This window comes from Thamnophis elegans, chromosome 1 (genome assembly GCF_009769535.1).
Source record: "Thamnophis elegans isolate rThaEle1 chromosome 1, rThaEle1.pri, whole genome shotgun sequence".
Taxonomy (NCBI): Eukaryota; Metazoa; Chordata; class Lepidosauria; order Squamata; family Colubridae; genus Thamnophis; species Thamnophis elegans.
The window spans coordinates 8,326,226-8,441,475 of record NC_045541.1 but is presented as its reverse complement, the minus strand read 5'-3'; the positions used below and the strand labels follow the sequence as shown (position 1 = coordinate 8,441,475).

At 40.7% G+C, this 115,250-nt stretch overlaps 4 protein-coding genes and 1 pseudogene across 9 annotated transcripts; 2 read left to right on the top strand and 3 right to left on the bottom strand.

Moving 5' to 3' along the window:
* The first annotated feature begins 3,469 nt into the window (after positions 1-3,469).
* Positions 3,470-21,930, top strand: BZW1 (basic leucine zipper and W2 domains 1). 4 transcript variants are annotated; one of them, XM_032221663.1, is made up of 12 exons: positions 3,470-3,576; positions 7,236-7,309; positions 9,119-9,295; positions 9,852-9,946; positions 10,300-10,365; positions 10,677-10,812; positions 11,857-11,966; positions 12,465-12,635; positions 14,893-15,039; positions 15,379-15,517; positions 19,574-19,696; positions 19,783-21,930. In XM_032221663.1, exons 2-12 carry the CDS (start codon positions 7,246-7,248, stop codon positions 19,812-19,814), a joined length of 1,260 nt encoding a protein of 419 aa, XP_032077554.1. In that variant the 5' UTR covers positions 3,470-3,576; positions 7,236-7,245; the 3' UTR covers positions 19,815-21,930. The 4 variants fall into 4 exon arrangements, with proteins under 4 accessions (XP_032077554.1, XP_032077545.1, XP_032077563.1 ...); XM_032221654.1 differs by having other exon boundaries at positions 3,474-3,580; XM_032221672.1 differs by lacking the exon at positions 3,470-3,576 and adding an exon at positions 3,846-3,998.
* Positions 21,931-22,651: 721 nt separating this feature from the next.
* On the bottom strand, positions 22,652-45,575 carry LOC116511583 (annotated as a pseudogene).
* Positions 45,576-45,672: 97 nt separating this feature from the next.
* On the top strand, positions 45,673-70,986 carry NIF3L1 (NGG1 interacting factor 3 like 1). 2 transcript variants are annotated; one of them, XM_032221693.1, is made up of 8 exons: positions 45,673-45,848; positions 47,483-47,926; positions 49,699-49,864; positions 52,493-52,619; positions 56,002-56,140; positions 57,253-57,336; positions 57,787-57,995; positions 70,811-70,986. In XM_032221693.1, exons 2-7 carry the CDS (start codon positions 47,491-47,493, stop codon positions 57,969-57,971), a joined length of 1,137 nt encoding a protein of 378 aa, XP_032077584.1. In that variant the 5' UTR covers positions 45,673-45,848; positions 47,483-47,490; the 3' UTR covers positions 57,972-57,995; positions 70,811-70,986. The 2 variants fall into 2 exon arrangements, with proteins under 2 accessions (XP_032077584.1, XP_032077593.1); XM_032221702.1 differs by lacking the exon at positions 70,811-70,986 and having other exon boundaries at positions 57,787-59,172.
* ORC2 (origin recognition complex subunit 2) lies at positions 58,308-85,406 on the bottom strand. Its single transcript, XM_032221643.1, has 18 exons — positions 85,234-85,406; positions 82,995-83,058; positions 82,465-82,565; positions 81,795-81,932; positions 81,456-81,542; positions 80,226-80,318; positions 78,900-78,928; positions 77,711-77,768; positions 76,491-76,675; positions 75,435-75,533; positions 73,327-73,436; positions 71,002-71,134; positions 69,739-69,835; positions 68,937-69,083; positions 66,282-66,453; positions 64,925-64,986; positions 60,115-60,233; positions 58,308-59,398 (listed from the first exon to the last, which is right to left on the bottom strand). The coding sequence occupies exons 3-18, from the start codon at positions 82,553-82,555 to the stop codon at positions 59,315-59,317; spliced, it is 1,704 nt and encodes a 567-aa protein (XP_032077534.1). The 5' UTR covers positions 82,556-82,565; positions 82,995-83,058; positions 85,234-85,406; the 3' UTR covers positions 58,308-59,314.
* A 2,579-nt stretch (positions 85,407-87,985) lies between these two features.
* LOC116510877 (caspase-10-like) lies at positions 87,986-114,406 on the bottom strand. 2 transcript variants are annotated; one of them, XM_032220501.1, is made up of 10 exons: positions 114,083-114,406; positions 109,650-109,993; positions 109,260-109,359; positions 108,406-108,541; positions 104,800-104,882; positions 99,552-99,576; positions 96,805-96,890; positions 92,530-92,641; positions 89,539-90,064; positions 87,986-88,684 (listed from the first exon to the last, which is right to left on the bottom strand). In XM_032220501.1, exons 2-10 carry the CDS (start codon positions 109,961-109,963, stop codon positions 88,507-88,509), a joined length of 1,560 nt encoding a protein of 519 aa, XP_032076392.1. In that variant the 5' UTR covers positions 109,964-109,993; positions 114,083-114,406; the 3' UTR covers positions 87,986-88,506. The 2 variants fall into 2 exon arrangements, with proteins under 2 accessions (XP_032076392.1, XP_032076400.1); XM_032220509.1 differs by having other exon boundaries at positions 114,251-114,406.
* Between the last annotated feature and the right edge of the window lie 844 nt (positions 114,407-115,250).

The window sequence follows — 115,250 nt, the reverse complement described above, 5'->3', positions numbered from 1 at the left end:
CTCTAACTCTTCAGGATAAAGTAGTCAACAATAGATTAAAACAGTTAAACATTAAAACAGCTTCTGTGGAAAAAGGAAACACAGAATTGAATGTGAGAAAAATATCATTGTGGACAATTTTATCTTGTGGGCAACTAAGGTAAGCTTATCAAGGACATCACATGCTAGAAATGAAAAGCACTATCAACACAATTATTGATGCAAGCAAGGCAGTGGCGATTTCCAGTGGTATATTGGTCTGTAAGAAACCTGGTTATTTTCAACATAAATGTGACACTGGTGAAAAAGTACTTGAAAAATAGCTGCATATTCTTTATAATGTCATATATTAAATATGTTCCTCTTATCTGTCTGCATGAACACATATACTATATGTGGGATTTTAGAGAAGTATCACGTGTACATTTTTTAATGAATAAAGATTGAATAACTTGCCACTTTTGTCAACCTTTTATTAGAAATACTACCTTAATCTAATGGTAATTCTCATAATTTAGGGTCTTTTAAGAACCAATTCCCAAATTGCAATACTGGGATTGTTATAAAACCTTTATGTTCAATCTCAGCATCATTCCTACTGCACTAGAGAGATGACATTACTATGAAAAGGATAAAACCATTCTATTGAACAGTGATCTTCACTTCTCACTGTAAAAGTTTACTATTAATAGCTAACCATGAGGTTTTAATTCCAAATCACATGAGAAGTTAACATTATGGAATAATCCCAATTTGAAAATTCAGTGGAGATGTTTAACTAAAATATTTCTACACAAGGGATCAATATTTGATACAACATGATTGCTTTAAAGACATTGTAGGTTGACTATGACTTATCTACATTTGCTTGGCAATATATATAATTGCAACATTGCTAACCAAGCATTATGGTTTGCAACACCAGTAATTTTGGGGTGCAGGAGCAAAAACAACCAGTAAAATTATTACTGGTAAGTTCTAAAATTTGTCATCTCTTAAAGAGTTTTGGCTCTTTCAAACTGGGGACGTAGCAAAGAGGATAATTTTATACAGATGGAAATGTATCTCCTGGTGTTTAAGAAAAGGATGCTTTACTTTGAAAAGTGTGCTCTAACAATAGGAAGAGGAAGCATATGTTTCTACATGGTCTATATTTAATGTTAAATTTAAGGATTGTGTTTATATTAACAATAGTAAACTTTTTCCTGTTACTTAGGTAGACCCTTTAGTCACATTCTAAACTCATTTTTTTTCTTTTCACCATATGGCCATCATTTATCTTTTTTCTTTGTGTAGTTTTTTTTTAAATGTTCCTTTTATAAATAAATAAATAAATAAATAAAAGTCCCTGCCAGCAGACATGTGAAATTAGATCAATGACTGTAATGTTTTATTGTAAACCAGCCATACCAACTCACTTGAAACAATGTTTTTTTTTTTTTGGGAGATACTGAGTGCAGGCAAAGATGGTAGGTCAGGAAGATAAGCTATATCAACAAAAGAAAGATGACAGAGAAATTCAATACTTCAATGTTAATGTGAACAGAGTTGGCATCTCAAAAAAGAATTTTTGATTATTTATCTGGAAAAACTACATGTATTAAAAGTTACATCATTATCTTCTGTGTTGTAAGGTTCCTTAAAATAGGATTGCTTTATTTTTGTTAGAAAAAATCTAGATGGCCACTAAGTGGTAGCAAAAAAAAAAGGTTTTTAATGTCCAGTGACATCCAGAATTCATGGATTTGGGGTTTGGGGTGAGTATTGACATGGTAGTCCTAACTTGGAGGAGGGGGATACTTTATTGCAAAACTGGAAACATTTAAAGCAGGGATAAATATTTGCCACTTTTGTTGTTTCTAACATTTGCTCCCTCTGCCATAAAGAGTTAAGCTGTCAGATTGGCACCATAACTATCTGCCTCCAGTTTATTTTCTGTTGGAAAAGCGATGTGCCATTTTTGACTCTTATAATTTTTTTCTACAGTGCTTAAGTCAAAAGCACCTAACACCACATAATGAATCAGAATTTGAATCCTGATCATAACTTGACGCCTTCCCCCACTTGTTAATAAGACCTTTGTTAGTATTTTATTAGTAATGATTTGTGCCCCTGCACGAAGACATCTAGGGCTATGTAGCTACATATATTGCTAAACTTACTTCTGAGTACGAGGTTTAGAAGGGAGCAGGGTATACAAAAAAAAAAAAATCCACACCGCAGTGTCATTACAGCATTTATTAGAATATTGTCCTTGTGGATTTGCAGAGTGGATCTTAACTTTTCTAGACTTGATGGACCGTACCCATTTCTTGCCAAGACAGCCATGCAACTAAGTAGCTATTCCCTACATAGCGCTTTACTTCGCAGGAAACTTATGAACGGATCTTTTTTTTTTCCTGAGAAGGCAAGGCAGATCTCAGCTGATGAAAAGAGCAGCCCGATCCTTTTCCCACAGGGCAGCTGGTTCAGCTAACCAACCTCTGGGCCAGGATGCAGGAAGGCCCAGAAGGATAGACTGGACTCTCAGTTACGTCCAGGTTGCTATCAGATCGCCTTGCCCAACCAGGCGCTTTGTTTGTTTGATTTATATGCCGCCCTTCTCCCAAGGACTCAGGGCGGCGTACAACATTAAAAAAAAACACATATTACAAAAGTTAATAGTTGCCTGTAGCTTCCTGCCCATCCACACTTTGTCAATAGGCCATTGAGAAGGCCAGGCTAGCCCATTTTACATAATAAAGACTTCTCCACTGCAGCTGTAGGGGGAAGGGATATTACTCAACTCTCCACAGGGCATCTGAGAACTCATCTATGGATTCAAAACAGCCTAGAGAGTAGCCCCCTGCATGGCCCCATGGGAGTCTGACAACCAATCAGAATTCATTTCTTACACAGGAACAGGAAACAGAGAGGTGGGACTGAACAGGGTATAAAAAGCCTAGCAAGCCCCTCCATCAGCCCTTCTCTTTTTCTCCACCAACATTGAAGCATGTGATCACCTTTTCTGTTCAGGGCTCAAGCCATGTGGCCCTGACCACCATTAAAACCATCTTCCCAAGCAGCCTCCATGTCTCCAGTGTCTTTTCCCCCACTTGGAGCTGAACCCAGAAGGACATTTATTTCAACACGCCTGAGGCAAAAAGCGAGCTGGGTGACCTTGGCCCATCCCCATTCCCCTTCTCCTCCCCCCACCCAGTCCTAGCAAGGACGGAAGAACCAAGCCGCTCTCCAAACCTTGCCCTGTCAGGCGAAAACAAATAACAGAGCCGCTGTAGGGCCTCTCCTCCTCCTTTTCCCATGGCGGGAAAGTCATAAACAAACAAACCAGGCGCGGCTTCTGATAAAGCGATTAGATCTCCTCTCCCCGCCATAAGCGACGCAGGAGGCACGAAGGGTTTGTTGTTGTTGTTGTTGTCCGTCCCCCCCCCGGGGGGGGAGGGGCCTTCTCCGTGCAGTCCTCGCGTCACCTCCGCTTCTCGCGAGAGGTTGAAGGGGGAGGAGCTTGAAGACGCTACCGCCTCTAGCCACCTTTCCGTCCTCCTCGCGTCGCTGGTAAAGCTCGTGCTCCTTGGACGTTCCTTTTCTGCCTTAAAAGTCGGTGAGGCTCGAGACGGGGGCGGGGAGGCGGGCGGGAGACGTTCGGAGCGCGCGCCTGGAGAGAGTAACGGCCGCGCTGGTCGGGCCCTCTTTTTTTTTTTCTTCCCCCCCCCTCCCCCCCCCCCCCTCACGTCCTCTGGCGCGGCCTGGCCTGACCTGTCGGGTAACAAAGCGGCGGCCTCTGTTGGTTGGTGACGCCGCCGCTGCCTCCGTCGTCGCGGGAGAGATAGGGAGAGAGCGAGAGGGGGAGAGAGAGAGCTACCCGAGGCGGCGGCAGCGGCGGCGGCGGTGGTGGTGGCCGGAAGGAAACAAGCGGGACTCTAGCCTAGCCGTGGCGGTGCTCGTGAGAGACATCCCCCCTTCCCTCGGCCATCGCTTCCACCTCCTGCAGCAGCGGCCGCCTCCGCCCGGAGGGCTCGGTGGGTAGAAGGGAGGGGAGGGAGAGGACGAGGGGGGCGCTGTGGGAGACGGAAAGGAGGGGGGGGAAGCACCCGCCTCCCCCTTTTCTATCCGAGGCAGCTACGTTAAGTAGTAGAGGAGGAGGAGGAGGAGAAGCGCCACATCGTATTCCCGGGCTGCTCTTTTGTGGCGCGGGCTGTAACGTAGTGAGAGAAGGAAGGTCCCTCCCTGGGCGGACCTGGAGGGAGGAGCCTGGTAGTAACTTGAACGGCGAAGGCCCGAAATATAAATATTTGTCTCTCCTTTAACCCGATTATTATTAACCTTTTTTCCCCCCCCCGGTGCGTATATGAGAGATGGCCCTCTAAATAGGTTACTCTTTTTTTTTTAAAGCGATTGAGCTTTTTAGGGTTACAATTCTTTTCTTTAATAGGCTAAAAAAAAGAGAAGAATTAATACTGCATTTAATATCCCCCCCCCCCCCCCCGCAAGAGTTGAGAATGGGCCTTGTAAGAAATGGCTTTGTTTCCCAAAGTCTTTTACTACAGTGTTTCTCAACCTTGGCAACTTGAAGATGTCCGGACTTCAACTCCCAGAATTCCCCAGCCAGCGAATGCTGGCTGGGGAATTCTGGGAGTTGAAGTCCGGACATCTTCAAGTTGCCAAGGTTGAGAAACACTGTTTTACTAGACGCTCAGTAAACTAGGATAAAGTATTAAAAGGGGCATACAGCAGGTGGCATGCACACACACACACATTTTATACCCGTTTATAAAGGGGGAAATAGGAATGTTTTATCCCTTTTACCTCTACCTTCCTTCAAGCTCCCTGAGTATATTCTTCCCATTTAATACCCGCCCCCCAAGAGTTGAGAATGGGCCTTGTAAGAAATGGCTTTGTTTCCCAAACTCTTTACTAGACGCTCAGTAAACTAGGATAAAGTATTAAAAGGGACACACAGCAGGCGGCATGCACACACACACATTTTATACCCGTTTATAAAGGGGGAAATAGGATTGTTTTATCCATTTTTAGAATGGAACGGGAAAATCATTCCGTTTCTGCTCTGTTCTATCATTTTGCTTTCTCAAGATTACCAAGAATTTGCCTTGCTTCCTGATGTAACATTATTTCAGTTTTAAGGAGAAATACACTACCTATTAGTATAGGCAGAGGCCATATAGGAGAAATGTTTAAATTCATCCCTTGGAACCAACATTGCCACCAACAATGGAAATGGGGAGATAATTTCACTACCTTTTTTTTGCTCTCCTTTTCCCATCCTTGTCTAAGGAATCTTAATTTGTGATTTTTAACTCCACCCTAATTTGTGGAACTTTGAAGAAACGTTTTGTTTCTTTTTGTATTTTTGCCTGCATGTGATTATCTCCTCTCCCTGTTTTTGTGCTACTTATTAATGTTCAATATTTAGTGCATCATAATTGTGTATTTACATTAATATAAATTGAATTGAGGCTTCCCTTTTTACTTGTAGAAAGGAGATATTCTGTGTTGCAGTCCTTACTAATTAGCTACTTTTTATATAGATTTAGCTTTCCAGAATTTGTATTGAGGATTACAGTCCTAATACACATGAATGGAATTAGTTTCTGAAAGACTGTTGTAGGTTATTAATAACTTTGTCATACTATTACTGGTTTTAGTGTAAATACTGACATCCTTATTTTATGTGGATACAGAGCACTAGTAAAATCACAAAGACTAGACTTTAGTATCAAAGCAAAACCTATCCCTTAATTAATTTTGAGGCTTCAGTAAGGATAATTGTTCTGGCTTCAATCTGTGAAATTTGTTAAATCACTAGCTCACATGTTACTGAATTTGAATTTCCAATATGATTTCAATTGTGATTTTGAGGGTTCCTGCAATTATGTCACATTGCAGTGAAATTGGGACAGCTGTAGGTAAAAGTAGTCTGAAAAGAGAGAAGGGAATTTCATACAAATTATATTCCAAATGGATAGTTTGATTGAACCATCAGGTTAAGTCATCAAAGATTTTTTGGACTATAGTGGGTGTGAACAGTGTTACCTGTTAAGAAAAACTTGCATTGTAGTATTAATTAGTTTGACAGCATTTATTCATTACCTGTCAGTCTTAAACACCAATTTGCATATTGATAGAAATTAATTATCCCTTACTTTTCATTTATAATCTAAAAATAACTTATACAGAAGGTAAATAGGATTTACAGGCAAAATGGCAGCAATATAACTTGTTTTAAAATTGCTGTAATATTTAATCAGGGAGATACAGATAATCCCATAATCTGGTGAGCAAATGCTCCTATTAGTCTACACAAGAAAAATGGCAACTTTTGCCTGTTGCAGTGACGCAAGTCATAGCATTTGTATGATGGTATCACCAGGTAGGTTTTCACCATTCTGTCCTCATAGTGATAGAGCCCCTAGTTACAGCACTAGTTAAGAGTCACTAGTTACAGCAACAGTGGCAGAAAGCAGCAGTGCCTTGTTCCTGTTTGTTCCTATTCCTATTTATAACACTTGTAATAATACAATTAATTAGAACAGACTGAACTATAAAACAGTTTATAATAGAGAAGTGGATTTTAAAACATCTTCCTAGATGATGGCTCAGTGAAGGAGACTTGAGGAAGCTCTCTTTAAGACCTGGCAGTTAAAAAGCATATGTGGTGCTTAGCCTATCCAGTCTCACAAAAGAAAAGATACAGCTGCTCTCACCTATGTTAAAAGTAAACCTTCCAAGACGAGACAAGCTGACTATCACAATATCTTTACAGACTCTTCCGAATCAGAAATCTATCAATGCAAAGAATGCCTTTTAATTGCAGTTCTCCAGAAAAGTAACATTAAAAAGAAAAACAGTTGCCTTTCCCCCTCAGTTGTAGTAGGAATGAGATCTACCTAATGTTCTCTTTAAAGGCAATAGGAAGGCAATAGGAATTAACTTGAGATAAGATTGTTAAGTGATTGTTCTTGTTATGCAATAATAAACCTGCCACCTTGGTAACTATGTATTATATAAATCACTATTTTGCAGTTAACAAACTTGTTTCTGATTAATGTTCCAGTTTTAAATATAAATATGTGGTTTAGGACTCATTTTTAATGGCATTATAGACACGGAAATTTTGGGAATGGGAAAAATCTGTGTACTCTGATGTGTTTAGGTAGTAAATGTCTTGACCAAATCTTTTTAAATTCTTAAGGATTACTTTCTTAACCAATGTATCTTCAATTTGTTGCTAATCACAGGGTGTCTTTTATGAATAATCAAAAGCAGCAAAAGCCAACGCTATCAGGCCAGCGTTTTAAAACTAGGAAAAGAGGTAAGCGTAATCATATGCCTATTTAATCAATTTTTTATCAGTTACAAATTACCACATCACTGTAAAGATTGGTTTGTGATATCACTTTTGATGGTTTTTATTAATGAATCTTTTTGAATCTTATTCAAGACATATTGAAAACATGTTTACATAGTGATCATTATAGAATCAACATCTCTGATTTTTTTTCCTTATTACTAATTATTGAAATAATGATTAACATTCCATTTAAAATCTTAAGGTTCATGAATCGGGTTCTGATTCCTATTCCTAGTCACTGATTTTTAATCAGTCTGACAGTTCATGTATTAAGTTCACGCAAGACTATGGAGTTAATGGAATCTTTGAGAAAATGTGCATTTTTACTTCTTCAAAAAAGTTGATTGCTAATAAACAAAATGATTGGGCAATCTGAGGAAAGGTTTAGCTAGGGCAGGGCTCTCAAATTCACGGCCTGAGGGCCGGATGCGTCATGTGCTGGCCATGCCCACCCTGGTTTAGCAAAGGGGGGGAAAGTCCCAATATATCATGTGATGCCGCCATGACAACGGAAGTTTGACCCCCCTGAGCTAGGGTCATACTGTATTTCATTTTATGCTGCAAGTGCAGATAGTCCTTGACTTATGAGCACAATGGAGCCCCAGTTTTCGGTTGCTATGCAAGGCAGTTAAAAGTTGCACCCCATTTTATGACATTTTTTTGCTACAGACAAGTGAATCACTGCTGTTGTTAAGTGGACCATGCAGTTAAGCAAATCTGGCTTCCTCCATGGGCTTTGCTTGTTGGAAGCTGGCTGGGAAGGGCACAAATGATGATCACATTAGACCAGTGTTTCTCAACCTTGGCCACTTGAAGATGTCTGGACTTCAACTCCCAGAATTCCCCAGCCAGCATTCGCTGGCTGGGGAATTCTGGGAGTTGAAGTCCAGACATCTTCAAGTGACCAAGGTTGAGAAACACTGCATTAGACACAGTGCAACTTTTTGTTTTATTTAGCATATGGCAAATATATGGACTTATAGTGATTCAAATGTTAATGTCCAGTCCACCCAGCCATTCAAGGACAAAAAAATCCAACAGTGCAACTATCATAAATAGATGCTAGTTGCCAAGTCCCTGAGTTTTTGAGCACGTGACCACGGGTATTCTGCAACAGTTGTAAGTGTGAAAACTGGTCATAAATCTCTTTTTTCAGCACTTTTCAGACTTCGAATGGTTACTAAACAAATGGTTGTAAATTGAGGACTAACTAGCATGCAATGCTTAATTTTATTCATTTATCACATATGAAACTGCTGTAAGAGAGGGATTGGGCTCTGGAACAAGAGAGCAACCCTGATTTTTATCATAGTTGAAAGAAATTCCCTCTCTTTACATGGGATCATGTTTATGAAGGAAAACTATGTATTGCCTTAAGTGTCTGTCAGCAGAATTTGAGGAAAAATTTAATGTAAACCATTTCTGCTTTTTGTCTTAATTTTTCTCTAGATTACTTAGCTTTGAATTTACAAATGTAACAATGATATTTTAAAAGGCATTTCTCTTCAGTCATATAGCTTTTGGGCACATTGTCTGAGAATAACCCCCATTGAATTCAACAGAGGGTACTTTGATTTTGTATTACTTTGAATCAACTATTTAGCAACTGCAAAGTTTGCATAGAACTTTAAACTCTTTAGCTAACCTGTTTGAATTTAATGGGATCCTTGGCTTTCCTTTTGGTTGAACTGATTCTCGGCATTAAATGAATAACTCCAATTACCCTGAATTTCTTTTCAGATACATTTACAGTATTACTTTTTATTGCAGATGAAAAAGAGAGGTTTGACCCCACTCAGTTTCAGGACTGTATTATTCAAGGTTTAAATGAAACTGGCAGTGATTTGGAAGCAGTAGCAAAATTCCTTGATGCTTCTGGAGCAAAACTTGATTATCGCCGCTATGCAGAGACACTCTTTGACATTCTGGTGGCTGGTGGAATGCTGGGCAAGTATCTTTATTTTGTTCACATGCTTTATTAATTTAACAAAACACAAAATACAAAAATATAAAGAAAGGTGAAGATAAAATGGGGGAGGAAAGGGGGAAGGGAAAAGTGTAGGGAAAAAGAGAAAAAAGCAAGTATCTTTATTAACTTTTCAGCTTATGATCACATGGATACATTATGAAAACAGTCTTATTTTTTCAGAATTGCTTGTGTACCTATATAATTTAAAAGTGATTGTAGTATTCAAAACAAAAAATAGAATAGAGGCAATGTATGCTGCAGTGTGATCATTTTAACATAACTGTTAGAAGAAAAATCACGGCTCAGATCAGATCTGAACATAGTTGGCTTTCAGTATTCTCCCAAAATACTATAAGATCAGATTCATTTGCCTACCTATTCAATCCCTAAAAAAATGAATTTCATTTGCAATAAATCAGGTGTAATATGGATTGTTTAAACTTTGACTGTTTCAACAAAGATGTTCTTATAGACCAAAACAACTTCTATTACAGTTGTTTTTCTTACAATTGAAATAATTTTTATTTGTAACAGCCCCAGGTGGTACCCTGGCAGATGACATGATGCACACAGATGTCTGTGTATTTGCTGCACAAGAAGACCTAGAAACAATGCAAGCATTTGCCTCGGTTTGTGTGTTTTCTTTTATTATTTTATTGATTCTATTTTTCTATAGTATGATACATTGATATATAAAAATATCTAAATGACTGTTAATTAAGCATTTTATTTCTTAATCCTGATCATTTTCATTTATCCCACTTATTATTTTTATAAATAACTCTTATAATTAACTCAAGGCAATGAATACACTCCTTTCCCCTCTTATCCCCACCCCCCAACAACCCTGTGAGGTACGTTTAACTGAGGGAATGACTAGCTGAAAGTCACCCAGCCAGCTTTCAAGACAGAGCTGGAACTCACACTCTCCTGATTTCCAGCCTGTTGCTTTAACCACCTCACCAAACTATCTATTTTATAGGTCTTTAACAAGCTGATCAGGCGATACAAATACCTGGAAAAAGGCTTTGAGGATGAAGTTAAAAAGGTACTCAATGAAAACTAGATTTGTTTTACCTTACCTTGCCAAAAAATGGATGTTATTATATATAAGTAGTTCTAGACTGTCTGCTTCTGCTGGTCATTTTCTAGCTGGGGGGAAAAGTTTCATCTACTGCATAACAATTTTAGCGCATGTATACACATTGAGAGAAAGTAATTACAAATGTCTTTTGAGCAGTGTAATGTGAAAAAGTGATGGTCTTTTGATGACTGCCACAAAAATTACTTTTAATACTGTAGTATGGCTTCAGTATATCATTTGTTTCAAGATGACCGTTACTGAATTTCCTCTTGCAGTTGCTGCTCTTCTTGAAAGGTTTTTCAGAGTCTGAGCGGAACAAGCTGGCCATGCTGACGGGTATTCTTCTGGCCAATGGGAACCTTAATGCATCAATTCTCAACAGCCTGTATAATGAGAATCTTGTTAAAGAAGGTAATTACAGAAATCTTGCCTCTGATGCAGCTTCTTCCATAGAAGCAACACCCTCACTTATTGTTGTTCACATGCTATGTTCATAGTACAGGTAGTCCTTTGTCTTATGACCAGTCACTTAGCTACTGTTCAAGGTTCCAGTGGTCCCCTCAAAGGTGCTTATGTCTGGGTTCTGATGGATTATCCCTCACTGAAATGACCACATTTCAGACATTCAGCAACTGGCTCATATTTATGGTCATTTTGCAGTGTCTCATGGTCATGTGACCAAATTTATGCCGCTTTTGAGGAAAATCAGTATTTTCCAGTTTTTGCAAAAAAAAAAAAATCTCCATAGCAAACAATGGGCTTACTTTCTTAACTGCGGATTCACTTAATCAAGTTGATTTGATTAGTGACTATCAGAAAAAAGGGTAAAATTGAGGCGATCGTGTGATGACCTGCTTTACGACCATCATGACTGATGGTCATAATGGGCAGCCTTTATTACAGAGGCACATTGAGGATTAACTGTGTTCATAAATATTGTGGACTCAGTTTAAAACTAAAATTGCTTCTAAAGTTTAAATATAAGCTACTGATATACGACAAGAGCAAAAATAATATTAAATAGCATTTGAGGCCAAGGAGCATTGTATTTGTTTTGTCATCATAGAAATTTGTTGAGTTCTATTGTGTTACATAGTGTTATGTAATCGTTGAAACCCTCTCTAAGGGAGGTGGGCAGTTCAAAAAAGAGAAAAATAAATAAATCATTCTCTTCTAATGATTTTAAAATCTTCAGCTCCTGCAGGCATCATGTCTTTCGGTAATAGAGTAGCAAAAATTGTTGAAAATATTGCTGAGTAATAATCCTGATAATGTGAGACTCACTTTGACACTTTCCTTTTGGAAAGTCTATTGTAAGTTATAGTGTATGAAGAGGGGTTTCCATGATCTAAATGTATTATTGGCTAGATAAAACTTGGAAAGTCTGTAGAAGGAGAGGATCCTACGTATTCCCACTGTGAAGTCTTAAAAGTAATTGTGCCATTTTCTGTGCAGGTGTTTCAGCAGCCTTTGCAGTAAAATTGTTCAAATCATGGATAAATGAAAAAGATATCAATGCAGTTGCTGCTAGCCTTCGCAAAGTCAATATGGATAATAGGCTGATGGTAAGTAGATAGAGTTTTGTAGTCAAAGTGAAACATCTGTTAAGAGAGAGTAGAGTATTGGTATATACCAAGAACATTGTTTTTAGCTTTCATGGTTCCCTTTTTATTACTGGGTGACTGTTCTGGATGCACAGATTCATGCCTGAAGCTCATCTAATGGATTCACTATTGCATATTTAATTTTTTAAAAATCTGAATTTGGTATCTTCATTATAATTCACTCTAGTTTGGCACTTTGGTATATTTGGTAAATCTTGATTTGAATTCAGTATTTTAACACAAATTTTGACATAGTATGATCCTCAAGGAAACCCGATAGGAAAATGTATGGTGATAAAAACTAAGATATATAACTCCTCATCTCTACCTTCTCAGCAGGTAGAAAAAAATATATTATTTTGAGTATTTCCATGCATCAAACAAAGATGAAGTCTTTTTGGTAAGCACTTCCATGTATAGTTCCTTAATATTTACAAAAAAAAAACCCATATGTTACAGGAGCTCTTTCCAGCCAACAAGCAAAGCCTTGAACACTTTACAAAATACTTCACTGATGCAGGATTGAAGGAACTTTCTGAATATGTTCGGAACCAGCAGTGCATAGGAGCTCGTAAAGAATTACAGAAAGAACTTCAAGAGCTGATGTCACGAGGAGATACCTTTAAGGATGTAAGTATAGTTAGCTGGCAAGCATAGATGAATTCTTTAAGAACTTAATGGAATACCAGAATGAAATAGCATTTTTAATTGAGTTCCTAATGGTACACGTTAGGTATAATAGGACAATAATAGTTTTGGTAAGTTAAATTCTTAAGATTCATGAAATATTTTATTTAACTTCTTCAGTGTAAAACATTGTGCTTTATTGAAAAATGTGAAGAAAAAGCTAGCCAGCATTGACTGATCTCAAGCTAACTAAGATAAGCCTTGGTTAATCTTTGGACAAAGATCTGCTAGAAGTCTTAGGGCTGTTAGACTGAAAAATTGAACATAAATCCTGAAAGAATTTAACACATATCCTGAAAAAAGGTAGTGGTAAACTACTTTCAGAAAACTGGATGGATATAGCCACAGGGATGTGAGGACAGTTCCAGGGCATCTTTTTACTTTTTAAGATCACTGTCAGTACATTTTTCCTGCAGACATTTACTTCAGAAACTTAAAAGAAAGAATAGTTCATCATAAATATTTGTATACATAATGTTACGCATAATTGTACAAGCGTCCTTGACTTAATAACTATTTGTTTAGTGACCGAACTTAAAACAGTGCTGAAAAAAGTGACATGACTGGTTTTCACATTTATAACTGTTACAGCATCCCCAGGATCACATGATCAAAATTCAGGCCCTGGTCATGTGATCATTTGTAACATTCCTAGCCATTTTCCAACAAGCAAAATCCATGATTTGCTTAACTATTTAATATCAATTGCATCCCCCAGATGAAATGACATGTTTTAATTTGAGTAGTCTATAATAGAGTAGACTGCTTGCCAAGTGATAACTAGAGCACTTTAGGAGAAAAATGAAACTAAATCCAAATATTTTATTCTGGTCACCCAACCTTTTCCATAAGCAATTCTATAATTCCTACTTCATAGAGTTTATGATTAGCTCTTCTGATCTCCTAATGGTTATAGAATTCCTAGAAACTTTATTTAAATACAACCAATTTTGTTGTATTTAAGTACAACAACAATAAAGATTATACTTATTGATTTGACAGAAAACTACTGTATTTTTTGGCGTATAAGACGCACTGGAATATAAGACGCAGCAAGGTTTTGAAGAAAGAAATTTTTTTAAAAAGTTTTTGCACCCTGTAAACCTTCCCAAAAGGGCCTGTTTTTCATGAAAATGAGCCCATTTTTCGTCAAAAAAAGGGCATGGATAGCCTTTAGGAAGCCTATAGAGTGCTCCTGGAGGTTGGGGGGGGGGGGATTGAGCAGAAAATGGGCCATTTTTTGCCCATTTCTGCCCTCCCCAGCCCCCAGGAGCTCTCTGAAAGCCTTCTACAAGCTCTGCACAGCCATTTCGGTGAAGGGGACAGAGTTTCAGGAGGCACAAAATGCTGTATTCCGTGTATAAGACGACGCACCCAGATTTTCAGCCTCTTTTTTGAGGGAAAAAGGTCCATCTTATACCGAAAAATACAGTACACGATTCATATAAAAGCTGCATTGATTCATTTAATAACTGGCAAAAAAGGTTGTAAAATGGGATGTAACTCACTTAGCAACTGCCTTGCTTAGCAATTAAAAGCAATTTTTTTGCAATCAAATCCAAAGCATTCCATTGCTTTTTTGGTATTGTTAACAGAATGCCTCAGATCTATGATTGCTGTCCACTCTTGATGTGTTTTAATAATTCTTTTATGGCAATGGTTGAAAGACAGTTGACTGTGCTAGTATTTGAAATTAATATTCTGAACTACCTAACAGCTAGCAATTATTCCCTACTGTTAACATGCCTTGAGCAGCGCAGATAAAATTTGTTTCAGGAAAAAACACTCTTTCAGCCTTGAGTCTGATATTTCAGTGTGACGCTCAATAACAATTCAAAATATGTTAGAAGTGATGTTTTTTACATTAAGTACCCTGCTAAATTTGCTTATGTTTGAGAAATAAAATTGTTATTCTGGCACTGTTAAATTTGATAAAGAATATTAACAATTTCCGCCATTTCAATATTTGTATGTTGAACAAAAGTAAGGTCAAAACACAATCGGATTCCTGTGTCCCATTTCCATACTTTCAGGTGGCAGGTCTAAGAGGAAGCTCTATTCAGATTTACTTGGACTTGAGTACAGTATTAGTGTTCAAGACCTTGCTTGACTTGGATTCTTGCATAGTTTTGGTTAAAGTCCAGTTTGAGTTCATTATAAATGTCTGGACAAGGCTAATGTGCAAACCCTGGTTGCCTAGATCATACCATACGTCAAGGAAGAAATGAAGAAGAACAACATATCAGAGCAGACTGTAATTGGCATCATCTGGTCTAGTGTAATGAGCACTGTGGAATGGAACAAAAAAGAGGAGCTCGTCGCAGAACAAGCCATCAAGCACTTGAAGGTATAAGCTCATTGATAGGATTATGTTTTAAATATTTTTTCAGTCTGTTGCAGATATCTTAATCATCCATCTGTCTTTTTCAGGATGTTTTGTCTGAGGTTTTCCTGAAGTAATTTTTTTTTAGAGTGACCTTATTTTTAAAATGGAGACTTAACGCTATTAAGAAACTACTCCAAAGATTCTAAGATAGTGTAGGTTTCTTGACAACATTTTTCTTTGTAAGAATTAGAAAAGGCATTTTAAGAAAATATTAGTTTTTTAATAACTGTATTCTCCATGGCTAAGATGAAGCAAATGTTTAAATGCAAATTAGGAAATAATTTATGACTTTCTTCTCAGCAATACAGCCCTCTTCTTGCTGCCTTTACAACCCAAGGTCAGTCTGAACTGACTCTGTTGCTAAAGATTCAAGAGTACTGTTACGACAACATCCATTTCATGAAGGCCTTCCCGAAAATAGTGGTGCTCTTCTACAAAGGTAATATATAACAAATCTGTTTCTTTTGAAATCAGAGGAAGTTGACTATAATCTTGGATTCTGGTGTTCATAAGACAGGCCTATATGCTGGAATACATTGGGAGTTGCTTATTCCAGTAAAGTCTTGTAAATTTGTGGAAAGCTCTAGAGATTAAATAATACATAAGCAATACAGCCTCTCTTATTGCAAGATTATTATCAGATTTTTATGTTTTGCTCTAGGGATTAATGGTTCACTTTTGTGCTAAGTGTTATGGCATGGAACAAAACTCAGAGATTCTGTGAATTAAATAACAAAGTTCTGTGAAAGTGACTTCTCCTTAGAACACTTTCCCACAATTGTCCAATGCTCAAAAAATGCCTGTGTCCTCCTGTGCGCTGCTTGGAGAATCCAAGCATGAGTTAACTTTGTCCATTAGAGACTGAGTTATGAAATTGTTGGCCACACCTCCTCTGACTGGAAGGGTTCAGTTTTTTAACTCAGTCCAGCCTGAAGAGACATATAATTTTTCTCTCTAGAATAATAGACAAATTAACTTATTGACTGTAAGAAGTATATTTTCCTTGTAGTGTGATATTTCTTTCCTCTAGGCAACTACAGCTCATTTAAGATAGGCTGTTCCATTCCGATGGACTGCCTTGCCAGGCCGTTTCTCAGCGCGTTAATGGTGCTCCTTTAAGGTTAAATCAGCCGGAATGGTGGCAATTTGCCCTTTTTCACCTACCAATCGCCGCAGCTGAGAGCTGGTTCGCCACTCTCGTGTCGGCTACTGCGGGCTCGATCCACTCATCAAGCACGATCAGTTCCCTCACCTTATTGAATGTCTTTGCCGCTGGGCTTGCCTATTCAAGCGCGACCGGCATGATTGTGGAAGAGCATGTTTGGCGTTCTGCCGCCAGCGCTACAGCTGCTGTGACTTGCTGCCACAAGGGAAAGCAGCGCTGTAGCTTTCATTGCTCCCAATGATGTTTGGAACGGTGGCCATTTTAGAGGCGTTTGAATTTTGCACCCTTTTAGAACCGGCCGAAGGGGTGGCAGGATTCTTCGCGCCTAATAGAATGATGAAAGATCACCTAAGGGCGGAGTTAACTGTTTCTGATTGCGGGCCGCCATTGTGCACGAGGTTTCGTCCCGTGCAGTTCTGCAGCTCGTGTTCTCTCTCTCACTTCACTGTGCAGTTATTGTGAAGGCCTGATAACCAGAACGAATCTTCCTTAGTCTATCTGAGTGAGCTTTCTAATACTGATAATGGCAGATCGCTTGGAGGCTAGGAACAATTCCGGGGCAGAGACTTCTTCCTCATTGCCACCCATTCATCCCAGGACCAGTGATAGGATTGGGAGGCCGATCGCCAGGACCTCCTGCAAAATCAGGGCAGACGCCTCATCTGCAGCCCCAGATAGAGCCACAGGGCGCAAAGAGAACAACAAGAAGGGGATTAAGCCTCAGACTACCTCCACTTCCAGCAGGTCGCCACCAGCTCTTATGATGCAGGGCTCTCCACCTGCTTCCCCCCCCCCCCCCCACAGCCTGACAGGGGTTCAGGGTTGGTCTCCTGATATTCCTAGGCCACAAGGGCTACCTGTAGGGGATGTGGGTTCTGGGGCCACAATCCTTGTCTTATCTCTCAGACATGTTGGAGGGTCAAGTGCTTGCGCCTAGGAGCATGGCACCGTTGGCCTCCTTTACACCCACCGCAGCAGGGTTGAGGCCCAAGGAACCTTCTAATCTTAGTATCCCACCGGACCTCAGAGACATGATCTCTGTGGCCATAACGCAAGGGGTAGATGAACTCCAGCGTAGGGGACAGTCCAGACCTTCCACTTTACTCAGGGATCCAGCTGTTTCCCAGGAGGATCCTCAGTCCCCGACCCCCTCAATTCACAGTGAGGGCTCTACCCTGGGCAAGGAGGAGGACCTGGGTGACCTGGAGCTTTCTTTTTAAAAAAAATATATTTTTATTATTTTTACATTTAAAACAATGCAGTACCGCGAAGTGGAAGTGACCATATATACAGCTAATCTCAACCATTAACAATTAACCTACTTAATACATTGTCTATCCTTCTGTCCAATCACAATATAATACAGTTTGTTCCAGTCTTGTCACCTTGTCTTATACCAATCATAAAATCTGTTCCAGACTTCAAAATATTCTGATTCCCCCTTTATTTTTAAGTTCAAGAATCTGCTTCCGCACAGGCCAACACTTTTCTGATTATATCTAGCTCTGATGGTGTATTTCTACAAATCAAAAAGCCAAAGTAATAATTAATGGTGAATTAACGCAGAGTATAGCAATCCAGAAAGGTACAAGACAAGGTTGTCCCCTATCCCCGCTGCATTCTGAACTGATAAAATCTACATCTCTTAATTCGGCTGAGCCTTCATACAAAACTGAACCCTTCCAGTCAGAAGAGGCGTGGCCAACAATTTCATAACTCAGTCTCTAGGCTAATGGACAAAGTTAACCCATGCTTGGATTCTCCTCGCAGCGCACATCGAAGGACCGTTCAGGTAAGTCAACGGTCGTTTTACTCAAAGAATGCCAGGCCACATGCTGATTACCATGCATTTCCCAGCAAAATGGGAATTCCCACCCCACCCCGTGTATGTGTATGTATATAGATAGATAGATAGATAGATAGATAGATAGATAGATAGATAGATAGATAGATAGATAGATAGATAGATGATAGATAGATAGATAGATAGATAGATAGATAGATGATGATAGATAGATAGATAGATAGATAGATAGATAGATAGATAGATAGATAGATAGATAGATAGATGGATGATTATATAGATAGATGATCTGAATGAATCCAGAATTCTTGGGAGCAGATCTTCACTCCTAGGAATATTCTGCTGTGGGGAAAAAAGAGCACAGTTCTTTTATTTCTCCTTTTCCTAAAATCTATTCCATGAGGTCACAAATCCTTTGGGGAGGATACGGAGGCTTCAGAAGAAGAGAATGACACTAGGCTTCCCTCTTGATGCAGCAAATGCCTCTGAAAGAAAACCACCTATAATTATAAATATCCAGTAAACAAAAAATTGCTGGTGACAAAAATTTGAAGAAATTTAAATTGGTCTTAGAATCACTATAATAGAGTATAAAATCAGAATCATGTTAAGTATTCAAACTGCTTCCCATATTATCTATAATTACAGCCCTCATTAGAGAAGTTAATTAGAGATAGTTACATAAAAAGTAGGTGGAATATGATGGATCAAAATTCAAATTAATGACTCTAGAAATGGGTTTCTTGGACTGTGTATGGAACAAGACAAGCCATTTTATTTCCAGAAATGAAACCGCTTCAGAATATCCGGATTACAACATTTGGTTTTTTTAAAAAAAGACACAAACATTTTGGAGATCACAACTATTCCATGCCCAGGATGGCAAGCCTCTGCACACAGCTGTGCAGTGATTGAATGACTTTGGACTAATAGTACACCTTTCTGAATGTTCTGAATGATTTGCAGTGTGCAAAATGATATTCAGAGGTATTCTGAAGGAGAAAGTTGACAGCAACTAAAGACACTTTTTGAGGACTGCAGAAAATAATGGGAATTGGAGTACACTTTTTAAGTGTGGGGGAGAAATGTCTACATTCGTTATAATTCATTCCAATGGAACTTCTTGAAGATTCAGCAAAAAAGAAGTCCCTTCCGATTTAGCCATTGTTAAGATTCTTTTCCATCAGATACTGTTGAATTTTTAAGAATATTTTTCAGATGATTCCTAAAGCCATGTTTTTAAGAGTATTGCACTCAACTTACTTTGTTTCAACTGCGTGGGGTTTGTTTTAACAACTCTTATGAAGGGATCTCCTAAAGTTCATTTAAATGCAGAACTTGTGATGATAGTTGGGTTATCTTTGGGGGAAGTGAGTTTTGAAGAAAATGATGGGGTTTGTTTTCCTCTCAAGGAGTCACATAGTGGATTGCTGTAGAAAGTTTTGCCTGACCTAGGAGGCAGACACTAATCCTCCATTCCTTGTGGGATGTGTTGCCTGACAGCCCTATTCTTTTGTTTTTCACAGCTGAGGTACTCAGTGAAGAACCCATCCTGAAATGGTATAAAGATGCACACCTTGCCAAAGGAAAGAGTGTCTTTCTGGAACAAATGAAAAAGTTCGTAGAATGGCTCAAAAATGCAGAGGAAGGCAAGTAGTCCTACTCTTATTAAACTATTAATTACTAGACATCCTGACTATTGTACTCAATCTGAAATCTTTTGTTTGTCTTTCAGAATCGGAGTCTGAAACTGAAGAAGGTGACTAAATTGTCAAAATGTCAACAGTAAAGCAAACAGGAGCTGTAGATAAAAAGTGTCATGTTTTGTGTCCTTCTGATTCTTACATCCTACCTCCCTTTATCAAGCATGATATAAGGGCTCTCATAACAAATTTGTTTGCATTTTCTAGGGTCCTTAGAAAACATTGAAATTAGGTTTTTAAAACCATGTGTTAGTAGCTTACAGGAGCTCTAGATTTGATCCTAACATTGCATTAATCCTTTCAGTTACATTCTACCTCCTGTATTTTCTACTGTAATATAATTTAAGGCCTTCCCACAACTTAAATTCATTTTATCCCTGGGTTTTCTATAAAGGTTTGCAGTAGACATGGGAAATGAAATTTGTTATAAAACTCTGTTTGCAGATTAAACTGTACAAGTATCCAAAATCTACAAACCAGATTTGTTTTTGTTTGAAAGAGAACTAGACTAAGAATGGATTCTCCTACACCACTTGTCGTCTTTCCTCTCAGCTTCTTGGTTTTGATACTCTTGCATTTTTTAGACTGTGTCTCTTCACGGATTAAGAGTTTTTTTCCTCCATGGAGTAACAACATTCCTTGCTTTAATAAAAACACAATGTGAGATTAAATCTTGCAATTGAATACTATGCAGAAATGATCTGCAGTGACCAGCTAAGAATGCTATGGCAAGGAGAAAAAAAAGGTTTTCTGACTTTTCTAGCTAAAAAATTAAATTGATATACTTCCTAACACAGCCCATAGTATGCAAATTGTACAATGGTTTAAATTGAATCTTTAAAAAATTCTAAACAGGTTATTTTGAGGTTGAAAATGTTTGATTCAGAGCATTTTCCTTGCTGCTAAATTTAGCTAGTTTGTATTTTAGGCTCAGATCAACATTTAGAATTTCTTTTCTTTATATCCCAATTAACAAACTGAAACTTTGCCCTCCTAGTAACTTTTTTGCTGTGGAACAGCTATCCTTGTTACAAGTGGAAGTGGCACAAGCTTAAGAGGGAGGGGGGTATATAGGTGGGGAGCACTTGCCTATACAACGTCAACTTCTCTGCTGGCTTCTCCATTGACTTTGCCTGTGAGAAGCTTTCGAGGATGCTACAAATTACAATTGTGTGACTGCTGCAATAATTGTGAGTGCAAGCAAGGTGCCAGATCACAATCACCTAACCGTGCAAGTTGCTGTTGTTCAGTGCTGTTGAAGCTGGTTACTGAACAAGTGGTCATTGAGGATACCTTCACAGAACGAAGTGGCAGCAAAAAGTTTTGTTTGGCATTAAATTACCAAGCTCTAGGCAACCCTTATCATGGGATATCAGTAATGTGTGTTAACAATGGGAAAATGGTGTGATCAAAATTGGTTTCTCTTTAGATTGAAGTTGTTTTTAACCTTGCCAGGCAATCAAAACCTACATATGCATTTGTCATTTTGCCATTGTTAACCCTCGTGATATTCCTTCTAGTATGTATAAATATATGAATGCATATTTGGGTAACAGTTTTTCCCTGGAGTTTTATGGTTGCATAGAAGAGGTGGGTTTCTACCTGTTCGCACCGTTTTGGGCGCGAACCAAAGTACGCAAAGCAAATCGGTACCAACACAGGTAGGAACCCACCCCTGTTGCATAGCCATGTTTAATATGTAGTATAAAATCTGAAAGGGAGTTTCTATATATTTGGAGTGGAAGATGGTTAATGAAACCTGTTAAGGAAATATTGTTTTCCTTAGAAATTACTAAATCAGATCAATTAATGTTTTGCAAGATAAAAATATACTTTGTTCCGAAGATGAAATTTGATATATTTCCTAAAGCAGATTCCCACTTTTGAACATAAATTTCTTTCATTTCATATATTTAGTTTTACCATCCTGCAGCTTTATTCCATTTTACTAGCATAGGAAATAATCTTTTGACTTCATTGCAACTAGTTACCACTTTTAAGAGTCCAGCTATATTTATGACTGTATACAAAATAGGGCCACGCACAAAACTGAAGATGTCAGCCATTCCATTGGGCATTAAATTCGGAACAGCTGAAAAATGCTATTGATACAGGTTGTTTTTAAATTATTTCACTATGAAGAAAACTGCACTCTTAATAAAAATATTTCTTTCAACTCCCCATGATCATTGAGAATTGTATTTCCCAATATATAGCAAAGTGTCTAGGTTGGAGGTTACCATTGCTCTGTAAAAGACATACGGAGTTCTTTCATGTGCATAAAGATTGCTGAAGAGCTCCAACAAAAACTGAAGAAATATTTGAAATTCTTACAGGAAACAATGGAACTAAACTTAGCCTATTGATCTGTAACACATCCCTACTGGAAACATAAATGAAAGAATACTTGGTAGAATGTAGCATACCTGGTTCTGCATTTTTAGTTTTCTTAAAACTTTGTCCATTCTTTGTCATTTAAAAAAATGTTTTTAAGAACAGATAAGTTAGCGTAGTGTGGTAACATGAGTTAGTGCAGCTAAGGCTTTCAAAAAGAAATGCCTATTCATGCAATCACTGCATATAATTATCTTCAGGAATAAGCTTCCTGAAATATAATTAGACTAAACAAGCAATACAGAGATTTGCTTTTATGAGACGGGAAATGCAGAACACATTTTTGAAATGTGAGAGATGGGGAGGTCCCTATAGTTGTGAAACTTTAACCACCCATGTAACCACAGCTTACATGCAATATTAAGAAAACGACTGTACACTAAATGTTGCTAAATGTTTTATTTTAAGAGTTATATCTTAACAGACTAAAGCAAGACAATATCAAAAAATAAATTTACAGATTTACAAAATAAATATGTAAAACATGTTTTTTCAATGGCGGAATCTTTAAAAATCTCATTTCTTCTTCTTTCTTAATGGAAAAAAGAAAGGATGGGCCAAAGCATCATTAAGTGTAATTCGTCTGGCCGGGTCATATTCCAACATTTTCTGAACAAGATCAAATAGATTCTCATGGTCAGAATTGTGACACTGCATGAATTCCTGTGGATAGGGGGGGAAAAAACAAATTAGCACTTCTGAGAAAATGAAGTAGAGGAAACCTAGTCGAATAGCAGATTATTTTACCTTCAGTGGCTTACAACGCCTTGAAACATATCTGCCAGCAGAACTGGATTCATCCCAATCCAAACTATCTTGCCGGAAGTATTTGCGTTTTCTGTTATAAAGAGTTAAGAATGAAATTATTTAAAGGCAGCTTTAGCAATGATAAATCTAGCATAACACCTTATAACTGCTTCGGTATAACTCCGATCATAAACCAAATATTTTAATTTTTTAAAAGGTTATTTGCACATTTCCTATATTCATTCACATTTATATCAGATGGTGCACATCATTCAAAAACTGCTTCAGAAGTATGTTCGTGCAGGTGAAGCATCTATTCTAAAAGCATCTTTTGAAAGGCTGTCTCTTGTTACTTTGTACGGATAGTGTGTTTACCCCAGTAACTCCAATACAAGGAATGTACAAAAACAAACCTCTTGAATGCTTTGCACAATGCTAGACACGTAAATGAGACAAATTTAATATTCCTCTCAAATTAAGTAACAATAGTACACCATCCCAGTATCTCCATTAGTTATCACAGGGATGTCAACACGGTGTCATAATGTGACATTGACTTTTCCCTTCACTAAACCGGGCGTGGCCAGTGCATGACACATCTAGCCCATGGGTCACGAGTTTGACAGCCCTGAGTTATCACAATAAAAATGTATTTTTTTATTTAATCATAAATTAAGGCAGAACGTTCTCTTTCAGATGGGAACCAGTACCAGCTCCAAGGCATGATCAAACGAGAAATAGCTTGGATGTATACAATTAAAATTAGGGCCACAATATGAGACATTCTGCCATGCAATATCTATATGATAAAATGCAAATAACATGACCATTGTACCTACTTTAAACAATTTTAAATTTTACAATGTATTCCCACTGAGTCATACAATTTACCTCAAGGTTACCTACTAAAGAGAACCTATGCCAGGTTCAAAATACCTTTACTGTTTCAAATTACTAATTATTTGTTAAAATGTAAGCTAATAATTAAGCAGAAGCATAGAAATATTGGTGGTACTCAGAAGAGGAAGAAAAAAACATTGAAGGGAAAAAACCTCAAACATTTCTTTACCTGGTTTTTTGAACCATATGAACTGGTAATGGTCCCAGTATCTTCTCCATCATAGCCAGATGTTCTTTGCTGTCGTGTGTCTAAAAAAAAATTATTGAAAATTTCAGAAAAACAAAACATACAGTGAATATAGGCAATAGATTTCACATGGCAGTATTTCAAAGAAGTGTAGCATCTGAAGCCCCAGGATGGAATCAACATTTTCTCTTCTAGACAAGTTCTCCAGTTTTGGATATGACATCTTGGGCTCCCATAAATAGTGCTATTACAACCCTATTGCTTTTATCTATACTGAAATTACACACGTTCTGTTGACTTCAATTCTTCATTTTATTTTGAATTATTAATCACATAATACTTTAAATTAGAAATGTAAATCTTTTTTTAAAAACTTCCTAATAATTATCACTATCTCTATAACATATACCTCTGTAGTCACGTACCGGAAATATTGTAAATCCAAGGTAATATTCAATAAGAATACAGCCAATGCTCCAGACATCACATGGTTGTGACCATCCCAAAGCTGTGGCAAAAAATATATAAAATTAATTGTGCAAACAATACTTTCAAACTATAAATGCTTCTGATATTAATGCATTAAGGGAATTCTTGAAATGGGGAAGTTTCTGACAAAACTGCTCTAGCGGTTTTTGGATGAAAACAAAATATGAACAGGTGACTGGGTTTTTTTGTCATTCCCCTCACCTCAAGAGCTTCCCCACAGAAGACAACGTTGCCCTCCTGCCCCCAACCATCATAGCCTTTCCCTCCATCCAGCTACTGCTATTCCAGAGCAGCAAATCTCATAGGCCTGCATTCTATGAGGCCTATGAGGCCTCATAGAAGAGTGTTGAAGAGGGAGGCTTATATCTATCTCCCTCTTCAACACTCCTGCTGCTCTCCCAACATAGTATATTTAACTGGCTGGCACTCTACCATCATATCCTCCCAGCATCTTCCCTCTTCCAATTGATATCCTTCACATGTCAACCCTGAACTATTACTTCTGGATTAAAACGGGTTTTGACTAATGTTTCACTTCATGCATTGACAATACTGTATTTGTTTGGACACAGCTTCCTCCAGCTCAAGCAACCTGGAAGATTTTAGCAAGTCTAGAGTATATCCTAAACTATTTATTTTATAGTTTGCAACATACATGGCACCCCAAAATACAAATTTTTGCACTATACACATTATCTCACCTAATATAACTTCAGGAGCTCTGTAATGCCTTGTAGATACAAGTGTACTATGATGTTCATAATCATATGTGGCACTTCCAAAATCTACTACTTTAATCTCTGGATGTTTCAATGTGCGTTCGCCATGTCTCTGAAATGTAGCATAAGATTATTAGGCATAAGCAGTAAAAATCAGCTATGAAAGCAATGATTAAATATTAAGAGATAAAATTTACCAGTTTAGGGTTATATTCTTCTGTATAATCAGAATTCACAAATAATATGTTTTCAGGCTTCAAATCTGTATGGGTCAGCTTGTTTGAATGCAAGACTGTAAAGAATGAAAATTTGAAAGCAGTTATATTTTAGCTTAAATATCTTTAAATATCAATGTTTAAAGCCTAAAAATTTTTTTAATTGATGAATGTTTTGCATTTATTTGCCTTGAGATTGCTAAAAAGACAGTTTAATACATACTTACAATTTACAGATTTGCAAATCTGATAAGCTATTTTTCTGATATGGTCCAGACAGAAAGGCAGAAAACGATTTTCTTTAAGGAAGTCATAGGTACTTAGTCCTAGCAGTTCAAATACAATGCAAATATGGCCATGATGATCAAACCACTCCAACATCTTGACACAGTGACTGTAAATGCAATAAGGTTACTCAGAAGGCATCATTAAAAAGAACATAATGAGCAATTTGTAAATACAATTGAAAGTAAAATGTCAATGATTACAGAAAAACTAGCATACAAGAGAATATAACACTTTCAGAGGAAGGGAGGGAAAGGAGGAAGGAAGGAAGACATGCACACATTCAATTTTAACTGCATCATATACTTACAATGCATTATTAGGATCCGACATATTTAAGTGTTTCAACACTTCTATTTCTGACCGAGCTGCTTCTGAATATCTGTCAACATTTTTTACGATTTTCACTGCTACATGTTTATCTCCACTGAAAGACAAAGTTTTGAAGTGTCATTAGCAGTCACAGGAATAATGAAGTTTTGTCACAATGAATGAAAAACTGCTTTACAATTAATTTAATTAACCTTAATTTTTTAGAACATTATATATTAAAATGTATGCACATTTCCTGAATGCCAATGAGATTTTTAAAATGAAGTAAAATGATAAATTGTGCATTTCTAGCAAAGCTGTTGAAAACAAGCTATTTTTTAAAAATCCATGTATTTCAAAGTAACTGCAGTTTACCCATGTTTATTACATTGCTGTTTACATTATGTTTGCAGATTTCTGGAAAACCACTGACTGCAGATATGCTAAGAATTTTCATGGAATAGCCTTTTCTCCCACTACCACAATGGAACGGAAAAGCAGGCCTCTAATAAAGTGTTCAAACGAGTGTTTCCTGACCACCTTAACAGAAAAGATGTTGCCTCAGACATTTAGACCATATATATTTTAGATTTTCAAAATCAATACTTTTTTTTTAGCTGACATGAGAAACTTGCAATCACAAGGAAAGGGAAAGCAGAAATGACATTATTTATCATCTGAGATTTAGAAAACTCATAAAAACGCTTACGTTTTGTGGTCAATGCACTTTACTACTTTTCCGAAAGCACCTTCACCAACAGTAGTGATAATTTCATCTAAAACAGATGGGAGGCAATCAGTTATATAAGTAATGACATATTTTCATTATTCAATACACCATGCTATGCCGTTATGTAAAAAGTATAACTAGACAACTTTAAATATTTAATCCGTCAAGTCTCCAAGACAGTTATGTCTATCTTGTTCTATATCAGCTCTGTTTACTATATAGGAAGTTTCAATTAAGTTTAACTCTATATAATAAAGAGACCCCCCCAAAGAAAGAAAAACAAAACACGTAACAAAAGAAACGCAAAGTAAAGGACTTCCAAAAAATTTCCTGACTTATCTAAAAGAAATTATTCTATCTTGAAAGTAAGTTGTGAAAAATATTCTATACATCTTGCATTTAGTACGTCTCCACTCTGACAGATCAGGTGACCCTCCTCATCATCCTCTACACTCCTGGATCTTTTCCTTCGGTGACTCCTCTGGTAACGGCAAGTGTGCGGCACCAACATCATCCAGCCAATCAATATACCCGAGTGAATTCAGGGCAGAATACGAAATTCATTCAGCAGGGAGATATTCAGGCATTCAGATACGCGCCAGGCCACAAACGGTTGGCAGGAACAATTTCAAATTCCCCAGAATTTCACAGGGCACATAGTTTAGGTTACGGGAAAAAAACATGGCAAGGAACAGATTTTCAGATAAGGTACTTCAAGTGGCAAGGTAACAACAAATAATATATATATATGCTTTTAAATATGGTTCACTAGAAGAATTAAGTATTTTAAAATTTCAAATAAATATTCTTCAGTTTAACGCTGTCATGCATCAAGTGTTGGCATGTACTGACCTATAATCTTTGGGTAAATAATCTCAACAAGTGCGTATTACAAGTGCATATACAAGTGCAATTTTGCATATTACACCTAATTAGAGCAATAAAAATTCATCACAAAACGTCTAATATTCCTAATAGAAGAGCTCTAAGCAGCCCTAATTTCTATTCATCCAGTAATTATGGTTCAACAGAGGTTCAGCGTCTACTTTTGGCAGATGCATGTCAGATGATAAGCCATGGGAAAAAACAATGTAGATCAAGTCTAACAACCTTTCCATTAACAAAGAGGCAAATCTTATCCTTGAATATCAATTTGCCTAATGGGGCAGGTCTGTGTAAAGGCACTTATTTCAACATCACCAATGAAACTTAAGAGGTCTTAGCATAAGAAAGAGTCATGTTTTCTCTTCACCAATTATTCTTATAGGAAAACATAATGTAACACCAGTTCAGTATATAATTTAATCAGATATTTTAAAAGTAAAATGTTATACAAGATAACAGAAATCATCATTGAAAAATAGGTCTTCAGTTGCTACAAAGTATTCCCATTTTGGAACACATCTATAGAAAAAAACAATTTTGCTAGAATGTATCCTCATTCATTTGCCATTATTTAAAAGCATACCCATATCCATGTTCCAGGTGTTTTAAATTATACCTACCGTGTTTGTATGATATGATTTATCATCAGCCTTGCATTTTCTTTTGTAACTGCTTCTGCTACTCTGGCCAGATGACTTGCTACTATGGTTGTGATAGTCTTTCTCATGGCCCCTACAAGGGTGCCTGGTTTCAGACAACTGACTAAAGTTGCTTCTGTATTCTTCAACATAGCAGCGTTCATGATCATCACTTCTTTCCTGCAGGGAGCTGGTTTCTTTATAAATGCTAGAGTGGAAAAAATTCATAAAACACCTTGTAATGCAAAACTGCACATTGCAGATACATCCAATTTTAAGAACACAGACAATGGATTATTAAACATGAGGTCATTTTAAATACTAAAAAACCAGCATTTCAGATATAAGAAATCAAGAATTGTTCTTGTATTTTGGATTTTAACTCCCATAAAATGTTACCATAAATCACTTGATAAAATCTAACATTACCTACATTTTAGCTGAACGAGAACTGAAAAAGGAACTTACTTATCATACATTGGAGTGTGATCGTATTTGCAGCGTTTGTATTCATATGTACTGTTTGAATGTCTTTTTCTCTTATGCTGGTTTTGGGGATCCTCACATTGTTTTTCATCCCAGTTACTATATTGACTTTGTCTAGAATACCTCATCTGAAATAGATTAAATACACATAATGTATGTCATCACATTTATCAATAAGCTTTAGACAAATTTTTTGGGATAATTTCCAATTAACCCATTCCTCTTTTTCTTAGAAATTAAAAACCTCATATGATCTTCCTTCTCAGTTTGCAAAATATTGGACTCCGCAAAATACATAATGAGAAAAACCTTTATTTCCATATCAGTCTGATTCTTAGCACATTCATAAAGCAGAATGCATAAAAATCCAGAGAGAAAAGCTCTTTCAAAAGGTCCAAATAGCAAATGAAATATAACATACAGGCTTGAGAAAAATGAAGTATATACTTGTGTGTATATAAAAATATATATGTATGTACTTTTAAATACTGTGTTGCCTACTAGTTGATACCAGTTCCAATTAATATTACTCATGTTATCTGCTTTTGATATATTGGATAACGCACTGTAACACAGGTAGTTAGTCCGTGACTTAAGACAATTGAGCCCAAACTTTCTGTTAAGTGATATTTGTTAAGTGATTTTCCCCCCATTTATGATCTTTCTTGCCACAGTTGATAAGTTTGTCACATGGTTAAGTGAATCTTGCTTCCCCACTGACTTTGCTTGTCAGAAGGGCACAAAAGGGGATCACGTGGTCTTGGGACACAGCAATGATTGTAACTATGAACAAGTTGCCAAAAAGGCTGAATTTTGATCACATGACCATGGGGAGGCTGCAAAGGTTGTAACTGTGAAAAATGGTCATTAGGACATTTCTCAATGCCACTGTAACTTTGAACAGTTCACTAAGCGAATTGTTGCAAGTCAAGGACTACTTGTATATCTAATTCAGTATTACATAACACTTGCAAATTATATGGGTGCTACCAAACTCAGACTTAAGAATTTTTGGTGACTTCTTGGCACAAAGGATTACAATTATCACAACCACAGATGTAACAATAGGAGTTCTAGTCCAATAGTTCTAAGAAACCTGGCTGAAGAAGATAGGGCCATAAATGTAATTAATAAAAGAAATGAAATAAATACCAAACCGTGAAAGAAGCAATTTTGCAGCAGATTCTAAAATACTAAACACATGGACTGAAATGAAAATTTCCATATATTCCCTATTACTCCACTCTCAAACAACATAAAAAAAAAACAAAAGTTGTGAATATTTGTCAAAAGTATCTCTTAATATCTTGTTCTACACAAAAAAATAACAATATAAACGTAAAAACACCATCTTCAATGTGGATAACAATAAAACCACCAGACTTCCGGTGACGAAGTATAACTAATGAATGCAGATACAAAAGGCTGTATATCTACTTTATATTGTTATGTATGTTTTGTCTTTTCTTGTTGTTGTGTTTTTCTTTCTGTTTTTAAAGGTAATAATGTTTAATAAAAACTATTTTTAAAAAAACCCCAATAAAACCACCATGTGTTCACCTGGGTTAATTTTTTTCACACTTGTGAACTCAGTCTGTTAAGTTCATTAATGATTTAATATCTGGTAAACCCCAGAAAATCAAAACCCCACAAGTCAAATGTGTCCTGTGAAGAGTCACTTTAAAAAAAAAATCTAATATATGGACATCAACGGAAAAATTCTCTTTTAAGAGGTAACACTCAATAGTAGTTACTATTCTCAAAAAGGCCAGGTCTCCAAAATCACCCAGCTATTATATTGTGAACAAATCAACTTGGCTGAATATAGATTTCACCCCTTAAAATCAAGTCTCTCAGAATGGCAAGAAATATTGGCAATAAATTTAAATACAGAACTTATTCGGCCATGGCAGTAAAAGCTCTACATCTCCCATCTCTTTTTCTTTCAGACTCTTTTACTAACAGCCATCTTATTTACCTGTAATTTTAACTGCGCTCTAGTTTTGTTGCTATTCTTAGTCCCTTTTGCTTTGGTAACAATTTTGGTGTCTATTTCCACGTCATCTCTTCTCTTATTACCTCGTATATAAAAATTTTATTTATTTTATTTATTTTATTTTATTTTATTGAAAAATAAAAACTTTCTTCTTCCACACTTCCTGATTTCTGACCTTTTAACTGTCTCCCTTTTCGTCATAAACTATCAGGCGTCGAATCTTCAAGAACGGCAGCAAAAATCGAGATATTCCCGATTAAAATCGTTTTGGTATTTCCTACTCGTCCATTACCTCAACACCTCTTACAGCTTACAAATAACCGTACATCACACGCAGAGAATCGCGGTAATTTTCCTCACAGATTCGGATCGGAAAACCCTTTTCTTCGTCATAACTACAAGCGGGACTGTTTTTTTTCTCTCAGGCCCTCAAGGCCGCAGCCGGGCCGCGACAGCTGGCGGCCCTTTTCCTCAGACTTAACGAAGAGGCAGAAGCTACCGACGGAGTGAATCGGCTCGGCTGGCAAACACTACCGAGAGCTCCACGAAGAAAAACAAACGAACTTAGGCCCCGCGTCTCCTCAGCAAACGATCCCCCCCTCAGCCCGACCTTACGGGGAGAGATTACCTCACGCCTGACTTTGGGTTTTTTTTTTTTTTGGTATCACCCAAACTTACTTTCCCGTTCGGAACCTCTCTCCCGTCACAGGCGTCTATAACCGCGTTACAGCTCTTCATCGCCCAGCCGCCATTACAAGATCCTCGCCGTAACAAAATGGCGCCGGGCAAGAATGTTCTAGAGGGGGGGGGGAAGGTTTGTCAAGAACGCGTCTGCGCAAACGTAGCCCCGCCCCCCTGCGTCACGAGCCAACAATCAGAGGTTTATTTTAACAACGGCTACTACTCGGCGCCTGCGCAAATCAGCACTACGGGAGTAGTTTGGGGCGTGGGCGTGGATTGGAGCGGAAAGGTGATCAGGTGCCTCTTAGAGCAGTGTTTCTCAACCTTGGCAACTTGAAGATGTCCGGACTTCAACTCCCAGAATTCCCCAGCCAGCATTCGCTGGCTGGGGAATTCTGGGAGTTGAAGTCCGGACATCTTCAAGTTGCCAAGGTTGAGAAACACTGTCTTAGAGAGTACAGATTATTTTCTTTCTTTCTTTTTTTGAGGCATCAGATGATCCCGAAAACCACATCTCCTTACATATTATTTTATAGACATGTCCCAGAGAATTATGAGGCCTAGATCTCGGTCCTCGTGGTTCTGTACTCCTGTTTGCATTATCCAGGGTATCTTGCAGCTCAATCACGGACTCTTTTAAAGCAAAGAATGACGGGCAGTGCCTTCCCAGTAGGGCCCTGAGGAGATGCTCAAATGCAAAAACTGCTTTGATCCTAAGTCAAGAACACACCCGTGGCCAACTGCATTGCAGCGCCCTCACTACTGTTCAAGCAAAACTATAGAATAGAATGGAGTAGATTGGACACACAAGGGATTTGACTTTGCTGCTGTAGGAAGTCATCACCCAGCCCTCTCCCAGAAAAAATGAAATATCCTAGGAAATATTGTGTGGGAAGTTATCACCCAGCCCTCTCCCAGAAAAAATGAAGTATCCTAGGAAATATTGAAAAGGCAGAATATTTCTCTGGATGTGAAAAGAAAGAAACATGTTTTAAGAGACAGAATAGTTGCCTGTAGCTTCCTGCCCATCCCCACTTTGTCAATAGGTCATTGAGAAGGCCAGGCTAGCCCACTTTACATAATAAAGACTTCCCCACTGCAGCTGCAGGGGGAAGGGATATTACTCAACTCTCCACATGGCATCTGGGAACTCATACCTGGATTCAAAACAGCCTAGAGAGTTACCCCTGCATGGCCCCATGGGAGTCTGACAACCAATCTGAACACATTTCTTACACAGGAACAGGAAACAGAGGTGGGACTAAACAGGGTCTAAAAAGCCTAGCAAGCCCCTTCCTCAGTCCTTCTCTTCTTCTCCACCTACATTGAAACATGTGATCACCTTTTCTGTACAGGACTCAAGCCATGTGGCCCTGTCCAACAATAAACCATCTTTCCAAGCAGCCTCCATGTCTCCAGTGTTCTTCTTCCCCACTTGGAGCTGAACCCAGAAGGACATTTCTTTCAACAATTGAAAAGGTAGAACATTTCTCTGGATGTGAAAAAGGAAGAAACGTGTTTTAAAAGACAGAATAGCTGCTTGCAGCTTCCTGCCCATCCCCCTTTGTCAATGGGCCATTAAAGCCTGAGCTAGTCCCTTTACATAATAAAGAGTTCTCCCCTTCAGCTCCAGTGGGGATGGGATTTCCCCACTTGGAGCCGAACCCAGAAGTTTAGAGTTTAGAGTTTATTAACATTTATAGGCCGCCCTTTTCCCTGAGGGGACTCAGGGCGGCTCACATAAAATCAGGAAAGGGGAATACAAACAATGACGTAGACACACATAAAGTAAAAATACTGAGCAACATTCATTCATCATTCGGGAGGGGCGGCTATCTTTGTCCCCAGGCCTGACGGGCTAGCCAGGTCTTAAGGGCTATGCGGAAGGCCTGGACGGTGGTGAGAGTACGAATCTCCACGGGGAGCTCGTTCCAAAGGGTCGGAGCTACTACTGAAAAGGCCCTCCTCCTTGTAGTTGCCAGCCGGCACTGGCTGGCAGATGGAATTCGGAGGAGGCCCAATCTATGAGATCTAATTGGTCGCAGGGAGGTAATTGGCAGAAGGCGGTCTCTCAAGTACGCAGATCCACTACCATGAAGGGCTTTATGGGTGACTAGTAGCACCTTGAAGCGCACCCGGAGATCGACAGGTAGCCAGCGCAGCTCGCGGAGGATAGGTGTTATGTGGGTGAACCGAGGTGCACCCACAATCACTCGCGCGGCCGCGTTCTGGACTAGCTGAAGTCGCCGGATGCTCTTCAAGGGCAGCCCTATGTAGAGCACATTGCAGTATTCCAGCCTAGAGGTCACAAGGGCCCGAGTAACTGTTGTGAGAGCCTCCCGATTCAGGTAGGGTCGCAACTGGCGCACCAGGCGAACCTGGGCAAATGCCCCCCTGGTCACAGCCGTCAGGTGGTGGTCAAAGGATAGCTGTGGATCCAGGAGGACTCCCAAGTTGCGAACCCTCTCTGAGGGGTGTAAAATTTGACCCCCCAGCCTGAGTGATGGAATATTGGTCGAATCTTTGGGAGGGAAGCACAACAGCCACTCGGTCTTTTCTGGGTTGAGTACAGGCTTGTTAGCCCTCATCCAGTCCATAATGGCCTCAAGGCCTCGGTTCATCACGTCTGCCGCTTCATTGAGTTGGCACGGGGCGGACAGATACAACTGGGTATCGTCCGCATATTGATGGTATCTTATCCCGTGCCTGCGGATGATCTCTCCCAGCGGTTTCATGTAGATGTTGAATAGTAGGGGGGATAAGACCGAACCCTGAGGCACCCCATATGTTAGGGGCCTAGGGGGCGATCTCTGCCCCCCCACTAACACCGACTGCGACCTGTCCGAGAGGTAGGAGGAGAACCACCGCAACACGGTGCCTCCCACTCCCACCTCCCGCAGTCGTCGCAGAAGGATACCATGGTCGATGGTATCGAAAGCCGCTGAGAGGTCAAGGAGAACCAGGATGGAGGGATGTCCTCCATCTCTGGCTCTCCAAAGATCATCGGTCAATGCGACCAAAGCGGTTTCTGTGCTGTAACCGGGTCTGAAGCCTGACTGGAAGGGGTCAAGATAGCTTGCTTCCTCCAAGGACCGCTGGAGCTGGAAGGCCACCACCTTCTTCCAACCACATTTCTTCCAACACTGCATATGCTCTCAGTATACATAAAAAGACAGGATACATTCCTCAAGAATCATAAGGTACAGCACTTAATGATAGTCATAGTAAGTACTACGGTAGTAATTGGGGTTTTTTCCCTGCAGTTCTAATTGAACAACAGGTAATTTGAGTTCTGCCAGATGGTGACATCCTGAGGGTTAAGGGCTTTGGGAGTAGGTAGCATTCAATCTGGTGCTGGTCTAGAAACCACCACCACCAACCCTTTCATGAAAGTAACTACTGAGTTTATGGCAATCATCCAGCACTGGGAGTAAGAGCAGCAATGGGAAGCTGGGATGGTTGCAGTCCTGATTGCTTCTAGGCTAAGATCATCCCATCCAAACATAGTTTGGAGCCGTGCAGCTGTTGCCAACAAACTGCCCGACACAATGCAAGTTGGGCTCTTTATCCATACCACTGAAGACATGTTGAGATTCACACCGCATTTTGTGGCGATGGCCCTTTTTTTATTTGCAGTATACAGTACTTTCAAGACATGAGCATGAAGCAGCATCCATTTGTACCTCTGCCCTACTTCATTGAAAGTGCTGAGATTATAGCAGAATCACATTGTCGTGTTGTAGAAAAGATGGGACACGCAAGCCAGCTAAAGGGGAGGGGATGGGTTTGATATGGGGCCTCTTCAGGCCACGGCCCCCCGGGAAGCCCTTGGAATTCTTTTCACAGATGTTTCACAGAGCAATTGATTTATAGGATCCGAATTGGAATGGAGAAAAATGGTTTTGTGCATGTGTAAGTTTGTGTGTGTGTGTATGTGTTTGAGTGAGCGAAGGCTCCAGTAAGGGAACTGCGCCTATTTAGTAGGTAATTTATGGGGACAGGTTGGGCAGTAGAGAGTGAAGAGAAAGTGATGAAAGTGAAGGAGGGAGGGGGAAGAGGAGAGAGAAGGGAGAAGGAGAAAGTGACAGAAGAATGGAAAAGAGTGAAAGAGAACGTGAAGAGAGGGACAGAGAGAGAAGAGAGGAAGAGGAAAGAGATATCCCACAGCCTTTATAACACCCCTGTATTTGTTATAGAAAAGAAATCTGGTAATGGCGTTTTTTGCATGATTTGCGGGCTGTTAATAAAATTCTCCAACCCGTGGGAGCGCTTCGGCCTCCCCAATCCAAATTTGATTCCCCAAGAATGTGATCTCATGACACTTGTCCACTATTTCTCAGATACCCACCCTTTTTGCAGCCCTAATTACAAAAGCCCTCCCACTCCAGTGGAAGCTCTTCAGAGAAGGAATAGTTTATTTGCGCAGGTTCGTAGCAAAGAATAAATGGCCTGAACACTGAATGAAATTCAGGAAGTTCCTTATATAGTTTATCACTTTCAGATAAAGCCATCTGTTAGTTTTGGAAACACCCCTCAAGATTTGCCCTTGAGTTACAGAAAGTATGTCTACAGGATGTCATGATACATAGGTCAGCTAACAGACATGCATAGCTCGTATTTTGAGGAACTAACAATATGTGTCTATCGAACACATTAACAGCCAAGCTAGCAGATGGGCTAAAATAGATGTTTTACTTCCGCATATTTCATGTACAGACTTACTTCTAACCCGTGTCTAACCGCACTATGTCCTAAAAGCGAAACTTGCAATTTCTATGTGAACAGTTAAAGCTTAATATCGTGAAACCCTAGTTTGGTTCAGGTTTGATGCCTACTTTGGTTCAGCCTGCCACCTTAGTCACTCTTAGCTGCACTAGAGAAAGAAACATGCATATACCTGAGTTGGGCCAAATATCTAAGGCTGGCTGAATATCCAGGCCATAATTTTTTGTGTGACAGCTTGTGTCGCATTGGATACATTTGAACTGCCTATCTTGCTCTGCTAGAGCGTGACCCGTCAAAACCGCGCTCGACTAAATCGCGCCCGATTAAACCGTGTCGCTGATGTCATCAGCAGGGCGACAACAGCGAGCGCGGAGAAAGAAGGGCGCTTTAAATAGCGCTTTGAAAGCAAGCCGATTCAACTTAAGGTAAGGGTTAGGTTTAGGGTTAGGTTTAGGTTAAGGGTTAGGATTAGGTTTAGGTTAAGGGTTAGGTTAAGGGTTAGGTTTAGGGTTAGGTTTAGGGTGAGGTTTAGGGTTAGGAGTTAATTTTAGGTTTAGGGTTTACAGCGTGCTTGTCTCCGCGCTGTTGTCGCCCTGTTGATGACGTCAGCGATGCGGTTTAGTCGGGCGCGGTTTAGTCGAACGCGGTTTAGTCAAGCGCGGTTTTGTGGTGGAGCCCTGCTAAAGAACAGAATCAGCACCTTGAGGAATGGAAGGATATCTGGATGTGCAGGTAATATTTGAGTTACAGCTGTAATTGAGGCCAGAATCATGGTTGTCAGTCTTTCTAGTTGTAAGTTGGGGCATCATGTGATCAGACCCAATTTTTGGCATCTTTTGTGGTGGTGGTGGTGGTTAAACAAATCTATTTTACTCAACTGGTGGGGTTTTTTTGTGCCAAATCATGGCTACATGACTGTAGGACATTATTGCCAACTGCTGTAAAGGTGATTGCCAAGCACCCAAAATGCAATCATATAAGAGGTGGGAGGGGAGAGACATTTGGAGCCATCAAAATTTCAAAATCAGGCTGTAGTAGCTTTACGCAGGACATATACTTTTGGTCACTAAGTGAATCAAGGACATACCCAAGATAATAACCGCCCAGTGCATTCCCTATACCTAATCTGGACTTTGCAGCAGTCAAAAGGGTATTGCAGATCTCCAAGCATCAGTAGTTGCTCTTGGGCCTGCTTCAGTAGCAAAAAGTCATACAGGTAAATCAATTCTGGAATAAGATCCCCCTAAACCTGGGTGTTCCCTGCTCTACTCCCAGGCTTTTAGTGGGGTGCATGAAATCCCTTTGGATTGTGCGGGGTTTTTTATTTCATTCTTGTTTTCTCTCTCTTATTTTCTAAATTCTATTTTTTTTTCTTGTATTTTAAAACAATGGTTTTCTTTATTTGTGAACCAGAGTTTTGGGAATCAGGTGGTATATGAATTTAATAAATAAATCTGAGCCACCATAAGCCGTTGTCTCAATTCAGAAAGGAACAGTGCCTCTTTCTTCTGCTGATCTCCCCTTGAGTCCTGTACTGTTAAGGAGAGAAGGCTGCTTGAAGCATCCATACCACTGCCTTCCTTGTGCACACACAGCTCCTCTTCCGGGCCTAGCTCATGGCTCCACTATTGTTTTAGGAGCGGCAATGATCGCTTTCCCCACCCTCCCTTAACCGATTAACCTTGGCACTCCCTCCGTGACTCCTTTACCTGGCTTAGCTCTTCCCAAATTGGGTTGGGAAATTCCTGTTTCTCTAACTACTGTAACCATCATCACCTCTCTCTCTCTCTCTCTCTCTCTCTTTCTTTCTCTCTCTCTTTCCACAGAGATTTCAAAAATAACTAAAAAAAAAGTTACAATGGAAAATCCCCAGTAACAATTAAAAGGGAGCACTCAAAATACTTTGACCCAGAAATAGTTGAAACCAAAAACAATTATGTGCACACAAAGCGCCAGAAACTATGTACAGAAATAGTTTTGTGCATGCCTAGACTCCTTATGAAAACCACAAAATTCATTGAATTACCCTCAGTAACACATTCTCCTTGACTGATTTACTATTAGGATAGTTTCAAAAATGTGATCCTGAACATTTTAGAAGAGTGGAATTAAAATGCAGCATTGTGTGTGTTTGTGTGTGTGCTTTTTGCTATGTACTGTAGGAGAGTACTCACTTTTGTTGCCAAAGATTTAGACATGAATGGCTGTGTGTTGCATTATTTTGAAGGGACAGCACGTTTAAACTTACAAGCCGTATACTCACTATGTTGTAGCCAAGTGTCATTTCTTCAGTGTTGTCACATGAAAAGATATACTTAAAATATTTACAAAATGCGGGGGTGTACTCACTTCTGTGATGTACCATATACAGCCTAAATTTGTTTTAAGTTTGAACTTCGTTGTATGCCGCTATGAATATGTTTTAGCAATACATAAATCCAATAAAGATGACATTTTTAGAAATACTAAGATTAAACCACAATTTATATAAATATTCACATATCTTTATTTTGTTCATCCAACTGGCAGTGCCTTTTCTTTGAATGAACTTTTGTTAACACAGATTTATCTTCCAGCATTCTTTGTTGATCAACTCTGCAGTTCACTGATATTGCAGATTCTTGCTGGATTATAAAAAAAATTATGATGCCTGGTACCTAAACTAGCCTCTGTATCGCTTTTCCAAAAGAAATCCTCAGCTAATCTGTGTGTTGTTGTTGTTGTTTGACAAAAGTGAATATTAAAAAATGGGAGACTAGTCAAACCAGGTACACTGCCTGGATCCTAGGTCAAACAGAACAATGTTTTGATTTTAAACAGTTTCAATGTCAAGGTTTGGAATTTCTCTTCTGTAAAATGTTCGCCTTTTTTAAAAAAGTTGGTCTATTGCAGCTATTGAGCAAAAGGGTTAGCGTGAATTGTCACATCTTTAATATGGACATCATTCAAGGGGCAGAATGTCTTTTCATTTACGGGCAGCTTCTCCAGCTCATCCAGGGTATCCAAGCCATCGATTGCCCTGCAGAGATAAATAATAATTAATAATAATAATAATAATCGAGAAGGAACATGAAAAAAAATTGCAAAATACCAGGACTTAAAAATCGAAATTCAACGACTATGGCACAAACCAGCAGTGGTAATTCCAGTGGTAATTGGCACACTGGGTGCTATTCCAAAAGCACTGGAATTACATTTAAAACAGTTAAAAATTGACAAAATCACCATCAGTCAAATGCAAAAAGCCGCACTGCTTGGATCTGCACGTGTATTACGAAAATACGTTACGACGTCCTAGGCCCCTGGGTGGGGCCCGACTAGTAACCAATGCCAAATCCGGCGAAACAACTGGCCGCTGTGATACAATTGTATAATAATAATAATAATAATAATAATAATAATAATAATAACAACAACAACAACAACAATAACAATTATCTTGCATAGAAGCAGGTGTCTTCTCTCATCTTTGTTAAAAGCTGTCATGGGGATACATGCTCATTTACAAATAGGCTGCCAGGATTTCTGTAGCCAATGACAAAAAGTCAGTGGGAGACAAGGCAGAATGGTGGTATAACTTTTTATCATGCTTTCCTTCCATCTAAGAAGTTCTCTAGTAACTCAGCTGTTGCCTTTTTAGTAGACAGTCTTCCAAGGATGTAGTCACCCATGATTTTAGTTTTTCAAGAAAGTCTATGCGACACAGGGATTACTATAAGTAATTGTTATATAGTGGGCTTCAGTTTCTAGAATCTCCATTGCTGTGATTTCTGGGAGTTGCACGTATATTTGGAAACTAGTTTGGAAAAGTTATGCTAAGGTCAGGTTGCTTAACAAATAGCAGAGGAGATATCTTAAGATAAAATTTTTGTTCCCTAAATCATGCATGCTCTACCCTACTAGATCTCTATGGTATATAACCTTGTGTTTTATTCAGTAGCATTTGATTACTTACTTCCCAAAGACAGTATATTTCATGTCAAGATGTGGCTGTTTGCCATAAGTGATAAAGAACTGAGATCCATTTGTATTCGGACCATTGTTTGCCATGGAAACCACTCCACGGACACTGTGCTAAAAATGAATCAGGAAATTAGAACATATGTACTCTGGTAAATATTTTTTTATTTCTAACTTTTTATGTTTTGTCTTAAGGTAGCTTGCAGAATAAAACTCTAAACAGGCAAAAGCTTGACATATCTTTGGGCTGATTTGCTAAATTCAGCCTTTTCCAAACTTGAAGCTAAGATTCTTTACTGTTTTCTGCTATAATGTCCTCTAGTTTTGTCAATGCACTGTGGGAAGTTATCATCCAGCCCACTCCCAGAAAAATGAAATATCCTAGGAAATATTGAAAAGGCAAAATATTTCTCTGGATGTGAGGAGAAAGAGACATGCTTTGAAAGACAGAATAGTTGCCTGTAGCTTCCTGCCCATCCCCACTGTTAATGGGCCAAGCTAGTCCACTTTACATAATAAAGGCTTCTCCACTTCAGCTACAGGGGTGGGTGGGATTAAGGAACTTTACCCAACTCGCCACATGGCATCTGAGAACTCAACCAAACCTAGATTCAAAACACAGCCTAGAGAGTTGCCCCTGCATGGCCCCATGGGAGTCTGACAACCAATCAGAATACATTTCTTACACAGGAACAGGAAACAGAGAGGTGGGACTGAACAGGTTATAAAAAGCCTAGCAAGCCCCTCCCTCAGCCCTTCTCTTCTTCTCCACCAACATTGAAGCATGTGATCCCCTTTTCTGTTCAGGGCTCAAGCCATGTGGCCCTGTCCAACAATAAACCATCTTTCCAAGCAGCCTCCATGTCTCCAGTGTCTCCAGAGCCAAGGTGGCGCAGTGGTTAAATGCAGCACTGCAGGCTACTGCTAGATCAGCAGTTCAGCGGTTCAAATCCCACCGGCTCAGGGTTGACTCAGCCTTCCATCCTTCCGAGGTGGGTAAAATGAGGACCCAGATTGTTGGGGGCAATATGCTGACTCTCTGTAAACCGCTTAGAGAGGGCTGAAAGCCCTATGAAGCGGTATATAAGTCTAACTGCTATTGCTATTGCTATTGCTTTTTCCCCACTTGGAGCCGAACCCAGAAGGACATTTCTTTCATCAGCACGTTCCAAAAAGAACAGTGGCATTTTCCAAAAAATCATGAAACTAAATAAAAGAACAATTTCTTTCTCCGAACTAACTTTGAAACGTTTCCTTTTGTTCTGGCCATCTCAGGTAAGTAGAAGGTATGTTGATGGATGGATAGAAACCCAAAACTCTGATTTTGAACAAACCTAGATTTTGCATTATGACTCAGCTAGGGAAGGATTCTGTTGGGTCTATCTAAAGCATTATCAATCTTATCTCCTAGCTGTACTCATGCCCCAAACCTAAGTCTATCTCTAAATACCTTCCTTTCTCAGAGGGAATGGGGAATGAAGTCACCAATGTGATGATCTTCAATAGTTGAGTTCATAGTTACCTTATGCTCAGGTAATTAAAAAAAAAGAAAATGTACAACTTGAACAAGGAACCCCAATGACCAAAAAAAAAAAATCACCTTTAAGTATTCACTGTATTCATCTTCAAACTTCCTGCCCCAAATACTGCTTCCTCCTTTCCCAGAACCTGATGTAATCAGAAAGCGATAGGGCCGGGGAGAAGGGGAAGAAACAGATACATGGATCAAGCGGGCTCCAAAATCAAGGCACAAAATCAACAGCACAAATAGCTCCATAAATCCAGGTACCTTCCTCTCTAGCCCATAAGTTGTATCTCCCCCAATTCCCCCCCCCCCAAAGTAATAAATAAAATGGAGAAGGTTTTTTTCCCCCCACATTTTGGCTGGAGTTTCTGAAAGACACAACAGATGCTAACTGTTCTCTAGCTGCTCAAACCCCAGGCAAGCTTTAAAAGACCTCTTAAATCCTAGAAATTTATGATTTTTAAGATGTCTGTGTGTTTTTCAGAGCCGAGGTGGCGCAGTGGTTAAATGCAGCACTGCAGGCCACTTCAGCTGACTGCAGTTCTGCAGTTCGGCTGTTCAAATCTCACCGGCTCAGGGTTGACTCAGCCTTCCAAGGTGGGTAAAATGAGGACCCGGATTGTTGTTGGGGGCAATATGCTGACTCTGTAAGCCGCTTAGAAAGGGCTGAAAGCCCTATGAAGCGGTATATAAGTCTAACTGCTATTGCTATTAATTTTTTTAGATCTGCTGAATATACCTATCTACAATATCAAGTTTAAAAAAACTATGGAGGGATCTTTGGTGCTCTCTGAACCTGGGTGTTTTCTTGCAGGCGGTTCATTACCCATCATCAGTCGGACAGGAAGTGGGTTTGCTTTGTTTATATTCTAGTGGCTCCCTCTGTTGGTGCTGGTGGGGGTTGGTTCTTTGGTTGGGCTGTTTACTGTTAGCTTGTTTAGCATTTCCTTGATTGGAGTATTGCCTACTTATTGTTGGTCTGATGCAGGGGTGGGTTTCAACCGGTTCGTGGCGGTTCCTGCGAACCGGTTGGTCGGCAAACCCGGAACTAAGTAACTTCCGGGAACGGCAAAGGGCCCACCCGCCCGCCCGCGCTCCTTACCCGGTTTTGACGAGTTCTGCGCTTCCACGCATGCGCAGGACGCATACAGCACTTGTGCGATCCTCCAGGAGCAGCTGGAGCATCGCACAGACGCTAGTACGCATGCGTGTGCCGCGCGCGTGCACGAGGATGCCGCCGGCCCCGTTCCAACCGAACCGGTTGGAACGGGGCGAGAAACCCGCCCCTGGTCTGATGTTAATACAGATGTTAATCTCTGCTCATCTGGGTATTAAAAAAACGACTGGCAAATCAGTTTTCAACATGTGCATAAAATTACAATTATCCTCATCTTTGTAATAAAATGCTTTCCTTAGCAGTAAAGTAGTCTTGTTTTAGGAGAATGGCACAGTATATCTAACTTTCATAAAAGGAATTACCAGTTGGGTCTCCCGTCTGAACCATGAAGCCTTTGATATTTCGATGAAACGTACAGCCGTTGTAGTAGTTACTAGCACACAGAGCCAGAAAATTCTAAGGAAAGAATCAGAAAGTCAGTTAAGAAACAAACCATGATGCAAAATATTTTATACTCATTCCAAAGACTTCTTTAGATATAATAGCCATGACCAGATGCCGGGCTTAAATAGGGCTCAATGAAATCTGAATACATCTTTCATGTTTCTTTCTTCTGCTAAGCCATTACTGATTGTTAGTGAGAAGTCCAACAAATCAGTTCTAAAACATATTTTGACAGCTATGTCGTTTAAATAAAACATAGTTAATAATAGAAAGCAAGTAAAAGATGTGAACTAAAATGAAAATGCTCTGCAAAACCATAAAATGTCAGAAAGAGTAAGTTTATTTGGTGTTTATTTATTTTGTCAAAACTGAATGTATAGATGTAACAGAATTAGGCAGCTAACTTTATAAATTGCAGCAAAATGCCTATTAAGACATGAAAACGGTTAGTATCTTCTAAATCTTTGGAAATTATAGTTCCTAAAATTTCCAAGCGGCATGGCCAATAAATTGGGCCTAAGAATTCTAATCTTAGCTGCATCAGATTAAAGAAATATAGGGTTGAGATGGGTTTCAGAAAGCTCAAGAAAGCATACCATAGTTTGTTGTCTTATAAATTCTCTTGTGCTGAGTATTTTGTTTATAAAATCTGAATTGTCCCTCCGTTCAATGATATCTTTTATTTTCATGACTTACTTCACAAGCTTTTGGTGTCCGTTCACAGAATAACTCAATTTTGATGTCTCCAACATCAGTGTGCAATGTGACAGCCTGGAGGAGGAATTGAACTATATTATTATTATTTTTACAGCAGACAAAAAAAGCAGTCAAATGTACTACAGCAATCCAATTAAAATAACTCACTGTAAAAGGAAATACAGTGTATATGTAACCTCTCATTGATTAATTTCTAAGGGATAACAGTTCCAGTCCAACCAATTCTTGTTGGAGAAAGCTAACTTAAATACCAGTTCTTTGTGCTTTTGTAGAGAATATACATCAATTTTCTGCATTTCAAATGCCAGACTCAGAAAGGGTGTGTACAATAGGCTGGACCAGTGGTGGGTTTCAAAAATTGTTCGAACCTACTCTGTGGGTGTGGCCTCCTTTGTGGGAGTGGCTTACCCCCCCATGACCAGATGGGAGTGGCTTGCCGCCCATGTGACCAGATATGAAATTATGAATTAGTACTTAAGTCAGTCCAAGTAGCTATTCAGAAACTCTGGCATTGAAGCATGCAAGTCTTAAAGCTGTCAAGTTACAAGATCCTTGCACCTCTAACCCTTTAGCAGTGGTGGGTTTCAAAAATTTTTGGAACCTCTTCTGTAGGTGTGGCCTGCTTTCCGGGTCCACTGGTGGAACCTCTTCTAACCGGTTCGGTAGATTTGACGAACCGGTTCTACCGAATAGGTGCGAACTGGTAGGAACCCACCTCTGGGCTGGACCCAGATTTAGCCATGTTTATAGAGTTGCATCGCTAAAATCATCCAGGCAAGTCAGTACTTCCATTATAATTTTCCCCCATCCCCCCCCCCCCCCCCCCCCAGCAAGGCTAATTCGAGACCCAACACCCATAAGGTATAAAGCAAGCTTTATACTGATCTGCAAACAAGCAGGTGTCTGATCTTTTCTCCACGGACAAGGCATGGGTAGTCATTGATTTCGGGGTTAAGAAATATGGATAACTGGATTGCTGATGAGGTCAAGTCAAAATCACTTGATGGGAAACGTTTCACCCAAGATCTGGCCAAGTCTTTCAAAACTCCCCATGTTCAAGAATGCCAAGTCGACACTATAAGTGAAATTGTCTATGAAGATAGAGCCGAGGTGGCTCAGTGGTTAGGGTGCAGTACTGCAGGCCACTTCAGCTGACTGCAGTTCAGCGGTTCAAATCTCACCGGCTCAGGGTTGACTCAGCCTTCCATCCTTCCGAGGTGTAAAATGAGGACCCGGATTGTTGTTGGGGGCGATATGCTGACTCTGTAAACCTCTTAGAGAGGGCTGAAAGCCCTATGAAGCGGTATATAAGTCTAACTGCTATTGCTATTTGCTAAACGGAAGGCTATTCCGCGAGAACATAAAGAGGTACGGAAGGTCTTGAAGCCGCAACCCTCACCATCTTTGCCGGTTAGCGGATGGACAACGAGGCGCCCGTGTCTGAAGGAGTCCCGGAAAGCAGCACCGCCGAAACCAGCGGAAAAACAGCGCATAGCCAAGAAACCCAAAGTGGAGCAGAGCGGTTTCTCGGCTTAAAAACGCTTTGGGGATTTCCTCGCTGCTTCAGAAAGACGCCTGCGGCAGAAGGTAGCCGATCTTTTTTCGCCAGATTACCCCGATCGCCTCTCAACTCTTTGGGCCCCCCCGAGGAAGGCGCGCAAGTCCAACCGTGCCCGGGCAGCGCCTCCCCGTCGTCTCTTCTTACATTCAGGCCCCGCCTAGGGATCCGCCGCGCTCGGCCTTTCTCCCGCGAAGAGCTCCGTTCCGCCTCCGCCGGCCGGCTGAGCGGAAGGAGGCGTTTGCCTGCTTGCTCGCTTGCTTGCTTAAACCGCACGCGTGCAAGACGGGAGTTGAGTCCACACGTAGGGGTCTTTCTTTTTTTTCCCCCAGGGCGGGGAGAATGAAGCGATTCATTTCAAGAACCTGCAGAAAGCTTGGCTGTTTGGGTAAGGAGGCAGCCGCAAAGGGAGCCCCCTCCTCTTTCAAATGTCTTGTTCTTTATTGGGGGGGGGGTCTCCTTAAAACTAGGAAACTGGTGGGAAATGCCCGTTGGTTGGAGCCGTGCAATCATTACAAGGGACTAAAACGTACGGCAGGGTTTAATTTAATTAAGGAGTTGAGAAAGGTGGGGTTTTTTTATTTTTCCTCCCTGCAAAAGGACTGTTACTTTGTATTTTATGACGTTGCTTGTTTTTAATCTCAGGATAAAAAATATACCAATGTATATCGGTGATAATAGATGACTATTGAAAGTTTGGGGGGGGGCAGCAAGGCAGAAGGAATAATGGGGATCACGTTTATTTTGCCAACGTTTGCATTTGAGTTGATTCTCTGTTGAGCAAGAAAAGCATTATCTTGTCTCTGATGACCCGCATGTTCCCATTTCTGTCGTTCTGGTGCAACTTTCCTGATCTCATATTTGCATCTTAGATCAGTGTTTCTCAACCTTGGCAACTTGAAGATGTCCAGACTTCAACTCCCAGAATTCCCCAGCCAGCATTCGCTGGCTGGGGAATTCTGGGAGTTGAAGTACAGACATCTTCAAGTTGCCAAGGTTGAGAAACACTGTCTTAGATGAACAATAATTGCTGTTTTGAAAGATCCGAATGATTCTGGAGATCTGACCTTCAGAACACTAGCAGCCTACATTCAGGTAAGCAGGAATCAAACAGGCAAAACAATACTCTAAGGAACTCCTAAAGAGGAAACTACATTCCTCACCTCCCCAAATAGCAGGACAAGCTGCTAGATATAAACATGCAGCAAATGCCACATTTGTGCTCTTATTAACATGTTAGCTCTTGCTTCCCCCATATTGGCTGGATTACTGCAATGCGCTCTACATGGGGCTACCCTTGAAAAGCGTTCGGAGACTGCAACTAGTCCAGAATGCAGCTGCGCGAGCCATATTGGGTGTACCTAGCTACACCCATGTTACACCTATCCTCCGCGAGCTGCACTGGCTATCTATTGGTCTCTGGACGCAATTCAAGGTGTTGGTTATTACCTTTAAAGCCCTTTGTGGCTTAGGACCAGCATACCTGCGAGACCGCCTACTGCCACATTCCTCCCAGCGGCCGGTAAGATCCCACAGGGTTGGCCTTCTTCGGATGCCGTCAGCCAGACAATGTCGGCTGGCGGCTCCTCGGAGGAGAGTCTTCTCTGTGGCTGCCCCGACCCTTTGGAACGAACTACCCCCAGAAATCCGGACCTCACCCACTCTCATGGCCTTCAGAAAAGCCGTCAAGACCTGGCTATTCCGGCAGGCCTGGGGCTGTTGACCGCATTGTTGAGGTCCAGCCCCGACTGAAATGAATGTATCGGTGTTGTTTTTTAACTTGTCTATTTTTTATTTTATTTTATTTTATTTTATTTCCCCTCTCTGTAAGCTGCCCGGAGTCCTTCAGGATTGGGCAGCCTATAAATAAAATTAAACTTCAAACTTTATTCATTTGCACTGATAATGTTGCTGAGTCAGGTGAACCTCTGCAATAGAACTCCTGAGCCACTGATAATCTCTTTTGTCAAGATTGCACTTTCTGTTCCTTTTGGTTTATGTTTTTGCTTTTGGGTTTTCTAGAAATCTGAATGCCGCTGTCCTGTTTGAAGCTGATTACACGGCCTTTTTTGCAAGCACCCTCCTTGATTGCTCAGCCTATGCGCTTCGTCATGGATCTGAAAGATCTCGTTGCTTCCTTAAACAATTTTGCTTCGCTTTCCCTGGCTGAAAGTTGGGATAATGTGGGGCTGCTGGTTGAGCCAAGCCCTCCTCATATTGTCAATACTCTTTTTCTCACCAACGATTTAACTGAGGATGTGATGCACGAAGCCCTGGAGAAGAAAGCAAACCTCATTCTTTCTTACCATCCGCCCATTTTTCACCCACTGAAACGTATAACGTGGAGAACATGGAAGGAGCGCCTGGTAATCCGAGCCTTGGAAAACAGAGTTGGCATTTATTCTCCTCACACAACATATGATGCTATACCTGATGGAGTCAATGACTGGCTTGCTACAGGATTGGGTAAGGCATTCTTGTTAGGAATGACACCTTATGTAAAATAAGAACCTAGGAGCACAAGCCAAATACAAAGTAGATAATAACACTTTATGTTTTAAGATGTTATTATCAACTATGCGTTTGGCTTGTGTTTTATGTTTTAAAATGTTACGTTTGTATTCTTGCTAGCATTTTTATATTATAAGTTTCTGTTGAAATGTGTTGGCAGGACTGTGTTAGATAACTAAAAGGTGGCGCAGTGGTTAGGGTGCAGTACTGCAGGCCGCTTCAGCTGACTGCTATCTGCAGTTCGGCGGTTCTAATCTCACCGGCTCAAGGTTGACTCAGCCTTCCATCCTTCCGAGGTGGGTGAAATGAGGACCCGGATTGTTGGGGGCGATATGCTGACTCTGTAAACTGCTTAGAGAGGGCTGAAAGTCCTATGAAGCGGTATATAAGTCTAACTGCTATTGCTATTTGTTGCTGTTTGGGGGGGGGGAAGGCAAGCAAAACACGGAATGGATATTATTTTAAACAATGACAAAACACTAGACTGAAGTATATATCCATGGCCAACTATTATTTGTAGGGAGATCCTCTCTCCTCATCTTGAAGTACCATACTATTAGCCCCAATATGTAGACCAGGCCATGAAATCAGCTCTACAGAAAGGCTAAAGAACTTTTATTGTTTTGAGCTATAATTACAGAATTGTGCTGTGTCTCACCTCTTTCTTATACTCTAGTGACTTAGGATATGTCGGTCTCAACTACCTCCAAATGTTACCTGGACATTCTGAAATTAAAAGGTTCTTTAGCTCCTTTTGCCTACCCAACAGATCCTGCGTATCTTTGTCAAAGCCATCTACCTTACCCTATACACATAGCTATTAAAACATTGAATTGCCGAACGTTTCCGTTAAGGAACAATGAGCTTGGTTGTAGCTTTAAATAATTGCTTCAAATTATGATTTTGCCCTAAGAAAGCATATTCTATAAAGGGCCAGTACTTAAAAATGGAAAATGTATATGATAACCATCTAATTGATACCTTTTCAAAGGGTCAATGTGATGGTTCCACCACAAAACCGCGTTCGACTAAAGGGCGCTCGACGAAACCACGTAGCTGACGTCATCACAGCGTGACAACAGCGCAGAGAAAAAAGCACGCTGTAAACGCTAAACCTAAAATTAACACCTAAACCTAACCCCCTAAACCTAATCCTAAACCTAACCCTAAACCTAACCCTTAACCTAACCCTAACCTTACCTTAACTTGAATCGGCTTGCTTTCAAAGCACTATTTAAAGCGCCCTTCTTTCTCCACGCTCGCTGTTGTCGCCCTGCTGATGACGTCAGCGACGCGGTTTAATCGGGCGCGCTTTAGTCGAGCGCGGTTTTGTCGTGCCACGCAATGTGATACGGCTCTTTTAATTCTACTGCTTCAGATTCATGAAGTAGGGCAATCCAAATAGGGCACTAATGCTTCAATATTCTGTGCACAAGTAATATGCACATACAGTATATGTGCATATTATGTATGTGAATGATAAACATGGATGGTCAGGAATTCTAAGCGAAAATGTTAACAGGCTACAGGAATTAAGGCTCTCTGCCCCTCCTCTGCCGTTTCCTTGCAAGGGGAATTTAAAAACGATTGTAGTTTAATAATTTTTACGCTCTGCAGTACTTTCAGGACTATAACTTAATTGTTATAGTGTAATTTGATTGGTTGGCAAGGGAAAACCTGGGCAAGAATGCTGTGCAAATCATTTAATTGGCTCTGCTTTTTCTCAGGCGCTTGCACCGTTGTTCCTCTGAAACCCGCTACAGCTTCCACTTACCCTGTCGGTGGGCCTTTCCGGGTTGAATTCAACGTGTCCTCCGCTGAAAGTCTGGAAACAGTCTTATCCCAAGTCCGTGCAGTGCCAGAGGTGTCACTCATCGCAACTCAACCTGCCAGGTATTGCTAGAGACCATTCTAGGTTATAGACTGACAAGGTAAAAGTAAAACCTGGTAAAAGTCGATGTTCTTTATTGTCATCAGACAACATTTTTGAGACTGTATAAAAAGAAAGCAGTACATATTATCTAACTTGCTAAAAGGCTGTGTACTTTAAATCCTCCAGCTTTGGGTTATACAGAAAATAGGTGATGAAAAGCTTGCAAAAATATTCTAACTTAATCCAGTAATTTTATTCTATTTCAAACTAATATCAAACTAATAAATTTTGCTTTCCATGTAATAACAGACTTTTAGTTTAAGACCACACTTCAAGAAAGCAGTGGTTTTTTTTTCTCTCAAGTATTAGATGTACCTCTGATGAGACATTCTGCTTTGCATTACATTTCAAGCCAAATAAATTCATTGAGAGCTAGGAGCATTTTTAAGACTATTGTAACTAATATGATTCATATTAAATGATAAGCATGAGCTTATCCTTCTGTGCCATAAACAAAGAACCAATCTCTTCCCATGCCGGAACTGTTTACTTCTGTAGCCAAAATACTGTCTAACCTGATAGGAATGGCTCTACAATTAGTCAAAAATACCAAGCATTAAATTTGCAACCTGTTATAAAAAGCACAATGATATGCTTTGGTCCTACATTTTTGTTTGGTAGGTCATAGTTTTAATGAATTAATTATATACTGCATTTATTCTTTTCATAAATAAATCAAGGCAGTATTCCTTCCTCCTCCTATTTTCCCCCACAACAATTTAGCAATTAGCAATTTAATTAACAATTCTACAAAGTGGGTTGGGCTGCGAGAGAGAACGATTGGCTCAAAGTACCCAGCCAGTTTTCATGCCTAGACCTTACAATCTCCTAACTTCTAGCCTGCTTCATTAAGCAGTGTACCAAACGGTTCCACGACAAAACGGCGCTCGACGAAACTGCGTAGCTAACGTCATCAACGGCGACAACAGCGTGGAGACAGAAGCACGCTGTAAACGCTAAACCTAAAATTAACCCCTAAACCTAACCCCCCTAAACCTAATCCTTAACCTAACCCTAAACCTAACCCTTAACGTAACCCTAAACCTAATCCTAACCCTTAACCCTAAACCTAACCCTAAAGCTAACCCTTAACCTAACCCTTACCTTAAGTTGAATCGGCTTGCTTTCAAAGCGCTATTTAAAGCGCCCTTCTTTCTCCGCGCTGGCTGTTGTCGCCCTGTTGATGATGTCAGCGACGCGGTTTAATCGGGCGCGGCTTAGTCGAGTGCGGTTTTGACGGGTCACGGTACCAAACTGGCTCTCACTGATAAAATGTCCAGTTCCCTCTCTGTGATCTTGGTGCTGAAGTGAAACAGGGCAGATAAGCATACATCAAAACACCTGAAAACCCAGGAAGGAACTCCATGGTCTCTAAGGACCATGCTTATGAATTAGGCCCACTCCCATACTCGGCACACATTCATCTCCAAGAATGTAGCCTTTCTCCCCGCAAAAGTGGCCCACTCTTCCCCCTCCACGTGAACTGAAGACACACATAGATGGAAAGGAGAACAGCATTATTTACCTTAGATGGTATTTTATCCTTGTTCAAATCTATGAATGACATCAACCAGTATTTTCATATAGCTGCCAGACGACTTGACAGGTGGCATAAGTCCTGCTTAAACTTACCTGCCAAAGATTGTGAATCACTGCGGAGGGGTGGTGGTGGCTTGTGCATTATTACTTTTTTTTTTGCATAGAAAGTTTTTATTTTCCATTTTCATAGCATATAATCACATGTATATTATTACATAGTCAATATCATGTTGTATTATTAAGTAATTACATCAATTCAACTTACCATCAACTACCAAAGGGGGGGAAAAAAAGAAAAACCCAGTTATTGGCTCTTCTGCTCTCCATACACCATATTTATACCTTATCCGACACTTTCTTCCCCCTTTCTACATCCTGTCTCCCCTCCATCATTTTCTACTCTACTTCCTCTTCCTTTCTCCTCTCTCCCCTTACCACTCCTCCTTATACACCTCATCTTCCCCCCTCACCCTCTCTCCTATCCCTCTCTTCCTATCTTTCTTCTCTCCTCTGCTTCCCACTCTTCTACATCCTGTCTTCCCTCCATCATTTTCTACTCTACTTCCTCTTCCTTTCTCCTTCTCCTCTCTCCCCTTACCACTCCTTTTTATACACCTCACCTTCCCCCCTCACCCTCTCTCCTATCCCTCTCTTCCTATCTTTCTTCTCTCCTCTGCTTCCCACTCTTCCTCTAATTCACTTGGTGTATTTCAGCTTCTGAGCAGGCTCCCTTTTGGGTTGATGATATTTATAATTCCATTTCAATATACATAAAAAAGAAAAAAAATAGCAGTATACATGTACAATCATAAAACCCTTAAATAAACTCCATAGCATATAATCACATGTATACTATTACATAGTCAATATCATGTTGTATTATTAAGTACTTACATCAATTCATCTTACCAGGCTTGTGCATTATTACTAAAGGCAATATATTTTGTGACCCGTTCATGTGAGAGAACTGGAAGTACCATTTATATATTCAACCAGCAGTATATTGTAAGGTTTTTTTTTAATTAATATTTCTGTTCCAAATTTCCAAGGATTGAAAGGGAAGAACAAACACGTGTCAGCTTGAACTGTTCTCAGCTAGCTTTGGTGCAAGTGATAGCCTTGCTTTCCCAGAAGAATCTGCTATATCAAACAACAGAAATCATATCACTGCAGAAGGTAAACCACACACAAACAAAGTTTATTTTCACACAGAGAGTGTGCAAAGCTGCAAAAAAGAATAGACGAAGATATAGCGTGGGATGGAGGAAGGTTGCTTGTCTTAGCAAGGAAGCAAAAGAAATAACTTAGCAAAGAGATGTTTTATTCCCAGCAGAAATAAAAGGGATTCTTTGCAGATACAACTGTAGTTTCCTAGCATATTCAGGAAGTTTGAAGGAAGTATCGATAAGAGAACAGACTGCTAAGAAACTGTGACTATCAATTGTATACCGTATTTTGAAAAATGAGAGAATATAAGGTACAGCCTCAAATGAGCTCAACGTCTAATAGCCATTTTTAATATAAATTTTTATTTTTATTAAACAAACAACACACACACAACAAAAGAAAAAACAAAAAAACACACAAAAAACCCCATCATCACATACAGCATGTCCTTTGGTTACAAGTGTTGTTACATCCATGTTCTCGAATAACATTTACCATCAGATTTTTCATCTAGTATAACTAAATATCTCACTTTCATTGTATAGTATATGTTCAATTACAATTAGTATTATTGTTTTTTTTCCAATAAACCTAATTCCCCTACATTCCTAATTGTCTATTTGATAACAGTATACCTTTATATAATCACAAATCCCAATATGAAAAAAAAATACCAACCATTTATATTTGTATGTCACTATTTTCAATTATGCATAATTCCACCAATCAACTATCGGGTATGCTTATGTTCATTATTGTTCTCATACATCAAACAGAGATCTTATTCCTTCATTTTTCAACAAAATATTCTAAATTGTCACTACATATATATACCAATTTTTAGTTATTCCCTTATTAAAATTATTTATCAACAACAAGATATCCTTGTAATATATTCTTAGGGTTATACATTATATCACCAATCCTCTATCAAGTATGCATAAAATCATTGTTATCCTTATCCATTTTAAAACAAAAAATTCTAAAATATTCAATTCATCGATATCAGTTTTTCATTGTATCGTTGTTAATCTATTTCACAGCATAATTGTGTTGCCATTTAACTCCTCCAGTTAAAACATAAGTAAAACATTTTTCATTTCCAGGTTTTTTTCCCCCCAGCCACTGATAAAACAAGTCCCATATCTTATAAAATTGCTCGTCTTCTTGTTCTCTAATTTCAAATGTCAATTTACTCATTTCAGCACAGTCCATTATTTTTCGAATAACTTCTTCCTGTTTTGGTATTGTTTCATTTTTCCAGTTTTTTGCAAATACGATTCTGGCTGCTGTTAGCACGTTTGCAATCAGATATTTTAAGTCTAATAGCCATTTTTGATTTTTGCAACCCCCTTCCCATCTTTTCTTTAAACATATAACTAAATACGTTCTGTGGCTCCAAAAACAAGATGCCATTCTCCCCTCTTTCTTTTACCATTTGCTTAAGCAGCACCTGGCGTGCTGAAATGCTTGTCCATTCTTCACTGAGACTTTGGGTATTAAGGTACAGATAGTTTTTGACTTACGGCCACAGCTGAGCCCAAAATTTTCATTGCTGAGCAAGGCAGTTGTTAAATGAGTTTTGCTTCATTTTATGACCTTTTTGCCAGTTGAGTGACTGACTACAGTTTTTTTAAAATATATATTTATTTTCTTTTAAACAAAACAACACATACAAAACAAAGCAAGAAAAAAAAAGCAACTTTCCTCCATTTCATCAAGCGTGTCGTTTGGTTACAAGTTTTTGTGCATCAATTCTTAAGATTAAGAATAACATCACTGGTTTTGCATTAAACATAACTGAATATTTCGCTGTCATTGAGCATTATGTGTTCAAATGACCATTAATATTCTTTCATTTGTAACAATCCTTATTTCCTTGAATTCATAGTTATCCATCAAATAACAATGAGTCTTTAAAGTATTATAATATCGCCTATCCCCAAGGAGAAAAAGCGGAGATTAGAACAAAGAATTCCCATTAATTTATAATATACATTCATATTTTCAATTGACCATAATGTCACCAATCATCCAGAGTTCCAAAAATAATTTTCCATTATTAATTATTAATCCATATAGTGGTTAAGTATTTCAAATCATATGTATATCAATTGTTCATTACATCATCATTGGTCCGTTTAGTATACAAAGATCTTTCTAATATAAAATGGTCACTACATGCAATTATACCAAAGTGTTCAAATCATCCCACTCTTATACATTGAGATCATTATTGTCCTTTATATATCATGGACTCACTACAGTTGTTAAGTGAATCGTGCAGTCATTAAGCAAATCTGGCTTCTCCCATCGACTTTGCCAGATGCCAAGTGCCCAAAATTTTATCACACAGCCAGTCACGTGATAAGTCAGTGCCATTGTAACTTTGAATGATCACCAAATGCATAGTTATAAATCAAGGACTACTTGTATGTTATATTTCAGATCTGGAAATAGGACAAGCATAATCAGTGAGTAATTTGTGGTGCATATATGGGATAGTTGTGAATCACAAGTTGACCTTGACGTTCTCAAATTTACTGTTTACTTGTTAACAATCCACCCTAAGCACATTTAATGTCTTTTAAAACGCTTGATCCCAACTTGGAAAAGATTGATAGCTATACGTAATAATGCATGTCAAGGACAAATTGTGAAATATATTATGGTGCTTTTAGTGTTGTGGCCCAGCAGGTGCTGTTGGAGCTGCTACCAGACTCCGACAGCGAGGGGCCCTCTGAGTCAGCTCTGGAGGATGTGGAGGACCCTGGACAGGGTTCCGACTCCGAGCAGGGCACAGAGAGGCTGGTTGGCCACCAGGAGGCACCTGAGCCTTGGCCCAGTGGGGAGGAGACAAGGGAGAGTGAGCCGGAGGCCAGTAGTGAGTTGTTTCTGGATGCACGCCATCGAAGAGCTACTAGGCGTCAGGAACAATTATGTAATTACAGGAGGTGATTGTACTCAGCTGGTGGTCATTAGGCTCCTCTCCAGACTATAAAAAGCTACTTGTGCACACGGCCCTCTTTGCAGAAGTCAACACAGGTTTGAATGTCGGAGGACAGTACTGTGAGCTTGGCAGGCAGGATTGCTGCCAAGCCTTATCTGCGTTTATTGCTGCCTGAGTTTGTCTGAGTTGCTGCCAAGGTCCTTATCTGTTTGTTATGCTTGGCTTTCAGCCACCGAAGTTTTGGTGTCTTGCTATTAAAGTACATTCCAGTTAAGCTTGTCTTGGCATTCGTTACTGGACGGAGGAGGGGATCAGAACACTTTAGTATATCTTCTTGTATTTAGGAAAACAGACTCATTTAAATTTCCCTTCGTTATTACAGCAAGATAACTGCCAGAGCACCTTCATTGTAACCATTTCATTTTTTTGGATTCTTTTCAGCCTCTACTTGCCGATACTGGAATGGGACGTTTATGCACATTGCACAAACCGGCCTCCGTTTCTCTCTTGATTGAACGATTGAAAAGTCACTTAAAATTGTCTCATATTCGTCTCGCTCTTGGAGTAGGGAAATCACTGGGTATATATTTACTTTCTCATTTTATGTTGACTTTTGCTACTTGCTACCTAAACGATTAGTTGTTCTTTATTTTGTGAGATGATGCTTCTTAGGGCAAGAAAAAGCTGCATCTATTTCAAAGTGATTTCTTTGACTGATACATTCAGAGGAGCCACTTAGGGTAAAGCATTGCTCTGCATTAAATAAAAATAACCTGGAATTAAATAAAATTAACCTGATTCAGCCAGACCAGTCATTTAAATAACTTGGGTTGTGGGGAGGGGAGGCGAGCATTATTTGAAAGTTTAGAATATTTTAAAATGTTTGGAAATGACAAGTTAGACTAAAAACAGTAAGAGTTCCTTTTCAGAGTGCGAGAAAAAAGCAATCCACACCCATCATTATACTTCAAAGTCTCATTTGATCACATTGTGTTGCAACTGCACTCTTAAGAGGCTTTTATATTGCCTACTTTTATCTAACACTCACAAAGCACTGCTCTAAGTTAGAATGAATTGCTCTGACCAGCAGATTTCAGATTTAGTTTATTTGTATGCCGCCCTTCTCCGGGAGGGACTCAGGGCGGCGAACAACTCAAAAGGGGAAAGGGGATACAAACACAATACATATAATTAAAATACACAAGAGTCATACGGCCATACAAGTCGAGAGGGGAGGGGAACTCATCAACCCCAGGCCTGCCGGCACAGCCAGGTTTTGACGGCTTTCCGGAAGGCCTGGAGAGAGGTGAGGGTCCGGATCTCCACGGGGAGTTCATTCCAAAGGGCCGGAGCTGCCACAGAGAAGGCCCTCCCACGGGTGGTAGCCAGGTGGCATTGGCTGGTGGACGGAACCCGTAGGAGGCCGACCCTGTGCGATCTAACGGGTCTTTGGGAGGTTCTCTTTTTAACTGAAGATGAAGGAACCTGCTTATTTGAGTCTGTAAGGAAAACCAAAGGCTTGCACAGGGTTACTAAAGGCCTAGGGAAACGACAATCAATCAAGTCATGTATTCCAAGCTGTAATCTTTAATCCATTGCCCATCCACTCTTCATCATCTCAGGGAAAACAACACACCGGAAACTCACCACAAAACCTGCAGCACTAAACTATGCGAATTATTCTTTTTGTAGAGTCCTCGGTGAAGGTGGTTGCTCTTTGTGCTGGCTCAGGAGCAAGTATTTTACAAGGCACAGAAAGTGATCTCTATGTTACTGGTGAGAGAAACTTTTTTTAAGCAGGATTTTGAAACAGCTGTCTACTAAAACGTATTTTCTTATAGATCAGAAATACCATTTTCTGTTAACATTGTAGCTAAATTTATCTAAATAAAATATTAATATCCCTCTTTCTGCAATAGCACTTATCTACTATTTATATGAAATATGAAGAACCTGGTTTGCTGGAAATAACCCAAATTTGTAAACTTAAGTACAGTAATGCAAATAACTTGCAGAGAGCTGTGGATCTGGAAAAAAATCCTGAAAGCTTCCTGGGTATTTTGCTGCATATTCCTCTATTTCAGATATTTTTGCATATTTAAGAATGTAAATTTTACCTATTTCATCACACAGGCAGGTTCTGGGGATAGTTTTACTTAAGAATCATAAACAAATAAACCTTACTTGAATGTTCCATCCCAACAGACCTTTCTCTTTGCATTGTAGGAGAGATGTCCCACCATGAAGTACTCGATGCTGTTTCCAGAGGGATCTCTGTGATTTTGTGCGAGCACAGTAACACTGAACGAGGCTTTCTGTTAAAACTGAAACAAATGCTCGCTGTGCATTTTATGGATAAGATCAATATCATCATTTCTGAAAGAGATAGAGACCCCCTTCAAGTCGCGTAAAAGAAACAAACGTTGAGAAATAATGTAAGTGTATATCCTTTAGAGACTTAATAAAAATATTGGCAAAAAATATGCTTTGATTCCTAAAATGTTAGCAATAATAAAATGTTAGCGAAATGAGTAAATGGCTGGTTGAAAAAAAGCAAAATTTATTTTACAATAAATTATTCTACAAAATGTATTGTAGCAGAGAAAAGTACACTTGAATGCTTAGATTTTTATTTTACATTTTGAAAGTATCAAGTTGGAGGAAAGCCAAGTACAGTTTCCAATTAGCAGTATTCTCTCACTGAATATTCTTTATCCGTTCATATTTAGTTTGCCTCATTTTACTTGCTCCAACACACTATCCTTGTCCTCTTTTCCTTCTCTGTGGTCAATTTTGTTGGTTCTTTCATCCTGGGTACTTCTTGGGCAAATCAATATTTGTTACCCTAATTTCTAATTGTACTTTCTGTATAATGATACTCATTTTTTATCACCAGATTTGAACCCATTTGTCATCACTTAACATCAATCAAACATTTTCCTATATCATCTATATCAGTATAACATAAACCTCCGAAGCCAAGTTTACTTCAGGAGTGATATGGGAAAAGAGATATTCTGGAAGAGTCTAGAAACAGTTTATTTTCAGTTAAAGCTCTCTCAGTATTTAAAAAAATAGTCTCTAAGACAAAGAAATAGTTATATGGCATAAAAGAACCATACAAAAGGACACAATTGCATGTTTATTTTTATTCAGACAGCTTTTAAACAGTCATTAGGTAAAAAAACAAGTTAAATAAGCATATTTGCAATTGTTGTTGACAAAAACACAGCTGTCATCATATTTAAAATGGCTTATATGGGGGAGGAATCTTTTATTCCCAATTAAGGCTAAATTTTTAATAAACAATGATATCCACATCTCTGGTATCAATGGTTTATTTTGCTCGGGTCCAACCAGTTTCCTAATCCAATCCTTCCATCTCACATGACACACATTTGAAGATCAATAATGGTTTGCCTATGATCTATTAAAAATACACCAGTCAATAGCTGAATTCAGCTATTAATAAGCAATCGCGTATATTATCAAGCACAAGTTCTCCAATTCAATCCTTATTTCCGGAAGATTTATGAACAGAAGGCACAGCAATATCAGTAGATGACATTTTCTTGGTCTACAATAATATAGACTGGCAAAGAGAGAAACCTGAGCAGCTAAAAATTGTCTTGCTTATAACAGCATCACATTCCATTATTACAGGTAGGTTAGACTCCCGAGATCTGCAAAACGGCCACACCTTAGGATAAAATTCAACAATTCTTAATAGAATTGCCCTTGAACATGTGAGCCTTCAAACATCATTATCTTTTTGCAAAAAGTCAGCCAATATTCCAGCATCCACAGGAATTAATAAATATTCCACTCCATCAGCACCCTGAAAATAAATTGAGAATTAGCTTAGAAATATAAACATGATTTTTCTTTTTACTTAATCCCTCTAATACAGGAGTCCCAAACCTGTGGACATGGCCCACTACTGGGCTGTGGCCTACTGGCCACTTGAATAGTTGGCCAGTGAGTGCATGTGCACCTCCACTTGCACCAGGGTTGTGGTATTGTGTGGGTGCTAGCAATGCCACGAGTGCACCCCCACTTGCAATAGCATCATGCGGGTGCTAGCAATGCTGCAAGTGTTGTGCGGACGCTACCTTCACCATGAGCACAACACACACACCCCTCATACTAGTGTTGCAGCAGCATGCGGGCGCTAGTGTCCTAAGCGTTGGGGTGGCACTTGCAGCCCCATTCGTTGGCGCACATGCACATATAAAGGTGCCTTCCCCCCCACCTCAGGCTGCCAATCTAGAAAGGTTGGGGTACTCTGCTCTAGGACATAATTCAATATTTTGTGAGGAGTACAGTAAAGTTATCCTTATGTTTTACTCTGTATAACTGAGTGAGAACATTATTTGGCGTCTATCAATACCCTAATTGCAAAAAATATGGCATTTTATCTTCATTAAGAACACCTAACGTGATATTCTCCTAGCATTTATCAACGTAGCCATAATAATTCAATCTGGATTCTTTCTCAAACATGGGTAAATAAGATATAAGTTCACAACTGGCACAAAGATTCTCCTCACTTACCCTCTTAGTCCGAATGAGCTTGTGATCCCTGAATTCTGTGAGCTGAGCTCTAAGAGTTAGGTCACTATTGACCAAGAAGGCCTCCCGACAGCGCTGATACAACTCTTGGAAAGAAAGACCTAGTAAAAGAGAAGCAAAAGAGATTTAATATCAAGCATAAAAAATGGAACTCTTGTTCAAATGGACAACTCTCATTTCAACACCAAGAAACATCACCTAATCTAATCTGTAGAACTTGATTGTTAGTGCTGAAGGTATTTTCCCCCCTAAAACTTTCAATAAGAAATGCACATATTAACTATTGTACATAACATTCGTTTGAAACTACAGTAGAAAAATGCCGAAGACAAAGCAAGCCACCAGTGTTCAAACTCAGAGTATACTCAGTGCATATCTCAACACATAGTTCTGATCAGGTCTACGACAGTGTTTCTCAACCTTGGCAACTTGAAGATGTCCGGACTTCAACTCCCAGAATTCCCCAGCCAGCATTCGCTGGCTGGGGAATTCTGGGAGTTGAAGTCCGGACATCTTCAAGTTGCCAAGGTTGAGAAACACTGGTCTAGGATTACTTGCCACAACCAAATCACCATAGGACAACTTGCCATGACCACTTTGCCATAGGACAATTCAACCCTGTACTAATTGTTTCTTGCGCTTACTTTTATTATTGGTGTCTGTCTTTTCGTTGAAATTATTTCAACTCTTTTTATTTCTGGATTGACTTTATTGTTATTGGCCAGAGTTCCATTGAAATTAATTTAAGTTTTATATTTGTTGAATTGTCTGCGGTGAGTTGTCCCATGGCGAGTTGGCCAGGATGAGTTGTCTGATCTGTCTGCATATATAATGTCAATTTGCATATGTTCATTCTTTTTATATTCTGATTTTATCATATCAAAGAAAGGTTTGTAAAGTCAGTAATTTACAAACAAGACTTGCAAAGCCCATTTACTCTGTATTGTAATTTAGATATAGTGGAATTATTGATCGGTCAAAAGTATGAAAAATATTGAAAGGTACATCATAACGGGAGGCTATGACTGCACTATTCCAGTGGCTGGCTGTCCACATTATTTTAAGCTATAATATAGTTTGCTCTTGGCTTAACGTAACATAAGAACATATTCATTTATCTATAACTGGAACCTTATGAATGTTCAACATTTAGATTGTCAGTTGCTCTTACCTGAACTGCATGTCTCAAGGGTGGTGTGGGAGCAGTCACTGATGGGTATTAACACGGCCCATTTGCCCAAAGACTGAGGTAAATCTGAGGACACTCCCTCTGCTCCTCCTTCTGACTTTCCAGATTAACCAATGGTCCAGTTAATGTAGAACCTGGGAAGGAAGGGACAGTGACTCCCCCCCAACTCCCTCCGAGGTCCCTGACTGACCTGAACTAAACCAACCCACGCCCAGCGCAGGAGGCGCCTAACGGGCGGGAAGTAACTGCTCCCACGCCCCCCTCGAGACATGCAGTTCAGGTAAGACCAACTGACAGTCTCTGAGGTGGGGCGTGGGAGGAGTCACTGATGGGACATACCAAAATTAGATGTCCATGGGAGGGATCATTGGGCCCGAGTCTCTCGAGAGTGTAGTACTCCCTGCAGGACCCTCCTCCCGAAGGATGCCTCAGCCGAGGCATACACATCTAGTCAGTGCCTGATGGTGATGGGGAGGACCAGGCGGCTGCCCTGCATATGTCCTCAATGGACACCTGGGTGGCCCAGGCCGCAGAGGTGGCCGCACTCCAGGTGGAGTGTGCCGTGATGCCCACCGGCACCGGCAGCCTACGAGCCTCATAGACCTTGGAAATGGCTAACCTTATCCATCTGCTGATGGTGGTTGGGGAGACCTTGGCTCCCCGAGCCAAGGGATGGTAGGAAATGAAGAGGCCTCCGACCGCCTGAAGGCAGCTGTGCGCTTGAGGTAAATGCGCAGTGCCCTTCTTACGTCCAGGCAGTGCCAGGACTTCTCTCTCTCCGAGGAGGGAGACGGACAGAAGTCCGGGAGGACTACCTCCTGGCTCCTATGAAAGGGGGAACTGACCTTAGGCATGAAGGCAGGATCGAGCCTGAGCACGATCCTGTTGCTGTGGAAAATGCAGAGGTCTGTCCTGGTGGAAAGAGCATTAATCTCGAACACCCTCCTGGCAAAGGTGATTGCCACGAGGAAGACCACCTTGAGGGTTAGGAATTGAAGGCTCACCTCCCTGAGGGGCTCAAAAGGGGCCTCCAGTAGCGCCTGGAGCACCGTGGGAAGGTCCCACGAGGAGAAATGGTGAACCACCGGGGGCCGGAGATTAGCAGCCCCTCTGAGGAATCGTTTGATGACTGGGTGCTGGGACAGGGGTTGAGTGCCTACCCCTCCCAGGATGGTGGCCAGGGCGGAGACCTGCCTTCTGAGAGTACTGTGAGGTAGGCCTTTCTCCAGATCGTCCTGGAGGAAATCCAGCACTTGTGGAACTGAGGCCGATGCCGGGTCTACCTGCACAGCCCAACACCAGGCCGCGAAGGAAGTTCAGGTCGCATTGTAGATATGGATGGTGGACTTCCTTCTAGAGGCCTCAATGGTCCCGATGACTCTGGCGGAGAATTGGGCCTCTCTTAGTTGTTCCCGCTCAAGCGCCAGGCGGTCAGATGGAGCCACTCTGGGTCTGGGTGCTCCAGGTTCCCCTGGCGTAGGGCCACCTCCCCCCGAGGGATTCTCCAATGGGCCAGAATCGACATCTCCACAAGGTCCGTGAACCAGGGACGCCGTGGCCAAAACGGAGCCACTAGGACTATCGCTGCCCTCTCTACCACTAGCTTCCTCAGAACCCTGGGAAGGAGGGGAAGTGGAGGGAAGGTGTAAAGTAGGCCCAATGCTATTTGCAGCGCAGGGAGTCAATGTCCTGCGCCCCCTGGGTAGGGAACTGTGAGATGACCCTCAGAAGCTGGGTGTTAAACGGCGAGGCGAAGAGATCCACTGTCGGTCGGCCGAGCCTCTGGCAGATCTGCTCGAAGATGCAAGGGTGGAGTTCCCACTCTCCGTGGTCTACTGTCTCCCTGCTGAGCCAGTCTGCCTGATGATTCTCCACTCCAGAGATGTGTTCTGCTCGAATCGACAGGAGGTTCTGTTTCGTCCAGTTTCCCAGACGCACTGCCTCATCACGTAGCGCTATGGAGTGGGTGCCTCCCTGTTTGTTCACGTGGGCCTTGGCTGCTACGTTGTCCATCAGCACCAGGATGTGTCTGCCGGCGACCATCATCTTGAACCTTCGGAGGGCTAGGTGGATCGCTCTGAGCTCCACCCAATTGATGTTCTTCCGCAGGTCCGTCAGGGTCCACCGGCCCTGCGCTAACTGGGATTCTAGGTGAGCCCTCCAACCAAATAGGCTTGCATCTGTTGTTAGGACCAGCCTGTCTGGTTCCTTGAACGGAACCCTTGGCCAGAGCTGGGGACATCCACCAGCGGAGGGAGAGAATCACCTGGGGGGCACCAGGACTTGCCGAGCAACCTGGAAAGGAGAGCTACGGGAACAGATTGAATCCTGCAAATCTCTCGACACAATTCTACAACACTGTCCCTACGCTCCTGTGAGAGGAAGACCTCACCCTCTACCGAATCAATAATGGTCCCCAAATGTGGCTGAGAGCGCCTGCAGCCTCTGGTAACAGAGTGCCGATCCCTGCGCTCCATGCGTGCGCCCTCGCTACCAAAATGGCGACCGCCGACCACGCAGTCCGAGTCTCTGTTCCAGCTCCGACTGAGCTGCCTCCTTCTGGTCATGCGATCACCTCTGCTGATCTAAGGACCTCGTGAAGCAATGCCCGGGGCGTGCGGCTTGGGGATTCCCCCCCCCCCCCGCTGCTGCAGTCCAGCAGTTAAGCTCTCGGCCACGCAGCAAGCAAGTCGGTAAGACAGCGCCGCTAAGGGAGGTGAGAGGAATCCAAGCAATTCAAACGCTGAGAAAAGCCTCGTAAAATGGAGAGTCAGGTAAAATGTCTCCTTCTGGGCTGAAGACTGAGGTTAATCTGGGGAGTGAGAAGGAGGAGCAGAGGGAGTGCCCTCAGATTTACCTCAGTCTTCGGGCAAATGGACTGTGTTAATACCCATCAGTGACTCCTCCCACGCCCCACCTCGGAGACTTTGCATGATCTCCGCCATTATTTGATACTAATTTTCATAGATATGTAGATACTTGACCAAAAGGTTATAATAAAGTAATGTATTATCTTCACACACAAAAACAGTAAGCATCAGAATCTATCAATGAGAAACAGCACTGGAATTTTCCTACATTTATACACTATGGTCAAAGGCTTAGATGACCATTGAAACCAAGAGAGCATGACTTGGCTGTTTGGTGAATTGAAGAAGTGGAACATAATGAAAGGAGGAAAACTATATTCCAACTACTTCCCAAACAGCTATTTGGGTAAGCTAATGGGAGCAAAATCTAAAAAGAAATTCTGCATAGTGACAGCTGTCTTTGCCATTTAAATTGTGTTCCTCATGAGGATATGCTCAGAAAAATCTTACAACCTAACCCCCCCCCCCCCGAGATCCATTAGCCCAAGCCCAAAATTGGTTCTGATTACAAAGCATCAGACTGCTCTTAAATATTTTCCACTATATATCCTAGCTTACTGATCTTTTAGTTTAAAGCTATACCATATTCCAACTAGGAAAAAAAAACATTTAAGTCTCAGCCCATTTATTAACAGATAATGTTCAGTGTCAAAATTCTCTACCAAACTCTTATCTTGACAACACTGCTATAGTTTGAACTCTAGGAAACAAATTACAAATGTTGCATCTTTACCTAAATAGGAGGGATTATCCTTATTCTCCAATTGGTACTCTACCAAGAGCCTAAAGATACCCCTGGAAAGAGACAACCATGTTAATATAGTTAAATACAGCAAGAACCATACATACACATTCACTCCTTGTTTAGCGACTAACCACAATTAGAAAACATTTGCAAATATGACTAATTTAAAAATTCATTTTCCAACCAGTAAGCATGGCAGAGCTATTATAAGACAAAAAAGTTCTGAATGAGACAGCAATCACTGTGATCTTCACAGTGTCAAAGTTGTGTGTTCATGTAACGACCATTTCACTTAACAACCTGGTCAGTGGAATAGAATTCGGTCAGAAAACTAGGAATGAGTGTACTTATCACTGAGAAAAAATGTTCTAGGAAAAATCCATACTCCTCATACCATTTATATTCTTACTTTTATATTTTCTTTAATGGTTCCACTAAACACTGGACTAAACGTTACGCAATCTCACTATTCCATGCATCAGTGTAGCTGCCATTTTTTATCAGCTGGTTTTACTTTCCCCCAAGGGGGGGAAAAACCTATTTATCTAAATTTAGCCATTTATTTGTGTGCATGTACACGTAAGACAGAAATGCTGTCTATTTTTAAATACCTCATTTGCCAATTACCTCCAATAGACCGATTAGATCCCACAGATTAGGCCTCCTCTGAATTCCATCCGCCGGCCAATGCCGGCTGGCGACTACCCGGAGGAGAGCCTTCTCTGTGGCTGCTCCGACCCTCTGGAACGAGCTCCCCGTGGAGATTCGAACCCTCACCACCCTCCAGGCCTTCCGCAAAGCCCTTAAAACCTGGCTGTTCCGACAGGCCTGGGGCTAAAGAGTTTTTGCCCCCCCTCTCGAATGGTATGGTTGTTGTGTGCTTTTAAATTGTGTATTGTTTTGTTCGTCTTTTTTTATCCCTTATCTGTATCCCCCTCCCTGACTTGGATTGTGAGCCGCCCTGAGTCCCCTTCGGGGAAAAGGGCGGCATATAAATGCAATAAATTCAATTCAATTAAAAGAAGAAAAATGCAATAAAGCAAAATTAAAGATTTGCATTCTATCTCAACTATTTTATGAAAAATATTACAACATATTGCTTCACAGGAACTCAAAAGCATCACACATCCTTAAACTTGTTGATGGGGCAGTTAGTAGCCATGGCCCATTTGGAGGGCTAGAAGTTCCCTATCCTGCACTGGGAAAACACCATTAAGGGGTTTTTTTCCATCCCCACTTGCAATGCATAAAGAATTATATTTTTAGTATTAGTCTTACATACTAGGGGTTTTTTTTCTGGTCATAGGGAAGAATCTCTCATGTTTGTCACAAACTTATCTCTTACTTTGCATTAGAAGTAAGACTGCAGAGAACATGTGTGAGGGAGCTCAATGCCAAAGATCCCGAATGCTGTACCAAGAGCGAGTTCTCATAGGCTGTTTCTTCTGCATAAGGGCTGAAGGTGGTTGTTTCATACCACAACCAATTATACATGCTTTGTTTTGCTTGATCCCACACTATGAATGCAGAAGACAAATATCAAAAAGAAAGAAAATATTAATGCCCTAAGAGCAGAGAATACGTTCCATAAAACTTTGAGCACTCTTAAGTGTGGAAATAGCTTTCCATAAAAGTTGGCAGAGAAATTCCAAACTGTTACATGAAGTTCTTTTTATGACAGATTGTTGTTTGAATAAGGTCTGATACTAATTAGAAAAGAGCACATATCTTTAATGAAGAAGTGTGTTTAAGGGAGTCATCTGGCTTTTGGGTGGCAAACTGGGGAATGCATTCCAAACAAGAAGAAAATGTAATTTAATATGAATATAATTAAATTATTAAACACAATCTTATTCCATCATATTGTTCTATTAGTTTCAAATCCTTCTGGAACTGTGACCAAGGCTTTCATAGATTTCATGAAAGCCTAGAGTCTCAAGTCATACATCTCTGAAAAACATCAATTATAGCATCAGTCGAATAGTCAATTCCAGTCCTTATTTTTATTTTTAAAATGATCCTGGATTTTCTTCATGAAGAGTCTACATGTCTAGCAGAGGCATCAAGAGAGTGAGTTAATTTATCCTATCTCTTAGGACAAGAACTTTGACTAGACCAAGTCTTAAAGGCCACACCTATTAGTCCACTCAGCTTCTTCTATGACACAGCCATAGGAAAAAAAATCTGGAGGAAAAATGTCTTAGGATAACCATACAGAAGAATCTCAAAGATGCTTTTTCAAAGCAACTGGACTATGTTTTGTTCCTTGAGGAAGATGTTTCACTTCTCATCTAAGAAGCTTCTTTAGTTCTGACTTGGTTAGAAAACAACATAGATGACAATTGAATAAATATGGGAGTAGGTTTGGATCCATTACATGATGCAAATTAGAAAGGAGCTAGCATTTCAATATTTACTATAAATAAAGCTTCCATTCGATACACATCTGTTGCTGAAATTCTCTTGTGTTGGCTCCATTAGATTTGCTACAATAAATCTATCAGAGTTTTGAAAATCTATACTTTCAGGGTAAGTCTGCTGCTTTTCTCTCTAAAGAGAGAAAAGATGAACAATCAAAAGGCTAAATAATAGTGCTTCTCCAAAATCTAGAGATCAAAATGACAACATTTTGGCTTTGACAACTGATGGGAACCACAGCCTGCCTTCCATGTTATGATGAAAATTTATCTGTGTGAGTACATTTGGAATGATTGAAATGACTGGGGATCTATTCAGTAGCTGAAGAATTTGAAAACCAATGTCTTCAAAGTAAATAGAAAACCATTGGAATTACTATTGCCTTTTGCATCATGATTTTCCGTAACATCCAACAGACATGGAGAAATAAATATAGGATAAAGTGTATTGCAAGTTCCCTGCATTCACTGCTTTGGCTCTCCCTGACAGTAACCTAACATTGTACATCTTGGAAGCAGGACTGAAAATAGCAAAGCACTGTTAGCATGATCTGCTTCAATGCTCTTTGTGTATGTTGCGTATAAGGCATCTCACCTGCTTATGAAAGGATTTGGATTTTGATGTCTGATAATTCATGTCTGAATATGTTAAATAAGCATGCTTCATTTGGTGCAAAATGCTTTATAAAGCCATTTGCACTGCCCTAAGCTTTAGCAAATGAATATCATGCCATCCATTTCTGATAGGAATTCCTGAGCTGCAAACTTTTGACTGTGTTTGACATCCTGCAGGGCAGCCATCATTTACTGAAGTTCGCCACTGCCTTCAAGAAAACTTTGCCTATAGAAAAATTAGTATTACATACACCTATGAACGGTTATGCATGGTATATAAGTGTCTTTCAAATCTATAAAGGTCATGAAAACTGTGGAAGTTATATTTTGATTGTTTAAGAGATGGTTTATGTTGTGTTACAATTTTTATGCTATATTTTAAATGGAAAGAACACTTCTTTATTTTAGCCAATTTGGAATGTCAAAGATGGAGTAGATTAATAAGAAAGGGTTTTTAAAATTTTAGGAATTTTTCCTTTATTGAGATGAATATGTTGTGTGGCTGCTATACACGGAAAGAAAGAACAAAGAGATGCCAGGCTGAATTAGCCCATTCTACAGATGCTTCTGAACACCAACTAGGCAGGAATAGATTAAAACTACTTAAATAAATCTAAATGTTTCTGCAAAAGTACAGCAGACTCATAAGTTTAGTACTGTCATCTTGTAGGGAAGCAATGTCTTTAACTTATTTATAAAAAGACTTTATAAAAACACCCTGTTAAAATAAACTGTAATCTGAAACTCCCATTGAACTGTTCTGAGATTCTGCTTTACCAGTACAAAATAAATCATAGTCTCTTAAGAAATTTAAATATATAATAATAATTCCATCATTGGTAATATGCAGAATAAAAAAACAGCCCTAAAATAAATTAAGCTTGTACCATAAGGGGACCTGCTACTAATGTCTGGCATTTATGATGAATTTACACACAACATACAGTTTGAAAAACCCAGTAACCTACTGAGAGGTGCATTAATATGATCAATAGATGCTATGAGGTAGATATTGGAAAGCGAAGACAATTGTCCTAGGATTTGCTGATTTTTATCTCCTCTTAACATCTTACTGTCCAAGTTGTGGATTAGAAGATATAGTTCCGAGGAAACATCTGGCAAACAACAAGAAAAAGAAATATCAATAGTCAAAGATCAAAAATAGAATATATAAATAATGGTTATAGGATTTATGTCTGGAATAATTTATGCTTATGTGAAAAAAATTGCTAATGTTTGAAATAAGTGTTTTCCAGAACAGTTTACGAATATTTTAAAATTATAATGAAATTTACTTTTAAAGCAGCAGTTTACAATACATACATCTCTATTAAATCTTCTTTAAATGAATAACGTATAGTAAACCTTCATTAGTTAAACAATATATGCATTTAATGTTATTGGACAATCATGATGGAATTGAGCTTCATGATGGCAAGTTGAAAAGGGAAGACCACTGATTGGGATGAAAAGCTGGGATGAACCGAGACAGAAATCCAAGGATACTAGAAATGCTGCAAAAGATCTTTGCTGCATGATTCCTATCATTGGGGTGGCCGGGGGGGGGGGGGGGGGGGGGGGACGGACGGGACGGGACTTGGGGATTCAAAACCTTAGCATTATTTCAAACCTACTGAATCAAGTCTCACAAATTCTAAATTTTCTGTATTAAATGCAATTTAAATCACCTCCGTTCGTTAGTCACATTATATCAAGAATGTCTAAGGGAGCTATACATAACCTCATAGAATAACTGTCCATATAGTTTACCTTCTTTAAAACTTTTTAAGATGAAGTCCATCTGGTCCTGGGGGCTACGAAAGGTACCCATGTGATTCAATACCTCTTCTGTTATAGAATTCAAAATCTGGCACAGAAAAATGGTAGGCTATCAACCTCTTTTAACACTTTGTTTTTAAAGATTCTTAGAAGAATTAAATCTGAACTGAAAAACGTTTGACTGCTATATCTATTTGAATAAATTATAACTTTCCTGTACTAAAAGTTACATTATTGTAGAAACTCATAAAATTTAGAAATACTTTTCATATAAGAAGGTATAATAAGCAAAAAAAGATTTCATAGGCTGCAGCTTTTATGAGAGCCCATTGTGCTGCTGGGATGAAGGTCCTAGCAAAACTACACCCAAAATGTTGTCAAGGAAAGTGTAGGGACTTGTTAAACATCAAGAATCAGGGCTGACTCCATGGACAATAAGAACAAGTAGCCCCTGTCCCAAAGTTCCTTTTCCAAAAGGCAATTGGACTTTCTTGGCTTTTTCCTTGAAAATATTTTGCTTCTCATCCAAGATCCTCCACTTCTGAAGGAACATTTTTAAGGAAAAAACCAACAAAGTCCAGTTGCCTTTTAGGAAAAGTACCTGTGGACAACTATGACCTGAATGATTGAGAACCTCCATAGCCAAGTAGTTCCTATGTTTCAAATTAATCCAATTTGTTCCTAGTATCTCATTTTTCTTTGCAAGTGAATCTATAAATAAAGAAATTGCACTCAAAAATAAGTCCACAACGTAGTTTGGCTATCTATAGTCTTAGAATATTCTAAGCCATGATTTAACTATGGTTTACTAAACAAACCACAACTGGCTCGATCACAAAACACTCTAAATTACAAACAGCAAAATGTAATTTAGCTGGGCTGGCAGAACGCAGCCATCATATTCTAGGATTAAGTGCAGAAAAGATAAGCAATTTGAGAAATGTACAGTTAGTCTCCATTCAGTGATCACTATTAGCTACAACAACTCAGTTAAGTGAAACAATTGCTGGATGAAACTACAACAATGCTTATGATTTTATTTCAACTTTCCTTTTCTTTACAGACCTGAGCAAGTCATAAATGTGAGAATTGGCTGTACAGTTACTTTCCATCACCATCATAAATGTGAAACAGGAACTAAATGAAGCAGTCCTTAACAAGGACTACCTGTAACACCTTTCTCTATACTAATGCGTTTTGTAATAAAGCTTTTGTTAACCAATCAAAGCCAGCCATATATCTGTTTTTGCTTACTGATTTTATAGTGATGTTGGGGAAGAATCCATTTACAACAAGATGCACAGAATCCTGAAGAAGAGAAATACGGAAATTCTCCAATAGATCTCTTTTTGAACCTAATCCGTATAGCACAATATTGAACCCAAGGCTGTAAGAAATAAAGAAAAAAAAAGCCCTTAAATATGACAAAACAAAATGCAATGCACTATGATGTATTGAAATTGTTTAGGCTGACCACAAGAACCTATTGTTCTAAAAATGGGCTGTGTGCACAAAATTTGTTGTGTTTACTTACTAGATTTTTTTAAAACCGAGGATTTCAGTTTAGCTATCCGTAGCATACCATTTTTTTCTAAACAGACAAACTGACAATTCTTTATCATTGAACAAGTTTTCTGTTAATTGTCTATCCTGATTTTCTATCTTAATTAAGTGTTTTATTAATAGTAAAAGCTTATCTTAAACAGGAGGGGAAAAAATATCAGTATTCTGAACAGGAGTGGGTTGCTGCCGGTTTTAGAACTGGTTTGTAACCCGTGTGTGTGTGTTATTCAATGGAAATTGAAATGGCGACGACATCAACGGCGGCGAGGGAGCTGGTTCAGGGGCATATCAGGCCTGGGTCGCTGCCGGTTCTGCAACCAGGCCTGAATTCCACTACCGGTTTGGCCAAACCGGGCCAAACCGGTAGCAACCTACCTCTGATTCTGAATATCTAATGTTTTCTACTGCGCCGAGGTGGCGCAGTGGTTAAGAGTGCAGTACTGCAGGCCACTTCAGCTGACTGCTATCTGCAGTTTGGCGGTTCAAATCTCACGGCTCAAGGTTGACTCAGCTTCAATCCTTCCGAGGTGGGTGAAATGAGGACCCAGACTGTGGGGGCGATATGCTGACTCTGTAAACCGCTTAGAGAGGGCTGAAAGCCCTATGAAGCGGTATATATCTAACTGCTATTGCTATTTAATTGAGTTGAGGTGAATTTGCTTAGCACTGGATCTATTTCATTCCATTTACTTTTTTGAGTTGGAAAAGTCTCTCAGTGCATATTAAAATTCTCAGCATTACAGATCTACTTACAACCACAATTGAGCCCAAAATTTCCACTGCTAAATAAGACAGTTGTTTAAATAAGTTTGCCCCATTTTATGACTTTTCTTGCCACAGTTGTTAAGTGAATTACAACAGTTAATAACACGCTTGTTAAATGAATCTGGCTTCCCCATTGACTTTGCTTGTCAGAAGATGCCACAAATGGTCATATATATGCCGGTTGGCAAGCGGCTGAATTTTTGTCATGTAACCATGGGAATGCTGTAAATGGCTTAAGTATATAGTCATAGTCATAAATCACTATTTTCTGTGCTGTTCATTTAGTGAACAGTCACTAAATGAATAGTTTTAAGTTGAAGACTACTTATAGTTATTTTCTATAAGCTATTGATAGAGTATATGTAGCTTAGGGTTGAACTGTGGCGTCCTTGATGCTGAGCTTGGTTGTTGGCTATCAGGAGTTTCATCACCTAACTAGGTAACATCATCAGTGTGCCGAGTATAGGTTTTGCTCTCTCTTTATGGGCATTCAGACAGAAAGAATAGTCATTCCTTGGTAGAAGTTTGCCTACATGCAAATTTCTCCCATTTGCATTCTTTCTGAAGCATTTGATGCCCTCTGTTGGTACAAAAGAAGAGAATATATGTAGTTCAGGGTTAAAATGCAGACATCAAACTCTTCAGAAAGCATGCAAATGAGAGAAATTTGCATGTTGATAAATCTCCACCAAGGAACAATCTTTTTGCACTATACATAGAGAGCAAACCCCATATTCAGTGATCAACCCCACTGATGTTATCTAGTAGGGTGATGAAACCTCTGCAAATAACCAAGCTCATCATTGAGCACCAAGGATTCCATAGAAGCTATTAAAAATAGAATTGCCCTGGAAGTTCTTTGAAGGCTCAGGATAATTATACTAAATTATTCTAATAACTATTAATGATTTTGGAGGATTTTATTTTTATTTGCTTTTGTGACTTTCTGAATTTTAATTTTTACCATGGATGTTGATTTTAAGCCACTGAGGGCCGGTTGATTGTGGTGTGCGCAAATAGGAAAATAAATGAAATTATCATGTCACAGCTGAAATAATTATTTCTACTTTTTCAAATTGTTTGTGCAGACCTCAATTCTAGGAAATATTAACCACATACAATAGTGAAATATCAATTACATCCAATGATCCAGTTTTATTCAACAAGATGATTTCAAGGCATAACTATGGGGATTTATTTCAATTTATTCGCTGGACTGCAAACTTCTACTAAAATATAAGGGATACTTACTGCAGCTGCAACATCCATTTGTAGAAGAGGGATTGATATTGTTTCATTAACTTTTCCCGTTCAACAGCAAAAGCAACAGGTATGTTGTTCAAGAGATTTTGTAGGGATTCCTAGACCATTTAGAGTCATTGCAGAAAAAAAGGACTCATCAGTAAATTTCTAATTATTGATATAATGAGAAAGTTCTTAATTGATGAAAAGGCTTTGAACAGAATAATCTCCATCATCAGAATTTCTCAATTCCTTCTCCATCTCCCAGTTCAAAAAGAGATAAAGACTAATAGAATGCAATTGAAAGTGCTTTAACCTATGAAGCGTTTTATGACTTGGTGCTGAGTTACCTTTAGGATTGCATTCCTCCATCAGAATTGGCTAAACCACTTTGATCATGCTGAGAAAATCGTGACTGTCCCAAATTTTGGGGAGGTAAGGAGTATTTTTTGTAATCATCCCTCTTAAATAGGTTCTTCACAAGTTGTGTTTTGGGAGTTTCTGAAAATGGAGCATTTGGGAGCTGATGCAGATGCTTTCTGGAATGTGGATTTGTCTATTTTTGACTGCTTTTTCTTGTATTTTTAAGTTTTATTTGTTATTGGTTTTTTTTAAGGAGAATTGCAGCCGTATATAAATGTGATGAACAAATAAAAAGGAATATACAGTATTTTAAAGATGTAAAGATGTTTCGTGGAGACAGGAGCTGACGTCGCAATGGTACGACGAGCGATCTCTAAGATTGCAGTTGATACTTTTGCCGCTGGATAGTCCTTTTGGACCTAAACCGTCTCGAAGAGACGGTGACATGGAAGAGCACGTCTTGCTGATCTCAGGGACATTGCAAAGTCCCTGATTGATCCAAGAGAATCTCTTCTTGCCAGCGACGGAAGCGCAGCCAAAAGCTGCTGAAGTTGGGACAGCTCCGTAATGGGAGGAAAGCGGAAAGAGAGAGTGTGTCCATCTGATGAGGAAATTTTATTGTTATAAGAGAGACTGCCCCCCAAAAATCAAAGCTAAATTAAACTTGCAAAGAAAAGAAAATAAGTGGCGAAATTAAGCTATATTGGACAGTGTGTTATCCTTTTTTTTTTTTCATTTTCTTTTATGGAAGTTTTGCAAATATTTCCTACTTTTTAAAGTGAAAAGTATTGGTTTTTCTTCTTCTATTTCTTTTTTTAATCTATGGATTAAATTCTTTTCTTTATTTTTATAATATTGGTCTGGATGGTTTTTTTCTCTTTATTTTGCTCCATTTAAGAATTTTGTTTCTTTTAAGCCTGAAATATAAAGAAGATATAAAAGGAATATAAAGAGGGTAGTAACATTAGAGGGAAAAGAAGTTACACTGCCACTTGGAGGTTGGAGGTTGAGTCCTGGAAATATTGCTTTCTCTTTGATCATTTTGACTTTGTACTTCAAAGGCTTCAGCTTGTTTACAGAAGAGATAAGGAGAAGAGCATGGTTTGTTTATACAGATGATCTTTGGATGCTTCTTTGGTAGCTGGAGAGAAGTGAAAACAAAACCTTGTTTTGAAACTAAAGTGGCAGTGTTTACTAGTTGGAAGAATGGCACAACACCAAAAAGAAACCATAACATTACAACAGATTATATTTGAAATTTAAAAATTACTAGAAACAACAGAGAGAATTGAGAAGAGATTGGAAAATATAGATTGTAATGCAGTAAAATTTGATGGAAAAATTGAAAATATCCAGCAAATGGAAAAAGTGGAGGTTTGAGTCCTAAAAACCCAAGGGAAAAATGAACAAAGAGGCAAGATAATTGTGGATACTGATAGTGAACTGAGTGTGGTTGGAGATGGAAAGAGTGCAACATGGAAAGGGAAGATAGATGGAAAGGAGCTCTAAACCAGATTTCAAGGTATAGAAGAAGAAAAAAGAGAAGAATTCATGGATTCAAGGAGAGAAACTTTGACAAAAGCACTACTGATAACCAAAGATAAGGTGTTTAAAGAAGCTGATGGAGGGTCTAGAGATTTTACAAGATATGTAAAAAGCAACAAGTTGGGAAGAAAAGTCCACACAAATTTGATTAAGGAAATAACCAGAAGACTAATTCCACAAATGGCAAAAGACATAAGACTGCACTTTACCTGATCCAGTTTTTTTTCCTGCAACTTCTGCAGTGTTCGATCGGAGGTTAAAACTTTAGAACTGCTGTGTGCTTCAAAATACTCTTCCACCAAATTGCTCTGATAATAAACAGAAGAATAAATATTATCTTCTGGCAACATTAATTGAAGAATAAATTGATGGCTGAGAACTGATTAATAATGTGCAAAACTTCACTATAGAAAACAGGATATTGAAATGAATCTAAATTCCTCTAATGATTAATAGTGCATCATATATATTTATGGAAAAGTTCATCCTTAGGTAAGCTGACCAATGTTTTTTTAATCAAAATATAATAAAAATGTGTTACCGAAGATATGTTGACTCTCAAAATTTTTGTGTTTTAATTTCTACAACTAGCTTATCCATTGGTGATGAATTTTTCATGCTAGTTTGATTAAAAATTTAAGGGTTCGCTTATCCACAAATGGGCTTATCTACAAGTATAAATAGGTATTTTTTAAAATATTAGCGTATATAGTGGTGGATGTCCATCTGTAGGTAAGCTAAACCCAATTTTTTTTATGTATTTTGAAACCTAAAATTCTTGGCTTATCTGCAAGTATATACAGTAATTAAAAACAAACATTTTGCATGTTATATTTTAACTTACAGAAATATGAAGAAAACAAAACTTGTTTCCATTCCATTTTTACTGTTTTACTCTTTCCCCATGTGTTTAATTTTAGCTATTGTTAAACATTTATATAAACTACAGAAAAGGTAACCCTGAACTTAATAGGTACTTTGCAATAAGGATACAACTTATTTCACTTAGGGATATAATTAGGAGGGTAAACCAAGAATTTACACACTAAATGAAACTTTGTGGAAAGATTTAGCAAATTTGTCTCCAGAATTTAGTCAGGAGAATTAAAGCTAGATAAATTAAACTGTAACAGAACACTTTTCCAAAACTACTCGGAGGAAAAATGCATTTGATTTATTTTTGAGCGCAGAGAAAACTGCTTCTAAAAGACATTATATTGTACTCATTGTACCCTGGAAACACACTGAGTTCTGAGCATGCTTACAGAACTGCATCTCTTCGGCTTCTTAGCAGATGTTTCCTTGCTAGGTGGAACAGAAGAGGTTTGGGATCTGATTGGGGTTTTTGGAAGAACAGCTTCATCAGCAGATACCGAGCAAGCATCATCCCCGTCTTCTTCAGGGTTTGAAGCAGAATAATCACTTTCACTATCAGAGCACATGTTTAAGGCTAAAAAGGAAAACAAAATAGTTTAGAATACAGGTAGTCCTTGGATCAAAATGGAACTGGGGCCAGAATTTCCATTGCTAAAGTGATGCAGTTGTAAAATGTGACATCACAAAACTTAGCTTACAATCATAACCCCAAGACTGTGTGGGCCATTAAATGAGGACTTCACATGACCATGGCATGGGTAGAGGCAGGAGTCTCAGGCAAACACACTGACAGGCAAGAGTTATTGGTGGCCTGGTATTGCAGGTGGACACTACACTGTGCAGGTGGGGGGGAAAGCAATGGGAACTGGAACAACTTGCAACTTCCTGCTGGTTTCCCCATTGATTTTACATTTGGAAAGCCAACAAGGAAGATTGCAAATGTTGATCATGATCGGAGGACACTGCATTTGTTATAATGGCAAGGCAGTTGCCAAGTACCCAAATCATGACATTACTGTGGGAACATTGCAATGGCCACAACTTTGAGGACCAGTTATACGTTCTACCCATCCAGCACTATTGTAACTTTGAACAGTCACTTAACAAGTGGTTGTGACCCATGGGCTACCTGTAGCACTTGCTAGGAAAACAAGAGTACAATAAGGCTATTAATTTCTCATCAATTTGCGGAGGGGGGGGGGGAGGAGAGCAGAATCCTGGACAAGATAGATTTTTAATTTGATTCAACAGAGTTCTTATGTTCTTAGGAGTTTCCCCTTCTGTTCCTCACATGTGAGTTTGGGCTGTTTTTCATATAATTTTGACCTAGTTTTCATGGAACTCAATGCAGTTGTAAACTACATTGTAGCTATGACTGTCATAGGCAGTCAACATGTTACAACCAGCATTGTCTTGATGTATGATAGAAAACAGTAATTTTCTCATGAGACCACCGGTATTCATATTTTACATTTAGTATTAAAACATTAAGTCAGGACTTTGGAAAGCTTCACTAAAAATCTCAAAAGACTGGAAGTGTTTAGCAAATTATCGGAAAAATATCTCATAATGTCACTAAATTGTGTTAATTGGAACTACTATTTCTTACCTGTCATTCTTTTCCGAGTCCGGTAAGATAATTTTGATAATAAATCATTTCTTTTAGTCTGTTAGGAATAGCAAGTATATTAGATCCCATTCTCAAACAACATCTTATATCTAAATATTCTACTGTGTTTCCCCCAAAATAAGACAGGGTCTTATTTTCTTTTGCCCCACAAAATATGGCCTTGGGCTTATTATAGGGGGAGGGCTTATTGTTTTGGGGTTGCTGGGCAGCTGCTCCTTTGTGAACTGGCTCCTGAAGAGCCGGGCACAGCCTCAGGGGCGAAGCAGCCATGAGGTGACCACGCTCACGAGCAACCGCCCGGCAAACCCCCTCTCCAGCTGGGCAGAGCGCCATTCACTGAACTAGGGGGTATCCCTAAGGCGCCAAGGCACTTGGCGCTCTGCCCGCTCCCCAGCTCCCGCGGCTTTGCCCATTAGGAATACCCTCTAGGTCAGTGCATGGAGCTCTGCCTGGCTGGAGAAGGGGGTTGCGCGAGCGCCTGTTCCGCCCCCAGCAAGCATGCCTCCCAGCACCACCATGCCCTGGCCTAGCTCTCCCTGCAGGGCCAGGGCACCGCTGCTGCCACACTCCAAGCATAACTTCTTTTCCGGCTTACAAACTCCAAAACTCGGCTGCCAAGTCTTCCAGGAGTGGTCGCTCGAAGGGTGCGCTCTATGGTTGTGAGCCGGCTGCCAGACAGAGAGTCTTCCAGTAGCCAGTCCACAACGATAGAGCGCACTCCTAGAGCGACCACTCCTGGAAGACTCGGCAGCCAAGTTTGGAGTTTGGAAGCCGGAGAAGTTATGCTCTGAGCGTGGCGGCACCCTGGTCTGCAGGGAGAGTTGGGCCAGGGCATGGTGAGGCTTGGAGGCATGTGAGCTGGGGGCGGAACAGGCGCTCGCGGGGACCCCTGCCTTAATAGACCTCCACCTGTATTTTGGAGAGATGGGAACTCTCCAATACAAACCTGGCAGATATAGTTAAATAGGAGGAAGTAGAAAATCCAAATTTAACTATTGTATATAATTTTCAGAAAGGTATCTTAAGACTGAAAACATACTTAAACTATTTGAAAATCTATTTGTACCTGCAGACTAGAAAATAATACTTTGTCAGCATAAGTAGCCTCAATTTTCCAAGTTTAAGTCAATCACATTGATATTTTTAACAGTCAAAAAATATCACTCACGTCTTCCTGGTCTTTGCTTGAAGAACGTTCTGAAAATTAAAAATTGAGTCACAGATTATGATTACCTATAAATATCATGGGTTTTGGCACACTTTCAAATGTATTATTTTAAGATAAATTTCAGCTAAAACCAGATTCAGCCTAATTTAATATGCAGCATGTACACATTTTTCTATACAAGTAACAATTGTCATCCCTGTACATTTAAATAAGCAAGAACCAAACTGTGTTTTTTTATAACTAAAGGTGTCAATAGTAATTTTTTCTATTGGAGTTTTCTGCCTTGACAAGTCTATTGCCAATGTCTTCCCTATATAAATTCTATGCTACTAACAATTTATCTGAATTATAGAGATAGCCCAGCCTTGTAAATAATGTTTCAATAAATTTAGGTTTCTACGCTGCTAGTTCAGACAAGGAATTTGGGAGCACAATAATAAGCAAATCTGTAGGACCTGATACTAACTTCTTCTGAGGTGCAGCTATTAATCTATGCCATTTCTTCCATAGTTATGGACACTACAATCTATTACCACTCTGCAATTAGAAACAATATAATGGAAATGAGGCTAAAACTAGAGTCTTTGGAAACTGCATATCAATAATCATGTAGTAATATATAGTAATTAGTATAATAGGAAGTACAGTATATAATTATATATGCAGAATTCCCAAATACTCCTTTCAAGCAGTTATTATAATATTTTCCAATTTCTGTTAAATATTCACAAAGAAGTTGAGCACTCACATACATATCTTTATTATGGTCACTGATCACAATATCTAACAATCTACAGCAGATGGGAGCAAAATAAAGCAATTGATGATTACATCATTAATGTAATAAAAGGGTGTCTGGCTTTAGACAGTGTAGCAAAATTTGACCATGTTCATAGACACAAAATCATACTGGCTTCATAACAAAAACTGAATTCACATGAATAATTAGAGATGCCTGGGTATTTTACTCAACAGCCAGAATTGTTGAGAATCAGGCAGCAGCATACAAGTTTAGTAAATGATGGTTATATGAGAAATGATCAGATGGAAATTGCACCCTTATTTTGGCATTCATTTAGTAAGGGATGGTAGTTCTATATTCGGCATTCAATTTATTTTCCATTTTAGAACAATTGTAAGACAAATTCTGTATTCTACAAAATGTAATTTCACAGCTAAGCAACAAATACATGCAATATAAAATACATATTCTTGTTTATCTCATTTCACTAGAATGACCTTTTTTTATAAAAAAAAGAAGCAAATTCTGTAATTTTCTATTTTAATCAAATAGTTAACATTTTAAAAACTATTAACAGAACTTACTACTGCTGATTTTTGGAGTGTCTGTTTTTTCCTCAAGCTTCTTCGAACTGTTTTGTTTTGCATTCTTTGCTGAGTTCTGAATTAGCTCAGAAACTTTAAATGTAAAAAAGAAATCTCCAATTAAAGCAGCATGCAAATAGTACTTAAATACTCAAAAGGACAGCATAAGACACTGTACCATGTACAAATGTATTCAATATCTAAAGTAATTAGCAACAGTAAATAATATGATTCTCACAAAAGAAATATCCAGGGCAATATTGATACCTATTACCTATTTATTTATTTGCACACATTTTACCAATCTTGATTTTCAAAGTCTTTGGTTCCCTAAACAGCCCTTTACTTTGTAGGAACCTTTTAGGAGTAATAACAAAACAATTATTTTACAAATACTTCTTCTGGGGTGTCACACCATTTATGGATTTTTCTCCCCAAAGAGGCTGAATTAGTATTCAGATTAACATAGATCTGACATCAAATCACAAACTGTATAATTGGCTTTAACTTGTGCTGCTGCTTAGTATATAGGGTGCTTTTATCTTGTATTTTATTTGGTTTTATCATACAAGTTTTAACTTGGATTTAATTTCCTGTTTTTGAAATTGTATATTACCCAGAGCATTTTGGCTATTGGGCAGTTTTAAAAAAAGGTCAGCATGCACTAGGTTTAGCTTTTTATTTTAAAACATTTCAATATTAACGATGTTGTGATACATGCTGTATTTAGAATTTTGCAAACTTTTAGAAGCAAGCTATCAAGCTGTCAGGTACAAATAAGTAGACCCACATGTGTAAAGTTCAAACTAGGTGCTTTATTGTTCTATGCCAATTTCACAAAACTATTCTGCGAAAGAGGTAGATTCACCTGGGAAAGACCAGGTAAGATTCAAAAGCATTCTTGTGTTTACGTAAAGAGTCTATGCCAATTTCTCGTTTGATCCCTCTTCCAGACTGGAATGGTTGCTCTCCAATAGAAATTAACAAAGGGCTAGTTTTGTGGAGATATAAAATCTCATCGGTCCAACAAAACTGGTGAACACTACAGGACTAATTACATGTATTTTATACATATTCATGGAATCTGTTACTCATAGGACTGACAGACTTGGATTGTGGGTTCAGAGCAGATTTTGTTTTTTTAAAGGAATCCATGGGAAAGCAAGTCATACAGAGGTATAGAAGTACCTATGTATGTAAAAGAAACAGAACATGAAACACAATACATGCCTCTCTCTGCCATCCTATTAGAGCGTTTTGGGGTTTGGAATGGAAAGACCTCACCACCACTTGCACTGGAACCATTTCTCACTGACTCTAAAAAAAACATACATATTAATTAACCCTTAGAAGAAAGCTTTAGAGGGAAGCAGTAAAAGATTTATAGAAGTTCTATGTTCAACAACAGATTATAACTTATTAGCAATATAAATATTTATTTTTAAGAGTGAATATTAGTGTCTAATTTCTTGGTGGCATTATGTACAAAATATTGAATATTTTCATGCATAATATGAAGTAAATATCTGCATAATGATGGCTGTGAAAATGTTGTGTTTCCTGAAGTACCTTGGACGTCTAGGGCAGTCACGTAATCCTCTTCTTTAAAAATATCCTGGGCTTCATCATCAGAGCTGTTCTCCAGATTTTTCATCCATTTTTTAATATCAAGTGTAGGCGGAACACTCAACTTACGAACTTTGAGACCTGAAAATGTAATAAGACTGCTTAAGAAAAAAAATATTTCAACAGTTACAATTTTTGTAGGTCTGTGAAAACTGATCATTTCAGGGAAGCTGTACATTCTAGAAAAATAAAGCTGTATGAAAATTGTTGATAAGAATGTAAAGAAAACAAAACAATTACTTTAAGAAGTAATATTACAATGTTGATATTACAAAAAAAGTCAGTTGTCAAAACTTCCTGAAGGCAAAAGTTTTGTCTCTATATATCTACACTGAAAGATAACGTGCTGTTGTATTTTTGTTGCAAAGTTGCCATACTAGTGACATTAACTTACTATTGAAAGATTGCTAAATACTTTAGCAGCATTGTCTTGCTCTCACATTATATTTTCAGAGGATCAAATGGTAATTAATTTCTCCAAATACAGAAAAAGCCACTGCTTTTAAAATGATGTAATTAAATATTTAAGCACAACAAAAATATTAATATTTTTGGAAAATTCAGAATTAGTCACCTTATTCTAATAATAATAAACAAAAGCAACTAAGGATACCTGCATCCTCAGAGATATGCTTCAGAACATCTTCATCAGCTACAAATTTAACCTCTAGGAGATTAATCTTCTTTATCTCTGGATTACTCATATCAAGGTATCTAAGCCAAAAAGGAAGTAAATTGACATATTCCTATCAAGGCACAAGTCTCATATAAATTTAATTTATTATTATGAATAACACCTAAACTTAGAATGTATATTAAGTCAGGAAAAATTATATATTATTACTACTAGAAGTAATAACTTGGATTTTTTAAAAGCTTGCTGGTCCTCAACAGAAATAGAGAAAACAAATATATGTTTAAACAAAACATTGGATAATTTCCTTGATGGATGTTGCTATCCAAGAAGGCACTCATGTAGAATTTTAGATAATATCTTCCTAACATACCAATGGAGTAAGGCAAAACTTAAATTTGGCATCTCAAAATATACAAAACTCACTTTCAAAACTAGATAACTTTGACCAGTAAAAACACAATAAAACAATTTGTGTAGTAGAATAGATAATGACTTGACTCACTTACATATGGGAAGACTAAAGTGTAAGCCTGTGGTGATGGTAGGGCCCAACTTGGCATCCTGTGTAATCTGGAGGAAACAAGGAAAAATGCAATTAATAAATATCAAATCATCAGAAAGGCTGATTTGCAACAGCACTGTGGAAGTAGGGATTGAGTTTCCTTATCTGACTAAGGTATGCAATGCTTGTAAACTTATTTTATATTTTATCTATATTTTCCAATAATTTGCTATCAATAACTGGAATATGAATTAATTAATTATATGTACATATACATATATCTATTAGATTTTTTTACAACCCCCGGTATGCCCAAATATGGGAGGAAGATCACTACTTCCATTCTCTGTCCTTCGGCTCGTCACAAGAGACCATCCAGGCAGAAACCCAATATTTTTTACTGTTGCCTTTTTGTTACAGCACAAATACAACAAAATATACATATATACATATATATGATATATTTTGCAGAACACTCCTAGTGATTCTTCTTTGCCACCTAATTAAAGTTTTTGCACAAACAGTATACAATGGAGACAGCTAAGGATAAATGCAGAATATGTAAACATATTCTATTCTTAAAAACAATATGACATCATAGCCTACCACTAAAGAGAAAGATATATATAAAGTCTATAATTACTACTTTAAAGTCTATAATTACTACTTTATAGATGAAATGGCAATAATTTTGGTATTACAATACAGTACCCAAACTTACAAAATTTTGTTCAAAGGTTACACAAAAACTCTGACTGGCTTTCACATCAATGTAAAAAGAATGTTAACCAATGTCATTGATTAAAGCACATTTACTTGGAAAGGAACAAGGGTAGGCAGTTATATTTCTCATTAAAGAAATAGAATATGATGCTAAAGCCATCATAAGAATATTGCACAGGTAGTCCTCGGCTTACAATCACAACTGAGCCCAAAATTTCTGCTGCCAAGCAAGACAGCTGTTAAGTGAATTTTCCCCTCTTTTACAACCTTTCTTGCCACAGTTAAGTGAATTGTGCAATTAAGTTAGTAACGTGGTTGTTAATTGAATCCAGCTTCCCTATTGACTTTGCTTGAAGGAACATTTCAAAAGGTGATAAATACATACCTGTTGTCAAGTTTCTGAATTTTGATCGTGTGACAATAGGGATGCTGCAAGTGTGAAAACCAGTCACAAGTCACTTTTTCCAGTGGCGCTGCAACTTTGAACAGCCATTAAACGAATGGTTCTAAATCGAGTTGACTGTCTGTAATACAATCCTCTAGATCAGTGTTTCTCAACCTTGGCCACTTGAAGATGTCTGGACTTCAAGTCCCAGAATTCCCCAGCCAGCATTCGCATTCGCTGGCTGGGGAATTCTGGGAGTTGAAGTCCGGACATCTTCAAGTGGCCAAGGTTGAGAAACACTGCTCTAGATACCTATTCAAAACTAAGCCCTGCTGTGTTAAATGGGACTATTTCCAATAAGAGGAAACAGGACCCACTTTTCAGCATGTTGTGGGCAAGAAAGAAAGCCCACAATCACAGGAGGACATCACAAAAAAGACGAAATCCAAAGATTTAATCTGAATGAAGGTATTACGAATGGCCTCAAAATAAGAAAGGCGATCTCCAAAACAATCTCCCGTGGAATCGACACCAGCGGCCCCTCAACTGCCCCACGTGTTCGAACTACAGTTCCCAACATGCCCCGCTTATCGGCAGCGTCGGATCGCATCCTTTGCGAGTCGCTTCTGGAAGAACTTGACGTTAACACCCGACCGTAAACAACTTCGCGCAGGGTTTGCGGGGTCGGGGGAAGAAGGGATTCCCTTTGAACGGGCTACTCTCCCTTCTCTTGTTTTTCCCAAAAAAGTCAGCGGAGTCGGTATCTTGTCCGTCGCCACCAAACCACACAGAACTGGATGGGCAAACAGGCGCTTGACAAAGGAGGAGAAAGGCGCACGTCCTTAGGCAGGAACCGCCGCCGCCTCCTAATTTTAACCAAAGCGCGCATCTCACCGGTCCAGCCTTCCGACCGTTCCCGCCGCCTCGTTACCGAGCAACAGATCTTCGGGGGGTTAATTTGAGGGGCGACATTTGCCGCTCTCTCTCCCTTCACACACACCCCTCCCGCCTCGCGCGCGGAAGTCCCGACCACGCGCTCTTAACGTTGAACCGCCTTTCACCTCAGGCGACGGGCGAGCTCCGAATTCCCCCCCTCCCCGGCTCGTCCCACCCAGTCCCCTCACTGCCCGCTCACCAAGATCGCAGCACCACAACAAGCGCGAGTTTCCCGCCAGCTGCCAGAGCGACGACCCACCCTCTTCCCTCAGGGTCTCTGTGAATCCGCTCCGGTGGGCGGAGCTAGCCAAAGCCTTCTCTTTTGCGCTTCGGCTTCCTTCCGCGGGCTCGTGATTGGCCCCTCTCTACTCCGGTGGGCGGAGCTAGCCGAGCCTTCTCTTATGCGCTTCGGCTTCCTTCCGCGGGCTCGTGATTGGCCGCTCTCTACTCCGGTGGGCGGAGCTAGCCAAAGCCTTCTCTTATGCGCTTCGGCTTCCTTTCGCGGGCTCGTGATTGGCCGCTCTCGACGGCCAATGGGGAAGGACTCCTCCCCCGGAATGCGACGAGATAGGCGGCGGTGACGTCTTCCCGATTCGGCTCTTTAACACTATATATATATATATATATAAACAAACCGGCGGGAATGTCAGAGAGAGCGCGAGGACTTGGAAGCCTTTCGGTCCGCCGGCTGCTCTGTCCGCAGCTGGGCGAGAGAAGCTGCCTGGCATTTGAGCCACCTAAGTTCAATTTTATTTATATGTATGTATGTATGTATATGTATACATATGTATACATCAGTGGTGGGTTTCAAAAATTGTTCGAACCTACTGTGTGAGAGTCGCTTACCGCCCATGTGACCGGATGGGAGGGGCTTGCCACCCATGTGACCAGATATGAAGATGCTGAGGACACTTGTCAGAACCACCTTAAATTACCTCACACACAGCACTGGCATCCATAAGAATATGATGTCAACTTGTTTTTTAAAAGGCATCTTTGGTTTGCATTAAAACAACTTCAACACACGCAATGTTCTGATTGCACCACAAACGCAGTAGTCATCCTTACCTTTCACAGAGGCACTGAGCTTTATAAATAGGAGCATGATAGTGTAGAATAATCATATCCAAGGACCAGTGGTGGGTTGCGAAAAATTTTGAAATGGTTTCCAACATTATTCTATAGGCTCTCTAAGTCTCCCTGTACAAAGACAGGGGAAAAAAACTTTGCTTTTTTTTTTCCTCCCTCAGGCGTAAACTTCTTGAGAAGAATGAAGAGGTTTTTAATGAACGGGCCCCAAAAAATAGTATATATGGATTGTTTGATTAGAACTATGCATGAAGAATTGGCTCATGGGAGATTGGGCGAAGCTATTTCTTCAGAACATCAGGCTGAACCTGGAACACCAGAAGTGTCAAAAGATTCCTTGCATATATGTATCGTTATGTTTTTCACTTTATTTTTATCAGCTGCTGCCTCATAATTTGGTGCTGTATTTTCTTTCCCTCACTAGCTTGTAAATAGAATAAACGTTTCCTGGCCAGATGGTGGACATGTTATAACATACATTCTATAAAAAGGGCACTTCCTGGTCCTGTAGGTTTTAAACCATCGTTAAATGACTAGACAAAGTGAAACATAAACTATCAAAGTCTAAATGTCTGTGGAGATTCTCAGTCACCCAAAGTCTTGGTTGTCCCAAAGGTGCTTTTTCAAGAGGCAACTGGAGTTTCCGATTTTTCTTTGAAGACGTTTCGCTGCTTCAGTTTTTTTTTTTTTTTAATGAACTGGTAGGATGTAGAACCACCTATCTAGAACTGTTCTCATAAAGGTTATCACCTTTAAAGCCCTACATGGCCTAGGACCTGGGTATCTACGGGACTGTCTTCTGCCACATACCTCCCTCAGACCAATAAGATCGCACAGGATGGGCCTTCTCCGGGTACCTTCAGTGGGACAATGCCGGCTGGCGACGCCTAGTAGTAGGGCCTTCTCTGTTGCCGCTCCGGCCCTATGGAATGAGCTGCCCCCGGAGATCCGGGCCCTACCCACTCTCATGGCCTTTCGCAAAGCCATTAAAACCTGGCTTTTCCGGCAGGCCTGGGGCTGTTGACCCCTTGATCGTGGTCCAGCCCTGTCTGATTGGGTGTCTGTTGTGTTCCTTTTTAACTTGTGGTGTCCCGTTGTTTTAATAATTCTTTTTAATTCTTTTTTTCTTTCTGTAAGCCGCCCGGAGTCCTCCGGGATTGGGCGGCATAGAAATTCAATAAATGAATGAATGAATGAATGATGTTTGGCAACTGTTGCACAGTGTACTTAAAACACTGAAGTGATCTTCAATTAAAAAAAGAGCTGAATTTTAGAGATTTATAACACTTCAGATCTGAAGTGAAAAGCCACTGTTGGTGCTTCCGTAACCCATATATTCATGGAATTGTATACCTATTGGGCACACCCAGGAAAGCGTCTTTAAGGCGTGCACCTGGCCGTAAACTTGTTTTAATCACCAATTTGGCTCTAAATCCAAAATGCTGCACATCCCTACTTTATTCCTGGAATGTGACTCTACATATGAGATTCTGCCTATTTTCTAGAGGATATATAGAAGAACTTGCTTTCAAAATATACAGCAAACCAAGACTTCTGTTACTTCTTTCCTGACACAATTTTTAATTGGCGTGAGATTGGCCTATTTATATTTATCCATTATTTCTTTGTTGAAGTCTTATCTCTAAAACACTGCATTGTAATTTATCATGTCGCTTTAGTTCCCTCTGCTCACTGTAATGCAACTGTTCAGATGTTCAATGTACAACTGTATATTTACAATTTACAATGTACAGTCCATACCTGCTGTGGATTAGAGGAAACATTTTCGCATTGAAAGGGGGAAACAGAACTACCAGGTTCTGTCCTTTTATATAGATTTTGTTCTGGATTTCATTAACTTCTTGGAGAGACTTGGAACTTAGGCAATATCTGCAATCAAGGCTTCTGCAAACTGCATCTTCTCTGCCTCAGTAAGCATTAAATAAATATAGCAGAGTATCCACTGTATTTAATAGCTGAAAGACATATTAATTTATGTATTGTGGTAGTATTAAAAAAGATCTCATTGTGCTAAACCCACAAAGGTTCCTGGGATTGGAGATATATCCCTGAGCAACAATAATTCTGCAGTCTATTCCTTCCCAATGAAGCAAACCTAGTTAGACCATAGCTGATACCCTTCAGCTGTAGAAAAGAAGGCTTGCTTAAGAAATGTGCTGATCATACAAATCATTTTTTAACATATGAAATGAGCGGCAGATGGGGAAAGTGCATGTTTCTTCAACTTAAACATCAAATGGAATAGTTATTCCTCTTCAACAGAATTCCTGCTCAAAACACAACAAAGAATGAAGGAAAACAAGAGAGAAGAGTTCTTTCTGAACTCACCACTCTTTTCTCCCTCTGTCCCCAGCAATCTAAATTATTGCATGTCTGAACTCTGCTCTGATGGTACCAAAGGTTCGTTAGGCACAGGGAAGATCAATTTTTTCCTGAGAGTATAAGCTGGTTGGGGCATCTGTTTCCTTTTGCACTGAGCATCCGCCCGTTTGCTCACTTCTTCATTGACTGCTGTAAGAATGGATAATATATCTTCACCTCTAAAGAGAAGAAAATGAACATCAACAAAATATCAATTCTTTGCAAATCAGGAAGTCATTTGACTTTGCACTTAACAATCACATCACTTAGTGACAGACTTACTTCCCTTTATATTATCACTGGACTATAAACTAACATAATTGCAAATCAGAAAAGCATGACATCAACAGCATGTTTAGGCTTAGAGACAAAATTATTTAGCATGTTAGAAATTTCTTAGGGCCCCAGCTTGTCTGCAATCAAGAATAGCAATAGCAATAGCAATAGAAATTAGGCTTATATACCGCTTCATAGGGCTTTCAGCCCTCTCTAAGCGGTTTACAGAGTCAGCATATTGCCCCCAACAACAATCCGGGTCCTCATTTTACCCACCTCGGAAGGATGGAAGGCTGAGTCAACCTTGAGCCGGTGAGATTTGAACAGCCGAACTGCAGAACTGCAGTCAGCTGAAGTAGCCTGCAGTGCTGCATTTAACCATTTATGCATTTCTCTCCCCTCTGCCTATTCAGCACAAAGATTACCAGAGCCAGGATGGCGTCGTGGCTAAGATGTTGGAGAAGACCAGGAGACCCAGGATGAGGGCTACTGTAGCTTCTTGGACTAGTCACATTCTCCCAGCTCACTCTCCCTCACAGGATTATGATGGAAGGGAAATCACTAACTCAAGACAAGCCTGTGCTATCAAGATTTTGAGCTGGTGCATGAAAAGCCTATGGAACGATGGTTGAAAATTGTGTGAAAAGTCCATTTGGAATGGGCTAAGTGGCCTCCTAACAGCTTACGAATCTATACTTGGTAGTTCATTCAGAACAGTGACATTAAAGAGAAGACTTCCATGTAACGTGAATCCTACCTTGGCACCAGGAGCTGCAACTTACTGCAAAGAGCCTGAATGTACCATGCCCCTTCATGTATATTCCGGAAAGAGAGATATCCATCCACAGTGGCCATGCCAAGCAGGAAATCTGCTTCATCTGGAATAGTTGAGGTCAGCTGTTGGGAAGACACATATCCTGAACTTTGGGCATCTGGTTCAAATGAGACAGCATAGCCGGAGTCTTCTTGGAGATAGGCTGGTTGCTGTATCCTTTCACCTTGACAGGCCTGGATGAAGAAGAGCTTGGGTTTCTGAGCCAACAATGGGCAGTTGTTGGCTTTGAAGTATGATGTGATGGTACGGATTGGAATCAGACGTTCATCTGTCCCAAAAATTTCCCCAGATTTTCCATGAGATAGAATACAGCACACCAAACAGTCACTGTCTTTCCAATCCCTGGAAGACTGCCAAAACCTCAAGATTTCTTCAATTTCTGTAGAAGTCTTGTCGTCATACTTTTCCACTCGGAATCCAAGCCAGGTAAACACACGTTTCAGCTCCACTGTTACAAAGAAAGAAGGCAAAGCGTTTAATACAAAACAATGTCAGTGGCTGGGCCATTTCATGGATCTAAGTTACACAGAAATGATACGGCAACAATTTCTATTTCTGCATTTTTAGTGGGGGGAAAGGCCACAAAATGGTCTCTCTTTTTTCGATAATCTACTAGGCTTATAAACTGTGAGACTACCCTTACCTGTTTACTTCTTCTAAACATTCTATAAATGCAGAAACTGAATAATGTTCTGTTTTGGAACTTAACAAGAGAGCCTATTGCCCCATTTCAATAGGCTGATAGAATTTGCAGAGGCGTTTTGGAATTGCAAACACGAGCCCAGTCCCTTACAGCTCCGATCTTTCTTCATTGAATAGGAAGGACTTAAAAAAGTAGGCAGCCATGTGAAAAAATATACAAACTAAATGTAGCAGTAGCAATAGCAATAGCAGTTAGACTTATATACCGCTTCATAGGGCTTTCAGCCCTCTCTAAGCGGTTTACAGAGTCAGCATATTGCCCCCAACAACAATCCGGGTCCTCATTTTACCCACCTCGGAAGGATGGAAGGCTGAGTCAACCTTGAGCCGGTGAGATTTGAACAGCCGAACTGCTGAACTGCAGTCAGCTGAAGTAGCCTGCAGTGCTGCATTTAACCACTGCGCCACCTCGGCTCTTATGTCATCTAATGGCTATGGTCCTCCCTTAATCACTACAGTAGACATCTTGTTTTTGCTCAACATTAGGAGTAGAAATAATTTTACACCGGTAATCTTCACTTATCAATCATTCTAAGTTATAGCAGTGCTGAACAAGAAGACTTACAATTGGTCCTCGAAGTTGTGGCCATTGCAGCATCCCTATGGTCATGTGATTAGGATTTGACAACTTGGCAACCAATGCACATTTGTGATGGTCTCAATGTCCCTCAGTCATATAAGTGACATTTGTATGCATCAAAGCCGGGAAGACATCACAAATTGCAGTCACATGACATTGTGTTTAATGACCTGTGATGATTTGCTTAACAACCGCAGCTGGAACTAACAAACTTTGCAAATCAGGAAGTCATTTGACTTTTCACTTAGCAATCACATCACTTAGTGACAGAGTTGCTGGGTCGCAATTACGGTTGGTGAGTCAGGATTATCTGTGCTATTTTATGAGGAAGTTGATGGGAAAAGAATTGACACTCCCATTTCCATAAGATTAAGGGAAGCTGCAGTGTGAATGCTCCAATCCATGAAAACCGCAACTTATTTCCATTTGCACATGTCAGTTCTACTTATTTTCATTAAGCTAATTATCTCTTAGTGATAAAATCCTAGCCTGCCACCTTCTGTGGAATAAAGTGAGAGATTAAAAAAAATCTGGACACAGGCCACAACAATAACTAGAAACGTTTACAGCCTGAAACCACACAGAAGGTACACATTAGTAATCATGTAATCAACGCGCTCTACGTGGGGCTACCCTTGAAAAGCGTTCGGAGACTGCAACGTTTGTGGATTGAAGGCGGATGGAAGACGCGAGAGCCAGGACTTCAAACAATCAAAGGTTTATTGAAGAAACAGGAACAGGTGACAGCGATTCAAACGAACAGGAACCGCGCCAAGGTATGTATATGGAATTTGTAAAAGAGGGAACCAATAGGGAGCCGAGTACTGTCCAGCAACTGCTGACGCAGTACCTCGGCCAATCAGGAAGCGTTAGCTGGCTAGCAACAGGCTGTGCTGCATCCCAGCCATAGACTGTTGCTGGCCCTTTAGGAATATTTAAGAATATTCTACAGCAACTAGTCCAGAACGCAGCCGCGCGAGCGATATTGGGTGCACCTAGGTACACCCATGTTACACCTATCCTCCGCGAGCTGCACTGGCTACCTATTGGTCTCTGGACACAATTCAAGGTGTTGGTTATTACCTTTAAAGCCCTTCATGCTTAGGACCAGCATACCTGCGAGACCGCCTACTGCCACACTCCTCCCAACGGCCGGTAAGATCCCACAGGGTGGGCCTCCTTCAGATGCCGTCAGCCAGACAATGTCGGCTGGCGGCTCCCCGGAGAGGGCCTTCTCTGTGGCTGCCCCGACCCATTGAAACGAACTACCCCCAGAAATCCGGACCTCACCCACTCTCATGGCCTTCAGAAAAGCTGTCAAGACCTGGCTATTCCGGCAGGCCTGGGGCTGTTGACCTCATTATTGAGGTCCAGCCCCGACTGAAATGAATGTATCGGTGTTGTTTTTTAACTTTTCTATTTTCTATTTTATTTTATTTTATTTTATTTCTTTCCCTTTCTGTAAGCCGCCCGGAGTCCTCCGGGATTGGGCGGCCTATAAATAAAATTAAACTTCAAACATTTGCTGTTTTGCAGTGTGAAAGCACTTTATAGAAAGATATGGAAGCAAGTTTTTTTTTAAAAAAAAAAAGATGAATATCTCAATATAAGCACTCATTGAAGCCACTTACTGGCGTCTTTGTCCGATCCTTTCCTTTCTTTGAGAAAACCTTCAAAATTGACATTGTTAATAATAAGACAATATCCTCTGCACTGCCCATCCATTTTATACTGAGATAACATCTGCAGAATGAAGGACAGGAAAAGAGTATCAGACTTTGGTTTGTAAGATCTTAATAATATTAGCATTACCAAAAGCGATTGTGGAGGGCAGAAGGGATGGCTTTGGAGGATAGAAAGGACAGCCTCTTAGCAAGGGAAAATTGACCAGCTTTAGTCTGTATCCATTCCAGGAAACTAATGTGAGAAAACCTCAAACAGGTCTCTCCCTAATTTGGCCAAAGATAAAGGGAGGGAGGGAGCGAGGGAGGGGGGAAGCACATTCAGACCTGCAAGATTCTGTTACTATAGCTGTTCCAATGAAAAGAGTTTAAGATTTATATGGCATTGCTTTCTTGGTCTAAACTACCTTATAGAACATCAATGAATTTCAATTGTTTTGCAACAGTGTCTGGAATCCTAGCAAAATATTCTTTGATTGAGAATCAATCTGCTCTATTCATTGCTCAATTGCTAGAAAACCAACTAGGATTTAACAGCAATCCTGCTAAGTCACACCAAAGGTCTTTCTCGTCTAGTAGATCTTAATATGGGTGACTTTCAATTGTCTGCTCTATCAAATTCCAAGTTTTGCACTCGAATATTTGTCACAGACATCTGGCGCACAAAATTCGTTGCCTTTAAAACCAACATCACTATTACAACCTGCAAGTTGGACATTATTTTGTGTGTGAAGAACCATCCGAGAGTCATCCGGATCAGTTCTGTAATGAATCTAACTTCCTTTGATTGCTTTTAGAAATGAGACCTGAGCTGAAAAAAAACAGCTATAGCTACACTGGTGTCAGGTCCTCACAGATGAAGCAAACGAACAAAATTGCAATGAATTGTCAACTTGAGGAATACAGAAAAGTATTAAAAGGACATTATTTTTTCCAAGAGTGTAAACTTTACTGAATAAATCCACATTGGCACAGAAGAAGCGAAACATGGGCTTCCCATGGAAAGGCATGCATAGCTCATTCCCCCTTTTCTCATGGGCCATCCACAGTCCATTATGCCCACCAATCACTTCTATTCACTTTGTTATAAGAACCAGACAACCACACTCTGCCATCTGTTCTGGGGAGGGGGCAGCAATGTCTCATGGGAACCGATCAGTGGTGGGTTTCAAAAATTTTTAGAACCTCTTCTGTAGGTGTGGTCTGCTTTGTGGGAGTGGTTTACCGGCCATGTGACCGGGTGGGAGTGGCTTGCCAGCCATGTGACCGAATGGGAGTGGCTTGCCGGCCATGTGACCGGGTGGGCGTGGCCAACTTGTAAAATGCAATGAAACCTACTTAACAACGCTCTTGCTTAGCAACCAAAAGGTTTATTTATTTATTTTTTATTTATTAGGATTTATAGGCCGCCCTTTTCCCTGAGGGGACTCAGGGCGGCTTACAATCATTAGGGAGGGGGTGCAGTTCAAAAATAAACAGTATGTGAACAAAGTAAAATAATAAAAACACAACTTGCATTCAACATTCAACACTCGGGTGGGGCAAATGAGAAGCTTATCCCCAGGCCTGTTGGGATAGCCAGGTCTTGAGGGCTGTGCGGAAGGCCTGGACGGTGGTGAGGGTGCGTATCTCGACGGGGAGGTCGTTCCACAGGGTCGGAGCTGCAACAGAAAAGGCTCTCCTCCGTGTAGTCGCCAGGCGACATTGACTGGCGGATGGGATTCGGAGGAGGCCCAGTCTGTGCGATCTTATCGGTCGGAGGGAGGTAATCGGCAGAAGGCGGTCTCTCAAGTACTCAGATCCACTACCATGAAGGGCTTTAAAGGTGGTCAACAACACCCTGAAGCGCACCCGGAGATCAACAGGTAGCCAGTGCAGCTCGCGGAGGATGGGTGTTATGTGGGCGAACCGCGGTGCGCCCACTATCACTCGCGCGGCCGCGTTCTGAACTAACTGCAGTCGCCGGATGCACCTCAAGGGCAGCCCCATGTAGAACACATTGCAGTATTCCAGCCTAGAGATCACAAGGGCTCGAGTGACTGTTGCGAGAGCCTCCCGGTTCAGGTAGGGTCGTAACTGGCGGACCAGGCGAACCTGGGCAAATGCCTCCCTGGTCACAGCTGACAAATGATGGTCGAGTCAGCTGTGGGTCCAGGAGGACTCCTAAGTTACGAACCCTATCTGAGGGGTATAAAATTTGACCCCCCAGCCTGATAGATGGAACATTGGCCAAATTGTTGGGAGGGAAACACAACAGCCACTCGGTCTTGTCCGGGTTGAGTACCAGTTTGTTAGCACTCATCCAGTTCTTAACGGCCTCAAGACCCCGGTTCATCACATCCACCGCTTCATTGAGTTGCCACGGGGTGGACAGATACAATTGCGTATCGTCCGCATATTGATGGTATTTTATCCCGTGCCTCCGAATGATCTCGCCCAGCGGTTTCATGTATATGTTAAATAGTAGGGAGGATAAGACCGAACCCTGCGGCACCCCATATTTTAGGGGCCTCAGGGATGATCTCTGCCCCCCGACCAACACCGACTGCGACCTGTCCGAGAGGTAGGAGGAGAACCACTGCAGAACAGTGCCTCCCACCCCCACCTCCCGCAGTCGTCGCAGAAGGATACCATGGTCGATGGTATCGAAAGCCGCCGAGAGGTCAAGGAGAACCAGGATGGACGCATGGCCTCCATCTCTGGCCCTCCAGAGATCATCGGTCAATGCGACCAAAGCGGTTTCTGTGCTGTAACCGGGTCTGAAGCCGGACTGGAAGGGGTCAAGGTAACTAGCTTCCTCCAAGGCCCGTTGAAGCTGGAAGGCCACCACCTTCTCAACAACCTTCCCAACGAAGGGTAGGTTGGAGACAGGACGGTAGTTATTTAAAATGGCTGGATCCAAGGATGGTTTCTTCAGGAGGGGTCTCACCACCGCCGTTTTAAGTGCTGCGGGGAAGTGCCCCTCCCGAAGGGAGGCGGTTACGACCGCCTGGATCCAGCCACGTGTCACCTCACTGCTGTTGGCAACCAGCCAGGAGGGACACGGGTCCAGAATACAGGTGGAGGCACTCACAGCTCGAATGGCCTTGTCCACATCCCCAGAGGCAACATCCTGAAACTCAACCCAGAGATGGTTTGCCAAGTAATCCTCTTGTGTCCCAGCTGGAACTGCAGCGGTGGAGTCCAAGTCCGACCGAAACCGAGCAACTTTGTCCGCTAAGAACTGGGCGTAGTCCTCAGCCTTACCCTGTAGGGGGTCTGCCACATCCCTCCTATTTAGGAGGGAGCGGGTGATCCTGAACAGGGCGGCTGGGCGAGACTCAGCGGACGCAACCAAGGTGGCGATGTGTGTTCTTTTGGCAGCCCTCAATGCCCTGATGTAATCCTTGGTGCAAGTTGTCAACATTGCTCAGTTCGACTCGGACTTATCGGACCTCCACAAGTGCTCTAGGCGTCTCCTCCGGCGCTTCTTCTCCCGGAGCTCCTCAGTGAACCAAGGAGGTCTCCGGGATCCGCTGACCCGGAGGGGCCGTAGTGGCGCAATCCGGTCAAGAGAGGTTGGCTTAGGAACTCCAGCATTGGAAGCACCAAGTCTTAAAGCTGTCAAGTTACAAGACCCTTGCACCCCTAACCCTTTAGAAAAAAAACCCCCAGGGATGTTCAAACTTGACAACTTTAAGACTTTAAGGTTTAGATAGGACTCTTAGAGGCGGGCGGGGCGATTGGTGAGCCAGCCAATTAGTGAGTGGTGGGCGGGGCAAGCGTGGTGCGGACGGGCAGGGAGAGGGAGCTGGAACCAGTTCTAAACAGTAGATTTGTGGAACCTCTTCTATAGAAGAGGTTAGAACTGGCAGGAACCCACCCCTGGAACCGATACTGCTTGGCGGCCATTCCCCACACCACAATCCATCACCACTGTATTGTCTATCAAGCTGCAAGCAAAGAGGAATATAGGTAAACGTTTGAGTCAATCTTGACCTAGAAAGTCTGTGGAGGTTGCATTACAATTCTCATAAACCCCATGCTATGAGATTTGCTTGTGGGTCTAATGAGAATTGAAGTTCAATAGCATCTGAAGGGCTCATGTCCACCATGTTGTAAAAGGACTTTTAAAAGTTAAGAATTGGCCAAGATAAAACATACTAAACAGCTAGGTCTGAGCTAGATTCCAATTCATATACTGATTGATTGGGATACTCGAGAAGCAATTCAGAAGATACAAACCACGGCTTCAGCATTCGTATCATTCTCTCCGGCAGTTTGTGGTAACTTCTGTCCCAAGGAACAAGGCAAAGGCACTGCGTTGACATCTAAAAAAAAATTACGAAGAAATAAGAAGACTTAAAAGATTTATCTTATCTTAATCATTTGAGAGTAGAATACTGCAGACAATGGAGGTAGTCCTTGAGTTGTGATCTGCCTTGCGAATTTCTCCTTGACTTTGCTTGTTAGAGAGCCGAGGTGGCACAATGGTTAGAGTGCTGTACTGCAGGCTACTTCAGCTGACTGTTATCTGCAGTTCGGCTGTTCAAATCTCACCGGCTCAGGGTTGACTCAGCCTTCCATCCTTCCGAGGTGGGTGAAATGAGGACCCGGATTGTTGGGGGCAGTATGCTGACTCTGTAAACCGCTTAGAGAGGGCTGAAAGCCCTATGAAGCGGTATATAAGTTTAACTGCTATTGCTATTGTTGAAAGCTAGCAGAGGAGGTTTGTAAGGATGATTATGTGACCACAAGATTCTGCAACCCGTCGTAAGTGCAAGCTACTTGCTAAGCATTCAAATTTTGTTTATGGGACTGCATTGGTGCCGCAGCGGCTAGAACTTCCAGGACTAGCTGGTGCAGGTAGTCCTTGATGTACGACCAGGCACTTAGCAACTGTTTGAAGTTATAAAAGACCTTCCCCCCCCCCAAAGCTACTTACAAACAGTTTTGAAGTCATGGCTGCTGCAGCACAACCAGAGTCATTCGCTTATCTTTTTCCCAAGCGACACCCCCAGGTCTTGGGCCTGTCTCCCCCCCCCCTTATCCTTCCTCCCTATCTCCCACTTATCTTTGAGGATATAGAGTCAGGACCTCACATTGGGGAACGAGGATAAACCACTCTGCCTCAGTGTCCCTGGGCCATGCAGCCGTGTGCCGGAAGGGATCATGTTACTTCAGCATGGCCACAGCACTTTTCACAACACGGACAGCACTAGGAAAGTACAGCAGCTCACGTTTGTTGGTGGGCTGCACAACCACATCACCTAAGCAATCGCTTTTTCAGTGTGGCCACACAAGGAGTTGTGACCACACTTGAAACGATGGCTGCTTCTGGGACACAACTGCACAGACCAGGGATGTCTTCCCTCCCTTCCTGTGATCTTCTCTGGAGATCCTCAACCATCTGGCTTCTTTTGTATCCGTCCATGGAGTGACTCCATGCTGGAATGCCCTTTTACTCCCCCTCCCTCTCGCCTTTAGCTGGCAATTGTCACCTCAAGGCTGGATTATTGCAATGCGCTCTACATGGGGCTACCCTTGAAAAGCGTTTGGAGACTACAGTTAGTCCAGAATGCAGCCGCGAGAGCGATATTGGGTGTACCGAGGTACACCCATGTTACACCTGTCCTCTGCGAGCTGCACTGGCTACCAATTAGTTTCCGGACGCAATTCAAGGTGTTGGTCATTACCTTTCAAGCCCTACATGGCTTAGGACCAGCGTATCTGCGAGACTGCCTATGAGTTGGCTTTGGAGGATGTGGAGGACCCTGGACAGGGTGCCGACTCCGAGCAGGGCGCAGAGAGGCTGGTTGGCCACCAGGAGCCGCATGAGCCTTGGACCAGTGGGGAGGAGACAAGGGAGAGTGATCTGGACGCCAGCAGTGAGTTGTTCTTGGATGCCCGGCACCGGAGAGCTAATAGGCGTCAGGAACAGTTGCACAGTTACAGGAGGTAATTACACTCAGCTGGTGGTCATTAGGCTCCTCTCCAGACTATAAAGGGAATGCTTGTGCAAACGCCCCTTTTGCAGAAGTCAACGCATTAACGAATGTTGGAGAACAGCATTGTGAGCCTAGCAGGCTGGATTGCTGCCACGGCTTATCTGTGCTGGATTGCTGCCCAGGCTTGTCTGTGCCGGTTTGCTGCCAAGGACCTGTCTGTCTGTTAATAAATTCTGTAAAGTATCTTTGACTCGGAGTGTGTTGGTGTGGGACGAGGGGGGTCAGAACACAACAGCACTGAAAAAAGTGACTTATGACTATTTTTCACAGCTGTTGCAGCATCCCTGTAGTCAGGGGATCAAAATTTGAGCGCTTGGCAACTGGCATGTATTTAGGATAGTTGCACTGTCCCAGGGTCATGTGATCAACATATAACATTCCCAGCCGGATTCCAACAAGCGAAGTCAGTGGGGGGAGCCAGATTTTGCTTAACAACGGCATGATTCACTGAAAAACTGCAGTGATTCACTTAACATCTATCTCAAAAAAGATTATAAAATGAGCCAAAACTCACTTAACAACTGCCTGGCTTAGAAACAGAAATTTTGGACTCAACTGTGCTCATAAATCAACCTGCATTATTAACAACAGCTTATGGTTATTTCCCGTCAGATTCCTATTTTCTTTCAATGCCATATCCCAGCCTTTTAATTTCACAGCTGGTATGAGAAAAGAAACATTGAAAGGAACCCCTGGGTGTATTTCCGGTCTGTCCAAGACTCCATGTAGAAAGCAGAATTGAAAGTATTTTGATTGCCACACCCCATTACTCAAACGGCCATTTAGAAGAAGAGACTTCTGACAACTCTACCAGCCTACTGGCAAAAGGAACTGCATTTCTTGTTTACTTGGTGGACCTATGACTCTACATGCCAGGACATGTTACAATGCTTAGGTGAACGGCAAGGCAGTTTGCCAAAAACTTAAATCTAACAGGCAAATGAGAACACTCAGAACGTTTCAGGACACTGCAAAACTACCTACCGTGATTCTTTGGCAGAACAGGATCCTGCATAGAAAAGAAAATAAGAAAAATTAAAAGGAGGTATTTGTAGTCATATCCAATGTTCCCTCTAATTTTTTTTCAGTGTGGGCCAGGGGTGGGTTTTAAAAATTGTTCGAACCTACTTGGTGGGCGTGGCCTCCTTTGTGGGAGTGGTTTGCTACACATGTGACTGGATGGGAGTGGCTTGCTAATGCCACCACCGCCGCTACCGCCGCCCCTCCACCCGCCTTCGGCTGCGTAGTACACGCGAGCCTGCGGCTTTTGCAAGGGAAGGGCTGGAGGCCTTCCCTTGCGAAAGCTAGGCTGCCCCCCCCCACTTCAGCTGCTACCGCCGCCGCTAACGCTTCAGCCACTAGCGCCGCCGCCGCTAACACCGCCCCCCCACCCAGCTTTGGCCGCTTAGTGCACGTGAGCCTAGCTCACGAAAGCTAGGCTGCCGCCCCCTTCAGCCGCTACCGCCACCCCCAGCTTCTGCTGCGTAGTGCACACGAGCCTAGCTCACGAAAGCTAGGCCGCCGCCCCTTCAGCTGCTACCGCCGCCGCCACTACCGCTGCTGCCGCCACTAACGCCACCGCCACTCCCCCACCCAGCTTCGGCCGCGTAGTGCACGCGAGCCTGCAGCTTTCGTGAGCGAAGGCCTGGAGACCTTCCCTCACGAAAGCTGGGCTGCCGCCACCCACCCGAAGCCTCCCGAGTCCCGCTGCTGGGGCTTTGTTGCTTACCTGAGGGGGAAGCAGCAAGCGAAGGCCGAAGGGAATTTTCAAATGGAGGTCAAGCGCGAAAAAAGCTTCGCTTCGCCTCCAGCCCGCTCACTGATTGGCTGGACTCCAGCCAATCAGTGAGCGGCAGGCTGGGCTTAGTGCGGATGGGCGGGGGAATGAGCAAGTGAGCTGCGACGCGCCGGCTAAAGGGCGCTTTGCAGTGACAGGAGCCAGGACCGGTAACGGCATTCCCGGAAGTTAATTACTTCCGGGTTCACCAACGAACCGGTTCGTGCGACCCGGTGCGAACCGGGAGGAATCCACCCCTGGTGTGGGCGGAAAAGTATAGTGTTTGAGCGGCACATTTTCATGCCTGAGTACCTGAATTTTTTTCACAGATGTCACCCAAGAAAACAACGAAATCAGTGTTATTTGAAAGTCAAAGTTTAATTAAAAGTCTTATTTATCATTATGACTTAAAGTATCTCGCGTCTGTCTTTCTTTAACCATTCCGAGTACACTTTGTCAAGATCAATCTGCACCGCTGAAGTCTGGTAAGATCGGATTCGCATCAGCATATCCAAGTGCTCAGTTTGCAGCCAATTGCGAGCTTTGGTCTTGATGGCATTCATCAGGCTGAAACCTTGCTCACAATCGGCGCTTGATGCCTGGAATGTTGCGCAGATGTCCAGCAGACGTGACAGCAATCCAAACTGTTGCTCTCTTAGTACAAACTGAACTACATCATCAAATGAGCGCATTAATCCAGACTTGAATTTCTCTGACACCAGAAATCTGAAGTCACGATATTGTGACTGTACAGCTGATGTGATGCTGACTCCATCCAAATCGTCAAAGAAATGCTGGTATTTTCCAACCAGAGTTGCAATCTCAGTTTCCCCATAATTAAAAGAATTCACATTCGACAGAGCTGCAGTTTCGAATATATTCCAATCTGTCAGCTCATTGTCTGGAAAACGACTGTCAAGATGCAAGCACAAACGTTCAATAAATCTGAGTATAGGAGCCGTGTCAATGTCTGGGTTGCTCTCCATATATTCGCGAGCTTCGTTATTCCAGTAAACTGTTTCACATAAATACTGCAGGCGAAGCTTGCCTATTCTGGCCTTAACAAACTGAACGGCTTCTATTGGTGTCAGGTTGCTTCCTTGCAACAACTTGTTCAACTCGGCTAATTCGTGAACAACATCATCAAACACAATCAATGCAGCACGAATCTGTGGATCCGTCAACTTTTTGTAACAATATTTACATACTGGGTCACTGTGTGATTCTGCTTGCTCTTTACAGTACTCAACCAAAGCTGTAATGTTTTTCATTAATGCTTGCAATGCAAAATGTCTGGAAAGCCATCGTACTTCATTCAACGGTCTGAAGGCTACCGCTTCACAGTCAAGAACTTCTGCTAGTTCTGCAAATGCCGTTTTCTTCACAGAAGAGCGGCCAAATAGAGTGTACACAGTGCGCAGTAAAGTCTCAATGTCTTTCATAAGTGAGACGTGCTTACATGCATCATCAATCCCCAGGTCTTCTTGATGTGCCACACAATGGTGTTCAACTAAATGAGATACATCTTGACGAAGCTGAGCAGCCACACCATTATGCTTACCCAGCATCACAGACGCACCGTCTGATGTAAACATGACCATCTTTTGAAGATTGATGTTGTTTGTAGCATAGAACTCTTTTATGGCTGCTGTGATTGCTGTGCTGTCGCATGTTGACAACTGTAAAATTCCTACAAACACGTTCTTATAAATCGCAGCATTAGACGGGCGGAATTTCGCATACAAAATCAACATTTTGTTGACTGATACATCGGTGCTTTCATCAGCAATAAGAGTGTGACAACTGGCATTACATAGATCATGCATGACTTCTTTCTGAACAACTGCATTGATGCACTCCACAAACTCAGTGCCATAATTCTTGCTGCGCCAGCTCTCCGGAATGGACACATACTTGCCTATGTGGTCATGTATGGCGTTGACTGATAATATTGACACATTCGTGTTTATGGCCAGCAACACATTATCAATCAAAATTTTGACTTCCTTAGCATTAGTTTTCGAATCCAGGTGAATCTTCTTATTGATATAACGCTTCGAATAATCAATTTTCCAATCGTTCCATCGTTTTCCAGTGGTGAATGTGCCACCTGTACAAGCTTCAATGTCGTCACTACTTTCACGATAAGTGAAGATGTCACCCAGTTTTGTTAACTGTTTTCTAGACGAAGTTGGCAGTTCAGTAAACTTTCCCAACCATTCTAGTTTTAACTTCCAGCTGTACTTTTTCTTTACTCCAGCTTTACGTTTTGACATCAGCACTGACTGATGGTGTACCTATATAGGGTTAGGGTTTATCAATTATTACAATTATCTTTTCAAATTCATTTTGGGTTAAATAAAAAAGAGCTTTGAAATGAATATATAAATGGCACTTAATACCACTAATATTAAAATAGCAAATGTTTGATATACTTCATTTTAATGAATTTCACTTGATATACTTCATTTTAATGAGTTAACATTCAATTGCAAAAGTTGTCTATACACTCTATGCTTCTGTGAAAGTATTATATGCAATTTGCTATTTTAAATGAGTAAAATTATTAAAATCACCATAATTAAAGTCTCATTCGCATCTAAGAGTTTTCTTCCATCGTTAATTTGTAAACTCAAGGATTTATTGCCTGCATTTTCAACAATGCTTGCTGATTGTTTAAAAATTTGTGGGAATTTGCTCCTCTCTGTACAGAGGATTTTAGTAACCTACTACTACCGCAAAACTAATTTCTAAACTGCATACTACTTGCAAATATAAATAGATTGTTAAAATGGCTCTACCATAACCAAATAAGAGAAAAAAACACCTTCATTTTGTTTATAAAGTAGTGATTTTAGTTTGCTCTATGGAAGTCACTATTTTAAACTGACAGATAGGAAGTTTAATTAGATTAAAAGCAAAAATATTCTCAATGACTTTGAAAATCCCAATGAGTTATCAAATATAGGTACTCCTTCATTACAATGTGGGACTGGAATTTTTATTACTCAGCAATGTGGTCACAAAGCTGATGTCGTGTCATAAGTCATGTGACCGGGCTCTCTCGCCTCTTTCCAACTCCGAGGGCATCAATCATGTTAGCCAAGGGATCTGCAAAGCTGGCTCTTTTAAGACTGGTGGACTTCAACTTCCAGAATTTTGAGAGTTGAAGTCCACCAGTCTTAAAACAGCCAACTTACTTACCATTTACTAGCAAATACCGTATTTTTCGGACTATAAGACGCACCAAGATTTCAAAGAGGTAAGTCAGGAAAAAAAGTTTTTGTCCTCCCTGGCCCCCAGGAGCACTCTGCAGGCTTCAGCAGGGCTCAGGGAAGGCAAAAATGCCCCCCCTTTTTTTGCGAAAAACGGCCCATTTTTTGCCCATTTTTCACAAAAATGGGATGCGGGGCTTCAGGAGGCCGAAAATAGCTGTATTCGGTGTATAAGACACACCAACATTTCTACACTCTTTTAGGGGGGGGGGAGGTGTGTTTTATACTCCGAAAAATACGGTACTCTAGAAGTCTGATCAGGAAAAAGAACAGGATTGGGGACGACTTTAAGACTTTCTGCAGAATATTTTTTGTTCCATTTCAATTCCATCTCTTTCATTATAATACTAATCTACTTCTATTTCCTCTTGATGCGAATTTCAATCTAGACTTATTAGTTGCAACATTTTAAAAGGGAAAATGAGCTAGAATATTAAAACTGTCAGAAATTTGTAGCTTTTGTTGAACAAAGTAATAGGCATCATCTGCATTTTAAGATACAGAGATGTAACACAGATGTTAACAAAAGACATCTCAGAGGACAGGCAGACAAGAGCAATAGAAGAAAGGAGATATTTGTTCAGGTCAGAATCACCAATCTTAATAAGGATCAAAAGAACCTCTCTAATACATGCTGGAACATAAATACTGACATGCTTTCATGTTCCAGCAAGCAGCATGGCCCCTAGCTAAAAGATAGGGGGGAAAAACACCTCCTTTCCTCTTTGAATTCAGTGTCAAGTAGCTTTTCACTTGCTCAAAATCAAATCCAGACTAATGCTATTTTTCTAAAGTTCCCTTCTCACCCCTATTGGTGGTACACGTCTTCCACAATCTCAGGTCCTCTACCAGAGGCCAGGCAGTTTGAGGAATGTTTGAATGTTTGTTTGAATGCCCAATCCCGGAGGACAATACAATACAACAACAATACAATTAAAATAGAAGTTAAAAAACACAGAAAAACATAGTAAAAAAGACCACAACATACACCCAGTCTAATCGGGGCTGGAACTCAAACATGAGTTCAACAGCCCGGGGCCTGCTGGAATAGCCAGGTCTTAAGAGCCTTACGGAAGGCCATGAGAGTGGGCCTGACCATTTTTTCGAGGGTTCATCCAGGATGGAAATGTTGAGACAGGCTTCTTTACACAAATGGACCACAATGTTTGCGAAGACATACCTGCAGTGAAGTACTTCCAAAAGTTGGTTTGTTAAAGGCACGAACAGAAGAGGGAACAGTTTCTTTGATTCCTTGAGGAAGCACTATAAACCAACAATAAAATGATTGGGGAAGAGCACAACTTTTTTTTTTTTAAATCTAAATAAGTACTAAACGTTTTTAAAAGTGCTGATTCATCAACTAAAAGTTGAAGGAAGAGTCATAAGACAACGAACAAATAAAACGGAACTCTTTAGCACACCTAGTTTTTAAAGTAATCGCACTCCTAATATTAACTCCTAGTCTCAACACACATTTCTGTTTTTTTGGGGGGGAAGTATCTTGTAATCTTCAAACTGCTTCAAAAAGTGGTATTTATGCTAGAATAAATCAGCGCAATAATGGAGGTCCTGACCTAGAATCTCTCCCTTTGGTGGGAAACTCTTTTGGCAATGCCATTTTCTTTTTTTTATTATTATTGTAGCCATATAACTGAATCAGTAAGTAGAATATTCAGGTTGTTTAACATAACCTCAGGCAAGTCGTTAAAAATAGGGTGTAATTAGGTTATTATTATTCACGGCCCCGGAAAGATGACAGTAGTCTGAAGACAGCAATTTTTTAAAAAAACCACAAAGTCTTTGACTTACAATTGCAATTGACTCCAAAATTTCGGCCATAAGTCACAATGGTCGTAACTGCATACAATTTTACAAGCTTTACTGCAGTGGTCATTAAGTGAACCCACTACAGGTATTCCTCAAATTGCAACAGTTCATTTAGTGACCCTTCAAAGTTACAACAGCACTAAAAAAAAAGATTTATGCTGATTTTTCACACTTATGACCATTGCAGCATCCCCATGGTCATGTGATCAAAATGCAAACGCTTGGCAACTGACTCATATTTATGACAGTCGCGGGGTCCTGTGATCACCCTTTGTGATTCTCTGACAAGCAATGGGGAAACCAGATTCACTTAGCAACTGTGGTACTAACTTAACAAGTGCAATGATTCACTTAACAACTGTGGCAAAAAAAGGTTGTAAAATGGGGGCAAAACTCACTTAACAAATGTCTCAACTTAGCAAATGACCACAAGCTATTGCAAGTGGCAATAAATGCAGGGTGATTGCCAAGGGCACAAGCTACAATCACTTAGCCATGGTGTGTTTGTGTTTGTGTTTGTGTGTGTGTGTGTGTGTGTGTGTGATGTTAGAATTTTGAATTTGGTCACCCTTTTTACAAGTCCATCAAGGAGTTCCAATAATGGCACTTTCCTCTTTTTTTTTCCTACATGGGCTACCCTTGAAAAGCGTTCGGAGACTGCAGCTAGTCCAGAATGCGGCCGCGCGAACAATATTGGGTGTGCCGAGGTACACCCACATTACACCTATCCTCCGCGAGCTGCACTGGCTACCAATTGGTCTCCGGACGCAATTCAAGGTGTTGGTTATTATCTTTAAAGCCCTACATGACTTAGGGCCAGAGTACCTCCGAGACCGCCTACTGCCACATACCTCCCAACGGCCAGTAAGATCCCACAGATTGGCCTCCTTCGGATGCCGTCAGCCAGACAATGTCGGCTGGCAGGCCCCCGGAGGAGAGCCTTCTCTGTGGCTGCTCCGACTCTTTGGAATCAGCTACCCCTAGAGATCCGGACCTCACCCACTTCATGGCCTTCAGGAAAGCTGTTAAAACCTGGCTGTTCCGGCAGGCCTGGGGCTGTTGACCTCATGTTGAGGTCCAATCCCGGTTAGAATGAATGCATGTGGCTTTGTGATTTTAAACTGCTTTTTTTTCTTTTTTCTTTTCTTTTTCTTCTTTTGTAAGCCGCCCGGAGTCCTTCGGGATTGGGCGGCATATAAATTTTAATACAAATAAATAATAAATAATTTTTTTCATCTAACACAATTTCACCCAACATCATTCACCCCTGAAGTGAGATTGGCCCCATCTGTGTCTGCCAATCTTTCAGAAGCCCCTTAAGACGCGGCTGTGTCAGCAGTCTTGGGGAAGATGGTGAGATGCCTCTATTGTAATTAATGTCAAGAGGGTCCCTCCTAGTCTTTTTAATTCATATTTCGCTTAATGATTTTACTATTCTTTTTTTACAATAGTTTCTATTACGGTACAATTTTAAAGTTTGTTTTTACAGTCTGTGGGGTTTTATTACGCTACTCATACGTTACCCATGTGAGATGGGTGGCTCTATCAATGTGAATGAATAAACGAACTTCTTCACAAAATAATACAAAGGTTACATGTTTTATCCAAACAATCCTCAAGATGCCTTAAGAAAGACTAATTGGGCAAATTCAGCATTGATCAACTTAGGAGATGCTTAAATTCATCAGGCTACAAGGGAATGGCAATGATACTCCATGCAGGCAGATGCAGCTCGTAAGCATCTTGGCTAAAGAAATGCCTCTTCTACCCTCTCACCCCTCATCTGCGAGACCGCCTCCTGCCGCATACCTCCCAACGGCCGATAAGATCTCACAGGCTGGGCCTCCTCCGGGTGCCGTCGACCGGACAATGCCGGTTGGCAGCCCCCGGAGGAGAGCGTTTTCTGTAGCTGCTCTGGCCTTGTGAAACGATCTACCAGCAGAGATCCGGACCCTTCCCACTCTCTCGGCCTTCCAAAAAGCCACCGAAACCTGGCTGTTCCGGCAGGCCTGGGGCTGTTGACCCATGAATGAGGTCCAGTCCTCAGCTAAGTCGAGTGTATGGTGTGTTCCTTTTAAATTTGTTCTTGTCTTTCCCCTATTTTTTATTTCTTGTTTTATCTTTGTATTTGTAAGCCGCCCAGAGTCCTACAGGATTGGGCGGCATATAAGTTTATTAAATTACGAATTACAAATTACCCCTAAAGATTTTTTACCTCACATAAGGGTATTTTTGTATCAGTTAGAAAATATTAATGGGAACTTTAATTATAGATCAACATTCATCTTCCATAGGCTTGAAGTAATCCAAAGCCACTTAGGAGACCCAGTCAATAGGACTTGCAGGTTAGCTGATATAATTGAAATGGAGGATAAACCAGAAGATGGTCCCAAGTGACATACTAAATATATTTATTTTTGCTAAATATATTCTTGCCTATTTATTACATGATACAGAACATAGGGAGCGAATGGGGTGAAGCCCAACCCCTTTCCCTGCTTCACCTCCCTTAACTTTCTCTGTTCCTTTTTACTCTTTTTTCTCCTGAAATATAAAAAGTGAGAAGAAAGGGATCTCTAGCAGATATGGAGTATAGGGCTTAAGGCAATGGTGGGTTTCAAAAAATTTTTGGAACCTCTTCTGTAGGTGTGGCCTGCTTTCCGGGTCCACTGGTGGAACCTCTTCTAACCGGTTCGGTAGATTTGACAAACCGGTTGTACCGAACAGGTGCGAACTGGTAGGAACCCACCTCTGGCTTAAGGGGGAAAAAAGGAAGGCAGTGAAATAGGTTATGTTCCACATTTGCCACCTGCCCCCCTTCAAAGAATAACAAGGGCATACTTAATAAGCCCATTTTTTGCTTGGGACTACTTGGCACAGTATTAATCTAGTACCGTGTGACTTGCACAGAAGAATGACTACAAATATTTGATAAACAATATTTTTCAAAATTAGACACCTTCCCCTTCTTTGTACATCTCTATTTTCTTCAGAAGATAAGGTGCTGTTTTCTCGCAGATATATTCAAGAATATCCAGGTATGACTCCTGTAGAAGGCCTTTCTTCTCCAGGGAAGTCAGCAACTCCGAAGCTGACTGGGAAAAAAATAAAGTAAATGCAATAGTTACAACTTAAATGTGCTTTCCATGCTGCGGTAATAACCAAAGTCTTTCCACATCTTCAACCAAGTTCTGTCAGTAACATAAGAGCAACATCCAATGTTTCTTTAATAAATTGAAAATCTCCTAAACTGCATTGGCTTAAGTCAATCTCTAGGACTGGGCTTTTCTGGACATGTAAAGTACATTTCAGAAAATTTCTACCTTCCATGTTTTTCTCAAAACATGTGTATCTTCAGGGGAAAGGCTGTGTTAAGGCCCATTTCATGATCAGGACTAAGGATAGTCCTTCTTGCTCCTGACAACACAACTATAGCACTCTTTCCTTAGGAAAGTGGATTTGATGTTAAATCTCATATAGCAATAGCAATAGCAGTTATATACCGCTTCATAGGGCTTTCAGCCCTCTCTAAGCGGTTTACAGAGTCAGCATATCGCCCCCACAGTCTGGGTCCTCATTTCACCCACCTCGGAAGGATGGAAGGCTGAGTCAACCTCGAGCCGGTGAGATTAGAACCGCTGAACTGCAGATAACAGTCAGCTGAAGTGGCCTGCAGTACTGCACCCTAACCACTGCGCCACCTATAACTGTTTGGGATTTAAAAAAAAATAATTCCTCCTTTATTTGTATTTTTGGCAGGCATTTTTAAATATGTTTGATGTTTCTTGCTTCTTAGTCTTTAGTTTTACTCACCATAATGGATTGTTTCTTTGGGAGGTCATCCCTCAGAAGAAAAGCAGCAGTCTTCACATCATCCTTTGTGAGGCCTTGTGTTATTTCATACAGCAACTGTCTGGGTGACAAGTCTAAAGTATTTAAGTATTTAATGAATTTATATGCCACCCAATCCCGAAGAACATGTAAGCCAATGCTTTTTATATAAGATTATAAGATATTCATCCTTAGCACCTTGCCTGCCTTTTCAATTTAAGCTTCTGAAATTTTGGGTAATGAACTTTGATGGCAAATATTTAGATATACAGAGTCAAAATAAATATATGATTAAAGTGCTTAGTACCCATTCAGAAGAGAAAATAATGCCTCAAACAATGTATTTTAACTGGAAGTGTTTGGAAAACTCACCGATAACCAGATACTTTTCCTTCCTTATGCAGTTTTTCTTGAACCATCTCTTTAGTATAACGAAGTTTCTGGAGCAGATCGTAACGCTCAATAATGTAGAGAAGCTCCGCTATGAGAAAAGTATCATCCTTATTAATTAAGTCTTCATTGATGAGAAATTGGAAAATATCCCGGGCTGATGTCACTGTTTCCAGCTTCTTGAACGAGATGAAATCAGAACAGAGAAATTTCATATCTTCTACATCGTCCTTCCCTAAGTTTTCATCAATTGATAGTAGCTGCTGGCGAAATGCCACATTGTTGTCGTCACCCATGATGAAACGTTTTCTTAGGAGTTAAAATCTCTAAAACAGGAGGGAAAAAACAATGCTAAGCATTTAGAAATAAGGTAGTGGAAAAGAAATAAAAGACTGAAAGATAAACACTCACAAATTCTCTCCCAACCAACCAAAAGCAAACACTTTTGCACAAAAGAATTACTGGTAAGAGCAACAGTTACAGGAAATAATGTCAACATAAACAAAAGTTAAATAATTCAGCAAATGATCACTCTGGGGCGAGGGGACAGATAAGTCATGTTACTGCTTTTGTAATGTGGCAATGTCACGAAAAGCTAGAACATTTTTTTTTTGCCATGCACTCATATACACACTAAAAAAGTCAAATATATCATGATCAGACCTTTCCTTCTATTTCATTGAAACATGATTTGCCTTCTATTTGGTTAAAAGGTTATTTTCAAAGGTAATCAACACACAACACATAAAATCCTTTGACATAATTCAACCATTTGTCAAAAGAGCTAAACATTTAAGCAGTAATGTGGCTTATCCTGTCCGAACAGGATAGGAACACCAATCCATATGAAGGCAAGAAATCAGATAAAAGTGAAAAGCACAGCTCTTTGTAGGGGGTGGAAATGCACCACTACCCAAGATAACTGCTTCAATACAGTTGTTCAATCAACAGTAGTAAGCAAACAATTTTATTATTACTTTAGGAAAAAATTTCAGATGGTGCAAGGTGAAACTATAGGTACCGTACCATTTACCACCCAGAGACCTATAAGATCACACAGAGTAGGCTTCCTCCGGATTCCATCTGCCGGTCAATGTCGGCTGGCGACTCCCCGGGGGAGGGCCTTCTCTGTTGCTGCTCCGGCCCTATGGAACGATCTCCCCGTGGAGATCCAGACCCTTACTACCCTCCCGGCCTTCCGCAAAGCGATTAAGACCTGGCTGTTCCGGCAGGCCTGGGGCTGTTGATTTATCCAGCCCCACTCTAAGCTATATGAATGTTGTGCAATTTTAATGTCTGTTCTTTTTAATTTTTATATGTCCCCACTCCCCGTTTTATCTGTAAGCCGCCCTGAGTCTCTCGAGAGTGGGCGGCATACAAATCCTAATAATAATAATAATAAACTGTACTCTCTCTAGTCTATAGCTTCACTTTACACCTACTGAAATTACTAATTTAAAATATAAATGCCCCCACAGTATATATGTATGTGTAAAACACACAAACACAGACACACACAGAGGATATCAGGGGTGAAATTCAGCAGGTTCTGGAGAACTGGAAGCGGAAATTTTGAGTAGTTCAGAGAACTGGCAAATACACCTCTGGTTGGCCCCCGAGTGTGGTGGGAATGGGGTTTTTGCAGTATCCTTTCCCTGGAGTGGAAAGGAAATGGAGATTTTGTAGTATCCTTCCCCTTCTACAGAACTGGTAGTAAAAAAAATTAATTTCACCCCTGCTGTATGTACGTACATATACACATGCATACATGCATACATTTATCACACTTGCTCACCCTTCACAGCAGGAGTGCATGAGTCACCCAGGTATGGTGGTGCCCTCAAAGCACAACATAGTGTACCAGCTATGATTTTCTACCAGATAAAAAAACTGCTAGAGAAGGAGAGGAGGGAGGAAGAGAGAGAAAGAGAAGGAGAGAGGGTAGGAAGGAGAAGAAAGAGGGTAGGAGTAGGGGAGAGGTAAGGGAAGGAAGAAGGGGAAGGAGAGGAGGAAGGAAGGGAGGGAGAAAAGAAAAAGAAAATAAGGTGGTGTCATAGCAGGTGTGAAGGATGGTAAACAAAGCATTCCAAACTATACCTTATAACCTTTTAACTGGGATAATAATAATATAAGAATGGCAAAGAAAAAGAATAACTATGTGAATGTATACCTATAACTGTATGTAAGAGAATAAATGACAGTAAAAATATAAAGCACAATATAGGTAAACAGTATTTGGTCATAAGTTAGCTAAGTATAAATAAACAAAGAATTGTACATAAAAATGGATAACAAATAAGGAGACTATGAACGCAAGATAGAAATGTATAGAAGGGAAAACAATAACTGCAAAGAAACCGGTTCGGAACTGCTGTATGATATACGATGGAACTTATTGTTCCTATGTTATTTTTAACTCATGTGTTTGTTTCTGTTGATGTGCTTATGTGTTTAAAATAAAAATTTATTTAAAAAAACCTGCTAGAAAGTTACATTTCCCTGTTTGATACAGAGTCCCAGTTTAGAACCTTCACAAGGAATGCAGCCCCACTTAAGACCAGTTGTAAATCTCCATTCATAACAAATAAGGGCTGTTCAACTTTTTTTGCTTAATTTTTTTTTGCCACCCTGATCCATTCTCAAATTTTCTGCAGGCCTGGTTACAAGACTTTGGGACAAGTAGATGGATATAATAAGAATAGAATAGAATAGAATACAATTTTATTATTTGTATGCCGCCCTTCTCCGGGAGGACTCAGGGTGGCGAACAATTCAAGGGGGGAAAAGGGGAACATAAAAAACAAAATACAAATAATAAAAGTAAACAACAGTCCCACAACTATACATGTCGAGAGGGGAGGGAACTCATCACCCCCAGGCCTGCCAGCAAAGCCAGGTTTTGATGGCTTTTCGGAAGGCCTGGAGAGAGGTGAGGGTCCGAATCCCTGCAGGGAGTTCATTCCAGAGGGCCGGAGCTGCTACAGAGAAGGCCCTCCCCCGGGGTAATAGACAGGTGGCATTGGCTGGTAGATGGCACCCGGAGGAGGCCTTCTCTGTGCGATCTAACGGGTCTATGGGAGGTAATTGGCAGCAGGCGGTCTCTCAAGTACCCAGATCCAATACCATGAAGGGCTTTATAAGTTACGACTAGCACCTTGAAGCGTATCCGGAGACCGATCGGTAACCAGTGCAGCTCGCGGAGGATAGGTGTAACGTGGGTGTACCGAGGTGCACCCACAATCGCTCGCGCGGCTGCGTTCTGGACGAGTTGAAGTCTCCGAATACTCTTCAAGGGCTGCCCCATGTAGAGCGCATTGCAGTAGAAGAAGAGCTGAAGGTTATTTCACATCATGCGTGGATCCAAATTCTAAATGGCATTGATTCAAGCCCGGGGAGGGGGGGGGATAATAGGCCATATTCTGGAACACTATAAATTACAAGCCAAGTTATCATCTGGGATTAGTCCTTCAGAAGGAAGTCAGGGATTTTATACCACTGTACTTCCAACCCTCCATCCTACCTTATCACAAAAACAGGACCTGGAGAATTCTTAAGTGAGAGAAACTCATCCTTTTTTTAAATACAAAAATACAAAATTTGCAATGTACACTTGAAGTTAGATCACATGGCAACCGTGGCCCTCCATTTTCCTTTGGGGGGATTTCCAGACCTTTTCAAAAAAATAAGCCTTCATTTTCCTAACGCACAACTTCCTCTGAGCAATGAGATCAAGGTAAGCTGCCTTTTTGAATTGGTCCATTTGATGCGCCCGGCACCCTAAAACCACAGAAGGGAATTCCCCCATCCGAGACTGCGCCTTTATTTGGGGGAAAAAAGGCTTTTTTTTTTTAAATTATGTATTGTCTTATATGTTAAAAGTTTGTCTCCCCCTCCCCCTTGGGTTGTGAGCCGCCCTGAGTCCCCTCCAGGGAAAAGGGCGGCGTATAAATAAACTTCAAACTCAAACTCAAACTTTTTTTTCCAGCTTGGCCTAATGAAAACGGCGGCCTCGTTGACGGATTGTCATGGCAGCCCAGGAAGGATCCTTCCCGTTACAGGGCCAAGGTCTTTACGGAGTAACTTTCATCTTCCACCGCCCCTCTTGATCCCAACAGCCGCTTCCTTTTCCCTTGTCCCGAAACGCCACCGCCCTTTGACGAACTTTCTCCCCCCCCCCCCCAGGAACTCATTTCCGCGCAGCCCGAGCAAAACTTTTCAAAAGTTCATCAGCAACTTTTGCCACTTGTTCGGCTTTCGCCTGGACGGAGATTTTAAGAGGGGGGGGGGCAGTTAAGGCTGGAAAAGGAAAGACGCCAAAAGGAAAGACGCCAACAGCGAGATCCAGGAAAACGGAGCTCCCTCCCTGCCTCCCTCCTCTCGGTTTCCTCCAACCCCTCTCCAAAGTCGCTTACTACCTCGATTGCGGCTCCCGGGGGGGGGGGGGGGGGGGCGGAAAAAAGTTTTGAGCTGGAGTTGTAGATTAGTTGTAGGGAAGGCGGCTGCGGCGAAAGGATGGTTGAAAAACGCGCCAGAGCTTCCAAGCCCTTTCCCCGAATTCATTCATTAGAAGCAGCCGGGATTACCCAAAAGCGCGCAGGGAACGCTCGGCTATGGGTCCCGTACGATCAAGCCGATCGGAGAATTCACGTCCGAGTCAGAGAGAGCGAGTTTCTCTTTTAAAACAGGAAAGACTCGCAAGTTTCTAATTCTCCGTTTTTTGAATTTCCGGCTCGGAAGTCACAAGATTTACGCAGTGTTGCTCCTCCCCTGGTAGGAAGCGATCTCCTTTTTTGGGTTGGTGGCGCCACGCTGCGCCCGGTATACGATGCCCGTCTCCACCCACCCACCTACCCATCGTCCCTCCTATACTTTGTCGTTGCCTGCCCTCTCCTCTTCCACTGAAGATACGGTTTTAAAGGGCGGTGCAGCTGTAAAGGAGGAAGCCCGCTCGACGGCATTTTCTCGCCTTTCGGAGAGTTGCGTCACATGCACTTCATAGCAATAGCAGTTAGACTTATATAGCGCTTCATGGGGCTTTCAGCCCTCTCTAAGCGGTTTACAGAGTCAGCATATTGCCCCCACGGTCTGGGTCCTCTCTTCTTTATAACAGTTATAACTACAATTATAATAGCAATAGCAGTTAAACTTATATACCGCTTCATAGGGCTTTCAGCCCTCTCTAAGCAGTTTACAGAGTCAGCATATTGCCCCCAAACTGCATTGGCTTAAGTCAATCTCTAGGACTGGGCTTTTCTGGACATGAAAAGTGCATTTCAGAAAATTTCTACCTTCCATGTTTTTCTCAAAACATGGGTATCTTCAGGGGAAAGGCTGTGTTAAGGCCCATTTCATGATCAGGACTAAGGACAGTCCTCCTTGCTCTTGACAACACAACTATAGCACTCTTTCCTTAGGGAAGTGGATTTGATGTTAAATCTCATATAGCAATAGCAATAGCAGTTAGACTTATATACCGCTTCATAGGGCTTTCAGCCCTCTCTAAGTGGTTTACAGAGTCAGCATATCGCCCCCACAGTCTGGGTCCTCATTTCACCCACCTCGGAAGGATGGAAGGCTGAGTCA

Excerpts from the sequence above, each read along its gene's own strand:
- BZW1 (XM_032221663.1), top strand. The coding sequence starts at position 7,246 with ATGAATAATCAAAAGCAGCAAAAGCCAACGCTATCAGGCCAGCGTTTT. Across the intron at positions 7,310-9,118 it reads TTTTAAAACTAGGAAAAGAG|ATGAAAAAGAGAGGTTTGAC; the intron begins GTAAGCGTAATC and ends TTTTTATTGCAG. Across the intron at positions 15,518-19,573 it reads AGTGGTGCTCTTCTACAAAG|CTGAGGTACTCAGTGAAGAA; the intron begins GTAATATATAAC and ends TGTTTTTCACAG.
- NIF3L1 (XM_032221693.1), top strand. The coding sequence starts at position 47,491 with ATGCCGCTGTCCTGTTTGAAGCTGATTACACGGCCTTTTTTGCAAGCA. Across the intron at positions 49,865-52,492 it reads ATCGCAACTCAACCTGCCAG|GATTGAAAGGGAAGAACAAA; the intron begins GTATTGCTAGAG and ends CAAATTTCCAAG. Across the intron at positions 56,141-57,252 it reads TGGAGTAGGGAAATCACTGG|AGTCCTCGGTGAAGGTGGTT; the intron begins GTATATATTTAC and ends TTCTTTTTGTAG.
- ORC2 (XM_032221643.1), bottom strand. The coding sequence starts at position 82,555 with ATGAGTAATCCAGAGATAAAGAAGATTAATCTCCTAGAGGTTAAATTT. Across the intron at positions 80,319-81,455 it reads TAATAGGATGGCAGAGAGAG|TTTCTGAGCTAATTCAGAAC; the intron begins GCATGTATTGTG and ends TTACATTTAAAG. Across the intron at positions 69,084-69,738 it reads CTTAAAAAGTTTTAAAGAAG|ATGTTTCCTCGGAACTATAT; the intron begins GTAAACTATATG and ends GTTGTTTGCCAG.
- LOC116510877 (XM_032220501.1), bottom strand. The coding sequence starts at position 109,963 with ATGGGTGACGACAACAATGTGGCATTTCGCCAGCAGCTACTATCAATT. Across the intron at positions 96,891-99,551 it reads TGTTCTGCCAAAGAATCACG|ATGTCAACGCAGTGCCTTTG; the intron begins GTAGGTAGTTTT and ends ATTTTTTTTTAG. Across the intron at positions 92,642-96,804 it reads ATACGAATGCTGAAGCCGTG|ATGTTATCTCAGTATAAAAT; the intron begins GTTTGTATCTTC and ends TTCATTCTGCAG.